Source organism: Rhea pennata, chromosome 5, assembly GCF_028389875.1.
Source record: "Rhea pennata isolate bPtePen1 chromosome 5, bPtePen1.pri, whole genome shotgun sequence".
NCBI lineage: Eukaryota > Metazoa > Chordata > Aves > Rheiformes > Rheidae > Rhea > Rhea pennata.
In genome coordinates, this window is record NC_084667.1 from 16,400,112 (window position 1) to 16,544,290 (window position 144,179).

General features: G+C 43.7%; 3 protein-coding genes across 16 annotated transcripts; all 3 read right to left on the reverse strand.

Moving 5' to 3' along the window:
- Positions 1-937: 937 nt before the first annotated feature.
- MGA (MAX dimerization protein MGA) lies at positions 938-66,459 on the reverse strand. 12 transcript variants are annotated; one of them, XM_062575873.1, is made up of 25 exons: positions 66,266-66,459; positions 54,127-55,268; positions 47,599-48,529; positions 47,166-47,253; positions 46,930-47,025; positions 42,790-42,918; positions 40,723-40,821; positions 39,288-39,934; positions 36,929-37,286; positions 35,785-36,008; positions 34,843-34,983; positions 34,357-34,429; positions 32,468-32,916; positions 30,546-30,843; positions 28,142-28,777; positions 27,245-27,544; positions 24,001-25,718; positions 14,335-14,459; positions 12,878-12,929; positions 10,907-11,092; positions 10,096-10,207; positions 8,312-8,545; positions 7,085-7,261; positions 6,497-6,649; positions 938-5,467 (listed from the first exon to the last, which is right to left on the reverse strand). In XM_062575873.1, exons 2-25 carry the CDS (start codon positions 55,185-55,187, stop codon positions 4,167-4,169), a joined length of 9,588 nt encoding a protein of 3,195 aa, XP_062431857.1. In that variant the 5' UTR covers positions 55,188-55,268; positions 66,266-66,459; the 3' UTR covers positions 938-4,166. The 12 variants fall into 12 exon arrangements, with proteins under 12 accessions (XP_062431857.1, XP_062431856.1, XP_062431855.1 ...); XM_062575872.1 differs by having other exon boundaries at positions 24,004-25,718; positions 32,468-32,988; XM_062575871.1 differs by having other exon boundaries at positions 10,907-11,089; positions 32,468-32,988.
- Positions 66,460-76,764: 10,305 nt separating this feature from the next.
- TYRO3 (TYRO3 protein tyrosine kinase) lies at positions 76,765-118,627 on the reverse strand. 3 transcript variants are annotated; one of them, XM_062576824.1, is made up of 19 exons: positions 118,459-118,627; positions 114,995-115,178; positions 112,613-112,713; positions 108,410-108,580; positions 105,210-105,296; positions 101,920-102,035; positions 98,796-98,973; positions 97,852-97,994; positions 96,452-96,596; positions 92,141-92,270; positions 91,198-91,298; positions 90,329-90,424; positions 87,983-88,063; positions 86,256-86,348; positions 85,394-85,515; positions 84,981-85,090; positions 83,812-83,971; positions 82,301-82,437; positions 76,765-79,254 (listed from the first exon to the last, which is right to left on the reverse strand). In XM_062576824.1, exons 1-19 carry the CDS (start codon positions 118,550-118,552, stop codon positions 78,801-78,803), a joined length of 2,703 nt encoding a protein of 900 aa, XP_062432808.1. In that variant the 5' UTR covers positions 118,553-118,627; the 3' UTR covers positions 76,765-78,800. The 3 variants fall into 3 exon arrangements, with proteins under 3 accessions (XP_062432808.1, XP_062432809.1, XP_062432810.1); XM_062576825.1 differs by lacking the exon at positions 108,410-108,580; XM_062576826.1 differs by lacking the exons at positions 108,410-108,580; positions 112,613-112,713; positions 118,459-118,627 and having other exon boundaries at positions 114,995-115,120.
- A 6,469-nt stretch (positions 118,628-125,096) lies between these two features.
- On the reverse strand, positions 125,097-126,521 carry LOC134141363 (transmembrane protein 151B-like). The gene has a single exon (XM_062577550.1). It carries the CDS (start codon positions 126,492-126,494, stop codon positions 125,097-125,099), a length of 1,398 nt encoding a protein of 465 aa, XP_062433534.1. The 5' UTR covers positions 126,495-126,521.
- Between the last annotated feature and the right edge of the window lie 17,658 nt (positions 126,522-144,179).

Consider the following 144,179-nt stretch of genomic DNA (forward strand, 5'->3'; position numbering starts at 1 on the left):
GTAGCCACGGATAAGAGGCCTTGGTAAAGGGCTTCATCATCATAAGTTTTCAAAAATACATTATCTGACAATAATCACACATTTTTGTTCATTCTTCTGGGATTTGATCTTCCTCTTGACACAGGAAAAAAACCCCTCTTCTTAAGCCCATCATTCACCCTTACGAATATTTTTCTCTTGCGTTCTATTTTCTTCTATCAGTTCTGTAAGTTAAACTTGCTCAATCTGTGGATTTTTCTTTAAAAATAATGTGCATCAAGTGTGTCATCTTCCATTTTATACATGAAATGATGCATGGTGATTTGTTACAGGCACTTACACCTATTTCTTCTAAAAGGTGTCTCCTCTGACGCTTCGTTTGGGGGCAGTTCTTCAGACTTGTCACCATAAAGTCAACGGGGTTGGAGAACTCCTCCACAAGGAAAGAGGAGGGGTCGGGATGGGGAGAGCTCCGAGGGGGAAAGGGTGAAGGGAAGGTGGTTTTATGTGGACTTGGTCTTCTTTCAGGTTTTTTCTTCTTTTACACCATTACCACATATTAACCTCTCTGACTCAATAAGGAGCCTCCCTGCTTAAGCAGCACGGGGCACACGGGAGGCTTTTTAGTATGTTTTCTGTATTCAGCAAATTGGCCTCTAAATTTTTTTTTTTTTTTTTTTTTTTTTTTTTTTACAGCCACTGTTACAGGCACCAACAGGTCCTGCATGCTGCACAAGACCAAATCAAGTGATTACTCTCCTCCTCTGGGTTGTCCAATTATTTCTTGAACCGAGAAACAGACACTTACCTTGCCAAAAATTCTGCCCCAGCAAGTACATCTGCCGTTTGCTGAGGTACAGTGCTGCATGTTGTGAACAGCACAACTCCTCTTCCTCCCTCCCTCTCTCCCTTTCCCTCCCTGCAATAAATTTCTAAAGCCAGCTTCTAGTTGACCTTGATTGGTTTATTTTAGTTTTACATTTTATCCCTCGCATACAGTTATTTAAGAGTCCTGTACTGTTAGATTTCTACAAAAATATCAATTTTTCAAAAGCAGAAAAGAGGGAAAGATATATTTTAATATATAAAAGGAAAAAAGCTAAATCTGACATTTCATTATATTCTTAAAAACATTCCAGTCTATTTACAGATGTGTAAAAAACAAAGAAAATCTCCACGTCTCTTGGTCTAGTGAGAATGTGCTCCTTGCAGGGGTTTCCTTTGCTCTCCTGATTCTAAAATCTTTTCACAACTCATCACATACTCATGCATTATTGCCTCAAAGTCAGCATACATCATTTTTAAAAGGTTTGTTCCAAACCAATGGGAGTAAGAAGGAAGTGGAGAAAGGGGAAGTCAGCATTTAAATTCATAGCAAAATATTAAGCTGCAGACATGAACTGGTGGAACAAGGAGAAGCAAGAACTAAAGAGCATTTCAAACATGCTTTGTTGCCAGGCAGAACCCATCATACATCCTTCTTGGAACAGCACCAACTAGTACTTTATGCAGCTGAATTTGCGGTCTGTTCTTCGTTAATTTAGTCGTCATGTTCAAGAACCAGAAATTTCTGCTCTCACCTTTACAGTATTTTTACTGCAGCAAAAAAAGACCTTATTGCCCAGTGCCATACACAAAATACATCCAGGCATTCTCCATCATCATGATGGACAAAACATCCTCAAGACCATAGGGTGTATTTTAAAAAATAGTTGAATGGTTTTCATGTTACAGCTTTCTCCATTCTGAGAAGTGACAAAGTACACTTTAAAAGGTTTTCAGAAACTTATTAGCACACATTTCCGTAATTAAAATTAGCCATTCAGGACCATGAAGGATTGGGGGCAGAAAGAAAATTCAGTGATTAGGAACATGAAAGGAGTAACAGCACAGTCCTGGTTTCCCTTTCATACATAGCAGGAATGAAATCTATTGACACAACAAACTGCCCTTACAAAAAAAAGCAAAGCAACTTCAGCCTATTAGAAATACTCAGCAATATTACTGAACTCATTTAGTTACTCCAGATTTCCAATGATTTAAAATGAGGTTAAAATCCTTTAATATTAAAAAAAAAGTGTCAACATATATTTACATGCTAGTTCCCTTTTCTAAGGCATTCAGTAACAGCTGAAGACCCTGCATGGCCCTCATGCTGACCTATATTCTCTCCTTCAACTCATTAATACAGGACTTGTATCAAACATTAAAAGAGTAAATATGCAAAAGGTAGTAAAAGTTATATGCAACTGCTTTAAAACATACCATTTAAAATGGCCAGGTGAAGACACCTTTTTATGTAGACTCTGGAGTAACTCTACGTATACCTAGTTTGAAGAGATTCTCTCTGCTCTGCAGCATAATATAAAACTGTAAAAAAGACAAGGAAACACCCGAAGTATGCATATTCCCTGGCAAATCTATCCTAGACACAGACCCTGAAGATGCAGCTTATTGAATAGGGCATACAGGTGCACTACGCGAACAGCTAACGCCGCTCCCGAATTGTGGGAGAGCATCACCCTCGGCACCTGCGCAGCCGCAGTGCCGGCAGGATGAAATTCCCGCATTAGTGCATCACCAAAGAGAGGGAAGTTGAGGGGAAAACCCAGCTGCTGTTGCTGGAACAGTAAGACTGAGGATTACATTCCTAAACAAAGCAAAACACATCATCTATTTCCCAAACTTTGTATCATTTTCACAGCAATGTCTTTTTTTACCTTTTAGGAGCACTTAAGAAGCCCCTCAAGCACACCGTAACTTCTATTATTTACAAGCTTGACAGGAAAAGATTGTGTATATACTCATTAACAAATCATCTCTCCTAGGCTGAAAATTTCATTTGTCAAGGAAACTATGAAAACAAAAATTGTGTACAAAAATATAAATATCTTTACAGTCTGTAGGTCCTTCACATGCAATAGCTGAACAGTGAAGAGTACCTACAGGTTATTGAGTAAGCAGTGGCAGAGAAGAATAAAAAATACATCTTGTGATTCAATACTGCCCTATTTCCCTGGTAATGAGCATTTTTGTTGACTTTTTTGCTATACACATCTTGTGCAAATGCAGTGAGAAACCTCTGAGTACCTTTCCTGAATTTGTAAAGAAATGGAAGGTTTGAAAAGATATACACATGTATTTTCATATATACATTCACATATACACCTCACTCATTAATTTTGTTACAACAGTCCTGAAAGGGTTCTGCATTTTTAAGAAGCAACACTTCCTATTAGCATATCCTAACCACCAAATACATCTTCAAGAATACAGGGAGAAAAGAAAAAGAGAGAACTGTGAATACACTCAAGCTACCTCAGCACTGTATCTGAAGACTTACAACTGGGTGCTCTAATTTACTTCTACTCTGAAATTTTCCCGTCTAGATGCCCCAAGCATCATCAAGGGAAGAGTTGTTTGTATACAAGGGTGAGGGGAAAGCGGAGTTCTATTATTGTTTTTCTTTTAAACTTAACATACTGTCCTAGCTCTAATTACACTGCGAAAGATCAGCATCTTCCCCATTTGGTGGAGTTCTAGATATATAGAGAGTCTTCTGTGCATAAGCTCCTAAAAAGAGCCTATACCAGAGAATTATCTAGCACCAAAGAACAGAAGCTTTTCACTTCAGCACTCCGCAAAATATCTGATTTCCCTTCCTCCACTCTAGGTAACATGTGTGAGAGCAACTCCAATCTCATTTCTGCACATTCATCGTATTCTGCAAATAGAAGAAATAGTAAATGTGAACAATCTCATTTCTGCATAGATAATTTGCCTAGTATAAAAACAGGTAACCTAGATTTTTCCTCAACCACAGATAGTTGCCTCTCCACTGGGAAAAATCTTTCTCTATAGTCTGGGTTTCTCAGTCTTTTTGCAAACTGTTTTTGTGAAGGATCCAATTTTGGAAGGATACCATGTGCCCAGCAATGGATACATATCATCTTCCTTGTTTTGTGAAGGGGAAGGAAAGTACTCAGAAAGCAACAGTGAGGTAAAAATATGACAACATGATTAAAGTTTCATAGCACTTATTTCTCAATTTGGGGCCTGCCCTCAAGAACAGAGTGCTAATGCCACGTAGAAAACAAGTGTTGCAGACAAGGGAGGTTGCAAAACTCAGACACTGGTTCACACTGCTCCAGATTTTCTTTCCAGTCCTTGAAAAAAAATATAAGCATTTATTTGCCTGCTGAATTTGAAGACAAGGTCCCAGTACTATTCAATTTTGTAACCACAGGTGCTAAAGTGGGCATTACTTTGTTATCCTGTCCTTCTTGAACAGTTGCAGATAATGAATTTTTTACCCCAGTAGGTGCCAATTTTGCAACTACAGGTGCCAGTAAGGGCATCACTTTAGTACTCTGCCCTTCTGAGTCCACTGGCAGACTTGCCACTTTTAAGCCAAGTGGTGCCAGTTTGGGCATGGGCCTCCACAAAGTGTCAGTATTACTAGCTTCTGGGTTAGTCTTCATCTGCAAAACTGGTGGAGTCACACTAGTGGTCTCCACCAAGGATGTTACAGTTTTGCCACTTGCACCACCAGTTACAGACAGATTGGGAAGTGGGTCCTTCATTTCAGCACCTATTACTATCTTTAAAACATCTGCTTCAGATGAAGGTTCCCCAGAGTTCTTGTCCCCATCAGTAAGGTCATCATCCTCCAGGTGCAGCAAGAGGGGACTAATAGAACCACCACCCTCTGGAACTTCAGAAAGGTCCTTAAAACTGCCTCCCAAATGGCCAAACTGGAAGGAAGAACCATCTGCAGCAGTGAGATCACTGGCTGTTCCCCGGCGAGCTTCTGAATCTCCATGAGAGAAGTCCGAGTTTAGAGTACTGGGTAGTTCTGACATGCCTGAAGCATCATCGTTCAACTGCTGATTGAGGAAGGCAATCTCATTGAGCAGTGAAGTGAGCGTTTCATCAGTGTCATCGCTCTCCTCAATGCTGCTCAGTAACTCACCCGCATCTAGTTCTGCTTCCTCCATTGCAGAAGCTACTTTTCTCAACTCCATTTCTATTCTGGAATCTTTAATCTGCAGCTTGCGGAATGGCAATTCCTTTGTTTTTAATCTTTCTCCTCCAGGATCGCTGTCTTTCCTCCTGGCTTGGCTTCCTGCAAACTCACCAATGCAGAGCTTTTTACTAAAGGAGTCCACAGGTTCCTTTGTACACGACACATTCCGGAGCTGTGGAAAGCTATCTTTATTTTCAAAGAAAACTTTTGCGGGACCTGTGGTACTTCTGCCATCTCCACCACTGTCTCCAGGACATGGCTTGGCTTTTTCTTCAGAAAGGGTGCTATCACTTTTCCTACTCTCAGGAGGCGTGACTGCCAGGGATTTCTCAGAACCCTGAGTACCTGCAGCTGCCATTACATTAGAACTTTTGTTTCTGTTCAGGTTTAGACTCATACCTCCTTCAGCAGCCAGTGATGTTACATTAACAATCTTTGGCATCATGAATGAATCTTCAATTTCTGCAAAACCAAACACAGCAAAATCCATCAGGCTCTATGATAACTGCAAGATAATTCCTAATTGAAGATAATTTGATCACTCTCAGATCTTCCCCAAGCAAGCTGCTAATCACAATTTGAGCTACTTACACAATTTTGGCCAAGTAAAGCCTTGAAATATTAACAGCTTAACTTCCAACTTACAGAAGAAAAGGAGTTAGTTCTACATCTATTACCACAGCCCAGTCTCTTCTCTCAGCATGCTGGCAAAAATGCAAATTACTGTAATGTTTATAATTCTTATGATGATGCACAAGGAAAATAGAATGAGAAATTTCTCCCTCACTTTTTTCACACTTTACTTGCACACTCTTATTTTGAAATACTATTTCTGTGCATTTTCAGGAACCACATGACTACTTACTTTTAGTCTCCAAGCAGTTTCCTAAAGGCAACACTCAGATTTTTCCCAGCCTCATATCTGAAGCAAACTTTTTTCTTGAGGATTCATTATGCCCAAATGATTACACTGAACTACAAAATTAATGGCTCCCTTTTAACACAGTAGATTGCGAGAAGCACACTATTGTCAAGAACCAACCTACACCTACACCCAGCATACAGTCCTCAGTCCTCAAAAACACTTCTGCTCTCGCAAGCAACCTCCAACAGGCAGCCAAGAGAGGGTATAGAAAGGGGTTGTGCTGGAGTAAGATGCTGGGGGAAACAGGCAAGGGTCTTCAACACTCCCACTGTCACCTGGTACTGTAGCCTCCCCTGCGAGATGCATTACACCAGGGACACATTTCAGCCCCTGCTTATCATTATTTTGCTGAGGGCAAAGACAATCAGTTAGGCAAAGGAAAGTTCTTACCTATAGCCCCCAACGTCCCCTCTGACCTGTTCAAAACATTTAATAGTCATTTTCTTTGAAAACCCAGCCAGTAACAGCTATCGTTACTTCCTAGTGAGAAAAACAATTAAGCTTCATCTTTGCAGGGATAATGTTCCCTGCATACAAGCAAAATGATGCACAAAAAAGGAGCCTACCTGAATTGGGCTCTGCAGTTGTTACTACTGCTGAGGGCACTGGGTTTCCAGCAACAGTTGACAGTGTAATGGGAATGGTAGAGTTAGTAAGGATTCCTTTTACTTGGACAGGAACTGTTGATCCTGGCAGCTGAATCACCACAGAAGTAATACCTTATCCAAGAAAAGGGGAAGGGGCAGGGGGGAAACAAGACCCTTTCAGATACTCAGTCAAGCCTGAAAAATAAAAGCCCTGTACTTCTATGTAGGATTTTACACTGTAATATTGTCTCAAAGTGATAAAAAATAGATAGAGACTGATTAGGAGACTAAGATGACTCCCCTACATTCTTCCTTTTGCATTAACTTCCCTGAGTGTTCCTGTCTCCCCAGTTCGAGTAAAATGAAAATTTGACAGATTTTACTTACCTGTGGACAAACTGACAGTTTGAGTTAATTATACCAAGTGTCAGATTCTATCTCATTGAGATAAGTTGTAAAGAATGAAAATCACACGTAAAATGCTACTTTGTAAACTGATACGCACATCAATGAAAACAACCATATCGATTCTCATCTTTCAATCAGTATCTTATCACATGATCATACCTGGCTGTGTTGTCACAGTAGTGGTGGCAGTTCGAGGCTTTAATTCAGCTTGCAAAAGTGTGGAAGGAACAGTTGCTACCTGCCCTGGCACCAACGGACTCTTCAGTGTAAGCACCTGCCCCTGCGGAGTCATCACTAGGCTTGCAGCAGTTAGTGTGACAGAAGATGAGGTGTCCTCTGCAAAAAGACATATATGAATTACAATAATTTATTCTGACATAGCATCTGTGATAGCGATACCGTACAGTCCAAAGAACAGCATTAAGTACTGGTGTGGAAGAACTCCAGCTAAAAGGTCTACAATTAGATTAGAAAGTTGCTGCAGAAGCTGGACAGGCTCAAGGAGCCTTAAGTAGGTGGCTAGAACAAGTCTACATGACCTTCTTGTCCAGTCTAACACAGTCCTAACCCTCCAGAGTGGCACTTCAAAGACCATAGCAGTCTTGGTGAATTCCAAAGTAACTTTGTTCACTCAAAAGAACAGAAATGTTCTCATCACATCCAAATTCTGATGTCTAACTTCTGCTGGGCTGGATAAAAATGAAGCTTGGGAAACAGAAACAATAGGTTGCTTTATAAAAGCCCAGGATCACTTCAAGTAAGCTCTGTGATCAAAGCAAGAAACATCACCAGATCCTTATGGAGTATTACAGTGGTCCTACTACCAGGAGATTTTGGACTTCTTCCATTCTTTTGCTCCTTCTCTTTAGGTTTCTGGTAGGAGAGTCTCCGTAAATACCAAATACTTCCCATAAATCCCCTGCAGCTCCAAAAAATCATCAAATATCCAATAATTCTGTAGTTTAATCTATGAGCAAGTCTTCTTCCACCTCAAGAGCTACCTTACTCAGGGAGAGGTCTTTCAAAAACTTTATCTAGTCTACCAACTCCATGATTTTGGGGGTGGAGCTTCTACCTGTAAGTTAGCAGGAAAAAACTGCCTTAAATTCACATAAATTACTGCAAGATTGCAGTGAAGCTCCATAGGACTGCAGAACAACTTCATAAGGAACTTATTTGCCTTCATTCTGAAGCACAAAGTGATGTTCATCTGAACATCTCATATTCACTGAAAACTAACGGTTTCCACACCTACTGGATGGACACTTCTTCCTCCTGTACTGAGTTTTGCTTCAAGAAAGATGGAATCCACAAGCAGGCCCTCCCATGCAGTCTGGAAATGTCTGTTTACCCTTTGTGAAATATGCATCTTCATACTTGGCTCACCTGTAGCATGGCCTCCTTTTCTGGCAAGTATCAATGGCTTGCCTCTTCTGTTTGTAACAGCCATTTGGCCAAGTTCTCTAGATGAAGCAGAAGATCCTTCCTGCTGTGTGCTAGCAGTCGAGGTTACAACAGATTCTTCTGGCTCAGCCTGTTTCTTCTTTTTTTGTGCTTCTACTGCTTTTTGTTTGGCATAAATGTATTCTAGCTTCTTCAGGACAACTTCTTCTGTTTTCCCTATAGGAAAGTCAGAGAGTCAATCAGTTTTCAAACTCATCTTCCAAAACTAGTGAGCTGAAGACTGAACTAAAAATCTATTCAGTTGACCCCATCCAACTACTTTACAATAAAATCTTCCATAAAACCCCTCAAAGTAAACAGCAGGTCTAAGAACAGAGGAAAATGATTATGTATGTATTCTAAGATTTTTTTTCTTCAGAAAAGTCCATACATTTTAGAATCTACCTGCAACTTTGATGACCAGAACTCAGCTTGGACAAACAGCAGCTGTTACTAAGCAGGTACCTTTTCAAAATTTCTACAACTGTGAAAAAAGCTCATGTTCTTTCTAATAGTATATATATGACTACATGGCAAAATACTATTTTTACCTTGTATTAAATTACTTAGACTGATGGATCTTATTACTTAAGGTCACTTAGAGGTAAGCTCACATAAAGTTTATGATTGTTCAGTATGCTATGATTTTCAAATCAAACAACAGTTATTTTATAGATCATTTTCTCTAGATTCACACAATTTAATACAACCAAAATTCAACTAACTATCCTGACTTGTTTCCTACTTAGTGTTTATGCTATAACATCGAAGTCTATCTTTAATCCTCTTGAGAGGGTTCCCTCTAGCTCCAACAGTTGTGAGGTATTTCACATAGAAATGCACAGATCAGAGAAACTACTTAGCAAAGTTGTTCTTTGCTTTCATTCCCTGCCCAAACACCTATCAGACATTTCTGGAGTAAGAAGAGAATCCACTAAAATGATGTATTTACCAAGCACATCAAATATACATCAACTGATTCATCTAAATATACAAGTTTTAAGTATCCTTCATTTCTACTTTACAGCTGGGTTGCCTGTTTCTACTCCCAGACAATAAAGAGATCACAGAAAGAATAATTTACCGCTTTACGCTTGTTCACACACATTTTTGGCACTCATTGAACATGTGCTGCAGCTTTCCCACACAACCAAATGAGACAGAAAGACCCAATAACTGGGTCATGGATTTGATCTGAAATGCCCAGATGAGTAACAGCTGAGAACACGCTGTACGTTTGTTCTATGGACAGAGCTGCATTCTCCATATAGCAGACATTATTATCATTATTTTTCTGAAAAGTAGTACAAGGACAGTCATTTGCAAAGTTGACAAAAAGTCAGGGATTTGGTACTAATCAGACAGTTGTGCATGTGTGAAGCATGCAGCAGAAAAGCTGTTTCAAGAAGTCAATAGTTACATAATTGACTTAATTCTTCTCACTAAAACATTCCCAATACAGAGCAACCTAAGTATAAACTTGCAGCACAGGTATTTCTACCTTTCCTTTAGATACAAAAGGAGAATAAAAGCTGCAGTTCTATTAGCATGATGAGCATACTGCCGAGTCAGAGCTTGGCATGTCTTTGCTTGGTATCAAGTGGCTAAATTTTATGTGAACGCTAACAACTCACCTAGAATCAGACAGCTACTCTTAACTCCCTCCCACCCTTGCCAGCCTTTTCTTTCATTATTCCAGCTAGCCTCTCTTAAAGAAACAGTCTCACCTGAAAGCGTGGATACTTTACGAATTAGAACATCCTGTTTGCGAGTTAGTAAGTTCTTCTGTCCAATAAGCTTATCTGCCTGATCAGTCAATCCTTGGATTTCTTCATATGCCTACAAAAGCATCAGAGGACTGATTTATGGACCAACAATACAGAAAGTAAGAGCAAAATAGCTTTCCTTCGCAGAAGACTTTACAGAATTTTTTACAGACATTTCAATCACCTTGAAACTAGGGCACATAGAAAACATATGAAGCTCTGTGTAATGCCCATTTTTCCCAAATACAAACTGAAAAGGGATAAAAAAATTTGTTCTGCCTTCCTCCAAAGTTCAGCCATTTTTAAGAGAAAAACATTTATCCTGTAATTTCAAGGTATAGTTGATAAGCATTATTAATCTACAATTTATGTTTTGCTTCCTGCCATTGACATCTTTACAATTAAGTATTATTATGTCAGTGTAATACTTAATAAAATGCTATCTTCTCCTGCATTACAGAAGATTTGTATTCAATGTATTTCAAAACTGCCTGGATGCACAAATCAATACACCCAGGGAACTAAGACATAACTTTCTATGGTCAAATTCAAAAAGGAAAGAAGGAGAGAAATAATCTGAACTGTGTTGTTAAACTGTATCATTAAGATTAAACTATTGAGAATACAGATTCCTTCACATATTGTTTTACAGACTCCAGTAAAGGTGTTATAAGTTCTCTTTCTGCTTCACTTAGGACTCAAAAGACTACTTGACCACTTGGTCCAAATTAAAAGATTCTGCTCTACAGAGCTGAGACTTCAAAATACTTACTTGTTTGAGAATATAGCATTTGGAGACTTTGGGAAGATTGTGCAATCCCAGAGCTCTCTTTAACTTTTCAAAGAGATCTCTCATTTCGTTACGTCGCCGGCGTTCATTTGCCGTGTGTGTCTGGCGGTAATGAGCAAAGGCTTCTGCTTCAGTCTTCTGCTTTCTGTTCCAGAACTGAGGTTTCTGCTGGAGAAGAAACCATATTGGACAGTTTAAATAAACATGCAACTCAATAACAAACATTATTCAGAGGTATGCCTGATTTACAAGGTTACTACAGACATCATCTTAGATGCTCCAGGACACAGAGAACATCATTATTTCATATCATGCTATTCAACTACTATATCTTCATGAATGCTCAATCTCAGAAGCACAAACAAGAAGCATGAAATATGGTGAAAGTGACCAACGTAGTTGCATTCTCCCTGAAGGAAAAGACCATGAACCGCCCTTTCTGTTCATAAGCATTCAATTTTTCCACATATGGAAACATGTTAGAGACACTCTGCAATACAAGGCTACTTAGCTAAGCCACAGTATTACAGTAAAATCGCATGTGTTTGAGCCCAGTGATTTTAACTGTCAGAAAGTCTAGCAACAAATGAAACAATTCCATCAAATATAGGTCACTTGAATCTTTCCCTGGAGTTCAACCAATTTCATTTCTGTTTTGTTTCATAGATACATATGGATAAGGGCCAACAGATATTGTAGACAAGAATATGGAAGAATCTATTAATATTGATCACGACAGACATTTACCAAAAAAGGAAGTATCAAAGACGGGCTTTGGTTTTCTTTGTTTATGTGTTTAAACTTCCACGAAGATTGATAGGTAATATGCATAATTATCAATGTCTAGACATTAGAAGGTTTGTTATTTCATCATTACTCTTCAAAGTTTTGTACTGTTACGTTATTTATTTTATGCCAAAATAATACTTAAGAAATTTTAATGTATTTTTAGATGATTTTTGTCTGCTCCAAGCCCCAGTGAGATCAGCGGAAAGACTCCTCAGCTCCAGTGATACTGTTTCTGTGCCTGCTAGCCTTCAGAGGATTCTGAAGACTGACATGCTCCTGAAACTGGGCTCTTGACATCCACGTTGCCTTTGTAGACAGCCTGAGTTCAGGATGACTACAATGGCATCTGCTCTTGTGTTGGGCAATGTTCGGTCCTTTCATGAAGGGCCCCACACCATCTTCCCTGCCTGACATCAGACATAATGCGTAACTTCAAGGGCAGAAAGAAGAATACAAGGAGAAGGCAAGGGCAGGCACAGCATTCTGGAACTCATCTTTACTCAGGCAAAAGTATATGTACAGTTTGTTTATTATGCAAGGCATACATCAGGTTCACATCCCACCTCAGAGCCCCACTGCCCCAGCAGGTAGCTCTGAATGGGATACTGAGCATGTAATTGATGGTTAGTATCATGGACAGCTAGCAAAATTGGCCACAAAGTCACCCTAAAATACAGCATCAACTTCAGAAAGATTGCAATGAGTTTTGGTTTGAAAGGTTTCTCAGTTGTCCTTAGCTTGCCTAAGTATATATTGTTTAAACTATATTGTTTTCAGAAATCCTTTGCCCAGTGCTGCAGTCTGTATGATCCTACATACTGTTGACTTACAAATACAGAAACAATTCTCAGCCATTCATTATTTCACTTGTGCTGCCAGAATTACATACACCAAGAACAGAGAATCTAAAAAAATTTAGCAGTAAATAAAAGGCAGATATTCTTCCTATTCATAAAGTGGAATCAAAGCCACTGATGCCAGTGGCAGTCCTTTCTTTGATGAGATGTGGGCTCGGCCCCTTCCCCCAACATACACATTTGGTCTCTTGCATTTATTCTTAAATACATGAAAGGTATATAAATTGCATTAGTCTCGCCTGAGATGAAAGTTTATCTTTAAAATGGAGGTGCGATACCAAAAGGAAAGAGGAGAGCAAACATATACCTTCGTAGGTTTTTCTGATAATTTTTCATCCGAAGAATTACGAGCATGGTATCTGGAAGAAAGGCAAAAAGTTTTTCCCAACACTACTCATCTCATGCACACTATTCTCATTAACTATATCCCAACAGCCTAGAATGACTCATTATGTCCCTTGAAATTAATTTTTCCTTCCTAATGAAAGCAGGATACTGTTGAGCTTTCTCAAAAAAAGTGAACTCTATATTCAGTGCCATCATCCTAGAAAAAAATCAGCTGTTCTAAAAGCTGTAAAATTATCCCACAGTGCAGAAAACAAACTATTTCTCTATATGCCAAAGAGAGTAAGTTCTGTCAATGACTATGAGCTGCAGAGAGTATTTCTTTCCGATTTTAGTTAAGGTGTTTGGCTGTTTTTCTAAAAACATACATTAAATATGGATGGCAGAGCACTCCCTCCCCCACCAAGAACAACCAGCCAGGACCCCTCATATTTATTACTACCCTAATACAGAAAAACAGCTTCCTCATGTTATTTCTCATGTGCTTCAGGAAAACAAAAAAAGGAACACCACATACATTTGAAAGAATTATTTTACAAAACACAACACCTATTTTCTTCTTCTCATTGAAAGATTTTGGCAATTTATAGAGAACAGCAAAATCACTGTCTAAGGTTAAAAGTCAAGCTGTTATCTTTAAAGAAAAAAAAACTGAGAGAAATTTAATACCACCAAAAAGATTCTTCAAAGTTTCTACAAAAAAATTCTTCACAGAGGAAGAACTAAAGACCCAACTTTTCCCATTCTTTTGTTTGGTACAAACAACAGAAAAAACACCTATGACCATCTTTACATGCCTTAAGCAAACTATGTTTTTTACTTTGCATTCTGTCATTATAAATGCAAGGGCAGCAGCAACAACGACAACAACAAAAAAAAAAAACACTCGGGGGAGGGGGGGAAGAGGAAGAGGGCAAAGCCAAGCTACCCAATTGTGGCCGACTATAATGCAAATAAAAAAGACTTTTCAATGATCCCAAAATTAAAGCTTTCATTTACAGAATCAGGCATTAAGCCAGTGACTGCTCCTGCCTAAAAATAATAAATCTACAAGCAAGAATAAACAAAACAGAAGCTTGCAAAATCACGTTTAAAACCAAGGTGACTCCACTCATTTTCAGGATGCAGGAAGGAAGGCGATTCACTTAGAAGTGTTTTTATAAGACATACATTCTAGTGGACAAATTAATTAAACGGAGGGAAAAAATTAAAATAAAAATCAAAAAAGCTAAGACACCTTTAATCTATTGTTATTCTGACAATAGAGTCCTCACAGACCCTGGGATGTCCCAGTGCTCAGGAAGACCTGACAAGAGCCTTGCTTTATCTTACCATTATATTAATCTGTTTTTAATAGGCTCATTCAATGTCAGCTCATCATTAAAATATAAAACTGTAGCGCTCTCCAAGGATGCTTACTTCTGTTTGGAAGGTCGGATATTAGCAGCTGTGGCCTTCAGACGGGCAATGTTAATCTTCTCTGAAAGCTCCTCCACGGTCTCAATGTCCACCTGCTCGTCATCCTCACTGTATTCACACGCATCCTGGAACAGTTTTTGTTTCGTTTTTGAAAATGAGTATCTACGTAGCAACAGCGCTCAGGCCAAAACATTTTGTTTCACTTCAGACTCAAAGAGATTACATCATAACATTAAGAACCAACATCTCCAGCTACACTGGCTAATAAACAATCCTAAGCAAGATTGCCTCCAAGTAGCAACCTTCTACAAAATGGATTTTGGAAAGGGCAAAATCTCTGCCATTTAAGCTTTTACTGCAGATCAAATAAAACCTTCACAAGGCAGAGCTTTCCTGCTTACATTTTCCAATAAGCTCCAATTAAACTGCCCTTACAACCTACTACTTTTTGACTCTTGCTAACATTTTGACATAAGCTGAAGCAGTATCAACTTGGTAATAGTCTCTTATACCAAAGAAAGCAACAGTTACAGCATCATAGGACTGGCCTTCTTCAGGCCATGCAGAAGACTGTTTACATGATAAAAGAGTACAATTTTGGCTCTTTCAAAAAACCTGTGCTAAAATTATTTAAGATATTCTGAAAACCACTTATTTTTCTATGCCCTCTGATCAAGCAAACTTGCTAATCATCTGTGAAGACAGGGATGAAGAACCACTGCAGTACTGCCGTACTACTGCCGTAGTTTTCATTACCAACCTTGCATGCATTTACAGTATCAGATTCTGCTCTCCTCCCCCCAGCCCGAAACAAGCCTTATTTAAGTAATTTTTAGAAGGTTTTGATGTTATAATCACTGGTCTACTTACAGAATGCAGAACTCTTTCCCCTCCTGAAGCAGGAAAAAGCAATTATACCTTCATTCTGTACTCCATGTCACCCAGCTCCCTGAACTACCCAATCTCGCCCTCCTCCTATTCTTCTCTTCTGTCTTTCCTTCCTTCTCCTTTTTTCCTTTCTTTTTGGTGAGCTGCAAACTCCTTCTTCTCTGAACTGAATACTTACCTGAAATTGATGCAAACAGTTAATCACAAAAAATACTAAGTTCAGAACAGGAAGAAAAAGACAATAGGCAATTCTGTGTCAGTGGAAGGTTTCTAACAAAAGTTTTCATGGTACTCATTATTTTACGTTAACTGCATCTCACTAAAGATATCACACAGTAGTGTCGCTGTTTTAAGAAACTTGTTAAAAAGGTGAAACTGTTGCACTGACTCAGCTGGCCACAGATCAGGCCAGAAACTGCACTAATTAACAAAAACAATATGCAACAAGAGCAGCCTAAATTATCATACAAGCATTAGTAGCAAGTAGTTAATGATATGCATTTCCAATTACCAATCATGAAATTTGCACCTGTGAAATTTGCAGCTACACTAATTTAAAAGGGACTCAATCTATAACAAGCATGTAAATCTTAGTTAACAATTTCCTTTCTGACAGGGCAATAAGATGTCTCATAATGTAGTGTTTGCCGTAATATTTGGCTTTTTCACCCAATCTTTTCTTAAGCTAAGCCTTCCTGCCCCTGCCCCTCAATCCATAACTCACAACAGGGGTAGCTATAATTCAAGCAACAACATAACAACTTACTACCTTAGTTACTGAAATCATATTAAAGCGATTAAAACTGTGAATAATTCTGCCAAAGAATTATCAGCATTTTTTAAACTGTGCATAACACTATCTCCCATGGCTGTGTGACAGAGGCTTCAGAAAAGGCAGAAACTAGAAAGGGTATGAAAAAGTAATAAAGTCTGCCCTCCTTTACTAAAGGTGGCACTGGGGGGGGTGAGGAATATACATAAAATATATAATACACATATTTTGTGTCCGTATGTGGGCGCATTACTGCCTGTAGAATCATCCAGTCTTTGAAGAGGAACGAAGCTATATAACATTTGCTGTTATAATATCACTCAAATGTTCCCAAGTCACCTTCACCTTCCACTAACAATGTCATGAGGGACCCTGCAAAGTGTTGGTAGTACAGATTCTGTATAAAAAATTTTAAATCACGCACTTTTGGAGAAGCTGACAACTTTACCTGTATGATGAAGTATCACAAATTACTGCTGAAATAAAAAAGTGATACTCAGATTATCAGCTACAGCTGTTTTAGACCTGAGCAGGAAAAGCATCCTTGCTTCTACAAGTTGCTGTGCACACTCCCTAGTTATCTCCAGGCTGGCAAAAAGTCTTATCTTTTCGAACAGAAATAGAGAGGATCAAGGAGGGTGACCTTTGGTGGGAACTTACTAGCCTTAGAGAACAATCTCACTCTTTCTTTCAAAGATATTTTTCCATGTGCTGACTTTAAAGACACCATTCTTCTCTGCCCAGGAAAGCATCTTTGATCTCTGGTGGCTTCTGTATTTGGAAAGGAGATAAACAAGTTATTCTATTACTACTTACTATGGGGGTTCTTACATCTTTCTTTAGAGCAGCTTTGAGTCTGCATAATGCCCTAACAGTTTCTGAGTCGACCAGGAGCACTATGGAGGTACACCAAACTGTCTTTGGATTTTGGAAATAATATACCGGCACTGGCAGAAACCTTTGTGGCTGAAAGCTCGTAATTTGTTCCGTCTTGTAAATACGCTTCTACAAATTAGCACTGCAAGCAGGTAGAGCACAGAGAAAAAGAACAGCAAGAGAATGAAAGTCAGAAGACACCACATGCCTGGGATGTTGATGAGGTCCAATCAAGTATCGCTTGCAATTTAGATCCAGAAGAAATATAACATGGCTACTGAATTGATGATTAAATTAAAACTTCATTGCATTTCAGCTAAGTATTTCAACAACTTTCAAACACTGCCTATGAAGAGTATGCAACTTTGTTCCATGTCTGGAAGTCGCTCTATATGCCTACAGAAACTTTTATGATTTGCTACATAAAAAAACGACACTTAAAGACCACCACTTATGCACGGTCAGCAGCTTTTCCCAGCAACTCCTCCTCACGTTTGCTTTATTTGTTAGTTCTTGTTAGTATGTAGTTTCAATGAACAGAAGCAGCTTTTTGGAGGCTTTTTCTTTTTTTAAATCAAGTCATGTCATTCCTAGGAAGACAGACGCATCCGAGCTGTTTTTAAGTCATTCTGCAGTAAGCCAGAGCTAGATGTTCAGCTTCTACACTGAAAATTAGAGATTGACCCATTTGCATGGAGTCACAAAGGCAGGCAAACTAAAAATGCAACAGAAATTGTCCAGGTTCTCTGGAGCTCAACTGCTGCGCCAGGGCTCACACATCCTTTAAGAAAGGATGTACTATAGGACCCAGAGTACTGAAATTCCAAAAACTCCTCAGATGAGGAAAGGAAGAGAAGCTTGAATTTGAAATTAAGTTCTATTAAAAGGGAGGAAGGGAAGAAAAAGTAAAAGGAGTTGGGAAGATACAGAACTGTACTATCTCCACAGAAGCAGATCTTCACTGAACTTCACCAGGAGCATAGCTGCTTTGCAGCATCTTGTTAATTCTCTCCAGGGTGTGATGAGAGTAGGTAGAGCTCATCATCCCAAATCAGGGAAAAAAGATGGTTGAATAAAAATTATTCAAACAAAAACCCTATTCACATTACAGAACAACTAAATAGATTCTTATCATTATGCTGAAAATGTATTAAATGTGCCAGAGGTGTAAAGTTACAACAACTATCTGTTAAATTATGTATTTCATGACACAGAGAGCACTTCTCATTTCTTCTAGCTCTCCTGGGTCATCCATAAACTCTCCTGATTGCCATAAACCTTTCAAGGGTTTATGGCAACCAGAAGAGTTTATGAGTTTAAGAGAGTTTAAGCTATTTCCTGTAGCTTTTACATTTTATAGAGTATCATCATTGTGATTCCACATACAAGAGATGACTATAACATCTCTTGAGCAGGCCGAACAGCATTGTCTGAACTACCTTTAGGTATCATTACGCTCCAGGGAAAGGGGAGTACAAAAGCATTTAAAAGATGTTAGGATCCAGAGAGTGAGAAAAACAGAAAATGACTTCTACTAGAAATACTATCATGGTAACGATTTTGAGCCCCTGCCAGGTCAGACAAGGCCAACCCAACGTTTTGTAGTTATTCAGGTAGTGTTCTCATGGTAGAATTTTTAAAGTGATACCATATGAGAAATACAGATCCCAACCAGCAGTAAGATGTGGTACCTTTTTCATTAAAGACAAGGGGGTGTCAAAAAAAAGGTGTCAAAAAAACAATCTCCATTCTCCACCAAGAAATTCACATCTTTAAGTTTACAAGTTCTGCATATGAATGAATGTAAAGCAAAAGCACTACCCTTTTCCTTCTTGCCTTTAACATCTAAAGGAAAAATGTTTCAGGACAGGAGATCTTTCCTTTCTTTGTCTTTTCCTTTCTGGTACAAGGAAAAATATCACAACAATGAAGACCCTCAGAAGTCTACTTTTTATTAAGCTCTGATATAAGAATAGCTCTACCTATGTAAGTACTGACAACCCCTTCTAAGTCAAACCCTATTGATAGTCTAGCTTAACTTCAGGGGGTTCTATAGCTTAAAAAAGCTTGTTGAAATCCTATGTTTCTAACATCAGTCCTTTCACCAGTTCTGCAGTTATAAAACTTCTAAATGCTTTTGAGTTTGTAGGAATAAAATACCTTAAGGAATGAGGAACACGGACACAAATAGGAACAATCCCACACTACACGGGAAGTTTCACTGCAGCTGCAGAAATGTCAGCACTTCTTCCTTGCTGCACTTCCTTTCTGTTTCTAGTGCTCTCCTCTCATCTTTACCTGTCTGTTTCTGGCAGCCCACACCTCTATCACTGGTCCCTGAAGAATCAAGTCACCTTTTGGCAGAGCATCCTCAGTGACAGCGATCAAAAAGAAAAGGGGAGATGACAATGGATGACTTCAGAAATGAGACATCTGTTTCGGTAATCTCTGCATCTTGCTACTCTGTCTAGAAATCTCACATACGCTCTGTTACAAAAGCTCAGAAAATGGTAGGGATTAAGTTTAATGAAAAGTGTAAAACAGGTTTTGTGGACTATTTAACAGTTTTAACAATGTTATAATCATTCAAAATACTTTGCATCATTTTAATGTTTAGCTCAGAAAAAGAAGGGCTGAAAAACACAAAATTTTAACAGCATTTAAAGTAAAGTATCTTACCAGACAGAGAAGTTACATTTAGACTAGTAAATTAAATAGGGCCAGGAGACTGAAACTCTATCTATAGCATTAAATACTAAAACAATCCACGGCATGGTTTTGGCTTAAGCCAGCAAGCTCTCAAGTGAACGATTCGCAGCCAGTATGTGATTTACCCCATGCCAAACAGCTGTTCCCAACAGGCATTTTGTATGCAATCACCCTGCCTCGGACAATAAGTTAACATCACGGGCCAGATCACAGCAGTACAATTTGTTCAGATAGGCAAATGTGAGCAAAAATAGCCACAGAGGTTTGTTCGTACCTCCCAACCCAGGATGCTCAACCTTCCTAGGCTTCTGTTATTGATGCAGTTCAGGAAAGGAAACGCAAAATGGCAAAGATAACATTTGAAGGAGCTTCTCCTCTTCTTGAGCAGAGAAGGAACATACAGAGTTTCCTAAGTCAAGTATATAAAGTTAGTATAAGGTAGAAAGTTCATCTGAAGAGCAGCACCGTGATGCAAAATTAAGAACACGGAAGTTCACCACTGCATGGAGAACTACATGGAAATATACTAAAAAAGAAACAGTAACAGCTGCTACACAGGTAAGTAGCAATCATCCTGTCTCTCACTGGAGGTGGGTTTTTTTTTGTTTGTTTGTTTGGGGTTTTTTAAACAGTTATTCGCTGAGTAACAAGAACAAGTCCAGATTCCAAATAAGCAGAGAAAGAGTTGTTGTTAGTATATTCATTTAAATAAAAGTATTAGTGGACCTGCACACATACTTTGCTTCTGTATTTCCAGTAGCTGAATGAAACAGATAAACCTCCTGTACATGCCTGCTCAGCATAGACTGACTTCATCTAGTTTGACAAACAACGCTGGTATAGTCTGGCAGGCAAACACTATGCTGACACAAGAGTGCAAATGATTTAATAAAAGCATATTCTTGCTGTTGCTTGAGGCAGTCAGTATCTCAAGTCCTGTGATGAACTCGCATGATTCTGACTAAATCAAAGGTCTACTAAACAATACGTATTTTTAAGAGTTCTCTGCAAACTTCCAGAAGCATATTCGCAGAATAGTTAGGGCTAGACAGGACCTCTGGTGGTTTTGTCTTCCAAAACCATTTCCCTTTTTCCCCTCCCAAATGACTTATCTATGCAAAATAATATCACATTTAATACAACTTGGCAGGAGGACAGGACGGGTCAAGCTGCTAGAGAGGAGGAAAACAAAACAAAACAAAGAACCCCATCTACAACAGAGCTGTCCAGAGTATCCTTAAAAGCACAAACAAACTTTAAGAGGTTCCCTACAATGAGGAAAAAGGTCAATTCTTGGTAAGTAATCTCTTGTCAGAAGAGTACTTCCGATAGTGTTATTTTTTTCTGGATGGCCTGAAGGTCTCCAGTAAGACCCTTAAGTTGACCTCTACTTTGGGTAAGAACGTTTTAGCGTATCCTGCACCTTTCTCCCCAAAGGAGCACAAAAGAAGCCTGAAAACCATCTCTTATCTCACTGACCAGGCCTGAACTCGAAATGGTTTCTAGTCCTCTACGGCAGACTGCTACATTTTATACTGGATCTTCCCAAACACTAGAACTAGGGTAAACGCTGCCTAACAATTCATTGTTATGGAAAGCAAGAATTTCAGTCAGGGATCAACCTTCTTCAGTAAGCATCATTTTCTTCTTGATGGAGATGTTTGTCCAGCTCTGAAAACTGTGCCCTGGAATTCTTACCTAAACTTACTGATACACAGATCGTATTAGTCATCAAGCTTGACAATAACTCTTAGAGCTGAACAGCTCCCACTCTTTTGAGGCATTTCAGCCAGGGTCACCTTAAAAGTAATGCCACATCCACAAATCAAAAAGATGCACAGATAATGCTGATCACATTGTATTCCTACTACAGTGCGTATTTTCAGGCCACTAACGCCATCTTTTCAGTCCATATTTGCTAACAGTCTCAGACACAAGAGATGTATGCATGTTGATCCTATTCATACTCTGTACAGACTTCTATTACCCCGTAAACCACGTTTCCTTCATGAATTCTGACCACAGAACTGACTACTTTTTGGTGCCACTCACAATTCCTTAATTGTAAGGGTTACCATTACCGAAGCAAGAGGAAACCCTAAGGAACCTCACAAGGTTCCAAGGGAAGGAAAGAAAAGGAAAGCAAAGGAAAAAAAAAAGAAAGAAAAAAACACCCTGCTTCTCCCCAACTTAATCATCAGACAAACTCCTTATCTAAAGAATAAAGAAGTCCCCTCACAAGCAATCCTCCTGTATCCCAAGCTATTCCAAACATGCAAATCATTGGGTGCTTCATATTAAGATTACAGAGAAAAACACATAAAGCATATGCGATACAGAGGGGATTTGCCAGAGTCATAGTAACACGCTATGTTTCCAGCAGTTGGTCTCTCAGGGATATGACATGAAAACAGCAAAGAGAGACACCAGCACTTCCCCGTTTCTTCTTTTCCTATGCAATGGATCCTAATAGCAATGGGTCTCCCTCCTTAGGAACCAAAGAACAACCATAACCAACAGACCTGCAGAGCGCAGCAATCAGGAAATGTTCTCCTCTTTCTGTGGACCTTCCGAGATCTTCAGCTGGGAAGAATTCCCTTATCTACAATCCTCCCAAATTTTAGGGCCCTCTGGCTCCTTCTATTCTTCGTTACAAAAGATACGTTCCACTCACTGAAAAGCTCCTTACTTTTAAAGTAATCTCCCAAGAAAAAGGACTGGGGATCTAAATATTTAGATCTAAAAAAAGATGAGCTTGACTGCACACTATGAGATCTGTTGTCCTCAGCTTTTCTGCTCTAGAAACCAAAGCTATCTTAGTCACGTCTGTGTGAGCTACAGTCAAGACACACCTTAGTTGCATGGTTTACTTATATGGCTTACCATTCCATTCTAAAAGCAAAAAAAGAAAACAAAAACATTTAAAGGTACATTTTATGAAGCAGTTTCTAAAACCTATGAAGTAAGTTCCTTCCAAAACGAACATTTCCTATAATCTCTGATTATTATTTTTTAGATTCATCATCCTTGTCCAGTACAACAAAAACAATCTTTAATGTCTACCCTGATAACAAAACTACTCTGTCACCCAAACATTACGATTGCAATGGCTTACCAAAAAATCCCTAAGACTTCCTTGTCTGAAAAGTTTAGCAGGTGTCTGGTACATACTAAACATGCTTCTCATACCAGATGATAACCCTGCTGAAAGTTATGGAAGCACACAGAATTGTTACAAAGCAAGCACCATCCTTCTCAAACAAGACAACAGTGCAGTTTTCAACCCCAAACCTTGTAAAAACGTCAAAAACTAGAGCTGCTTTCAATACCCTCAACCTCATGCAGCCAGGCTGCTATCATTTTGTCTTGAGAGTTGTGAGCTGTAGTATTAAATGATCAGTCAACTTTTCTGGAAGTTAAATACAACATAATCTCTAAAAGCAACGGTTGTTGGCTTTTAATTTAATAACTCTGCATATGGTTTAGAAGAGAAAGAAGTCAAATTTGGTTTTCAACTAGGAAAGGATTACATTAATACAAAAGAGCTAAAAAAAAATTATTTACTTTCAAAATCCTGTACACACTAGCATAATTACTTCAAATTTGATTTAATTTGCTCTTAAATTCTTCTCCAGTTTAACTTTTCTCTTTCCATGTTTATTACATCCCAAGAAAAGGCTGTCTTACTTTGGCATTCATTTGGATCACTTCCAAAACTGAACCTTCATGTATTTCACAAAGCAATATACTGTTTCTTAATCACATACTGACATTATCAAATATAGTAAGTAGATAAATGTGGAATTGTTTTGTTTTAGGTCTGGGATGGAATTTGATGGAAATTCTACGAATCTACAGACACCTTTTCCATGTTAACTACATTGTTATGCTTATTCTGCGACTTCTGCATCAATTTTATTTTCTGTTGAATATAGAATGACAGTTCTGACACTGAAATTTGTAGCTAAATTTCAAGAGAATTTAAGGACAAATTCAAAGATTCCTTCCAGAAAAAAATGCTAATTACTCAGGGCCACAAATTTAGGTAGAAGGAAACAGCTTAGAATAGCAGAAATACTAGACTGGTTATGTTTTAGGATCCTATGTCATATTATGAGGAACCATGTTGCTTGCAATACAGGAGGAAGACAACATGCAACAGTTCTATTACAGTTTTCGCAATGTCACTCAGTTCTTACCTGAGAAACACATGATGTCTGGAAAGCCATATAATGCTAACTATAAAAAGCTATTTAACTAACAAATGAAAAATATTTCCACTTGAACTCATATCTAGATTTTCTAAAGAAACTAAATTCTAGGACGTAAACATCATACAGAATCTTCCAAATCCATGGTTCTGACATGTTTGTTGCTCAATTAAAAGAAAAGAATCCTTTCATAAATAGTTAAATGCTTACCACTTTTTCAACATCTACTTCCTCTTCACTTGGGAAGTCAGAAGCACCATCCAACATCTCATCAGCAGAATCATCAGTTTTTTCATCCTCCTCATCGTCGTCGTCATCTTCCTCCTCCTCCTCTTCCATATCATCAACAGTAATATCAATAGTGGGCATATAACCCTTTTTGTGATGCTTAGGCTCTTGTGCCCTCTGTTCTGGCATCAGGAAGTCACCTTTATCAGATATATCAGCTTTGTTACCTGTATCACTTTTATTTTCTAGGGCAGGTGCAATGCTAGATATTTTGCTCCAAGAACTGTTGGCATGTATTACAATATCTTTAACTGCTTTCATCTCCTCCTGACAATCAACAGCACCTCGTTCTTGGGAAGAGGTGTTACTGGTTTCCTGTGTGGCTACATTTGTTTTTCCTTCCTCAGTATGTTCTGTCTGCTTTCCTACTGAAGCATTATCCTGCTCCTTCACAGAACAGGTATCAGACTTCCTTCCTTTTTTGTCTCTTGTACTTTCTGCTTCTGTGGAGTCTTTGTACTGCTTCCTTTCCATTTCGGGCTGCAGAGAAGTATCATCCTGATGATCTTTTTTGTTCTGAGGTGGTTTAGTCCCTCTCTGGTCCTTCTCCTTGTTCTCTAGGTGTGCATCTTGCTCTTTTTGACCCTGTGGCTGCCCAAAGTTTGCCTTGTTGCCATCTCTGATAGGTGTCTGCACATCTCTCTCTCTCCCTTTTCCTCGTTTCTCTGCATGTTCAGCACGTATTTGTTCCTTTCCACGGTTCTTCAGCTGTGCAGTTTCCTGACTCTCAAGACTCTGTAGATGTACAGTATCTACAGGAGCAACTAAAGGTAGACCTGATGATCCACAAATGGTTTCAGAGTTAGTTGAAACAGCCTCTACTAGAGCTTCAGAAAGGACAGAATCTTCTTTCTCCTCAATGATCGCATCGTTTTGCTCATCATTTGGCTTCTCGCTGATGTACGAATGATCTGATGATACAACATCTGCAGAAACATCATGCTGAAGAGAGGAAACATCATCTGAATAACCCTCCAGCACTCCAGAATCCTTCTCCATTGTCTCCAGTGAAATGGAATTTCTGTCAGGTGTGACTGTGCCAGATGCTGACTCTTTAACATTATTTGACTGATTTACTAACACTTCATTTTCTTCTGGTTTGCTATCTGACACTGTGACCTCTGACTCCACAACTTCAACCTCCTCTGAGTGTGAAGCCTTCCCATTCTCTTTCTGCTGAGTAGCACCTGAGTCATCTTTCTGGAATACATTCTTGGAATCTTTTTTCATCTGGAGAGATGCAAAATGGTGAAGAATGGAGTTTGGCACTGTCTTCTGCCCCGGGAGCTGAAGTAAAGCAAAACTACCAGACTGTAAAGGTATGAGACTAGCAGTAGTAGTTGGCTGACCACCTGAGCTGCAGGTTATTTTAGACTCAGAGCTTGTTTGATTTGCCATGCTGCTAACAGCAGGAGGAGAGATCCTCAGAGTCAGAGTGCCTGCCTGTGAGACAAAACTTGGTACTGAAGGAAGAACAGAAGATGCTTGAGTGGCCAGATTAGCTGTAGAGGATAACTTTGGTCCTGCAGTTTGTGTGGCTGAATTTGTGGCAGAAGAGGTGGAAGACACAGAGGAAGTGGGAGATACAGGTGATTCGTGAGACTTGGAAGGGGCAGGCAACCGAATTCCTACAACAGATCCTGTGAGGAAAATAAAATACCCATTAATACTTTCTCAAATCTATCCTTCCTTTTAATTTTAGTATTTGATGCTGTACTAGAAGTAGCCACAGTTCTCAAGGATCACAATATAACCATGCATTTGACTAGGGATTCTCAGCAAAAGACCTCGTACTGCACAAAGAAAGGTTTACCACGTAATTTTTACATGAAACGCCTGATGAAACACACAGGCTGGCTACTAGAAGTGACAGATTTAATGGCAAGTTTCACTACTACAAATTTTAATCAAACAGGCATTGCACTTAGTTGATGTTTCCCTCATTTTACTTTTCACTTTTTCCCATTTATTGGAAAAAGTGGAAAGTGGATTTTCTCAAGCAAAGCAATATAAAAATATGTTTAATTAAAAAACTTTTTTAGAAAAATTAATTCTCAGAGAATAACTACCGCAAGATTATATGATTTCATCATTATCTTTTCACCTTAATGAGATCTTCCTCACCTTCATCAGACCCCTGCTAAGAACTCCATTAAAACAAAGAAGAAAAATACAACCACTGGCAGTTAGTTTCTCCTGCAACAGCAAAACCCCAAAACTAGAAAGAAACTTTAATGCACTTTTTGATTGATTTGCTGCATCTCATGCTCACACCTCAGCTAAGGCACAGGAGTATTTTTCTGCAAGTGATCTGACCCATTAGTCTTCTCCCCATGCAGCTTTGTCAGCTACTGTTCTTACTCTGACCTCTCAATTTTCAATCCCATTCTGCCTTCGTCTTTTCAAGATGCCTCTATATAAGGAGTGGAACGGAAGAAAAATTCTGATGGAAAGTAAAACTGTATTTAAAGTATGTTTTATTTATAAATGTTTTATTTATAATTATGTACAACAGTACTCTCAACAAGCATCCTACTTATATTCTGTCAGAAGCCTACAAATTCCATCTCTTCCTCCATTTAACAGCAAAGGAACTTCTCTGCTTCTGCCCTCACTATGTAATAGAGAAACATTTCAGAAATAAAATACATTTTTCTCACACTGCAAGGAGGAAAAAAAGCCAGCAATTTTATACTGTAGTGTAGCATCTGATCTGAACATCTAGCATAAGAGAACTAACAAACCTGTGAAACGTAACAAGAATAAGCCAATACATTCAGCAAGGCACAGGTAACAGCTCTTTCCTTTTAAAAGAATATCCAATAAGAGTTATACTTAAATGCTCAGATCTACATAACTTCCTTTAAGCGATGACAAGACAGAGCATGAAGTTCCTTTGTCACACACAGGCCTTCTTACTCGCAGTACAAAACACCCTAATTTTGGCAACTTAGCTATTAGTTATACTTTCTGCATTTTAAACACATAGTGTTTAAGTTGCATTACATGTGAATAATTACACTTCATGTTCTCTAAAACTCATAGAGAACCTAATTACACTCCATTCAATCACTTTCAGGAAGTAAAATGAGCACAGAGACATCTACCGCATGGTTTGTTTCTGAGTAACACGCTGCACAGTCAAGACAAACTTTGAACTTTGTACCTGGATTGCGGAACGTTACTGGCTGCGCATTAGCCTGGGCACCAGCAGCTCGAAATTGGTGCAGTGGGACAAGCTGAATGATCTGTCCATTAGGGTGTCTGAACAGGTTCACACCACCAGGGCTCCTGAGAGGCTGAAGGACCATCCTCTGTCTCTGAGGAAGCTGCATGTTGTTTAATGGTCGCAAAGTGGGAGATGTTTGATGCACTGGAATCAACAACAATCGAGGTCCTACGCGTTTTTCTGCTCCAGGAGACATCTTCTGGGGAGTCTTACTTGTAGCTTGTGGAATAGTATCCTCTGAAAAATTTTAAAAGTTATGTAAGATCAGTTTAAGAAACACCCTACAGGTTAGACAGTATCTATAATAAGAACAAATGTAAGTATTTTGGAAACAACTTGATCTCTTTAAACTTACTTGAAAGCATGTTAATTCAGTATCTTTTTATTCACAGAACATAAACAGGACGAACCAGGCCAGTTAACAGTTTTCCTCTCACTGTTCTGTCAACATTTCTCAATGATGACCCGGAAGACCCGCATGTAAAGATGAGAGGGTAACTCCACGCTTATTTCTCGGACTCTGTGCCAAAACTGCAATTCTAGCAATCAGAGTGATAATTATGTTATACATTTCTATGGGCCAAGGAATTATTTGAGACTTCCAATTCATTTCACAGCAGTCACGGAAGTTTCCTCTCTACTTGCTTAGGCTGACTCAAATGGGCAATTTGGAGATTACATTTCTTATCCTATTTTGGAAAGAAGGATGAGAGGAGCAAATTTGTATTTAAATTGGGCTCTAAATCTGCTCAGTGGCAGATTTAATTCCCACTACGATGGAGACAGGAGTAAAAAAAGTGTTTGCAGTAACAATCTAAAGCACCCAAGCCTTACCTGGTTTTGGATTTAGTGTAGGACTTGAATTAACTCCTGAGAGTAAAATTGGAACAGAGCCAACAGAGGAAGTTGGTGTGGTCACCACAGATGCAGCTGTTGCAGTTGTTGTCAGTACAACTGTGGAAGTGGATGTTGTGGGAACAGGACGAGTAACTGTTGCTGTTGTTACTACAGTTTTAGGGAATGATATGGTTGCTACTGGCGTAGCTATCCCAGTTGCTTTTGTTACGTTCACAGTGGCAGCAGATGTGGTGGGTGAGGGAGCAGTACAGGTGTTAGTTCCAGGTGTTGCAGGAGCACCTGTGACTGTAATTCCAGGAGGAGAGCAGGCAGGTTCACTAGCTCTTGTCTGGCTAGCAGTGGTCACAGTAGATACTGCCACACTGGTACTTTCTACAGTGACTGGAGAAGTGGTGGTGGCTGTAGTAACCCCAGGAGAGATAGTGCAGTGAACTGAAGATGGCCTTGAGGGAACCACAGGAGTAACAACCATTATTGGTGTAGGCCTGATATTGAACTTCTGCGGCCCTGACAGAGGCTGGGGTGTGCTCACTCCAGGAATCTTCTGCTGTAGGGCTCCGGCTTTATTCATCACAAATTGTGTGAACACACCACCAGGTGAGGGTCGCGCAGCTGCAAATAAAAACTTGCAGGTCAAAATTGTAACAGATTTCCTCTTTGCCTTTCATGAGGTGCTACATTACTCATTTCAGCAAGAATTTGGGCCCCTATTTTCTTTAAGAGCACACTGTAATTAAATTGAAACCTTCACGGCAGTCCTGAACATGCTTTAAATTATATTATTAGAAATACAGCTGTTTTATCTCACTTCTGCAGCTTTCTGTTGCAATTCTTCCTGGCCAAACAAGAGAGTCAGGTCTTGAGGGATTATGTTCTTTACTGTCGAACTACCAATAGCAAATTATAATTGCAGTATGTGAAAACAAACAGCTAAGTGAGATAAGAGGCTCATAAAATATTTTCTAAATCTCAAATTCTTCCTGTAACAGCTTCTTTGCGCAGTCTTCCTCTTTCACTGCTTCTTGGTTTTCATGCCCCTGCTATTGTATCCACGTTACACAGCCACTTCTGGGGGGTGAGGGACGAGGCAATAGGGTTTGCCATGTCCCCATCTCATTGCAATGACATTCTTGAAGCTGAGGACTGGATGGGACAAATTTAACCAATTGGAAGTAATCACTGTTGGGAAGCTCCTTTCCCTCATCCCTTGCTCACCAGGGATCAGAACACTGAATCTGCATCACTCCAGACCCCTACAGATGAGGGGTAGAACTTGCGTATATAGTATGACAGTGCAGAGCATTACTATTGGGCAAGCTCCGCTTAAATATTTGAGTTATTCATATACACAGCATCTTTAACCCAGAAGGTGCCAAGCACTTAGCAAATCTTGTATGCAACAATCACTTCACCCATCAATGAAATGCAGCCACCTCTTTAATATTGTGTAGATGTATAATACAAGAAGTTTTATTAAAGGAAGAGAAAGCAACACATTCTGTTTACACTGCAAGAAAATTAAGGCCAAAAAACAACACAATTAACCAAAAGTTAGAGTTTTGCCAGGACACAGGTAACATCCTTTTCTCTTGCAAAGCTTCTTCAGATCTTAAATTATCGTGTGGATGGGTGCTAGATTTTAGAACTCATGCAAAATGAAACATTCAAGAGCAACTCCTCCTCTTGCCATGCTGGGGTAACCATTTCAGTACCAACTCAGATATGAGTAACACATGCGTCTTCTGATACTTTTTATTTATTCTTTACTCTGGAGAGTTTCCTATTCAAGTGCTGACTACGTCCAACCCTGTTTAGCTTGTGAAATCCAATGAGATTAGAGGCTGATGTGGTATTGGCTGCCCACCTGTTGTTTCCCTAATCCAGATTTGGATCATCTTGTCTTTCACTGTGTTGCTTCATGCATCTTTGCTGTTTTCATGAATTCCAATTACAAGTGCAATATCATCAGAAAAACAAACAGTGAAGAACCACAGATTAGAGTCATCCTGTTACTTTTAACCCTCACCTTAACAACTTCTCATAGTATGATGAAAAGCAATTAAAAATCATAGAAAATTCTCAAAACAAAAATCCAAGCTTAACATTCAACCAGTGTGTCTCCATCCACTCTTGTCTCTCTCTTTTCTAGAGAAAATATGCTCTAGTAGTATTAATAAAATAACTAACAGTCAACATCTCTGAAGTCAAAATAAAACTTTCTGTTTTAGATAAAGAGGTTATTTATTGCAGAGGCAGTTTAGGTAGGCAACTCAGCCAAAGGCAGCATGCACTGTTGCACTGAAATCAACAGCAACGCTGTACACTCACTTTTTATTTAAGCTTCACGCAATTTAAAATACAGTAATAAGTTCCAACCTACCTATCTGTCTCTGTGCTGGGACATGAGCTTTCAGAGTCGTCACAGTGGGGGTTGAAGTAGTGCTGGTGGAAGATGTAGTTTTGGGAGTTGATGTTGTGGGCACCTGGACTGATGGTGTCCTGGAAGCAGCTGCTTTAGCATTGGATGCTACCTTGGAGATCACAGTACTGAGAGTTGAGATATCAAGTACTGTGGGTCGCAGCCTGCCTGTGATATAAGCAGCTAGCCGATTGGCAGGATGTAATGCCCCCATCTGTCCCAAAAGCAGTTTGGCCTGAGGATAACTTTTACCATTAACCTGAAAAAAGTGGAAAAGGGAAATTTTGTGAAGAAAAAAGAAAAAAAATGCTAATTCACCACCTCTGGAGAGGTGTTTCATTCCACGGGATTTCCAAGTCTTCTTTTCAGAATAACATTGCAACTCAGAATGGAACTCCTAATTTCCTTTCTGCCCAGGGTATTTCAAAGCAACGGTATTATATAACACTGAGATTTCAGATGCTGCTCAGACTCTCGTACGGAACCAAAGAGTCCAAAGGAACACCAGCAGTCATTGAACTTAGAGAGAAGCTAGAACACATTTTTTCCTGCCCTTCTACTTATGCTACATTCCTGACTAAATATGATTTTTCAAATTTAAGGACAATTTTACTAATTCTCAAATCTAATGAGCTTCTTGTATCACAGAAGAAAGAATACTTAATGCCATACACACTGGGACAAAACTCTAAAGAGTCTGTAAAAGTGTTGTCAATTTTTTATCTCTACTGTCATTTGATATGGTAATTCAGGTACTGTGGGTTGACCAACTTCAAATTCAGAGTTGCGGAAGTAACCAGCTGCCTGGGAAAGAGAAAAAAAATGGCATCTTTCTACATGTCAGGCTTTAAGCCTAGCAGACAATTGACAACGGGAAGTTTTACACTATTTTTTTGGTAATGTTATATTTTACTTTGAAGTTGTTTGATATTAACCTTTAAAAGCAAAATAAATTTAACATGTTATGCTGATTAAGTCAGTTTCCTATTTATTTGTTTATTGGTCAGGGTCAGAAATCACTCCTGCAAGTCTGTCCTGGATTCTTTTTATTTATTAACTATTAAACACAGGAAATCTCTCCCCCTGTATTTTCCCCTCCATTAGCATCTCTTTGCAAGGGCACCGTATCTGCAAAATGTCACGAAAAAAAATTTATTTTCATTTTCCAAATTACAGGCCTTCCTGGGAAATGATATTACTACAACTACAAATATCTTTGATTGAAAGAACAGATATTTTCATCTTTACCCTACAGTTCCTATCATTAATTGATAATACTAAGTTGGCTGCATGATACTGTAGTGAAATGACTTATTTTAAACTTAAGATTATGAAGTCTCTTGATGACCAATATACATTCTGCAAAGAGGATGCAGTCAGGCTATTAGCAAAGATTAACAATAAGCTATAAGAAAGGCAATTTAATGCCTGCAATTTCCTTTAGAAGTTTTGTCCCAGTGTACACATTCTCAAGAAGAGGGGAATAAAACAAAAACAACAACCACCAAAAAAACCCTCTGTGGCCTCCAACAGCCATGCATTTAAAAGTATTATCTGTCAGCTATATCTGAACTAAGTTTTCCAAAGCATCAGAAAGAACTTGAGAAAGATTCTACACTTGGGCCACCAAGATCCACATGACCAAAAAGACAATCCAAACCACAGGCTTCAGATTTCCAGTCAGATTTCCTGATTGACTCTTAAAAGGGACAAGCTTAGAGAAGAGGCAGAAATGTCTCCCAGATACAAAGAATCCTTGTTTGAATAGACAAAAGACTAGGTTAAAAAGAAAAAAAAAAGTGTGTTTAATTTCCCTTTTAAGGACTTCTGGGATACTGGAAGAAACTGAATCTAATCTCCACAGTAAAGGCAGAGGGACCCACCTGAATCAAGCCTGAGGGACTCATATTAGCTTTGCGTTTGTAGGCGACCAGCTTTCCTGCAGGAGAAAGCCCTGTATAAAAAGGCAAGCCTTTACCCCCATGCAACTTCTCCCGTAGTTTGTCCAACGCGTCTGCCCGCAAGAACTTTATATTTTCTGGGGTTTTGCGTGATGGCACTCCACTATCTGGAGTCTCCAAGACAGGTATCTCAGGCTTCTCATCCTTGTCCTGGCAGGACGGCACTGAAATTTTCACTCTGGAGGAGTAGACAGGAGGGTCCTTCTCATCCCAAGCCTTGTGTTCTGAAGCCAATTCAATAATGAAGCTACCCACTTTGAGGGACTGTGGTATGTTACTGTTGATATGCTGTGATAAGATGCTCAAGATCTTATTGCGATCTTCCTCCCAGTTGCAGTCAGAGATAATCTCGATAAGTTTGGTTGGTCCACCTGGAGTGGTGTGATGAACATAGGAGGTGGAGGAAGAATCCCCCTCACTACGGGAAGACCACCAGCTTTTCTCTGAGAAAGAATTGAAATAGGTTTCTGCAATACTATGGCATTTTAATCACCTGGATATTTAAAACAGTTTTATTCTGCCCACCTCCACCCTTGTCTCTGCCGCACATCACAAAAAGTAACGAAATTTGTTCAAAGCATCACTTCCCTTTGCAGAGCTTTACAAGTAAGCGAAAATTCACTGCAAAACTAAAGTAATTATTTCTCACAGTTCATTCCCTGCAGCCATACCATCTCAGGTTGTATCCCATCGCATCTCACAAGCTAAACAAAGTTGGGTTGGTTCAGTACATGGATGAAAGACCTCCAAGCAACACCAACATGCAGTAGAAAGCATCGCTGGTTATTCAACAGATGGCGCTTTTCCCTTGGAGTCAGAAAAGGACCAGCGTCCTATAATGGCATTAGGGGCAAACATGCTGCTAGCAGAACTGTCATTTGCAGAAGATGTAAAATAGAAGCATGACCTTTTGTTGTCTTTAGAGATCCAATGGCACTTTTTGGAAAACTGTAAGGATGTTGAGCCCTGTGTCCTGGTCAAGTTTTAATTTTGACCTACCAATTCATCAGCATTTTCAGCTAGTTGTATTATTTTTCCATTCCCATCCTTAAATGTAGAGTGCTGTTGTACACATTAAACAGTAAAAGATTTCAGCTTAAAAAGGCAGCTATATTTCATTAGTGGATGACACAATGCCTCCAGTTAATGTCCCACGTTAAAGTTCAGAACATGATTTGAGGCACTTCAAACTGAAAGAGAACACAGACATCTACCCTACTTCATGAACTAGAAACCCAAACCCAGTTTACGTATGTGCGGCAAGAATTCAATTCAACCTTTCAACTTGAACTAAAGAATTCAATATCACACAACTCTGAACGAAGTATAGGCACTTCCTTGTCCCATACAATTCTAAACGGGGAACATGAGGACCCAGCCTTACAGCATCATTTGGATATTTATTAATTCTTCAGTAACTAGAGTGTAATAGTTATAACAACACCACCACACACAAGATCAGCGATCTCCATTCCTTCCCAAGTATCTTATTATCACTCTTGAACACAAGTCTGCCGTGTGATAACATCTTTTATTGCTAACCAAGCTACTGTAATAATGGTCATTTTAACCTTAGAGCAACAGTAGGGGCCAGATATTTAGCCTGTTGTACCTCCCACATGACACATTTAGAACTGTTTAAAAAAAATCAGGCAACTGCAAGCACATCATAAAATTTTTATTGACAACTGTAGTAATTCCCCTGGCAAATGGGCTTTTGTTTCATCGATAGCTACAATTATTCTTTTTCTTTTAAACCAAACACGTGGTACTATCAGGAGACTGAAGGAAACTGAACACTCTGCTCTTACCTCCAGATTTATCCGTGTCTTTGTCCATCTTGCAGGTTGCTTTCTCAGGAGGCTGAAGGTCTGACTCCTGCTCCTAGAGGAGGAAAGAACCATAAGAAAAGGCATTCTTTCTGTGTATCCTCTTCCATACTAAGTCACATCACAAAATAAACTAGTTCATCATACTATTATTCACAGCCATAGAGCATATCTTAACTTTGCCAGTGATACAATTTTCATCTTAGAAGAGGTCTCCATACTATAAGCATTCCAAGCCTTACAAGATGACGCATTTCAGAGCTAGGAATTTCCAAGACAGTTTCAGTAACGGTAGTAAGAAAAGTTTACCAGCACTGCTAGGTGATTTAGGATCCACAGTCCTATCACAACCAAGTGCAAGTCAGACCCTCATATGTCAGGTATGAGTTTCTAGAAAAAAAAATTACTTCACATTTTCAGTATTTCTGCCTATTACTGTTATATGTTGGATGCTGTGTAATTTCTTACCCTTATACTACAGCTCTTTGAATTGCATTGGTCTTTCTGTTGCTTTTTCTCCTCTCTCCTGCGTTCATATGCTCGGACCCTGGCACAAGTCATCATACGTTCAAAGAACAAATAGACAGGATCCTTGTCCTCCTCTCGAATCTACCACAAAAAAGAAAGAGAAGTAAACTACTCCAATCTAGATGCACATTAAGAGTTATAAATCAGTTTTACGTTCTAACAGCACTCGAACAGAAAACATCAAAAAAGAAAGCTCCAGCATGTCAGCCTGAATCTTCCATCTCAATATTGTAGCTCAGTCTACATCTGGGGGTGAGGAGGGCACTCAAATCCTGTTTAGATACTACTCTAAATGACAGAAAAGCAGTTCAGGCAGAACGCTTAGATTTATCTGCTATGTGTTAAATGGCAACTCTGTTGAGCCTAGTTATTTCTAAGTAAGTTTCTCTACTGCTGTTGTCGCTTTTGCTAGATAAAGGTAAGGGAAGAGGCAAAGGCAGACTTTTTCAATACTGGCAGCAAAGCCTCAAACAAGAACAGAAAAGGTCTCCAGAACCACTCTGCATTTTATGTATCCTGTTTGGCAAGTCATTCATTAATTAGGCTACTACATGCAGCTAATAAGCTGCAAAAATATTATGCAGGACAAGCAACCATTTTCAAAAAAATAACGTATTATTGTACTTTCTTTTAAATGAAAAGCTCTTAGCGAATCACAATCACCTTTCATCATCTGTGTACTGCTAAGATAAATTCTCAGCAGTTAAAGATTTATACACAGTCAATCCATCGTAACTTATCAACATACCCATCTGCAGTAAATCTTAGGCTTTTGTATCATTTGTTTTAATCTACAATGGGCTAGCACCAAAGGTTTTGGCAGCGCTTGTTTTAATTTTCAATACAAAGTAAAAAAACAACATATCTCTTTTCCTTTCTTACCACTGGATTGGGTTTAGGAGTATACACTCTGCCTGGTTTCATTCCACTGGAAGATCTATGCTTACTAGAAAGTGAGACTTCTGGGTTAGGCAATACCACAGGTTTAACTGGTTCAATAACAGATGGCGTTGGGATGTAAATTGGCTCTGGATCTATTTCACCTTCTACTTTTACCCACAATGGACAATTTCTAATAGGTTGTTCTGGCTCTGAGTCACAGATAGCTGAAAAAAAGAGGAAAAATAAAAAAAGTTAACTTTTAAGTGGAAAAATATTCTAATATAGAAGCAACAAATTTTATTTTCGGCCTAAGATCTAGCCATGTAGTACGCACTAGTTCACACTGCCAGAAAATACTACTGTTTATTTTACTTGGCTCAAATTCTAGCCAAAAGTGACTGGGATTTCTTCCACAAACAACAGGAAATGAATATAAAACAGATATTACACTAATCTTCATTTCTCACTTACACTGTAATTGCAAATAAGGAAAAGTGTGTGATTTTCACTGATGCAGTACCTTTTAATATGACAAAAATCAGACTTTATATCACAGCTATATGGAAGAATTAATTTATTCTACAAGCTGCCTTGATTTTAACACTAGGCAACACTGTTTCTGCTTTTAGATATTGCTAAAAATACTAACAGCAAGAAGCTGAATTTTAAATGCACAGTCAATTTCTGCCAAATTGTTTTTCTGAGCATACCCTAAGCCAGATCTGAAACTACTATAAATTACTGCATTTCTTTCCACTGTAGTCAAACTTACGCAGCTACTGCAATTGAAAATACAGTTTTAAACAGAGAGAGAACATTGCAAATATGGCAGTGAAGAATACCAACAGTGATAGCAGAGGTTTGGAAAGTTAAGTATGCGTTTAAATGATCTAAAATAAACCCTAGATTTGATCAAGATAAACAATTGAGCAGCACCAAAAATGCTGAGCAGAAAAAGTAAAAGTGTGATTTGCTGCTAGTCAGTTATACTATAGCAGATGCTGCAGATATCGCTAAGAACTTGCTCCCATTTCTGGGTTTAGTAATGTCATTGCTATTTACCTCCTAACACAAATCTCTTGCAAAAGACAGGTAATTTCTGCAAAGCTGTGAAAAAAAAAAAATGTTGCCCAGCAGTACTCACTGTATTCCACCCTTTTTCTCTTCTTCTTATCTTTCTGCTTCTGTTCATCATCTACTCCATTACCTTCTCCTTCCACATCTTCATCCTCTTGCTGTTCTTCTTGTGTTCCATAGAACACAAGATTTCCACGCACAGCCTTTTTCAGTATTTTCTTATGTTTTGATCCTCCCTTTACCAGTAACACTCTTCTCTTCAAACAAGTACAACCAAACATACAGTCTGGCCTGCGGCAGTGGGTAGGCTGACGTTTCTCCAGTGCTAGACTGGCACAGATACAACCCAGTCGACAGAAATCATTATTGCAAGGAGGTGCTCGTCGTCTTATTATTTTATGGATAGGTTTGTTTTTGAGTGAAGCCTAAAAAGGTTTTTTAAAAAAATAAATATACATTTGAAATTTTAATGAGATTAAATTAATCATATACAAAATCTAATTATTTGAAGCTCATTTGGAACAATCCCTACAACTATATAGTTTTAATGCAATAACTTGTCACCTATATTGAAAAACAGAACAGAGGAGAATCTGCATTTGTAGTCTTCTGAGAGGCAATTTGAAATACCTAAACAATCTGGGTAATAAACTGGTTGTGAAAATAGCAAAAAAGATTATCATATGATAATCAATCAAGTTACATGACCAGGATTTCTCTACAGTTGACGCTATTGGAAAAAAGCGACAAAAGGTCAAAAAATGCAGTTAGTCAATAGAAACTATATTAACTATATTTTTTTTCATGGTGAAAATTTAAGATAACTAACAATTAATGACTCTAACCAACTTTCGACACTATTTACAAAGTTCTCACAGGACCTCTGGAGATCATCCAGTCCAACATCCCTGCTCAAGCAGGGTCACCTACAGCATGGTAGACAGGGTTGCATCCAGGCAGCCCTTGAAGATCTCCAGAGAAGGAGACTCCACAACCTCTCTGGGCAACCTGGTCCAGTGCTCCGTCACTCTCACAGGGAACAAATTCCCCCTCACGGTCAGGCGGAACTTCCTGTGCTTCAATTTCTGCCCATTGCCTCTTGTCCCATCACATGGGACAACTGAAAAGAGTTTGTCCCCGTCCCCTTGACACCCTCCCTTCAGGTACTTTATACACATTGATAGATCCCCCCCTCAGTCTTCTCTTCCCCAGGCTAAACAGGCCCAGCTCTCACAGCATAGGGCAGATGCTCCAGCCCTCTGATCATCTTTGCAGCCCTATGCTGGACTCTCTCCAGTAGCTCCACGTGTCTCTTGTACTGGGGAGCCCAGAACTGGACACAGTACTCGAGATGAGGCCTCACCAGGGCTGGGTAGAGGGGCAGGATCACCTCCCCCGACCTGCTGGCAACACTTTTCCTAATGCACCCCAGGAGACCATTGGTCTTCCTGGCCACAAGGGCACATTCCTGGCTCATGGTCAGTTTGTCGTCCACCAGCACTCCCAGGTCCTTCTCTGCAGAGCTGCTCTCCAGAAGGTCAGCCCCTAGCTTGTACTGGTGCCGAAGGTTATTCCTCCTAGGTGCAGGACCCTGCACTTGCCCTTGTTGAACCTCAGGAGGTTCCTCTCTGCCCACCTCTCCAGCCTGTCCAGGTCTCTCTGAATGGCAGCACAGCCCTCAGGTGTGTCAGCCACTCCTCCCAGCTTGGTATTATTAGCAAACTTGCTGAGGAGGCACTCTGTCCCCTCAGCCAGGTCATTGATGAAGAGGTTGAACAGGATGGGACCCAGTACTGAGCTCTGGGGGACGCCCCTAGCCACAGGCCTCCAACTAGACTCCACTCACTAGCGGGCCCACGTTTTCCCTAGTCCTTCTCTTGCTGCTGATGTATTTGAAGAAGCCCTTCCTCGTGTCCTTAACATCCCTTGCCAGACTCAATTCCAACAACTGGGCCTTAGCCTTCCTCACCGCATCTCTACATAATCTGACTGCATTCCTATAATTCTCCCAAGGAAACATAAACTCCTTCTGACTAGATAATACAAATGAAGGAACATAATCAAAAGCTCAACTGCATTGCCTCCAAGGCATCTAAGATGTTGGGTATATAAGGACAAATTGAAATGAAATTGCGTTTTTTTTTTTTTTTTTTTTTTTTTTTTTTTTTTAACTCCTCTTGCACTCTTTAGAGAAAAGAGTGTTGCAAGGACACGTTATTAACTGAGGTTTTTTTTTTCCCCACATACTACACTAGAGTCAGCAATTCCCAACTTTCACTGGCCAAAAGACCACAACACAAAGACACATGCTTTGCTTTCTCCTTAACAGCTACAGTCTTGTTTTGTGCATCTGCAAGCAGCATTAGAAAGTACACCGATTTGAAAAAGTAACAATCCATGAAGGAAACAAACTACTGTGGATTTACCTGAGCTGTGAGAAGAGTTGCCAGAGAGATGTCTGCTCTTTCTTCTGTAATATAGGTCCGTGGTTTCCCATCCCAGAGAGCACAGTCTTCCAAGTCCATTAACTTCACTTGAGATTTAGACAAACCAGGTGGACGAGCTGCTTGTTGCTGTTGCGGTGCATGGCGCAAACTAATTTGTTTTGGCAGTATGTTTTCATCTAGAGCTGGCACCATGAAATTATCTGTTTGGTTATTTGAACTGCTATTTGAGAGGGACTTAGCAGCCTTTTCCCCTGATGCTGAAAAGCTGTGTTTCTGCTTTGCAGAAAAAGGTGAAGGCAGTATAGGTTTGTAGGATGATTTTACTCTGTTTGAAGATGTCTGTCTGTTTTGAGTCTTTGTCTTTCTAGAGGTAGATGACACAGAAGCAGGCTTGAATGTATAAGACGTGGATGGAATTATGGTGGATTGTTTCTTTAAAACACTGTCTAGTGTTCGCACATAGCTAGTGCTCTTGGTGGGAAGCTGATACACCACAGGAGAAGTGGGAGCGCTAGGAGAGAATCCCATACTGGTTTCCATCAACTTCCCTTCATTTTCCAGGTATTCATCCAGCTTGTCACTACAGAATGCTGAGCGGTTCTTCAAGGAACCTTCTGAACTACCACCTTAAAAAAACCAGCAACAACAACAACAAAAAAAAAAAAAAGAAAAGAAAAAACACGTAATTCAAGAGCATTTTAACTCCTGGGAAAGCACACTGACAAGTAATAATTAAAAAAGATGTAAATATGTTTCTAGAAAATGTTTAGCTGTATTTTTTTAATATATAAACAACAGTATCATGACTCTCTCTGAAAAACTGCTTTTGTGGAAATTTTACACACATATGTATGCTCACAGAAACTGTAAGCCTTCTACAAGCAGCGCTTCAACGCAACTGGCTTTGATCATCTCAAACATCTAACTTACCTGGTACACACCAATGCATCTAGAATATCCAACATCATATTGTATTGAAGTGTGGAGTCTACAATATAAGTATTTTCTCAAATTCAAAATAAGAAGAATATACTGATATTTATATATCTATTGCCAAATATCTGAGTCAGGACGAAGTAATCTAGTATGCAAGAAATGTCCTTTCTAATAGTAGCTTAAAAATTACTGTAGTTCATTAAGTTCTTTAAGCATCACAATTCTGGAATTACCGTATTTCCTCAAATACGCACTGCACCAAAGCGAAAAACAAACAATAAACCAACAGCTTTCTGCCCCTAAGCCTTCTTCTTGGTCATGAAAGCAGTACGAATAAATTCTTCATTCATTACAGTTTTAATATTTTTTTAAAAAAAACTCTTATTGAGTCACACACAGTAAGTGAACTACAAGATCTAATACACTTTTCTTGACCTATCAATAGAAATATATACACCATTCTCTCTTTTTTCCTAACCTTCATTTCTAGAAGCACCATGAAGTTTTCCTCGCCAGCCTTTAATCTTGGTGAAATCATTTGTCTTTCCTGTCCTGGAAACAAAAGGAAATCCTGTATCTGGAAGAGAAAAAAGCTAGCCTCAGTTTATAAATCAAGCCTGATTGTAATCAATGTCTTGGCAAACTCTGATTATTCCTGCTCAGATAAATGAATAGTACTAAATCAAAAGCCAGAATAAGGAGACTTAAAACTTTTTTCTTTTTTTTTAATAACAGCATAACTAACAAAGCCTGAATTCCTGTGCAGTTCTCTCATGTCTGTCCACATTTTCTACCCCCCTACAAAAGCTGTTTTTTCATATATTTTCAGTTTTATCCTCCTTCCCTTATCAAAGGTGCAATCAGGTAGTTCCAACACATAAATGGGAGGCTCAGCAATTTAGTAGGCCAAAAAGGAACCAAAAAATATTGACCTCATACTACTTCCTCCCTTAATAAAGGAAATAATTTTAATTTGTCCCCCTAATTCAGCCAATGACTTTTATAAGACCTGTAGAAACTTCACTGAAAACTCACTGTTATATCAAATTTGGCCAACTATGAATTAGGGACAGTGACAAGAAATAACCACAAAATGCAAACAGAGACATCTGTGTCAAATTATCCATCACTTTGGATGCTAAGTAATATTGTAGGAATATAAATAGGGCTCTGTGTGGCTGTTCTACATATTGCTAGGCTAGAAAAATTGGAATTTGACACTAAGCTGACTGAGGTCTCCCAAACTGAACGTGCCTCATTTGCGGTGAAAACAAGAGCTGAGATACAAGCTCTGCCTCTTTACCAACTCCCCAAAAGAGGGAGAAAGACAGTGTGATAGGTGTATTACAATAGGAGAAAAAGACTGAAGATGAGTACTCCCTTACTTTGTGCAAGAAACAAGTTTCTTATTAAAAACAGTACCTATCAACAGCATTAGAATCAAAGTCACATTATAATGGGAAATGTATTTGTTTGGATGCTTAACAGGAAACAAAAACAAAAGCAGCACAACTAGTCAACAGCTTTGTAATAAGCAATTAGCAGTGAATTGGAGCTTCTTCCAGGACTTCTGGTAATTGTTTTGCATTTTCTTAGCTTTTAGCTTTCAAGTTTGCTATCCCTGCCCCAATGAAAATCAGCACTACACACTGTAACAGAGGGAAGATGTTTGCATATACGAAGTTCCATTTTTTTCACTTACACCACAATAAACTGAAAGATTTCATTTATTTATTTCTGTATGTATACTAAGCTAAAGCTCCTAATAGTCCAAAAGATGTAACTGTCAAAGGATTGGACATTACTCTTTCCTGAAGGATAAAATGGGTACAAAAATTACTACTACCAAGATTACACCTTTTATACTATTTGGCTATGTTTTATTATAGATGTTTTTTAAAGATATTTTTAACCAGAAAAATAGGATTATCACAGATCTGGAATCAGGCACACTGCTTCCAACAGGACAAGCAAGAAGTGGTAAAAGGAAAAGCAGGAGAGGATAAAACAAGACTCTTGCAAAAGAGCAAGAGGCACTTTCAAAATGTGAACAGAGAAATAAACAGCAGCATGCAAGTGAATAACGATCCCCTCGTAGGCATACTACTACATTTCTAGTTTAGCTCCCAGGCTGCACTTCAGACTCTTCTATGTCTAAAGGAAAGCTTTGACAATCAGAACTGCAAGAGACAGCTTTTTTGATTTTGACACAGACAACATTAGAGATGGGGAGACTGTCTGGGCTTGTCCTGAGCGCATCAGAAGTGGTAAGGTGTATGTTTATATTTAAAAATAATCCAAGACCAACAGATAAAACATGCATGCATAAAGTAAGCCAGACAGATTCTTCTAATGGACCACAGGCTGAAGACCACACAGCCAAATCTACACAGGACTACTTGGCCAGGAACTGTATTTTCTTACTGTAATACTACTTTAATCTCTTTTGAAGTATCAAACTTAACTAAGAGTCCGTTCTCATCCTCTGACTATCAGTAATAAAAAGATGATACTTGTGATTTCAGCAAATTCATACTCTACCCACCTGGAGAATTGGGATTGGTTCCCAGATAGTTCCACAAAGAATAATTTGAGTAGGAAAGAGGCAGTTGCACACCCAAGTATTTCAAGTCAATGCTCATTGTTGGGTCCACAGAATTCAATTTCAGTCCCACTACAAGAGACAAATATCAAATAAATGTCTCAAGGCAAAAAGAGATTAGGAAAAAAAAGTCAACATATTTATTAAAAAATAAACCACTAGGTCATATACAGGCTTTTCCAGTATTCAGCAAGCATTTTAAGAGAACTGAAAAGAGCATCTGTGTCCACAAATGCTACCTACACTGGATTTACAGCAGTTATGAACTTAAGGGCAATTTGGGGAGAGGGAGTCAATGAAAAATGGAATGACATGATAGCTTTCCTGATTACTACCTAAGTTTCCATAGAAATTTAGAAAGCAAAATACCTGAGTTCTATCCATTCCAGCATTAAAGTACTTTTTCTTTTTAAGTTAGCACTGTTTACAGCCCTGAAAGCCAGTGGTACTACCTGAACCACTCCTGTTCACTTTGTCGTGTTTCATATCAGTACATGAGTTATCAATCCTGCAAGTGATACCACTCACTCCTTTTTCTACTGAAAGCTCTTCTTGTGTAAAATCATATACCACATGCCATCCATACTTCAGTTTCAACCACCAGTAAGAGATAAGAGAAACTACATCACAGTTCTGAAGAACTACAAAAACAAACAAGATAATACTAAGTTATATTCAAGTGGCTCTCTCAGGACTGTCTCACTAAATGATCCTGATTTCAATAGGCTGATTGAGGGGGAGGGGTTGGTTGGTTGGTTTTGTTTTCTCTGCAGGCTGTCCTTACTGATATGTTTGAAACTAGCCTGCCTTCTTGCCCACCTGCTTTTTAGAAAGTGAGGTGGGGGAAGGCCATCAGAAAACCAAACAATCCATTTTGTTGGCTGCCACCACAAACCATTAACTGCCTTTAACATCTTCCTTCGTTATCTCCCCCAAAAAGCTAAATTTAAAGACTTTACATAGCCACAAAAGATTTACTACCTATAGCAAAATAGATTATAGATGCAAAAATATTACGAAAAAAAAACAAGGTAGTAAATTTGACTAGTAGATCTTTCAGAAAATATTATTACATAGTGAATTCACAAAATGACTATTGTCAATCAGTCATCCTACAGTCTGCAGTCAAGAACATCTGTTTTGGATTTCAACTAGAGAAATGTACAAATGTTGCTCCTGTTGCCAGTAAGTCTAAAAATTTGCATTTTAATTACTTGAGTCTTGAAAGTGAAAATGTTGTATGACTTCACAAGGCTTAGGACATAGAGTCAGATTTGCACGTGTAGCACAAATCTTGTGATGGTCGTACACATTTATGTTTGTAACTGGCAACACAGTCACTGGATTACTGGGAGACTAAAGACAGGGAACAGATCTCAGACATGGCTGTGAAAAGGATACTTTTATCAAAGATAGTCTAGTGAAAGGTAACTTTCAAATCTGCATAAGGAAATGGGAAAACACATGAATCTACAGTTTTGTACAGAAACATGTCAAATGTCAAGATGCCATCTATTTCTTTTCAAACTAAGCTAAAAAAAAAAGCAAAGAGAACACAATATTCTTGACACTCTACTTGAGTTTTTCTGCCACCTTCAAAAAGAAGTCTAGCTTTGTTTAACACTCAAAAGTAAGAACTTCACCCATAAGCATAACTGGTTATTTAAATTTAGAATCATTAAGTGAAAAATACCCTGATAAAGAGCAGAGGATGACTCCAATGAACAATTGCGTCATGGAGTAAACATAAACAACCTAAAGAGAACAAACTGCAACATTAAGTATATGTCAGCACAGATGTCAACATACACGACACGTAAGCTTCATTTCTCTCATCCCAGAAGTATTGCTGGATTTCAGTTGCTGTACTCAAGTAGTAGCAAATTAAGAACCTTCTCTTTCTTCCAGCAGACCCAGCTGCTAAATCTGAAGCATGAGGTCTGATAACAGGTCAGCAAGTTACTTCACACTGCTGCTTTAAGCCTTTCAGATACTGCCATGTTTCTGCATGGTCATAAAAAAAAATTGCCTTATCTTCAACAGGCACACACTACCCAACTGAAAACACACAGTGTTTTTAACTTGGAGTTGGGGGGGAAAGTGCTGTTTGTTTCTTTACAAAGACAGCATGATTTTTTACATCAAGAGAGAGAAGGGGACTCATCAAGTCCGTATGAATCTTTTCTTCCTGAAACTGCACCAAGTATCAGAACAGAAAAAAATGCAATTATTTCGAATACCCAAAGGGAATAAGTTGCAAAAAGAAATCTTCTACTGTTTTGTTCTAGCATCATTAATGTTATATGAGGAAGTACTAACCAAGTACCTGAAATTCATTAGGTTTTCCAGCAAAAATGACAGTCACTGGGAAGACAGTTCCCTTCTTCCCAAAGAAGGGCAGAATAAGCATTCCTCAAAAGATACTGTTTGGAGTTAGAAAGACTCTACTCAGATCTGAGCAAAAACAAAGCCCAGAGATTTCCTAACAGGCACACAAGTTTATTTAATCTACTATCATGTAAGTAACTTTACAGAAGAACTTCACTATCACGTGAAAAGTAACTGCACACTATTGTATAGGTAAATTCCAAGTGGAAGTCACTGTAATCAGAAGGGGTGTTCTGGATCCATCTTGCTACTCTGCACAACGTAGTGTGCCTTTGTGATACGGTACCAGGTATGTTCAAACAAAAACAGTTGCATTAGTGATAGAGAGCAACAGCCCTGCAGTTTTCAATGCCAAACTTAGTACTGTTATCAGCAACATACATCCCTGGCCTTGCCTGGTTTTAGATACAATTGAAATCCAGAATCATTAGCAGAAAACTTTGGATGGGTCTAGAAACCAGCATGGTAATGGATTCTTCTCCATTTAGACCTTCTGCTTTTCCTGACTTGTGCCACTCTTGGCTTTCTGGAGCGGCTACAATCAAAAGTTCTCAGGCTGCTGGGTATCTCAAATTCAGGCTTATATGCCATATAAAACAGCAGCTCTACGAAGTTCAACACCGGCAGTCCAGTACTACCAAGAAATAAAATACTGTCCCTTTAAAATGGGGGAAAAGATTGACAGTCTAGCTCTCTTCTTAGCCAATGCATAAATTATTGAGATAATCTAGGATTCTTCACAGTAGAAGCTCTATCAGGACCCACAAGAACCACTTGTATCTGAGCCAAAAATCAGTATTTGGCATCTCAATCCCTACAAGCTACAATTAATACATTTGAAAAATTCAGTACTAGAACCTCAAGTGCACAAGGTGCCACACTTCCATTCAGATCAATTTCTTTATCAGCTGCTCTGATGCTTATATCAAAGCCATTGGTCTCAAGACTGCCACCACTGAAGACTTTTGACATCATCAGAGAAAGAACTCAGGTTCTGCTATATATACAAATCAAAATCATGAGCTGGAAGTCAGCCTGTTTGGCTAGTGAACCTGGATCTGAAGTGACTCAGGAATAACAACTCAAATACCGCAAATGCAGTTAAGAGTTACACGTGTCTGGATATCTAGATTCTGGACAAAGAATGCGTACCAGCATCTGGCTATTTTCTATGCTGATGTTAAAACAGCCCATTTGCTCTCTAAAATTACAAAACAGACAAAGTCTAAAATCTGAAGGCTCAGCCTCTTCCACAGAGACATATATTAACATGAAGCCTCTCGTTCTTCTGCGCAAGATTCAGGAGTGATATTTTGCCTCTTCCACCTCTCCCAGTTTGCAACATGATGATCAATAAATGTGTGAAAAATAACCATCTTTACAAATAGTTATTTCTTTTAAAGCCTCTAAGGAAAAAAAAAAGTCAGAAGTGCTAAATTCTCTTTCACAGTCACAAGTGGCAAGAGGGAAACTGAACAGAGTTTCAGACTCAATTCCTTTCACGTTCTCATACTGGCACATACGCACATCACACATGCAAGGTTTTTTCAGTAACTTGTGTTTGCAAAAATAACCAACATCAGATCCCAGCTGTATTAAGCATATACAGTATTACACCCAGTAGGAAACTATACACTCAGTACGGTTACATATATTATATAATCAGGCCCAACAATAGGCACCCTGCACACTCACCTTCCTGAAGGCTAGGATGTATGACCTGCTTATGTCTCAAGGTCTTCAGCTCTTCCATCAATTCCTTTTCCAGTACTTGTATTCTAGCTTGACAGTCTGCTCAAAAAATAAGCAGAGAATATACATTTATCATTTACTATGTAATAAAAAACAACCTAAATAATTATCTTCCAATACATCTTTGTACATTCCCTTATTGCAGGGAAAATCCCCTTGCAGAAAACACAAAAAGGTACCTGGATCATTTGTAGCTAACAAAGGAGCCTGAAGATTCTGTGATTCTTCTCCTCCAACTCTATCAACAGTGTGTATGTCAAGAGCTTCCTACACACATAAAAGAGTCTGGAGTAAGTACGTAAGCTTTAAAACACTGACCCAGATGCAAACTAGGCCACAAATATCATTGAACATCAGATGGTTTACTAAAGTACACCATCATTTACATACAGAATTCCACATTCCAATGTCTCCCTAAGTCACTAAAACATACAAAAGTATTTTGAAAAACAAAGAGACATAGAAAGAACAGATTTGCAAAGAAAAGAGGTCATAAATCTCAAAATTCCGTTTAAAATTCAAAACTCAGTTTACTTTCAGCTCATAAATAGGCGGTTAAATATGAGACACTGTAAAGGGCACTGAATTTTATCCAAAATAGTTCAGATTTACCTTTGATGCAAAGGAAACAAAAAGGACTCCATCCACATCTTCAAGATCCGGCTTCACATCTGGAAGGATACTCCCAGGCCCCAGAGCAGTGCTCTTGTTTGCTATTACAGTTTTCGTTATACCTTTAGGTGGTCTACCAGCCTTGGAGATTTTCAGTTTCCGTGGTCTTCCTCTTTTATTTGGAACTGATGATATGGCATTTTGACTGGTACCAGGGCCTTTGTGGGACAGAGGATTCTTCAGTATTCCAGCCTTCTTTCTTCCACAAACCTCTTTAGCTGAAAAGTGACAACTGACTGAGGCCCTGAGACTAAAGTTAGGTGATTTAGCTAGAGCCCACTGGGCTTCTCTGATTGAACAGTATTTCTGTGACAGTTTACTCCCAGGAGATTGTTTTCTCATAGCTAATTCCTCAGCTACAATGGCTGTGCCTAAGCAAGAACCTTTGTGGTTTTCAAAACAGATAGGCAAGGAATCCAGTATTGCACTCAAAGAGGATTTATCTTTCTTGCAAGCAGTCAACATGGTCTGAGGCAGCTCAGATATCTTCACCGTGCTCTTTGTGACTGCACACGGTTCTAAATAGACTACAGGCATCTTCCCACTATCCAGTTTTAACATTTTTGCTCTGGCAACACCTGAAGGACTGGTGAGTAACCGCTTCCGAGGCCTGAACTCTCCATCTGTTCCATCCATATCACTATGTTTCCTCAGATGTTTTTCTACGATGGGATCATCCTCATCCGTATTAGAATATTCATCTGTTTCTTCATCTGTATCTTCTTGTTTTACACTTATTCCTTGTGTGCAAATACTTGACTCGTAATCATAGTCATCTAATGGTTCCTCTTTAATGACTACATTGAAGTGTCCACTTGGATCCAATGGGGATGCCACACGGGAACTGCTTTCGTAACTGCTAGCAATGGGACTAAAGGAAAAAAAAATACAAGATTTATCAAATCTCCTGTTTTACCAGAGTTTCATGATTTCCCATAATCCTTGGTACATAGAGTAAACAACTTCCAAGGTGCTTCAAGATACATGTCTGTCAAATACCTCAAAGTTTCAGCTTCTAAACAAGCTGTAATTTGCAAGCTTACATTTTTAGAAGAAAACTTTCAAAAGCTATATTTGTCAACAGTGAAAACAATACAATTTCTTATCTGAACGCAACAGCACTACTTCCTTTCCTAGTAGTATCAGAACGACATTTGAAGTTCTATGTGAGGCTTAGCATGAACTCATGCTAAGTTATGATGTATTAAATGCCCACAAGAAACCTATTTTCTCTAAGTCATCTTTGTAAAGCCACCGTACTTGCCAAGAGGAGGCCAAATGAGTGCTCAAAGCACTTCAATTTACATGATTTAACTAAAATTTTAATTAATTCATCCTGAAGCCTCACAAAGACCACTCTTAAACATAACTGCTGTTCTAACACTTACAGTATGCTAGCATCCTATTGAATTATGCTCCACTTTCCACTTAGTTTGAATACTAACATAATCAGCATTCATTTAACATATTATCCATTAGACACTAGAGACTAACTACGCAGCCAGTTACACTCCCAGATCATACGCTGCTTCAAGTAGCAGAGGAATCAGTCAAAAAACTGCAGTCACCAGTTGTGAAGAACAACAGAAGCTGGCACCTAGCCATTAAAGGAAATACGGTTGAGATATGAAAACAGAAACTCTTATCCACAGTGAACCTCAGAAAATAAGTTAGAACTTCTTTACTAAATATATCAGACTGTATTCCAATATTCTACTTGCGTGGGGAGGGGAACAGGAAGAGGAGGAGGAAGAGGTTATTTCTGCCTAATATACACTGAGGCCATGTTTAAGGGAGAAATGCCTAGAGATGCCACAAGATATGGGGCACACAAAGGTTACAAAATGGGAGCTGGGAGACTGCAGCTCATGAATGAAGAGCAAAATGTAAAATGGAGCAGACAGCCAGGACAAAAATTTACATATTCATATCAAAAAACTCCTAGGAACAGGACAGAAACAATGCAGAAAATCTGCTGCAATTCAGAAGGACAGTAACTAGAATCAAGCCTGGAGCAAAAACCTGCCTTGGGAGGAAAAGAGTCAGCAACAGGAGGGTTGTATACAGGTCCTGTTTTTGAAACAACTGTTTTCTTCTCCAGTCACTGAGTTTTCTATAAGAAAAAATTCTAGCCTTCATTTAATTAAAAAAGTCAAATGTAAGATTTTAAAAAAATGATCTCTCTTCTTCGGGGAGCTTACTGTAAGAGAAGGTCTAAGCTGATCCATTTAGAGGTTCTGGGCAAAACTCAAAATCTTGTTACATTAAACCTACATGTTTACTCAGTGTATCAGATCTAGAATTAAAGTGAATGCTTTTAAGAGGTATGATTCATCTTCTCCTCTACCTTAAAATTCTTCAAAATAAAGAGACAAAAAACCTAATGAGCTTGCTGGCTGGGAATACATTTCTCATCCGAGTTCTGTTGTTTCCAACTGGATGAATCTAGAAGCCTGAATTTCTCCAGTCATTTTGCTTTATTTACTGCAAGATTTACTACTCAAGCTAGGCAATAACTTTCTATCAAGAATCTGTACAGTACCCAAAACACAGGAGTTCTACTGTACAAATGAAATCCCTAAATGCCAATGTTATTTTACTCTGCATACTGTAACCATAGGTCAGATGGTGACAAGAGTGAGGTAGCAAGCTCGTATGTGTATGCATGAGAAGATTGTATTTGCACAAAGTGCTGAATGACATTTTTGTAGATTTTAAATTCATATTGAATAGTGAACTTTTCATAAAAAATAAAATTTCTTTTTAAGTAATTTTGTTTGGCCTGATTTTGTGAAGCACACTACTTATTGGAAACATAAGCAGTCACAGAAATACACCTTCCTGTACGCCACAGGAAGATGAATCCTCTCAAAATCCTCTGCTTAATTTGCTGAGAGAGATGTCTTGTTAAATAGTTCTTCTTTACCTAATGGGATAACGTTCATATTTACACAAATCTCCTTACGCCCCAAGTAATGTATTATTTGGTTTCTCACAATAATATAATAAAAGCATTGAAATAGCTTTCATGCATTTTGTCAAATTAAAAACTGGTCAGTTGCCTCTTAAGACTACAAATAATTATCACATATTGAAAGTACTAAGATACATGTTTTTTTAGGTAGATCAGTTTAAAATACACTATCTATTGAACACATCTGATTTCTTTAAGAGACAACCTATCGATCTCTGTGGTTGAAGATTCAAGGATGGTAAGTATACAGCTCTTCCAAAAAGGCGGCAAGGAAGGAAGGAAAAGTTAACTGTCACACTGAACACAAAACAGCTAAGTTAGAAAAATAACACAAGGGAAACATTAAAAAACACTGCATATGTATTTTTTAATTCAGAGATTCAAAAGATTCTAGAAGGGTAAGAAGGTACAATAGCCTGTATGCTTTAGAGTCAGTAAATTTTTTGGGGGGGTTCCCTCCATGCCCCCAACAACTGACTGGTTCTATGCAAATATATTCATTTAGAAGTTTCCACAACTCAAATTAAAATGTTTTTTTCCCTTAGAAAACACTTAATTCAGTTGAATATATAACCGGGTTATCAAAAAAAAAAAAAAATCCTACAACCTCAACCTTGTATGAAGTAATACTTTGTTTCCAAAGTGCATTAATAACTCAAAATAAGAGTAAAATTATTCACTGGTATATGCAATCTCTTATACCATCTCGTTCTCAGAAAGGCAACCCTCTGCATCAGAGATCTGCAAAATGTAGCATTGGCGGGAAACCTCACACATTGGAGCACTAGGAACGCCAGAGCCAAAACCTTTTGAGAGCATTATCTGAGAGCCAGCAGCTCCCAATTTCTGACTCTTACCATGATTTATACTCAGGAAAAATGACTACCCTGCATAAAAGCAAGATAGTGCCCTCAACTATCAGTGAAATCTTGCCTATGACAAAGAATTGTCTAGTTTTCATTAATATACTTAATCTCTATTTTGATAAATGCAGCTTGCACAACATTGTCCTTTAAAGGTCGACATATGAATGAACAGACCTCAACTGCATGGTGCGAAAACACAGTAAAGAGATCTGAAGGGAAAGGGAGAAGTAACATTCTGAAGAACTCCAGCATATGAAAAGAGAGAAAGTTCTGCTATTTCTTCGATAAAATCAATTCTTTGCCTCCAAGTACAAAATTTGACTTTTACATACAGATTACAATAACATAAAAACAAAAATCTGAACAAGGCTGAAGGTAGTTCTAGGATTTTGCTAACATGTAGTTCATTAGAAGACAGATGTGTCCTAGCCCCAAAAATAAAAAATTTACTGCTTTTCCTTTACTGTACAATTCTTAGCATAGCAGGTAAACTGTACTGGAGGTGAAACAAAGAAAGACAGTTATTATGCTCTGGATGAGAAGAAATGAAGCGTGCCAATTTATATAACCTACTCTTAAAGGCAATCCTTAAAGCCTTAAAGAAACTTTTTTAGAAGTGAGTAACTCATTCTGAAACAGCCAAAAATATCTGTATTTTCAGCACCATGTTTTTTGCCTTTCAGGAAAGAAGGGAACTGAAAAAAAACTACCCACCATGCTGTTCAGTTTGAAAAGCTCTTCAAATAATTTGTCTCAATGGTTCTCTTTTGACAAACAAAATGAATGACAACACCATTATCAAAACTTTACAAGGGTTAGTGACTTAAGATTATCTGAAGATTTGTTTTATTTTAGGGCAGTTCAGATTAAAATAGAGGAATGCTGCCTAAGATTACATAGGACATTATTACAGCCAAGAAAAATATACATTCAAAACCTCAACAAAATATAGCCAGCTAAAGACTGAAAGCCAATTGATTTTTTATTTTTAAACATCCACTCTATTGCAGAATTAAAACTGTTTCAACTGTAGCTGACTCCAATAAGGAGTGGGGAAAAAAAGATCACTTTTGAGAAAAAAAAAATCTTTTTTTCAGTAGAATCTTTAAATAATAATAATTTTTGGAGTTTTTGTGTTTTGTTGGCAATATTCAGACTTAACTAAACTCTTCTCTACATTGCATTCTTTAGAACTAAAACAAAAAAAAATCCCATTCTCTCTAAAATCAAGTTTACTCTTAGCCTTGAAGAGCCTTACAAAAAATTTTCAGAGAGTATCAGAAGCTTAGAAGACATTCTTCTTTCTAACACGCTGACACTGGGAAATACTGCAAAAGAAAACTGAGGATACACTGGATCCCAAAGCAATTCCACTATTTTTGAGAATTATTATAATTAAACTCAAGGAAGTCTTAGAGAATAAGGAAAAGAATAGGTCAGAAGAAAAAACAAGCAACCTATCCTCTCTAACTCACAATGAATGTAGCATAGTCTTTGAAATGGACTATACAATTATGTCCTAAGTGCAACATTTTTTTAGGAACTGACCTCTAACTACACCATTAGCATCATTCAGTGTGAGCCTAGTCACACTGGTGAATGAGTTACCTGCAGTTAAATCACATCTTGCTGCACTAATCTACAAAAGGCTGCTTTTTTTACTGAATCTTTGGCAGACTACTCAGTATTCCCAAACATGAAAAAACATGGCAGGAGAGAAAACTTATTTTTTCAAACCACTGCAAAATATTTCTAACGTTTTTTGATACAGATTAACTATGCAATAAATCTGTTTTGTTGCTTAGATTTCAGGAACTACATGAAAAGTGCGGTAAAATAATAGGTCTGGTCAGACTTGACCAATAAAAAATTAATTGGTACTAGCAAAAACCAAGAGATTCAATGCTCTTGATATATACTAGGCTGTTTTCCCACTACTTGTGTGAAATGAATAGGATGTTCCAAAAAAGTAAAGATGGGACAAGTATTTGGGCATAAAAATGCCACAGAGTAAAGTAAGGTCCAAAATTAACTGCGCAGCAACTATTCTGCAGTCCTTTCCTGGATGCACATTCTCTTACCTCACAGCAAATATGAGGCAACTCATTACAGACAGGCTACCTCATACCTATCTGTGGAATAAAAGAATTCACACGATCCGTTATTGGCAGTTAAAACTGCCTTGTAGCACTCTGTATGCACAGCCAACCCAGTACTCATACAGGTCACGCATCTTTACCCACCCACTACAGAAAACGTAAGAAACAGAAACAGCATATTGCAGTGGTAAGCAATCTTAAAAGGAAAGGCAATGTTCTGATAACCAAAACACATTCTATTTAAAACTACTAATAATTAAATGTAGTCTTCTAAAACACTATTAGGGTTAACAGTAATTCCTCAACACTTCTTTACAAATGAAGTCAAAGCCACACTATCTAATGCTTACGCTCCTTGACAGCATTAAAAAAGTCCAGATTGACATGTAACTGTTTAAGCAAAGAGAAGCTTTTAATAATATGTGTTCTATCATTTCAAGTAAAGCAAATTTTAGCTATAAAACTGCATACTGAGCACCAAACACCCACTCAATCAACCTTCATGCTAAAAGAGAGAACTATCTCTCACCTTTCAGAAACTTCTTGTTTTAGCTTTGGCACATCACCTGTAGACAGGTCAGTGTCCAGGAAACCCAGGAAGTCTCTTTCTGCATTAAAGGATTCTTTTTCCAAATCAGTATCTGATGGATTCTGAACAATGAATGAAGAATCTAAACTTCTCTGATGCAAATCCAATGCATCAACTTCAGCTGGGCGACCACGATGGCTGGGAGAGTTGGAAACACTACCCCCTTCCAATTCTAAGTTACTGTTTTGTTTCACATCACGCTGAGGTCGACTGTTCAACCCATCATCTCTGAATCCTTTAGCAAAAGGGTTGTAATCTATTTTCAGCTGGGTAATCTGGATGTTCTGGTAGGCTGTAACTGCAAAGAACTCTGTCTGTGGAAAGGTGAAAGTATGGACATCGGGGCCATTGAGCTGAATGACTTCTGTGGCTTTGTCTGCAGGCACCAAGTGAAGCCGGGGCAGATAGCGGTGCATAGAATGCAAAATTATATGACCCTCCTGGTCCAGTGTGTTGTTGGTAAGTTTGAGTTTGTAGAAGGATACCGGCTGGTGCATCCAGTACTGGCCAGTGGAAGGGGATTCTGGATGAATAAACACTCGCCCTAGAACATGCGGTTCTGCCTTCCCGCTGGGCTCCCACCAACGGCCATTCCATTTGTATCGGTGATTGTCCACGGGGGATATGTCCATGACTAGGATGTACTTCTGACTGGCATCCAGACCTGTAATCCAGTATCGGCAGTATGGGAACATGCGCCTCCCCTGCTTCGTCAGAATCATCTCTGTGTTGCGATGGTAGAATTCATTCCACATACTGTTGTTATCTAGGGTAACAGTGATGCCCCCTGAGACACAGTCAGCAGGGAGGCAGGTCTTGACTTTGGACTTTACTGGAGTTGATACACTACTGGCAAGAGCACAAGCATCGCGGTTTGCTACTAGGATCCCTTGGTCAGCTTTACCATTTCCCTGCTGTTGTTTCAAGATGACAAAAAAAGCAGGTGCTGCACCTGACACAGTCCCATCCCGGTTGCCCAAGACAATCTGCTGTTTCTCCATGATGAGCACTCTTGTAAGCTCTCAAATCAAAGGAAAAATTTATACAGTTCTTCTGGTAATCTTCTACTTGTATTCACCATTCTGAAAAAAAGAAAGTTAGAAGTTAAAATTATTCAAATACAGGCTCTCTAAAAAGTAATTAGGTCTCTAGAGAAAACCTTTTAAATATTTTTAATGTGGAAAAAATATTAAAAGATAATTGGTACTATAAAATGAAGTACAATTAGGCAATATCAAATCAAGACTGCCTGCGCGTATAATTCAGGCCTTGGAGACACATAGGCTATGACACCTTCAAACCATATTTTCCTGCCTTACTCGAAACATCAGAGTGCTGCTTGTTCTGATACTGTCTCAACTTTTCAGGTCGCTTACTTAGAAACATCAGCGTTTGGCAAAACATGGAAGTTTCGGAAGAGCAAACGGCACACCTCTGACACAGGTCATTTTCTCCTGCCAAACAGAAATAGGTCTCAGAGACCTAGAATTTCGGAAAATGAAAGGGGAAAGGGAGAAAAAAATATGATTAAAACTTTTTCTCTGAGATTTCTTTGCTGAGAAAGACTACATTTTTGTAGCTGGCATTTCTTTGGGATTCCCCCACATAACTTAAAGATCTTCTACAAAGTCAGCACAAGACAAAGAATGGAAGAGTAAAAAATTGTTCAAATGGATAAGCCTTGGGAATAAACAAACAAACCAATCCCCTCAAAACCCAAGTTAAGATTAAATGGTTGAATGGAAAGCATCAGACAACCTTAACTATCTCTAGCTTCTAAGTTACGGAAATAATGTATGTGAAATCAGAAAACACTAGTACTGTTATCATCAGCCTTATCATTGTTTATGGAACTAGAAAAATTACCTTTGTATATACAATTTCAATATTGTGCATCTACTCCACAGGTAACTATTACATCAACACTCTAACAGAAGAGCATAAACAACTTAATTCTTAGGCAGTTTGTACATTTCTCAATGTAAAAATGTAAAGTAAGTGCTTTTAAATATCCAACAAGAATGCCATTCCCATATTCACATGTTTTTATTTACCTTATTACATGTGAAATGCAGCACTGACAAAAAAAATGACTCATTACATAAGGTGTAATTGGAAACAAGCATGAACCTGGGACAAGTTAAAAGAATCACCAGCAGTCAGTTGCTTAAAAGCAACCACATTCTAATTAACTCATATTCACAAGTTTTAAGTGAATTATGTATTCAGTTAGTGATATTTATTTTGTTAGAACTAAATTACTGTAGGAGGAAGCTCTTCCTATGTAAACTAGCTCCCACAGGTATGTGGGAAATTACCTCAGAGCTAAGGAGGTGAAGAATTTATACTCCATGGTGAAAGTTCTTGACACATAGTAAATACGAAAGACTTAGTTCCACACTCTAAACTTTGCATTTTAGAACTTTGTAAAAAACAATTCAGGGGAAAAAAGGCAATGCAATCTCTACAGTTTTTTGAGACCTGCGAACTCAGAAGATACAGTTTTCAGTTTTAATGAGAAAAGAGTATTATTTCCCACTTATACAAACTTCGAGGAGTATGGAACACAAAATGAATTAGCTGTTCAAAACTAGCTGTATATTTTCAATTTTAAGAATGTTGACCTGCTTTTACAAAAGAGCATATGTAAAGTCCTGGACAAAGCACTGCAAAACAGACAGGTAATCCTAAAAAAGCTTTTTAATGTTTATCTGTAAGAACAGAATAGAAATACAAAGCTTTATTAAAATCACAGAACTGTGGAATGGAGAGAAGAATATTACATTCCAAGTTTGCCATTTAAGTTGTATGTGATTTTCCACCAACTTACCATGCCTATATATGCATACAGCATATTTGTATAGAAAACGTAGTCATAAAAGGAAGTTCACATTAATGCACTACAGTATACAACAAAACGCTATATGCTTAAGGAAACACACTATCAAGATGATTTCAAATCAACAGTTTAAGATATGCAGAAAGCCTGTAACTTTAAATGACTTCAGGCAGAACTTACAAACACAAGAAATAAATTCAGAAGAATTCAGTAATTCCGCATTCAGCAAAAATTACACATGTATGAAGAACTGCCGAGTGTTTGTTTTCCAATGCTAAAAGTTCTTACACTGAACTATTTTAATTATTTGTACCATAAGCAATGCTCACAGTACCAAAGTAAGTCTAAGGCGACTGTCATTATCAACACAACGTGATCATGTGCAACTACAGCACACAAAACCGAAAGTTGCATTATTTCGACACTGATACGCCCTATTGATAAAAAAACCTCATGTGTTTTATTACACATCATTTATGTACACATCATTTATGATGATCCTCAAAAAGTGTTTCACTTATCTGTCCATATACAGGCTACAACCTTAAATTTGAAAACTGACATCTAACTAAAGAACAAACTGGGAAAAAAATGTTCGAAGTCACACTGGGAGGTGCGGAAAAAGGCAGGAAAAGAACCAGATGCGAAAAACCTGCTTGCAAGAGAATCTTCTGCCGTCGAGACTGTGATTTACGTGCACAACGTGCGCAGATGCGGCACCACGCGCAGCTTTCAGTTGCAGCAGGGTAAACGCTGCAAGCGGGCGAGGAAACCTCAGCACCCGCGCCAGCAACCCCGAGGGGCGCCGAAGCGGGGGCCGCGGAGCCGGAGCAGATGCGGCGGCGCGCCGGGAGCCGCCGCGTTGCCCGCGGGAGCGCGGCGCTGCGCCCAATGTCAGCGGGCGCCGCTGCCGTTCAAACCCGCGGCGGCGCTGCCACCCGCCCCGGCGGGGCCACCCGGGCGCGCCGCCCCCGCGGCCGGCGCTGCGGCGGCGCGCGCGCGCGCGGGCGGGCGGTCGCGCGGCTCCACGGCCACGAGCCAGACCCGGCACTCGCCGCTTTTACCGGCCCCCCCGTTCGTCCCGGGACGGCCCCCGGCCGGAAGCCCGGGGGGGGAGGGGCGGGGGCGGACAGCCACCGCCGGGAGCCGCCCGCGCCTTTCCGGGAGCGGCGGCGGCCGGTCGTGCCGGCGGCGGAGGGAAGCGGCGGGGCACGTGGGCGGCGCCGGGCGCGGGCGGCCCCGCGCGCGGCCGGGGCCGGGCGCGGCGCTCCCGGGGCGGCCCCGAAGCGGCGCCTCGCGCCGCCGCCGCGCAGAGGCCCGCGCGCACGCGCTGCGGGGCCCGGGCCCGTCGCCTCGTGGCCGCGCCTGGTGTTAATTTTCGCAGCTGGGGCGGCGGCGGGAGGAGCGGGGCAGGTACGCGGAGGTTACGCGCGCGGCGGCCGGGGCGGCGGCGGCCCCGAGGGGCGGCGCTCCGCGGGCGTTACCGTGCGGCGCGGCGCGGCGCGGCGAGGCGCGGCGCGGGCCTCCCACTTCCTTTCTCTTCACACGGACCGTGTGTCCGCCAGCTGGGGACAACGTGCGTGCGCACCCGCGTGACGTCACCGCGCCGCACCGCGCGCAAGCGCGTCACGGCCCGGCGCCCCCCCCCTCCCGCCTGCCCGTCACGTGCCCGCGCCGAGCGCCGGCCCGGCCGCCCGGCCCGGCTCCGCTCCGCTCCGCGCCCCGCGCCCGCAGAAGCTTCTCGAACGCGCGCGGGCGCTGCGGGGCGCCGCGCGCACCCCGGCCGCGCGAACGGCCCCGCGGCTGCCGCCGCCTTCGAAGCCCCGCGGGGCCCCGCGCAGGAGCGCGGCGGCGGCGCTCCCCGCCGCTGCTCCCCAGCGGGGCCGGGCGAGGCGCCCGCTCGCACTGCTCCCCGCGCGGGGGAGGCCCGGCCGCGCCGCCGTCACGGCTCCGGCAGGAAGCGCGCCGTGTCCGCGCTGGGCAGGCGCGGCGCGCCCCGCTCCGCTCCGCGCCCCGGCCCTCCCGCAGCCTGCGCGCAGCGGCCGTCAGGCGGCGTTAACGCGCTCCCCCGGCCTCCCCCCGCCCCAGGCGGGCCCAGGACCCGGAGCAGCATTTCCGCCACCCTCTCCACGACACAGGCTGCGTCCCTATTTGCTTCTTTTTTCAGAAAATGCTATTTTTTCCTTTTCTGCAAAGACGACACAGTCTGAAATCCAAAGGACTCGGACATGACAGAAGCCCAAGACTTGGGAGCAGCACACGGCCACGGTGCAGGGCTACCTTGCAGGGCCCAGCAGCCATCTCCATTCCTCTGCACAACCTTCCGCAGAACTGCCACATGCACCAGCCAGAATCTGACCCTACAACACCACAGCTTCACAAGTGCCAGGTGGCCTTCAGACAACTAACACAAACCTGTCAGACCACGCCCGAGTTACCCCAGTGCTGAAGGAAGACCATCATGCTATGTGATGTGAGGCAAGCTAAATAAGCCAAGTTTTGTACTTCAACATAGTCTTAAAGTCTTCCTGTACTCAGCACATAACCAATACTGCTGCAAGCCATCCCTACAGCGGCAGTCCTTTACACACGTTAAAAGGAATTATTACTACATTTTGTAAACCAGATACTTCTGAGAATAGGGCCAGTAAAACAGTATTGTGAATATTAATGAAATTCACATCAAAATGCAGCATGGTTGCAGGTGAACAATTTTGCTACCCCCTTTACTGTTAGGGTTATTTGTTTTACAATACTGCATCCACCGTCAAGGGACGGATGTTCACACAGTGGTGCCAAAAAGTCAAGGCATTAAAATGAACACCAAGTTCCAGAATCACTAGCAGACTAGAACTTTGTACTGATTATAATATACTATAAACTGCAACTTCACAAAGGCTGCTCTTCTGTCTAACTAACACAGTTGTGTCTTTGCTGTTACAAAGCAGAAAATTGGTGAAACCATCAATATTGAAGGCCCATACTCCTTTGAGGGTTTTTTGGCAACAGAAACTTACCCTATGGGAGATCACCACAAAAGCACCCAATTAAATAAAACGTATTTTTCAGACTCCTGAAAAATATGCACCAAAACAATTGTATAGGTATGTTGTTGAAAAATATAGGCATAGGTATGTCTTTAGCAGAAAATCATGGAATATTTTCCCTTTCAACTAGAAAATGGACTCAGGCTGGAAGAATTAAACCCACTCACTGAACAGAGAAGCTGCTTAAATATAATTTTTCCAAGCATGAAAGAACATGCAAAAAGTGATTTTCACACTTTAGCAGTAAATGACAGGGAGGTTTTAGCCTCATATACTTGTTATTGTTGGGGGTAGGGGGAAGAGGCACAGAAAATATGTAACATCAGATGGGCATGGGGACAGAAGTTAGGAGGAGTTAGAGGGAAGGAAACATGAATATCAAAGAGATGTTATTCTTTTGGTAATGGGTCACGTTCAGATATTTTTTGGAATAGCTTCACAGGACCATTCTCTCTCAACTTTCTAAAAAAGCTCTTCTCTAGTAAGCAGTGGATAACAGCCAAGTGCTTTCATATAGCAAATGGGAAGCAGGGGGAAGAAAGGAACCAAGAAAGGATTCCAGTTTAGTTATAAATTAAGAGTCTTTATTATAATTCAACTTGTAAACATCTTAGTTTACTTTAACTAGGTTAGGAATCCTGTAAGTATATCTGAAACCCATTTTTTGCCACAGTCCTCTCTAAAGTTTGCTCCTTCCTTTGTATGCTCTATCTGTTGTCCCATTTTCTCCAAAACTACAGTTCTTCTAAGTTTCATGTTTCTGGATGCCAATTCCTCCCCTCCCCCCCAAGAAGGGGGCTGTTAGTACCACTAAGGGCAGCTGAGTAAGACTGAATGGCAGAAAGTGCAGTGGTTGTGGCCATGAGCCACATGTTCCAGTGTGGATTAAGCAACACCAGAGAGCAGACACTGCCAGGGACTGTGCCTCCATTTCATTCAGGTCAGGTAGAAAACTTCACCTGCACAGAAGCAGAACCTCTAGCTTATCAACAGAGCAGCTTCACCAGTAGAAGCCAGAGCAATCTCATTTAACTTTGAAGTCAGTCCTGCTTTGAGGAAGACGTTTGATGATTACTTGCCGATTCCTCCCAACTGACATTCTTCTATAGTTCTATGAATCATCACCAGCTTAAACAACCCAGTTCTGAGCAGTTATAGTCGATTAAAAAAACTACATGAAGAGCAACATTACATTTTAATTATACAACTATCAGCTTAACAGCCTTGATTGCACTAGACACCAATTGGCAGCATAGAAATGAACTCTTTCATACTATCACCATCCATGACCAGTGGTGCTAACTTACAATAACTAATGAAGTGATGGTTGTATTTGAAACTCTATGAAGATGACCACCTAGAAGTATTCCTCCTTCCCCCTACATGTTTCTTTCAGACATATTGCCTACATATTCCCTGAAAGCATGACCTACAATCTTTACAAATTGCATTTCCTAATGGTATCCAGTAAATCGTAATTCAGCAATTCAGTAATGCCTGCAAGCAAAAAGTGCAAATTCTCATCCTACACAGTACAAGTAATTGCAATTTAAGAGTCAACCAATAGTCCACAAAGTTGCTAGTTAGAGTTCAGGCAAGAAGCTGGGTCCTTCAAAAAAAATCAGTATTTCTAACCTATCTCAAAGGGTCAGCAACAGATCATCAGCTGGAGAGTCACATGGTCCAGGCTTTGCTGAAAATCTGTATGTAGAAGAGCAACATACATTGCAGACATAGTTGAAAACCTGTGGAGAATACAGAAGAGGTGGGGGTTTTTATTTTTAGTTAGCAATCTCCTTTTTGGTTTGAATAAAGATCCTTCCCACAACTTAGAGCTACAACAGGACACTTATGCAGATGGCATACTTTGAGAGGCATTACTACTGAAGCATTACTGGAATAAAAAGGAGACTTTCAGTTCACAAACTCACTAACTAAAAACAACAGTCAAAAATGTTGTGTAGTGTGAAAACTAGAAAAAGCGCTAACATGAAAAACCCACAGATTCTTTAGCCGCTTTGGAGAATCATTAATACAGTAGCATACCACAAGAAAGTCTGCTAATTCTGAAACTGAACTGGATTAAGTTGTCTAAGCAAAGGCGTATCGTTTGATTTTTTACACCTCTCATTGTCCAACTGGTCTCTGATTGCTACTTCAGAAGAGCACTGACCTCCTAGAATTGAATGTCTGCTGTTCACAGATGTCTTACACCTATAGCATCTAAAACGGCACCAGACCCCTATGCTTAGGCAACAGAATCCCAGTCTATTTTTAGAAAGCTTACAACATTTACAGTATAAAATAGTGCAAGTTCTTCCTTTGGTTATACCGATTAAGTATAATCTGATGTCAAGATTAAGGTATAAGTGGTGATAGAATCTAGCCAGGAAGTTTGATATAAGGCATCATTTTATTGTAAGCTATTGCAGAAAAATCAGAGTAAGGAATCTGTTTTTCCAGAACCAGCTTTTCTTGCTGAGGCAGACATGCCAAAATATATAACTTGTAGATCACTCAGAGCAGCAGTTGACTCAGGTTCAGCTGTCCACTCCAGACCCACACAGAAACTGTCATACTTCCTATGGGAATAGTAAGTTCTAAGTCATCAGTTTTCAGCCCAGATCACTAATTTATACTAAACACAGATTCAGTTCTTAATGCTTAAAGCCATGAACATGCTGCTTCATAAACTGTCAGCCACACCCCTCCAAGAGCAGTTGTTTCTATGGCAGGAGCAGGATGAACCCCTGGTGGGAGAGCAGGCAAAGAGAGGAATACCTGCTTCAGCTCTCCAATGCTAATACCTTCCTACATGAACCAGAACTTTGAGTCTCCCAGTAAAGTTATTTTGTTTAATAGCATTGATGCACAGTGTACAATACACAAGTCATTCTCCTAAACTTTCAGGCAATACGCAGATCTTTCCAAACACTGGAGACTGTAGAACGAAAAAGCAATTCATACTTTATGTAAATAGATTGTGTTTTTTTCAGGGAGAGGGGTAGTCACTTTTCACTCTAAATAGTCACTGTAGGTAACTACGATATGTAACTATTTAGGCATTTTAAATACATTATTGTATATTACTTCCCATATTCCATCAGCAAGTTATTGATATGCCTGCTACTCAAGCATTCAATGCAAGATTGCTACATTTTTTCAATGTAACATTACTTCAACAACTGAAAGTTAAAAAAAAAAAAACATAAAGCCATCTTTACGTGCTTTCTGCCATGAAACAATGGCAGAAGCAAGTCACAATAAACAAAAGTAACACAGTTTTCATGACTTTCAGTCCCTTTACAGCCATTGTGAACATGCACAATGTAAATGAATCTTTAGATGAAAATCTTATCCACAGTATAGACAGAAATAGAGGGTACAAACAAGAAAATAAAATTGGGCAAAACAAGCCAGGAAAGTAAAAAAGACTTCATCTGAGCTCATGACAAGAAGAGATTGTTTTATAGCAATAAGCATTGCTACACGGTCACCAATGGCTCTAGTTCATCAAGTTATAGCTGCCAGGGAAATCTCCTTGCCCCTTTTAGACTGCGGTAAAAAGGAGAGTAACACCAATTAAAGCATCAGACTACTGGTGATGGGTTCCAGATTTTATGTCCATCTTCACTACTGACTTACCCTGTGGTCAGGCAGACCACACTATACTAGCAGAAAACATTGTACTGCAATGTTACTGCAAGAGTTAGCAAAACAGCGTATCATTCCATACAATCAGGTGACAGTCCTGCCATTTCCCAAATTGCCTTTTCCTGGAGATAGTGACAGCAGCAGTGAACACAAACACTTTTACTGTAGAAATATTTTAACTGGCTTCCACATTCATCTTCTGTATTGTTCATGTCCCTTACTGCCTTTCTGCTTTGGGCTTCATGTTTTTAAGGCTTTCTTCTGGCTACCTTCTGCTCATGACAGGCCTTCTCACCTGTATCATTTTTACACTATTTTTACTTAACCAGTTCAGAAAGACATGCATCAACAATTTATCATTGGTAATAAAATCAGCAAAAATCCCACAAGGAAAGGGGTACTCCATCTTACTCCAACTGTGCAAAGACAAGAGCAACTCCATCATCATCATCAGATTCTTGGTTCTTCAGTCATCCAGGAAAAAAGAATAAATAATATCATCCCTAATTATGGAAGAACGAGACATCAAGTAAGTTTTGCCATTATCACAGCTAAGTCTTCTATTTGCATATCATGGCTGAATTTGAGTAGATCCTCTGCTGTCTATGATGCAGCAAACTGATGACACTTTTCTGGCAGGTGATCAAATAAGTTTATTCATAAGTGGACTAACACTGGTTTCCCTCCAGCATGTTTGTCTCCCATTACAGGAACTATAGCATGTGTACCAGCACTGTGCAAACAATACAGCTGACTAAAGCCCAGCTGCTGCCACATGAAATACAGTGTGAACGAATTTTGCCCATCTCAGTTGGAACTGAAAACTGTTATTTTCTCACACATAGGTGCAAAAAAAAAAAAAAAAAAAAAAAGAAAAAAAAAAGAAAAAAAAAGAAAACATCACCCATATAAACATTTTCTAGAAGAATCAATTCCTCATTCCGATTCTCACTACAGACCCCCAAGCAACTGTGCTTGCTGGCACTGGAAAGCTGCTGCAGCACTGGAATGAGTGCAGGGTAGATCACCTTGAACTGCTACTGCCATTTTGTATAGTTAATTGATCGCCTGCCTCTTCTTTATGCAATCATCAATTTTCAAAGTTTGTAGTAACTTCAAATCTTCAGAGCTTTGGCCCATTGTGTCCAGTGTGGTTAAAAACAAGCCATGAGTTCAGAAGTCCTGCGTGACCAGTAAGATAGCGTAACTGCATTAAGATTTGATATCTTAAGAAACTAGGAAAAAACCTCAAGCCACACTGCTGGAAATCATTCTTTGTACACGGTTGAAGGAACGTTTGCTAATCCTTATCCCTGCAATTGCTATCTGATCTTGCTTTGCCATTTTTTAGGCCACTGTCAAACTTACCATCCACTACCTTGGCACCTAAACCCACCAATAACCGAAGGCTCTGCACCAGCAGCGCAACGTCGCTCAAAGGAAGCGGCGCTGTCCTTTACCTACGACGCAGCCCTCCGCGGGAAGGCGCTGCAGGGAGCGGCCCTGACGGTCCCCGGTGGGCCGCGCACCCTTGAACGCGCGGCATGAAGCCGGCTCCGGAGCCACGTCAGCACGGCCTCGGCTCCCAGGGCCTCGGCTCCGCGGCGCTCAGCCTCCGCCACGGCAAGGCAGGAAAATACCAGAAGCACGGGCGGCGCGCCGAGCCGCGGAGCGAGCCGCCACGCGCGCGCTCGGGCCGGCGCGGCGGGGCGGGGCGCCGCGCGGCACCAACGGCCGCCTCACGCGACGTGCCGAGGCGCACGCGCGCCGCCAGCCGCGCCGAGCCGCTAGGCGCCGCCTCGGGGGCGCCGCCTCGGGGGCTCCGCCCCCAGCGCGCGCGGCCAAGGGGGCGCCGCGGCCGCCCGCTTCCCCCCCCCCCCACCTCCCGCCCCAACCGCCGCCCCCAGCGGCGCCGGGCCGCCGGAGGGGCAGGCACGGCCGCGGGCACCGCGGCAGCCCCCCGCGCTGCTCCTCCGCCCCCCGCGGAACGGCTCTCCCGCCGCGGAGCCGCCCGCCGGGCGAGGCGCGGGGAAGCCAGCCCCGTCTCACGGCTCGCGCCAGCCACGCCCCCGCCGGGGGACGGGCCCCGAGAGCGCGATGGCCGCGGGACGCGGCGGCGGTGGCCGCGCCGCGCCGCGCCCGACCCCTCCGCGCCGCAGAGCCCGGATGCGGAGCCGCGAGGCTGCTCGGCCCCTTTAACCCTCCTTCCCCTCCACCCCCCCGCCCGCGCCACGTGACCGCCAGCATTTGCCCCCCCGCCCCCAGCTGCCCGCCCGCGCGCTCCCGCGGCCGCGGCGGTGGGAGGGGGGGAGGGGGGGAGCGAGGGCCGCCCGCGCCGCCGCCGCCGGGCAGCGGCGGCCCCCTCGCCTCAAACGCGGCCCTCTCGGCCGTAGGGCACGGAGCGCGCACGTGTGATTGGGCCGCCGCGCTCACGTGACGCGCACACCTCACGCCACCTCCTCGAATAAAACTTCAAAATTGGGATGGGGGGGGGGGGGAAGGCGCCGGGCAGGGCCCCGAGGCGGCGGCCAGCTCCTACCTGCCTCCCGCCGCCGGCTCCGCGCGGCGCCGGGCGCCCCGCAACGCCCCGGCCCACGCGCCCCGCTCGCAGCTCCGGAGGCCTTCGCCTGCCACGCGCAACCTCCTGCCGTCCTCATTGGCTGCAGCAGCCCATCACGTGGGCCGCTCCCGGGCTTTTTCCCCCCGTCCTGTCGCTCGCGCCGCGGCGGTGCCGCCCCCGCAGGGCCGGTGGCGGCGGCGGCGGGCGGGCGCGCGGCGCTCAGCTCGCGGGGGCGCAGGCGGCGGCGGCCCGGGCAAAGCTGCCTCGCGACGCCCGCCAGCGGCGCCCTCCCGATTGGCTGGGGCCGCCCGCCGACGTACTTCCGCTCCCGCCGCCTGGCCACGCCCTTCCTGCCCCTCCCCCGCCCTTGCGCGAGGGAAACACGCCGCTCGCGCGTGGGCCGCACGGGCGCGCGATCGCCGTTGGCTGCGGCGCGCCGGCCCCGCGGGGCGCGGCGGCGCGGCGGCGGCGAGCGGCCGCCCCCGCCCCCGGGGCGCCCCCGCCCCGCCCCGCGGCCCGGCCCGGCCCGGCCTGGCCCGGCCCCGCTCCGCTGCCGCCGGGGCCCGGCCGCGCGCGGGGGGGGGTTGGAGACTGCGGCCCGCGCGGGCTCTGCGGGGCGCCTCCCCCCGCCAGCCGGGCCCTGCCGCCGGTCGGCGGAGGCGCGCGGGGGCCTGCGGCCCGGCGCCGCGCGGTCCTCGTGGCTCGTTACGGCTGCGCCGTCTGCGGGGCCGCCGCGGCCTGCGCCGGGCCTCGCTCCGCGCCTCGCTCCGCGGGGCTTCGTGGCCGCGCCGCGCCGCCCCGCGCGACGGTTGCTTTAAGGCAGCTTCTAAGGGCCGGGCTAAGAGCCACGGCCAAAGTAACCGAAGAGCCGAAGGGAGATGCCGCGGCGCACAGCTGAACGGGAACGGAGCCCCTCGGGGTCCTCACTGCCTCCGCGCCCCTGCGCTTGGGCTCGGGTTGGCTGAGTATCCGCAGAGCTGCGCTTGTGTGTGTTAATGAGTTAATGCTACCTGCGGTTATTCCTCAACTGAAGGAGTTTAACAAGTCGAGGCTGCATGGTCTTCAATATGGGATGTATTCGATAATATGTCTAAATATAACACCTGTACGTTTTTGTAGGTTAAAAAAAGAATGATTCTGGAAGTTACTATCTAGGAAATCCATAGTCTGTGGTGAAATAGTCGAACAAGTGTTAAAGAAAAAAATTGTACACATTTAGCAGGTGAAAACCGTGATCTACCAGCAACGTAGATGCATAAAGACAGATAGTACTGGATGAACTTGATGACAATTGTAGATAAAACTGAAATGAAAGAAAAGAGTATGTTAATTATATGTTAATGAAAAGTTAAATATCTTGCAAAATCTTACAGTCATTTCAGATTGACTTGGTTATAGGAAAGTCATATGTAACAAAAACTAATTAAAACTGTAAAGAAAAGGTGATGATAAACAGCACTGTAATGTGCTCTGCAAGAGCATCTGCAGTCCTAGACTAAAATTTCTGTGATGAAGGCTGATACTTTGAAAGCTACCTAGTCGCCACAGGAATCATAGAAACAATAGGAATATTCCTTGGGTATCGTACTATTGCTCAGAATTTGTGTCAGTGTGACTCAGGAGACCAAACAAAAATGTAAAAAAAGGAAGTAACTAATCAGGCATACATTTATACTTCTACAAAATCTGGCCTTTCAATTTCCTTTTCAGTTATATTAGTTTGTATTTGGAATGGAAGGGTTGCTTCCCAGATCACTGAGATGCTTGAAAGTATCTTCTCTGTCCTATCATATAAATATTTTTTTGAGGAAACCTTCTAAACAGTTTACAGATGTTTTAAACTATAAGCCAAACCTCTGTTGAGTCTTTGCAATTCTGTAATCACAATTTGGAGTCACTTGGTTTAGTCATTTGGGGCTAGATTAGAAAGCAATGGTGGTTTTGGGTCCTTTATTTTTTTGAGTTCATGAGCGGATCAAGGAATCACCTAGTTTCAACTATTTCTCTGAAATTACTGCTACTATAATGGATGTGATGCTCAATTCCCAGATGTAAGATGCATCCTAGATAACAGGAAAAACAGAGGAAACAACAAGCAAATGAAATTTATAATTTGACATTAAATTTAATGATATTGCAAATCCAAAAAAGTCCAAAGAAGAAAAACAAAGGCAACTAAAAATGTTGGGATTATGGACAAGGAAATGACAATACATGCAGGGAAAGGAAGTCATCAATATTTAATTCTCAGAGATACAGACATTTTGGATGTAGGAGTTTTGAAGGAAAGCTTATGGTGTTTGTGAACATCATAGAAAGGAGCCAAGAACACAGTATGGCTGGAAAAAAAAGTGAGCGTTGTTTTGGTCTCAAAGCGCAGGGTGCATCCTTTATCAGAGGAAGCCAGATCTTAGGACTACTCTGCTGAAAGATTTCCTATGCAGTTCAGATTTGGATATCCTCATTTGGAAAACATGTATGCAGTTTAAAGATGATCAGATTACACGGCGAGGTTTTGCAGACAAATTGCTGCTCATTCCCCCGCTTTTTATCGCCTACAAACTATCTTCTATTTGTTGGCTAATCAGGCTTTTTTGAAAGCTAAGCATTGGGATAGTAGAGTTAGCTAGAGGAGCAGGCAGCTGAGTAAGTTAGATTAAGGATGTTCCTCCTCTCCTGCTCCTTTCCATCCTGAATAAAAACTGTAAAAGGAGAAACCGGGGAAAGACAGTATCTCTTCTTTTGTGGACTTGTTTGCCTAGGAAGCACGCTGCTTTTTCCCATCACTAATTTGCCCATAGCCCCCCCCCCCCTCATTTTCGCACTTCTCTCCGCTTTCTTTGCCCCTGGTCGCAGATCCATTTGTTCAGTCACCACAGGCCTCCTGTTTGCTCTAAATCAAACCTCGACTTCTTCATCTCTCGCGTTCAGACCCCTCCCAGCACGTGCAACAAAACGAGTCTATAAACCTGTTACGAGAGCTCCCACAGAGGACCATATTTAGGAAATAAAGGCATATGCTTCAGAAAACTGAGCAAAAACAGGCACATCCTTTTATGGGAAGAAATTATATAGGTTTTGAGTGGGTTGAACTAGAGGGAGGAAGTGCAATACAATTCAGGAAGGGTCGGTCTATGCCTAAGGCTGGCCTTTTACTACCAGACTTGTTACCTGGTGTGTTTATTCCCAATGACTGCAGAATTCAAACCCTGATAAACAAATTTTGTTCTTTCATTAATAACATCCATTTATAGTTAGTCATAAGGGAAAAATAATTACATCTAAACAACAATAAGTGCATTTAAAGACAACCACCACCCCTACGTTTGAAGCATGCTATTTAAATTCTTGTCAGTCATTCAAAGACTGCAAAATGTCAGAATTAAGGATGCAGCTTCCTGGGCACTGCATGAGTCAGGCTCATATGAAGAAAATAATGTGTGAATATTTAATGAAACCAGCATTAGGCACATGGGAGACAACTGTAAAGCTGGCATTTGTTTGTTTTCTAGTGTTGATTTTGCATCCCCAGCAGAGGCTTCTTTATCTATAGGTATGGATGGGGAGGGAAGGGACCATTGCTGGGGTCGCTTTCTAAGAGTTCTCTAATGTTATTTTTTATTGGAGCAAGTTTTTAAAATATCAGTTGTCTTGGTTACACGTGGGGCCATCACTGTTGTGCATCATCGTCACACTTGAAGCCGGAACGTTTCCCTTGTGCTGCTGTCGCTGGAGCTGCAAAGATAGCTCAGCGACTGAGACTGTGCAGCAAGAAAAGGCGAGTATTTCCCAAGCCTGACACCAGGGATCCAGTGCTGGGCCTGGTAAAGCAAGATTAGGAAGCAGTTCAGATTTTCTTAAATAATTCTGCAACAGAAGGCCCTGAAAGGCCTGTCACTGGCTTCGGTGGTGTTTGCGTTTCATCAGCTTAATGCACCTGCCAACAGCGCGCTTGGCCCCAGCCTGCTCCCTGGCAGCCCTTCCCCTCGCCGCCGGCTCACGTGCCTGGCGGGGGCTTGTCGGAGGCAGGAACCCCCCGGGAACGCATCTGCACAGCTCTCGCTGCCAGCGAGGCGCAAGCTGCCTTGGGGAGCCGGCGAAGGATGGGGGCTCCCGCGGCCCCGCGAGCAGCCAGCCCGGCCCCGCTCTCCCCGCGGCGCTGCTCTTCCCGGCTGCTTTGGTCGCTGGAGGCTCGCAGTCGCCAGCTGCGCAGAGCCTTGCCTATCTTTGCTCCTCCATTTTGAAGGGACCAGAGAGACCGTTTCCTGCCCGGACGGCCCCGGCAGGGTGGGAAACATGGCCTGGTGCTGCTCCTGAAGCGGGGCACTCTGCGAGCGAGGGGTTAAACCTTCCTCCGGCAATGCAGCACTGCAAAAAAAAAGGGGGGGGGTTATGTTTGCTTGCAGGCACAATGCCTCGCGGGCAGAGCCTTATAGCGACAGAGCGAATCTGAGACCTCTCAATAAATCGGAGCGTCAGCAGCGGTGGCGGGCGGAGGTGGTGGTGGGGAAGAAACCTTTCCTAAAATACACCGCTACGGAAGCATGGCTGTCGGGGAGGAGCTGCCGGCCAGCTCGGCAGCGCTGCTTTCGGCAGGGTCCCTGCGCGGGGGCGAGCGGAGCGGCTGGCGGCCCCCCTTTGCCTGGCGCTCGCCTCCCTCCTCCTTCCCCGTGCTGGGGGGTCCCGTCCTCGGCGTTATCTCCCTTTGAGTAGGAATCGTCAGTGATTTCTCAGGTGTGGGAAGCCAGTAGTTTTCATGCTGCAACATCCTCCTGGTAAAACAGCTTTTGGAGCCCTAAAAACCACGCGGGGCTTTAGGCGGCGGCAGCCACAGCAGCCGCCTGCTCTCGCCCACCCTCTTTGCCCTTCTCCTCAGCAGCACCCAGCATGGCTTCACGAGCCCGACACTGGCAAAACGAAGCAGCACGACAGGCAATTTTATTGCCTGAAGCAACCTGCTGCCCTAGGAAAACGAATGCAGGTGTTCTTAGGGGGTCCGTTTGAAGCCGGTGTCGCTCAGCCTGTTACGTATTTCACCGAAATGCATCCACAGAAATTATGATATGGCATAGACAATGCAACCATCAAAAAATAAATAAAGCCAAAAAGTAATGCGTGAAACAAGCTCTCCAGAGAGGCTGCTGATAAACAACATAACCACATCGCAAACCCGCTTCGACGGCCCGGGAGGCAAACGACGAAGAGGCGCCGCAGAGCCCGGGAGCTGGCGCTTGCAGGAGGCGTTGCTGCTTCCCGGCCAGGCCGGCGGCACGGCTGGCCTCGCAGAGGGACCCGCCAGCGGCGCGTCGAGAAACCCCTTCGGTTTTTTACGCCCCTAATCTGGGTGCAAAGCAAAATGACCAGTTTGGGTCCAAATTCTAATGTGAGCTACTTCCCGTGGTTTTGCAGAAGCTGATGGGTCTACCTAAGCAGAAGCGAAAGCAAAAGCGTGGCCAGGGACGTCTCCCTCCTTTCAAACCACATGGGGTCGGAGACTAGCGGTTCCTCTCTCCCCAGTCTGCTCTTCCTTGCTGACAACTGCACCGCAATAAAAAATGCGTTTAGAAGGGAGTCCCGCTCCCTGGCGAGCGCAGAGAGCTGAGCCGAGCGGAGCCGAGCGGCGTGGCCGCCGCGCGGGTTACCTGCGGGACGCCGAACAGGCTTCCACGGGCGAGCGGGAAGAAACAACCTGGCGCCGGCTGAAGGACGGTGCCCTTCGCCTGCGGCTCGCGGGGCGAACCTCCTCGGGCTCCTCCTCCCTCCGCGGCCGGGTCACCAAACCAGGGGTGGATCGCAGACAGCCTCGGAGGGAAACCTGGGCAGCTGCGCCCCGGGCCGGGGCTCGTGCGGGTGCTCCCCGAGGGGTCGCGGCACAGGCGTTCGCACAGCGAGTCCAGCTGCTGTTTCCTCTCCGTAACCAGAAGCTCAGGTAGGAAGAATCCATGGATTTTCCTAATGAAAGTTTAGAGCCTTCTTGGAGTAGAGACAAGTGCAGATTTTCTACAGTAGCAGATTTCTGAGGCCAATAAAAACTGGTCCAGAAAGAGGCAAGCTGTAAAGCACGACTTTGAGCTCCTGCCAGCCTAGCGATGGCATCAGGCCGTGGCCTTCGCAGAGCTGCTGCTCACTGACCCTGCTGCGCCATCCGCATCAGAGCTTGCCGGGGCCAAGCGGCGCTTCAGCGGGCGAGCAGGCACGAGGAGGAGGAGAGAGCGACTCTGCCCCGGCAGGTCGTCTTCACCCGAGAGAGGTCCGAACGTGCCATGAGGGCAGCCGGGGCGGATTTCCACATTACAGGCTGAATTCTTCTCTCAGTAGTGTTTTATTTCATGCCAGGGAACCAGCCTCGGATGATTTCTGTGACATGCTCGCTGATTTACACCAGTAAAAGCGCTGGGAAAATCAGGTACTTTGTGCTGCTGGCCTCTAGTGTAAGTTTTGTTCCAGAGATACGGTGATCTTCAAGAGCGTAAATCCCAAATAAAGTCCCTGCGGGCCTGCTGTTGTCTTCAATTACAGTATTGCAGCCTCCTAACTGCAGCTTTATAAAACTGCTTTATAAAGCAGCCAGGGAATATTTCCCTGGGTATATTGCAAGAGAAAAAGAAGAAATATCAAGCCATGTAGTTCTCTGATATAACAGGTTCAGTTCTTCGCATTTGGGGTTTTGCATGGTCATGCCTGCAGAGAAAGTTGGCCCACAGGCAGGGCAACAGCCCTGGGGATTTTAAGCAGTGACCCAGAGGGATTTCATGAATAGCTGGAAAATATTTCAAGCAACGAGCCAAATCTTTGCCTCAGGTGTAACCCAGTGTCTCAGCTTCAATGGAGTTGCACCGGCGTAACTGGGAGTGCTGGCAGCCGAGCTCGAGTGAATCAGACTGGGGCGGGGGGAGCATGAGAAGACACCGGCTGCTCGCTCCGCCGGAGATTTCCACCCCCACGGCAGTGCTGCTGGAAGCATGTGCCCGTGCCTCATCGCTTCCGTGCGGCGCCTGCTGCTGTCGCTCGTGCCTACCTTGATCAGCCCGGGCATCGCCGGTCCTGGCCGCCAGGAGCCCAAATGCCAGTGGCGGGGAGCGAACAGCTGCTCCGGAGATGGTTACGTCTTGAACTGCCTCTGCTGTCTGCTCAGTAAACGCAGGTCGGAGCCCTGGATGTGACACAATTTGTTTAGTGCCGGGGTTTTGTCCATGGCTTGGGACCCGTGTGCTGGCCGCGCTGTGCAGCAGGGAGGCAGGAAGATGCTCCGTCCCTGAGCTCAGTCTGGCTCCCTGCATGACCTCCAGGCCTGCAGCCTCCGGCCTCGGAGGCTGCTGCGGGTACAACGTTTGTGGGCACTGAAAAGCTGCTAAAGCTCAGCCTCTTCTCGCAGGCCAGCCACACACCTGCAAAGTATCTCTGCTCCTGCTTCTGTTTAAGCAACCTTGTGCAAGAGGGGGAATAACGTAGACAAATAATCCCAGAAAATGTATTTATTAGGCCTGAACCTCCCTTGATGATGGTGCAGCCTTGCTGATTTACATCATCTAGCAGTTTGGCCCGTGTTATTTTTTTTTTAGCTTCTTTTAATGTAAATGAACAAGGAGAAATAATGAGAGTCAGCAGTGAGTGACCAAAGCACTCTCAGCCCTAGGTAATACCAGCATCCCCCAGGCAAGAGCGGCTGCCGCAAAGGCATTCATTGGCTGAGCAGAAGTAAAAAGCCAGCAGCAGTCTCCCACGCACTTTGGTTAATGACAGGGTAGCAATCAGGATCAGTGTCTTATATATTAACTACGAAAGCAGCAACCCTCTGAATTTGCTGCACTAATTGTCATATTGCAGTGTACAAAATGCTGTTCCCTCATATGTCCCACAGTTTCTCTCAACTTCCAGTTTTTGCCAGCTTTGTGTGTTCATCAGCATGTAGCACAATATATTATATTTCCAATTGGGTTTTTTTATGCACGCAAGCCCTCCTTCCATGTCCCTCGCACAGCAGGCTGGCAAGATTTAGTTCCTATAACGGCTTTTCTGGAAACTATTCCAGTCTCATTAAATCCCTGCTGAACGCATCAAAGCTTAAATTAACAAGTGCAATCCATTTCCTAAGGTCAAACATTTTTTTTTTTAATTCTGTTTTAAGCTAGCAAACAGAAGCTGGAGGAAATAAAAGCTGGTGAGCTACTCGCCAGGCTGTGGCTGGAGCCAGCCTGCTAGCAGCTATGGCTGGAAGCTCACCAGAGCGCGTCTGACCGCCTGGAAAGCTGGGTGCACCGGGAGCTGCGACAGCGCTCCTAAAATACCCAGTTCCCAATTTCAGGTCATTGTCAACACGACCAAAAGATTTTATGTTTCCCCAGCCTACTCAGACTAAGTGAACCGGCTTGGCACGCCTGAAGCTTGAGGAGCCACGGAGAAATGAGTAAGCCGGGGCTGTATCATCTTTGTTTTGTCGCTAGACCTTAGCGCAGTCGCTGCGGTCTGATTCATACTGACGCCAAGTTCCCTTTATATGAAAGAGCAAATGCAATCAAAAATCATGTCCGTCAGTCTTTTCTGTTCTTGGACCAAGAAATTGATTTTTCGCCCAGTTTCCTATGGTAACGAGGCTTTCTGATCTCAGTCTGCAGGTGTTGTCCCTAATAACTTTTGAATCCATTGGCTAATTTCAGTCAAATGTGATAGAAGCCTGAAGGATAATTTAGTTCCTACCAAGTTTTCTAAAAATAGACTCTGTGTGAAAGACCCTATTAATGCCACATAACTGCCTTCACCACAGACAGAACTGTGGCATTTGCTCACTTCTTACTGGACACCAGGGAATCCACAGAAGAAAAAGCTCTTAAAAGTGACTCAACTAGGAAAAAGCTTCAACCAGGACTTGCAATCAACAGTGGGATGCAAATCCACAAAAGACCAGGCTTCCTTAGTTCCAAGGGTTCAAAGAACAACTTTCTATTTTAACTGCAACATAATGGATATTAAATAACAAATCAGTATTAAATTAGGGCTTTATATGTGGGTCCCTGGTAAGTATCGCAGAATAGCCTCAAGAGAAACTCCTAGTAAAAAGTATATGAATTTGCAGAAGCTGGCAGCTGTCTGAGCACTGGAGAAAAATGAATACTGCCAGAATAAATGGAATGTAAATGAGGAAAACATGTATGTGCAACTGCTGTTCCTTTCTCTGCTCAACTGAACTCAAACTTTTGCTCCAAATTATTTGCATTTGACTTAAGGGAGTCTTTTGACTGAGTAAAGGCTGCAAGATTTCCATCCAGACGCAGGTAAAGGAAGATGGTGACAGGTGCGGGAGCAGTTGGGCATTAGCTCTGGGAAATGTGCACTGCAGGCAACTCCTGAGCAATCAGTGCAGAGCACCGAGGGGCCTGAGCCCGAGGAGATGGTGTCCCATCATCAGGGAGGCGTGGGTGGAGGCGGCGTGCCATCAGGCTCACTGGCCCACGCGGGACAGAGGCCGGCTCCGTGGAAACGGGCAGCGCAGAACCGTGCCTAGTCCAAGCCAGGGCAATGGTTTCTGTTTTGACACTCCATATATAAAATACCTGTTTCTGCTTTACGAATGCCTCATTTGCTGCCTTTGCAGCTCATTCCATCTGTGCCCATTTTAAAATTTCTTCCCATCCTCCCTCTTTTCTCACTAGCTCTTCTTTTGGTGTTGCTTCTCCCGCCCACAGGCCAGCCTCACTTGTACCTGGTCTGACCAGGCTGGCATGCAAAAGCATTAAATCATCGGTTGAACTAGATCCAAGGGACATCACTGGGCAATGGAACCTTAAAATAATAACGAAATCAGCCACTCGGTGCTTAGGAAGCCGTTTTTCCTGCATTGCAGATGGGGGGTGAGTGCTCCTACCGTTTCCCGTCACTCTTCCTCTCTGCGTGAGCTGGCAGGCAGAGGGCGTGCAACATGCTGTTTGCGGATGAAGAAGAAAAGCGTGAGGTACACCTTTTCTTCTCAGTGAGCTGGAAATCCAGGGGCTCTTTTATGTTATGTTTGGAACATATGACGCAGCAGCTGAATACAACCCACTGCCTCCAAACCACTCTTCCACAGACAGCATTGCTGGTAATTGGACGGGTGTAAACAGGTTTGAGGAAGAAGGACCAACAAAGTTCAATTTTCATGGAGGATGAAGCATTTTCCAGTTAAAGCTTCTCCTCCTGCTCCCGCACAGCTGGGGCCAGAGAAGCTGGTGCTTCGGGGAGCACCAGCCCATGTTCACTAGAGCTGGGGCTTCACAGCCCCAAGGTAAAAGCCCTGCGGCGTGACCCTGCCACCTTGGAAGGCCAGAAACGTGCTCTGCCTCCAGGAAAGTGGCTTAATCACATGTGATAAAGGGAGAACCACTGCTTTTAGCTGTGATGGAGAGATTCACTATCAGACTAACCGCTTTTACTAATGATCCCGGGAAGTGAGAAAATCCTTCCAGAGCATCACCACAAACTCTGTCACAGATAAAAAACTGGGACTCAGACACAGTACATGTTTTATTATTTTAAAAAATGCATAAAAACTAATGACATGCTTCCCAAAGTTAGAGTCTGTATGTACAGTCTGTATGTATCTCCACTTCCCAGGCAGCTGCAGGGAGCATAGCTTTCCACCCTCCCTGCAAACAGGTGTCCCAGCACAGGTTTTTCCCTTATAATTTGTTAGGTGTTACCTTCTCACCTGCATTTACAGGATCCCAGCCCACTGAAGAGAAAACCCTGTACTGCCTGGGCTGTAAGATGGTGCAGTTTGTATTTGTGACTGAGAAACTGTACCGAACTTCTGCAGATGTCTGTAGGACATCATTTTTTAGCAGGAAACTTTACAGAAAGGACTTGTGCCCAAACCCCAGGCTGAAATTTCCCTTCCCTAGGAAGTGTTCACAATAGGGGCTGAAATTGGACCTGAATTTTGTAGTTAGCCCCCAAGCTGACAATAACCAAATATTGGGCATTGAAGCATGGAGTGTTCTGATACCAAGTCTGCAGTCTAATTTGATCTATTGGTCCCACCTTCAACTACTCAGCAAATTATGACATTTATGGTATTTGCTTCTAAGGAAGAGCAATGTGGAATTTTAAGTCATATGATACTGCTGAGTTTTCAGGGCATTGGGAATAAAACAAATTAAGATTGAGCAAATATTTAGGATAAATAGAGTAAGATGTAACTGAACTTCCTTGCATGTGCTGAGAACCACTGCACAAAACAAATGCTGATTTACACTAAAATATTAAATTATTAAAAACCACACAAGCGCTTGCAGTTATAGTGAGTCAGACATGCTGATTGTAAAACAAAACAAAACTCGAAGAGCAAAACCACTAATTTTGCTCTGTATGGAAGGCTGCAGTGATACTAGCCTATGATCTGATGTGGCTTTTACAGCGTGCCTGAAGACCTCCTTAAAAGGATGGCCAGTGGTTCTCAAGCTTTTTCATAACGAGGACCCTGCCTTTCGAGAGAGATCTCTAGGGGATCCTTCCTCCTCCAGCACACACACCTTCCAAAACTGATTTCACATCTTCACTACAGCAGCTACAGCACTTGGTTATTTGAAAAAGTAATAGGACAACTAAAGAGAAAGATTAAAGCAATCCTATTTTAAAGCAAATGCTGAATCCTGCTCTCACTGAATCCAATGCAAGTCTACAGGCTGCCATTCTCTGTCTAGGCTGTCTCCTTCTTCTCCTGGAGGGCAGCACTTTGCATTAAGCAGCACTGTTTCCCCATTCAGCTGTTAAGTCCCCTCTGCACAGCTTCCTTTCGATTCCTTTGAAGTTAGAACTTGTCCTCACATATGCCGGTTGCTCCCCCTCCCTTCACTTTTTAATGCCAGCTGCAAGTCTGGTCAGGACTGAATTGCCATCAAACAGAAGACAAAAAAATACACAAAAGAAGTATAACGGTTGAAGAGGGATGCTGGATTTTCCTTGTTTCCAATTTCATCGCTCACTAAAGCATCTGAAACTCTTAGAAGAGCCCTGGCCCAAGGAAGCAGCAAGTGTCACTGCATGAAAACTGTCAGATGTTCAAAGTCACTGCTGGACTGAAGCAGATCTGCAGATTGCAGTTTGAGAACCACTGAGGTAGGCAGCAAGTCTAGGCAGTACTGCTGAGTAAACACAAAGGGGATTTTACCCTGTTGTTCTGAATGACACTGTAAATATCCATTAGTGTTTTCAGAGGTACCAGGCCCAAAGTTATGCAGCCGGGGTGGAAAACAATATCTACACAAGAGCGAGCACTGACAGAACAGCAGGCACATTTGGCTCTACTCTGGCAGTCAGCGAGAAGGAGCAGAGCACAGACTCGACTGCCTGCCTTAGCATCAAACTCCCTTCAGTGGGATGTGACCAACCTATAATCCTACTGCCCTCATTCCCCACATCCAAGAGGCTGCGAGGGCCAAGGTCTTTCCAAGCTGTCCACCTCTGCGGCCCACACGCACAGTGAAAGCTGCAGTGGCTGCCTGGAGACTCTGTGCTGCTCAAAGCCATTCCAGACGCGGTGTCAGAAAATCTGGTGCTGTGGCTCTGCAACTGCACATATCCCGTCCCAAGGAAGCAGAGTATCACTGTTACGTACAGGCTGGCAACTTTTCTCTCCTTCAGCCTCTAGCTCATACAGAAGGCTTTTGTCCTCCCCTTCTGCTGCATCTGGATGTCTTTCACCATCAGCCTCATCTCCAAGGCACAGGGGGCTCATGATGTAGCGATAGTCACTAGTGACAGCAGCTGCTGCCCCAGCCGTGCTCTCCTCACTGTCCACATCCCCGAAGGAGGCGTGCAAGGCTGGGTCACTTGCAGGATCCTCTTTGTCCTTCCCAATGTTGACATAGAGAGGATCTTGACTGGAAGAGAGTGTGGACATCCTCCCTCGAATCATTTCCAGCTGGGACCGGAGCACCCCAAAGCTTGGGCGTAGCTTGGGCTCAGGATGCCAACATCTGCACATGAGATCATAGCTGCAACAGAGAGACAAGAGCACTGAGAAAAGCCTCCATCCCACTGCTATAACACCATGTAGCACACTTCCGTACCCCTTCAGTGGCGTCAGGGAAGAGCACTGCTACCTGCAGACCACTAAAATCCTTAACTGCAGTGAGACTCACTTGCAGCATAGCCTCTATCGTTTTCTTTCTTCAGGGCAGAGGGTGGGCTGAGCTCAGAAAATGAAGGCTGGCAAAAAAATTTCATTCTGGCATGTATATATTTGCCTGGAATTTGCAGTGCTTATTTTTTTAAGATTAGATTGCATACATTTGAGTTATTACAGACATTTAGAGACATGCAATACTTTTGCAGTGACTATTGAAAAGCCCAGTCACTCTCCCCAAAACATACTGGCTTTGGGCTTGCACAGGAGACAGCACGTAGGCTGTTACTATGGATCTCTTTCCTCGTTCCATTTTCAGAAGCACTCTCATTCTGTTCAAAATAATAATTTAGAAGGTATGAAAAAAAAATCAAAAAACCCTGTCAAAGGATGCCGAACTTTTTAGAAAAACCTTATTCCATTGTCTGTGGAGAGCTTGAACAGGACTGTGAGTATAACACCAGCTAGTAACAGTTTTTGAACTTATGCACGAGAAAAGTCCCAGTTTATAACTTCTGCTGTGACTGAAGCTGTCATTGCAAACGCTGCAGAGATCCAGTTGTAGAAGGTGCAAGTTATTTCTAGAACCTTCTTCCTCCAAATGCGTAAACTCAGCGTCGCAGGCATAACGCCACCACTGCCGGATGACAGAGCGCCAGCGCGACTGGGAAACGGCCCAACAAATACGTGCAAAGGGCTGCAGCAGGGCTGACGGCGACTTCGAAATACACTGAAATAGCCCTTCTACTCCAGCCGCACCGCCTCGACGCAGAGCACTTGCTCAGCGCTGTGACGGGCTGCAGTCTCAGCTGTGTTACACGGGCAACGTTTCGCCTGAGGGCGAACGCCAGCTGGGCTGCGGCGACGGGCGGCAGCTTCCTCGCTGACCGAACGCGGGCGCGAGGAGAAGCCGCCGGCCCAGCCGGCCCGTGCTGGGGAAGGGGGCTACAAGCGCGGCCCCTCCGATCGCCTCCCGCGCGGGCGGTTCGCGAGCGCCCGCGCTCTGCCGGCCTCCCGCCGGGGCCCGTTCCGCTGGAGCCCTGCCAGGCTCGTTGCCCTGCTCCGTGCATCGTCCTCAAAACTGGCAGCTGCTTCCCCATTTCTTTATTGTTGCCAGTTCTGCAGGGAGCGGGAACAAAGCGCGGTCTCACAGCGCTGGCACTGAGAAGCTCTACAGACAAACAAGCCTCAGTTAGACTTGTAAACAGAAAAAAATCTGATACGGCTTTTGCTGGGGAATAAAGCATTTCATGATGCCTTTTATTTTTATGTCTCTTGCCTGATACCAGCTTTACGAGCCTGTTTTTGATCTCACATTAGCTTTACAGAAAGCTTCAATGCTTCGCTTGTCTTAATCCTGATCTACAGCCCTCAAAAGTGGTAGAAATAACTCAAAACACTCCACAGACTTTCTACTCTGCAGGACCAAAGCAAGCTCGCTGCCAACAACAGAAATCTAGTTGAGGAAAAAAGGTAGAGAACTAGGAGCAGCTGTGCTGGATCAGCCCCAAAGCCCACCTGCCTCAAGACCCTGCCTCTGACAGCGGCCACTAGCAGAAGCTTGGGGAAAGCACGTAAGGTGAAGATGAGCGCACACAGTGAGATCTTCTCGACACATCCTCTCAGCTCTCAACAATCTGTAATTGAGAGGCCTCTCAAAATGGAGATTGTGGCTTTTTCAGTAGTTTTTGATGCATTTTTCTTCAGTGCCTGGTAGCTTTCTGAATCTTGTCTATACTTTTGTCATCTGTAACAACATGGGGCCATAAACTCCACAACTTGGAGCCAAAGCTACTCACAGTAGTTGAGATACAGACTTACAGAATTTAAGCAGTGGTATATTGATGTTTTCATTTAAGTTTAGGAATAGTTAAAATGAACTGCTGAGAAGACAAAAACGTACAGCTTCAGTAACAGGAGTACAGATTATTCCCTCATGTAGAAAACAAGGCTGTAGAACAGAAACCACAAAAAATATTCCACCATCATAGCAGAAAGGGGTGGGGGGAGGGTGCTTCCATGGGTCCCTTTTATAAACAAGGAATAGCTTGAAAAGGTCCCTAAAGCCAGTGTAAAGGCAGTCAATACAGCTCAGGCATCTATTTCAACCCTACGGGTATACTCTATGAATCTTTTCCAGCCACAAACCTTGGAGCAATGACTTCTGAGCACACATTTCACACAACCTGCCGGCAAAGAGTGTACCCTCAGCTGCCAGAAGGCAAGACTGTGGGCCTGGCTATTCAGAGGCCACAGAGGATGCAGTATGTGGCTGTCTGTTTCCCAGATAGCTGTCCAAAAATCTTCCCGCAAGTCTAAAAATGTCTGAAATCAATATCCAAAGATTGTTGCCGTTTTGTTTCCACCTGTAGTTTAAGGTGGGACATTGATCCACAGAGCTTTAGATCCTTGTGTCCCCTCCTTCTCTTTTATCCTGCTATTTTTGGTGAGATTAGCAGATGTGATTTTGAAAAAACAAACCTAGCTCTGAAAGACATATGCCAGCCACTGGCTCTGCAATTTACTTTCCTCACTGTCTCCTAGATTGTTTGTCCATTTGGCGTTTGTGATGTGCCACGAAACTCATCTCTTTTCTTAGATGCTGGCCTGAGAGAGGCAGGGAGCAGTGAGTTTCTGGAAACACAGTTACAGTTTCCGCAAAGCCAAGAGCCTCTAATGTTGATACTGCTCATGCTCCTGAGCCAAGTTAGCTGCTTGTGTAGCTACCACAGGTTCCAGGGAGCTCTGCCAGCAGAGAATATTGGGTAGCTAACCCAGTGACTTTCTAGCGAACACCTCTGTGTACTGAAAAGTGGAGAGATTCAGATCACAGCCCCAGCCAGCTGCTTCTGTTTCCTTCCAGTAAGCCAAACTTCTCAGGGACTCAAATGTCAGCGAAGAGAGGAAGTACTCACACATCCTCCAGGCACTCCGGTGGCTGCTTCAGCCTGTTCCCACTGATGAGGTAGTTGTAGATTTCTGCATTCTCAATGCCAGCGTAAGGGGTTTGCCCTCGGGTCACGATCTCCCACATGGTCACCCCAAACGCCCACTGAAAGGGAACAGCAAACAGAGCTAGTGAGCACATAGTTCCGTGCTTGCTGGGGCAGGGTTTTGGTATGCTCAGCATGGGCCAGACTGCGGCTTTGGCACAGTTCGACTATGCCTCTAGCTAGGAAAAAAAAAAAAAAAAAAAAAAAAAAAAAAAAGACCCAGCTGATGTTGCTGATGCTCACGCATTATCTCAGGAGACAGTTGAAGGCCCTGCCCAGAGAAATCCTGCAGTGGAGCAGGGGGACCTCAGAGTTGCAGCTGCCTCTCACCTGCAAACCTCTCCCAAGGATCTCCCACTTACGGTTTTTGAAAGTATGTGGTATCAGTTTTGTGATTTTCAGCTATACAAAGGTATTGCTTTGGGGTTCACAGATCAGATGCTTAATTTACTGAGCCAGATTCTGGGTTACTGGGAATGTATAGGTATAACTGAAAGCCAAGTTTAGCCAATGAGCAGGGGAAGTAACCACTTTTGGCTCATGTTGTTTTTGCTCTGTGTAGTACAGTTATACCTGTACACTTGAACCTAAACTGCAGTGTTCATTAGGTGCAAAATATGGTTCCCTTAAACAAAATGCTGGTCAGTTTCTGTGATCATCAGTCACTAAACACTGTCTACAGTGGTTATGCCAATCACTGGGTGACATTACAACTGAGTTACAAGGACGTCCTGGCTATCTCTTCAGAAACACTGACATGGACAACTGGGAAGACAAGTGCAAAGCCATGAAGGACAAAACTAATAGGAAACCAGATCAGAAGACGGAAGAAAGTATCAAAAGGAGAAGGAAGGGGAAAAAAAAAAGAAAAAAGGAAGAGGAAATGAAGAAGTTTGTTTCTTACGTGATGGGTTTAGTCTCACTCCCAAAGCAAAGTGTTATGGGGAGGAGTATCTAAGCACTGATACACTTGGAGTTTAAGAAATTCCATCAATGCCCTCTGTAGGCTGGAATACTATTGCTACACTTGTACATGAGTGTATAGGCCATGTGCATGGGAGATCCAGTCACCTTCAAATTGTAATGCAGAACAGAAAGGAAAAGGAATAAGAGTAAGACATTACACAGAAAGGAAAAGGAGGATGAAAAAGGAAAAGGCAGAAGGAGGGGATGGGAGAACGAAGAAGGACTGAAAGACAAGAGAAGCAAGAAAGGGGGGTTCATCTCTTCTGTTATACGTAAACCACGCAGATATTTTTGGTCCCAAGATCTGAAAGCACCCATGGTAGAGGTGACACTGTGCCTCACAGATAAGGTACCAGGCAGACTCCCTTTCCCATCGCCAGGGCCTTTTCCCATTCTCAGTGAATACAGAAGGATTCCTTCACTTCCTCAGGAATACAAGCCCCCAAATGCACAACAGTAAAACTTACCACATCACTGTGTGTTGTGTACAGATTATCAGCCAGACTTTCCAGGGCAAGCCACTTCACTGGCAGCTTGGAAGCACAGCCCTGACGATAGTAATCTCCACTGTAGATTTTCTTAGAAAGCCCAAAGTCTGCAACACTCACATTCATGTTCTCATCCAACCTAAGGGAAAGTTTTGATGACTAAGAAAGGCATTTATTGGCCACCTCAGGGAATAGACATCATGCTCCTACATCTCAAAGAACCTCCTGCTTTCCTCAAAATGAGATGTGACTAAAGAGGTACTCAGCTTTCTCTAAAGGAAGTCTACATATTTTTAAAAATATTAAAAAACAGGAAATCAGTACAGGTTTCTCTTAAGTGCCAAAGTAGACTAACAGATCCTTTTCCATTATGACTATCAGGTTCCTGTCTGTACTTCTGGATGTTTAAATGTCATTGGAAATGTGTGTCATTTCACATATTACTGGCTGTTGTAGTTTTCTTCAGAGGCAAAGTTCTATCTGCTATAATGGGTTGTTCCTTACTATGCCTTCAGGTAAGAAGCAGAGGAAAAAAAGGACAAAAAAGGACTTTCTTCTCTTCAAAGCAGGCAAGGCAATCTGAGGACAAGAGCAGCAGTGTGGAATCACAAAATATACTAACCATGCACCTAACCATTTTCAGAGAACATTCTTCACATAAGCAATCCTTCACTTGCTTTGGGTAAACTTTACATTTCTTACACTGTGATAATCAAGTCCACAAAATACATACTAGATATTATGAATATGGATTCCAGGCTATACTCCAAGTTCCTTACTCCTATCACAGCCAAAATATATTCTCTGCTGTTGGCTACCTTATGATACAGAGCAAATAGCCCCTGCTGACACAAACCAGCAGAGTGGCTAATTACAAAAAATGTATTATGGACCCTGCAGACACACGTGCAAACCTGTGTTGGAATAGCTTCCTATAAAAAGGGGTGGTTTGGAAGCTCAGTAGGGGCTTAGGAGTTTCTGCCCCTGCCCTGGCCTGACCATGGCTCCTCTCTGCCTACTGTCACTTGGAAACGAAGACTGGCATCCTGGGACAGGATCCCTCCATGCTTCTGTCCTGCAAAAGGCTTCTCGTGCCTCTCTCAGCCACACCAGTCTCTCTTTTCTCTAAAAGCTCATAGTTCACTTACATGCAGTTCCGAGCTGCAAGATCCCTGTGTATGAAGTTTTTTGAGCTCAGATACTCCATCCCACTTGCAATGTCAATCATGAACTTGAGGAGTGTCTGAACAGGCAAATTCTGAAAGAAGTAACAGTTTAAATTCTGTTCCTGGAAATTCATGGCAAAACTGCAACATTTACCACTAACTCATTGAGCAGGGATACTGTGATACAGAGAGGGAATGGAAAGGAGGAGTTGCTCCTCAAAGTGGGTAGCATTAAATACATTCACTTCAACATCATATCCCAACCACAACTTCCATTGGTGTCAGAGTCTGGTTATCTGCCAATAGCTTTGGGAGATCAATCCTGAACTAATCTGAGTATGATCTCTGAAAATCTGCAACCTCCCAGAAAGAATTCTGCAATAAGGAAGACTTACAAAAGGGTTTTCCCCAATTCGTGACATCAGCAGAAAAGCATGAAGGTCTCCATGCTTCATAAAAGGCAGGATCACCATTGGAATTGGGAGCCGACCCTTGGGACGACTTCGTAGACTGACTCCTAATGAGGATACAGAGAACAAAGGGTTTTTAGCAAACAGATCAGTCCCGAGGGGAATTTTACAGACTGTTGTGCCTTTCTCTTTAGAATCTGGAGGAAAAGATGCCTTTTTGGAGGGTAGATTCCATGCTCCAAGCTCCTTAGCATGACTTCATGCCAGGAGGTGTTGAGGTATCTCTAATCCAGCTATCCTCAAGAGGAATACTAAGTACCCACTGCCTCTCAGCTTCTTATAGGACTGGCTTTAAACGTTTCCAGATTCACTCCAGATCAGATTGCCCCCGATCCAAGGGTCAGCAGAGCATCTCCAAATTCTAGAGACTGACCATGTTCCACAGTGTCTATGCATGGATGTCTTGCTTCTTACTCAATATTTCAGAAAGGATAAATTTCCTATCCCCTTACTTTTTACCAATCCAGCCCTCCACATTTCACAGTGGTTTAAACATCTCTCAGATAATCAAATACAGCACTGGCAAGAACCCAAGAAATGACTTAAACAAGAGAGGTTGATGCATGTTGCGAGCACTTATACACCCTCTGACTTCCTCCAAGCCTGGGAGGAGCAACACTAATACACACAGGACTCCAGCCTGCTACATGGTTGTTCCCTACAGCACCAGCGGTGACTGCATTAAAACTGCTGTTGGTTTGCAATGCCTGTGAGCATGTGAGGCTGTGTGGGATCCTGCAGGATGGGAGGAGCTTTTTGGCCCCATGAAGCAGAACCACTCACTCACCGATCAGTTTAGTAACGTGTGGGTGGTCAAACTCCTTCATGCACGCAGCCTCTCGCAGGAACTCCTCAATGTCAGTCGAGGTGAAGATATCCGCTGGAAAGAAGTGACAATAACCTTTGTCAGTGGCTCCAAGGGGCATTACAGATAATCATTATTGGAAGTTTGTTCTTTGAGGTAGAGCATATCCTTTCAGTCCTGCAGCTAGATCAGTCAGTTTACAACAAAGCAGAGCCTGACACTTTCTCCTGGGATGGGCAGCAGTAAACATGTATCAGGGACATCTGGTGAACTGATTCTTGGCAGAAAAAAGACCTGCTGATTAGCAGCTCTTTTCTCAGCAACAACTTTCCTTGGAAGCTGTGGAAATCATGTGGGTTAAAGATGTAAGAATTAATTAGCTAAAAGAAGCTAAATTATAATGGTGAGAGAGAGAAGATAGCATACAAAATTAAAGAAAATGTTGAAACTGACTGGATAACCTGGAATCCCAGGCTAACATGGTACAGCCCAATTAATCTATGACCAGGATGTCATGAAAGATCAAAGCTTTTACATCGCTATGCATGACTGATTCTAATCTGCATTTAATGTGCAAGAGCTAAGATTTCTTAAGTACCCACAGTTCTGGAGAGTTTGGACAAAATTCAGCAGTGATATAAACCAGCATAAGTTTGGAGTAAATTATTTCTCATTGCTATTATTCCAGATTTACAGAGGTATAGCAATCAGGAGTTACTCCAGGGGGCTACTTTCCCTGCTGCTACTGCTGAATTTAGTGGGAGTCCTCCATTGGACTCCAGTCTTACAGGCAAATGTTCACTTTACTCATTTAAGTATGATTCAGAAGACAAAAGTAAATTCCCTTTTCACAATCAGTGGAGAAAGAAAATACCTCTGGAGAGCAATACAGAGTTCCCATTAGATGCCTGAAGGTAGACAACTTGACTATCCACAAAGGGGCTTGCAAACTGATCAGAATTATTGTTGAAACTGGAGAAAACGATGAAACTCAAGAGTAATGTGGTATTAGTGAATTTAGTGGGGGCCCCATCAGCTCTAGAGATAAGCAAGTATCTCTCTGCTTTATGTCAGCCACAGTTAATTTTCGTTCTGTGGGCAATGGAGGCAAAGTAACACAGGTTTTTATATGTATATACGAACACATTTGCTTTGACTTACGCTTGTCTATTAATTATTCTTCCCGTTACAGACTTCTGCCTTATGAGTATGATAGTTGCCTTTGTACCAAAGGACAAATCAGATGGGAGGATGGGAGTTAGCCTACTTTGTCACCTACACCTAATCGATACAGCCCAGCCCAAACACTCCTGTTTATTCTAGGATATGTGCCTGAAAGAATATTAGCCCTGAATTATTAGGGCTAAGCAGATCTGCCTATACGTTAGGAATGTAGTGTTGCGTTGAATCAAGTAACTGAGTAAGATCCTCCGTGCACAGAAGCAGCTGTGGCTATAGCTTGCTTTTGGTTACACTCCCCACATGGTAGGTGCTGTACAACCGAGGTTGGAACTCTCCCCTGAAAAGCTTACATGATTAAAAGACTGATGTGGAAGGGATGGGAAAGAGAACATACAAGAAGTGACTGGGAAGCACAGAAAAGAGTAAGGAAGAACATTGCGGGATGTCTGCTGAAGAACAGGACAGACAGTGTTTAATCTTTCCAAGCTCTTTGCTTATGTACTTCAGATAGCCCTGCTCCCACTTACCTTTCAGCATCTTCACTGCCACTTTCTGGAAAGAGCCATCATCTAGCTTCAGTAACGCCTCTCGAACTGACCCAAATTCCCCTGCAAAATGATCAGAGTATGCAGTGAGGGAAGAGTTTCTAGTGAAGAATGTATGATTCACAGCAGGTTCACTACAGAGGTCACTGAGAAAGAAGCTGAACAACTGTGAGGAACGCAGCTTCCAGCTCCATTTTTCATTCTGCAGTTCCAGCCAGCTGCTATCAGCATTCATGTGCCTAGAAGATGTAGCAAAACTAGCAGACAGGGACCACTGTCCTGGCAGTCCAGAAAGCAAAGGAAATGAGAGAGAAAGCAATCCTTTGCCAGCTGGAGATGCAGAGTCAGAGCACAAGCTGGGATCCCAGGCAGATGTTCCTGGGGAAGTTATATTGTGAGGGATGTAGCTGAGTGAGACCCTGGTCAGAAAGGGAGCTATTAGACGAAGCAGTGAATGGATGTGTTGGCTGAGGAAGCTTTCAGCATTTGCAGCTCTTAGGGATGGCAGCTGTCTGAGCTGACAGTCCAGTAATGGTGCCAAGATTCAATCAACTGAGACACAATCAGACCTTACCTCTCTAAATTCAAGGAACAGTTTTCATGACTCACTGCTGACCAGACAATAGACAAAACACTTGTGTGGGAATGATAATGCTAATTCACTGGAGCAAGTGTTTACCCCTGTGTGTTCTCTGAGGGAGACAAGATGAAGCGCAACTGGCCAAACCCTCTTCAAATTATCTTAGCCTGATGTGGCTTTATACCACTGCATAACAGCCTCTTTGCATTTAGTTTTGACTCTAGATTTTCTCTAATTTTGTAACTTCTTACTCCATTCAAAATGCATTAGTACGAGGGACTATGGTACTGAAAAGAAAGCAGCAAAACATAGCACTAACACCTAACTCAAAAGTATTATCTTTCCACTAGCCTTTCACCAGTGTCCTTCGCTGCAGCATGGCATGTGCTTATTCCACAATAACCACAAGCAGTGGATCAGACCATAAAATAGGAGAAAGAAGGAGCAAAGCTATTTTGCACTGCTTCCATATTGTTGCTCAGTTGCATCTGAGCCTGAGATAATACAGCCATGCTCTCTTCTAATCTCAGTCCTGATCACAAAGTAGGGAGCATGGAACTGAGAGCACACAGCAGACCCTGCCAGCCAACATCTTCTCACTACAACTTCTATCCCCCAAGGTGCCACTGCAGCCTATTTCCGTTCATTACCTGCCATGGGACCAGCCCAGAATGGTTGGACCAGGATCCCAGAAACTGGCGAGGAGCTGACAGTGTTTAATTACTTATCATTGCTAAGTGCTCTGAAACCTCTTTTGCAGGAAGGCCACCTTCCTGCTGTGAAAGAGACTTTCAGGAACACATTTGTTCTGGGAGGGCTGGAGCGGAAGAATGCTCCCAGTGGAGCAGTATCAGAGAACTACACTAAAACAAGTATTACAAAGTATTACAAAGAAAAAGGAAGCTCCCTTTTGCTTATGATCCCTGATCTATGTTCCTCTTTTGGTTACTGGTTTTATCATTCAGTATTCTCACTTCATCCTAAAGATTGCCTATAACTTGAGAAATAGGGAAAGATCATTCAACAATCAGTACATTAGTCTGCAATTTGGGAAATCTAAATTCAAATTCCTGTTTCCATAGAGAGTATCTGGGCCAACCTTTTAGCTAAAGTTTAGCTAAAGTTAACCTAACTTTACTCTGCCCAGCCTCCTGATCTAAAAAACTCAGAAAAATGTTAGAGGCATTGTGTGGGAAATTCAGCAACTCCAGTAAGAAGAGTGCCTAATGGCCTGAATCAATGATGACAAATGCCAGAAAAATGCTGTACCTGTTCTAAATGTGCCTCTTTAACAGCCCAAAATAAAATGTGGAGTCAAATCACCCCAAATGCTGAGAATATCTGAAACTGAATCAACTCATTTTGAGGGCGTGGAGCGTTTGTGGTAGATCATCTTTGTCCCTGTATGGTCTCAGGCCATTTGAATGCCTCCTTGTGTAAATGGAAAGAATTCCTTTGTTTAAACCTCCGAAAGAAATTCACGTACCAGTGAACCAACAGCACTTTGGAAAGCTAAGCATACACTACAGCTCATGACTCTAAGAGCCATATTATAGGTACGGCTTAACCAATATCCTCTTAGTTATGTTAAACCTTTGAACTGTTTTATCCCAGAAGAGGAACTACCATTTCAGTTGCCATCTACAAGCAGAAAGAGAGAAAAACTGCTTATAATGCTTTGCTCTGCTCAGCAGTATTAGTATCACATAGGGAACTTTTAATATAAAGTCTTGTTCAGGTTTTCTTACCCTTGCCCAACATCCTCCCTAAGGTGAACTGCTGTTCCTGGATTAGGACATCTTTGAGTTTTGTCTTCAGCTCATCACTGATCCCCACGCTCTCCACTAGAAAGAAGGAAAGGAAGGGTCAAATAAGGGATAACTGAATATTCTATTACAACATCAAGAACAAAGACAGTGGGAGCATCACCCTAACCCACCATGCAGCACTGCTATGGACAGTCCTGCCCTCACCGAACCAGGAGACAGAAGTGAATCATAGTAACACTGAACACTCCTGGGAGTCAGTTTCTGTTTGAGAAATTACCAGCTCTTGCCCTCCCAGGACAGATCAATTGGTTCACGCTTGCAGTACTGTTCAGCAGACTGAGTTTATATTGTACTGCTAAAATTATTAAGTCCTATCCACCTTACTGTTATATTGCCATAGAATCAAAAGAGTCCCTGTAGCATGACACTGGGGCACAGGAGTGCTGAATTTTTGCCTTGCACTAAAATATACTATGACTGCAGCTGCCAATGGCAAATCCAATGGTGCTATGCATCTGGTAGGGCAATGGCAATTCTGGCCATTCACCTCTGTCAGCCACAGTTCAAATTCAACATGATAGCTTCAGTTTGGGCTATAATGGATGTCCATTCACAAGGCAGTTCAGCCCTATGAGAGGCCACTTCCCAGGGCTAGATAACACAAGGAGTTAGCACACACTAGAGAAGAATCACACCTACCACCCACTCACCGAGTGCCTCAGCCTCACTGTGAATTAATCCCATATTGCTGATTTAAAAACATCAGCTCTAGGCAAAACAGAGAGACAGCACAGTATAGGCATGAACATGGCTTCTCAGGCAGAGTTAACTCAGGCCATTTTACTCACATGTTGCTTCAATGAGCTCTGGGCCCTCCCTGTTGAAAGACCTGGCAGCTCTGAAATGGACTGCTGGATCCCCTCTGCCAACCACGCTGCCGAAGGCATGGCTAGAAGGCAAAAAAGACACAGGGACATGATGACAAGGGCTATTTGCTGCTAAAAGGGTGTGATGAACTATGGATGATTGTTCTCCACTTGCTGTATAAATAATACAGGCTATGTTTTGTTTAAAAGTGTGTAGCTGGTCAGTGGAAAGTGGGAACTGCCTTGCTGGTGTGAGGCTAGAGCGGGTGGGATCCTTCAGAACTAGGGGCAATGATTAAAAGACTCCTCTGGGAATACCTGGGAGAACCTACAGGTTGGGGCAGGTTGCCAGAGCTGCATAAGCTGGGAAGCAGCTGCACAAGGAGGTCAGAGACACTCTGGAAAGAAGGGGATCCTTGCTTGCGGCAGAGAGCAACCCACAGCTACAGTTCAGAGGTGATGGCAGAAGGAGACTATCCTGGGGTCTGAGGGATTCTGGGCAGGCAGGAAAGTTACAAGCATTGCTAAATTGAAAAGTAGCATAGGATAAAGGACCCAACCTATGACAGCATAGAAAATAAGGCAAGATTCATTTGCAGGTCTTTTTTCATTGAATTGCTTATGCAGCACTACTAAGTTCTTAATGAGTTACATTGATCTAATTTATATTTTTGCATTTGAATAAAGCCCCGTCACTAAGGTGAAAATTCTTCTACTACTTTTTGGTCTTCTCAATTTGAAGAAAAGGTAGGGCATTTTCCTGCCAGACTCTAACCCAGGGTCACCCCCCATATTTGTAAAGTTATCCAAAGAAAGGACAAGTAACACTTAATCCACAACACTTCTTCAAAAATAGTGAATCAGAAACCACACTGGAGGAGAAAGTGATGGCCTCTCTAACTGCTTCACAGAGAATCTCTCTTACCCAAACCGAGTTTCCTTTCTTCTCTTTCGAAGGAGGATAAGAGCCAGGGCAACAGCTGTGACCAGAGCTGTCAGAATGCCTAATGCCACAGGAACCCAGGATGTCCCATAAGGAGGTTGTCTCTGGCCACCTAGATGGAGGACAAAACACCAGTCAGGAAGTAGAAGACTGTCAATGGCTAAATAGATTGTACTGAGACATTTCTTCTTTCTGCTCTTCAACAGAAAAGCCATCCTGCTGGATTTGGTGTGCACAGTGGATCATTGCGCACTAGAACTTGGCATAAACAGCTACTCAGCCAGCAACCAGAAAACTACCTGTTTAACAGAGCAAAGGCAGAGCAGATGCATCCAGTCAAACACTATTCTCAGTTTTGAGCACCAAAGTAAAAAATGCTGCTCTAGATTATACTACTTTACATGAGATTATAATCTGGGGCACTTTCACGTGGAGTTTCAAGACAAAAACGTTGCATTTTGCACACAGATTTCATTCTGCCCTATTTGAGGCAGTCAGGGGAATCTTGACAAGGTGAAAGAGCTACACAGTGCTACCTGACTTCCACCAAGATAACATTTTGAAAGAAAATAGTTCCTGGTGGCAATTTGTTGAAAATATTTAGGTTTCCCCTCTTCACCTCTCCCACAAAAAGGACCCTGTGGAACTTGATATACGCAATAGATTCTCAATATTGTAGGACCTACCAGAGAGGGGCTGGTTTTTAAAAAGTCCCCAAAGAGTCAAAAAAGAAAATTACCCAACTTTATGGCTCCAATTCCAGTCTAATATCTGCTTCCAAAACATATATGTTTTTGACTACAAACTGTCTTTTCTGCAGAAGAAATCAAAATGTTGCCAATCTGAATAAGCTATCAGGGAAGGATAATACTACAGCAATATGGTTTTGAAGAAATACATGTTATCTATGCTTGGCAAACAACAGATGAATTAATCCAATTCCCTGAGAGATGACTTCTCCTCCAAATACAATTGCTAAAGATTAAATGCCAATTTGAGTGGATTTCTTAAAATTTAGGATAGCCCTCATATTACCAAATTGTTTAAGAACAAAGAATAGGTAACAGGTCCCAAAGTATTTCCTTCATCTTGGCACTTGCTTGGTCACAATGAACAGTTGACTGTGCTTTACCAGAAGCTAAGGAAGAATCATCCTTGAGGGTATAAGTAATCCTACCATGTGATCCTTGAAAGACGTGTCATGTTAATAGGCTGAGATTTGGAGGAGCTTCTGCTTAGACGTATGCTGGGTGAAAACGAGTCAGATATTCTTGCTGGAAAAGCTCTGTCTGGCAAAGGGCTTCTAAGGCTTGACTACTTGTCGTATTTTCAAGCCATAACATTCAAGTTTTTAAGGAAACATTATTAGTATAGATAAGTAAAATGTAAGGAAACAGAATATAAATACTAGAGTCCACTAAGGAAGCAAAATAGTACTTCTGCTCTTGCAAAAAAAAAAAAAAAAATCAGAGCAGCAGAGCAGTAGCACCCATTTGTCAGCATTCTTATCTCTTCCCATCAAGGTTTTATAAGCACCGTAAACTTTTTGTTGTGCCTTTTGACCTGGCCTTTGAGGCTGCCAGCGGGGACAGAGAGGGATCAGAAACAGAAGCACAACCAAAATACAATGAAAGGTAACTAAAACCATCTCCACAGCTCCCCAGCCAACTTGGGCTGTTCCTGCCAAACAATCGGGAGAGAAATAGTTAACAGCACTGATGTAAAAGGTCCTGTCTGATAGTTAATGATAAGCTTCCCTTTCTCCTACAATGAGAGAAATCTCCTTCAGACTGTTTTTCCAGTCTCTACTAGCTGGCCTGGTGAGATAGCAGAGATTTAGGTCATTTTTGGAGGTGGAGTGGCAGGGGGTGCCCTCCAAAAGGAGGATGGATGAAAAACAAAACAAAACAATTCTCTCTCTCTCTCTCTCTAAACCACTTGCAATCAGGAGCCCAAGTAATGCCACCCACAGTTTCTAACAGACGTGTCAGAAATGGAGCAAAATGCTGAAATCTACTGCTCCTCTTCCTCTGCCCAGAAGTTCACTGCTTCCCACTCTTTCCCTGAACTAGAGAGGATGCTTGCAGCCCAGGTAAGGACCAGATTTCCTCTCCTCCCCCAGTTCTGTTTTTCTCCCGTCTCCTGTGCTCCTCCCTTCCAACAACATATGCATAAGACTGCACAAAGCAGACAGAAGACAGTATTATTAAGTGAGCTTAAATGAGTATTTAGGGGCACTTTGATGATGAGAGAACCCTTTTTATTTCTGCAGTAGTTCTTTTATTGCAAGGTGTACAAAAGACATAATTCAAGAGTCCTCTCCTGCATATGATCACAAAAGTTACAGATAGAAAAATCACTAGACTATTCAGTTCTCCCAGAAATTAAAGCATTTGCTTCTGAAAATGTTTAAATAATCTTTTTAATAGTTCACAAGATCTCTGCATATGCAGGGTGGAGCTTCTACTAGCTTGCTGTGATGACAAATAAGACTTAAAGTTTATATAGGCTTAGTCATCCTTACTGCCGCACTGGGAGCTGGTCAAAAACCACCCCTGGCATTTCTCACATAAAGCAACCAGTGCCAGCCTGCTATTTTAGGAAAGGAAGCAACTCACATTTTCTACCAGGCCTGAATCAAAGCTGCAGGCTTTCTGCAGTTCTGCTGTTCAAGGCCTGTCAGCTTTTCCACAGTGAACCTTTATTTCCAGGTTGTTATGCTTGTGAACAAATGTATGTGCTTTCAGCCAGTGCTTGGCCAAAACAGGCACCACTCCTGATGCTACTTTTCTGAAGTGGTTTGTAAATAAAAGCAAACATTTTGTGCTTTCAGGATTGCCCTATTCCACCTCCCTATACAATGTAAGCCCTATACGTTCCCTGGAGCTTCTTGCCAGTGTTGCCCATTTTCCAGAGGGATTTTCTAATCCTTTCAGGTACTTTTCTTTTGACTTTGGTCTTATCACAGATAATACCTATGCAGAAGGCAGGAGAAACATCATCTGGGGAGGATGTCCACCCTCTAGCAGAGTCAGCTCTGGACCTTTGCACCACTTTATTCTGCTTTAAACAAGTTGAGGACTTTGATCCCACAATGACTGTGAGCTCACATATCACCACCACTAGTGACTTCATTACAAAAAACGCATGGCCAAAGGGCCTTTCTGAGTAACTCACTCATTAAAACCAGCATTAAACACATTACTGCAGTTAGGCCTGCATTTTTTCCCAGCTGCTCTGCCCTTTGCCCTCATCTCCTGCTGGCCTTGGAACCCCAGCTCAAGTTTCCCTTACCACTCCCAAGCATAGAGGCATCAGGAGGAATCAATGTCTGCACGACTCTACAAAAGACATGTGGGGCAGCCAGAAAGCAGCAGTAGATGGATCAGCACGAGAAGGCAGAAATTGGTTCTGGTCCCACAATAGTGGCTGGTGGTAGAACCTCAGGAGATCTGGGATTTTGGCAGGCTTGCACCTCCCTGCCTTCTCATCTTTAATCTGTATTTTGCTTCTGAACTACTTCTCAGTTGTTTTTCAGTTTCCCTCACAATCAGTATTCTTCTTCTTCCAGTCACCTCCCCATATACTGTCCCGCCCTTCTCTTTAGCCAGACTCCTATTTCCCATTCACTGTGAAATTCCAGTGGCAAGTAAATCAACACAAACGGACCTAACTGACAATTTATCACAAAGACTGCTCTCCACACATGCATGTACTTCCCTCCTAACATATCCTTCTGCATGGTCCAAATTGTACAGTACAGCTTCTGTACCATTATTTCACACTTAAACAGCTGTTCAGCTTTTCCATTGAGCATGCTAGACTAGTTTAATAAAAACATTTTAGTAAAAACATTGCAAAAAGCTGTATGGCAATGGTTTAAATAAGGCTCAGCTTAAACTAGTCAGGAATGACCTCAAATTAAACTAAAGAAGAGAATTTACATTAGAAGTGTTTTCTATCACATTTACTCTTGCAAATGTGTGTGACTTAAGCCCAAATGATGGCTATCAAGCCTTCATTTGTATATTTTATATTGCATCCCCCTTCATCCTGCTCTGCACTAAGCACAGCAAAAGCCTGTTAAGACACATCAGTAGCTAGAAGCTGTTTTGTTTATACTAGCTCTTTAAATATCATTTAATTTTCATCCTACTTGATGAAATGTGTTGCATAAAGCCACGTGGCTCAGTTAAGATGTGAGTGCTGAAAGGAGTAGACTTGGAGAAATACAGCAGTCCTACTACTTCCGACATTTTTCCCCAAGGTGATGAGCAGGCAGTGGAAACTCACCCATGACCTCCTGGGCTCCTAGCAGGAAGAGCTCACTCCAGGGCCCACAGCCTGCAGAGTTCAGCACACACACCCTGATGATCAGGTCTTTGTGAGGATTCCACATTGTAAGATTAGCTTTCGTCTCCTGTACAATCATCTCCCCCTGAAAGCAAATAGTAAGAAGTGATAAATTGTCTTAAAAGGCATCCATTATAGAACTTCACTTTAAAACTAAAGCAAACCAGTACTGTACATTTTACTGGCGCAAAAGAATGTGTTGGGAGTTTTGATTCCTGGGTTCTAGTCTCAGCTTTGCCACTAACTCGAGGTGTCATCTTGAGTTTCTCTTCTCGAAGATTGCTAATAGCTTCCCAGGTCATAGGGAAGACAGGAGGTTTAATGATTTCCTGCTTTGAGATCTTTCCATGAAAGTTGCTACAGAAATGATTTTTCTTTTCTCTTCTGTTAAAATACACAATTCCTTTTTCTGTGTTAAACACAAAGATGATCTAACATACTGCAAAGCATCTTACAGTTTTAATCCAAAGGAGCAGCCTGTCTGTTTTAACCTGTTGACCGAATCTCAAACCGCTGCTGAAATTTATGGTCAATTTTCACTTAGATGGAAAAGGCCAACATATTTTCAGTAATTTGAGGTATCTTTTTGATACACATCATTTGCAATAAACCCATGAAGATCTGGTTGCCACCGCTGACAATATAAATTCAGTGGGAATTTACAATGGCAGTCAATGAGGCTGATCTTGTATGAAATGGATTATCAAGAAAGGAAGATCTCTTTTCCCTCTAGCTATCTGTTATTACAGGCTTGTTCATCATTAATAACCACCAGTGAAATTTAAGAAGTGAGAAGCCATAAGAAAAAATGTTGTGAACTTGAAAGGCAGATACTCGTGAAAGGTCAATACTGAAGATCAAATGAAAGGCCTTCTTCCCTGACAGAGTCCCTTTAAGCTTCTTCTATATTGTAAATGCAATAAAGGAATCCACAACATTTTATTGTGATTTACAGTGTTAATCATGCACTTGTTAAATACACCTGTGCTGCTTGAATGCAAACACACAAGTCTAAGTCACAGGAGAGAGAAGGCACAGATCTGCCACACTGAGCAGCTCTTGGGACAGAACTTGGACAGTGGAGGGAGGATTCAGTTCATTTCTCCCTCCTCCTTGTTGTACATGGAGCAGCTGGGAACTGATCTGCCTGCAGATGAACATTGAAGCAAAGGATTTTAAATGTGTGAGAAATGCAGAATTGGGCCCAAACATCTGAAGCCAGAACATTTACACAAAGCGATGACAGGAACCTAGCCCCAGGGACCCAGCACCAGTAAGATTTAATCTGTACATTTTCCACTTCTGTGTCCAGTAGCTCAGCTCCCCTCGGGATCTGTTACCTGAGTTACATTATCCTGAATCCACTCCAGCCTGTATCCCAGGACATTTTCTTTCAGCATGTCTGGAGCCACATCTTCCCACTCCAAAATCAGAGCAGGCTCCTTTTGGATAATACGAATATTTTGTGGGGTGCTGCTTGGAGCTGTAGGCAGAGGACAGAACACAATCACTCAGTGAAAAAAGTAAGGTATTATCCACACTGAAAATCACTGAAAAGACAGCTTCACTCTCTTTTCTGAGATCAGTCAGAGGAGAGTGTATGAGAGGAAAAAAAAAAAAAAACAACTTCTGCAAGCCAACAATCAGCATGTTTGCTTCAAGTGGAGAAGATAAGGTTAAGCCAGCATCTCTTGTTTCACTGCTATCTCTATTTTTACTCCCAAGACTCCAAGGATCTCAGAGACCCAATGGGACATACGCATAGCACACACAAGCCCTGTGGCTGGATCAACTTCTGTCTTACACGTCATGCTGTTAACCACATTTGACTACAGATTATTTTATTTTACTGAAAGTAAGACAGAGAATAGAACAAAATAGGTCCAATGAATTCATGGGACAACTTCACAGATATCTGTTGAGATACTCCAGGAATGAAATATCAGGATGCTTTTGACTCAACTGATTGGTTGGTTTTAGGTCCTAAATAGATTTCATAACTTCAACGTCTTTACTTAAAATTTCTAAAATTTGTTCTGGAAGCCATCAGGGAAGAATAAATGTGAAAATACAATGCCCCATTCCCAGATTCACCCAGAGTAAGAGAAATAAGAATTGCAGGCTGTTAGGAGACCCCGAGAGTGGACAAGCAATCTGACAGTGTCATGTCTGATTGTGCAAATGCAACAGGACTTGCTTTTGTGAATTAGTAAGTTTATGAAGTTTATCATCGGTTCTTTGTCAGCTTTAGAACCGCTTTCCTGCTCGTCTGCTATGTGCTTACCAAGCTCCAGAGTCTGAAAGTACACACGGTCTGTGAAAGGGGAGCTGCCCATCTCATTGCTGCAGCACACGCGGACACTGTAGTTGGTGGAATGCTTCAGGCCTTGCATGCCATAGGCAAAGGGGGGCACTGGGGCAACCTCTGTGGAGACCTCTTGGCCTTCTGGTGACTCTGCCACCTGGGCCAAGACAAAAGGGAGCAGGCCATTATGATTAGCCATATGAATAACAGCTCCATAACTCTTTCACAGTTAGCTCAGGAAGACCAGGAAACAGATATGGGTCCAGTGGTGGTTAAGATGCTAGAAAGGGAGTTGTCAAACTAAGAATCACAAGCCATGCCTCTATTTTGTTTAAGTGACATCTCTCTTCTACCTTTGGCAGTATAGTGATTTTCTATCATCTGAAAGTGTGGTTCCATATTTTAAAACATTTCCTTACATACGTTGCCAATTCTACATTAATATTTCCTTCAGAGTATTTTGTGATCTGAGTGCTGGCTGTTTGTTTCTGAGGCTTATCCAAGCTTTGGCATTGAAAACTGTTACATCAACCTCCCTGTAGCCTATTGTCAACTTTTTCTGAACTCTTTTTTTCAGATGTTTGTATATTTGTACAGTCTTGCAGTAGATTACAGACACAGCAGATACAGGTAGTTTGGTTCACCCAAACTGTTTCAAATTAAAATGAAACTTGTTATACTCCTGCAGCTCCTCTTCTCTTTTTTAAATTTGAACTTTTAAGTGATATGAACATTAAGTTAAATCTGATCTTACTATATACTTTTAATGCACAGACAGGTTCACTGTTCCACCTCCTTTTATACTGACAATAGCAATAGTGTCCTCATAGCTGCCAGGCTCAGTCCTTCTCTCTTCTCAAGTGCAAGAGAAAAAGCAGAGTAAAGGCAAAGTATACTGACAAAAGTGAAACAATCCCATGGACTTTCTATTCTCTAAGACTACCGCAGTCTTTCTTCCTACCATTCTTCTGCTCTTTCTCACACACACTTTGGCCTACTGATTAATTCAGCTAATAAAAAGGAAGATCTCAAGTTTCCTAATGGAAGGACATACTGCTCTCATTGTCAGTGTCATTCAAAGCAGAAAAAGAGCAATCAGAGTTCAGTATACAACTCCATCACCTTGATAATGCATTTCTGTCACGAGTCTTGCATCTTCCCCCTTTTATTCCCTGGAATACATTTTGGGCGAAAGGTGAGTAAATACTGCGACTTCCTGTCCTGTCCCCCTCATAGCTAATCTGCCTATCTGAACATGTGCTGCGCTGGGGCACGGCTGCAATTGCTGAGTGCCAGGGAACTAGAGCCAAGCCTCACCCCCATCCCCTTGGCTTTCTGCAGGCTCCTGGCAGAAGTACAATCGCTCTCTCACTGGGAGCCAGAAGTATGCGCATTTTCACATGGAAATGTGGGTCAATAGCTCTCACAGAACCAGAGCCATGGGAGAGACAGTGAAGATGAACCATGGCATTTAAGCTGCCAGAGACCACTACAGGAAACACAGCTTTCTGTCAGTGGAGGATTAGTGCCAATTTACCTGCTCCCAGATCCAAACACAAGCACTTCATCCTCCCCAAATGGAACAGAAGAGCCTGTGAGGCTTGGAAAGCAGGGAGAGACTGCTGAGCGGGCAGAATTTGAGCTGCTTGGATTCAGCCTCTTTTGCAGAGGTGCAGCCTCACCCCCCCCCCCCCCCACCAAAAAAAAAAAAAAAAAAAAAAAAGGATGAGGAGGAGCCCAAAACACAGGGGGGATAAGCACTGCTGAAGCTAAAGAGCATGACCACCAGGGAGAATAGGCTGTTCCAACTAGAGCTAACTCAGTATTGTAAAACAGAGGAAGAAAACCATTTTGAACAGCAAATGAACAGAAGCAGCAACAAAAAACAGAGACTGGAGCCAGCTACATTCAGAGCTACATTCAGGCATTCTTTCTGTCAGTTAGTTAAATCAAGATGATAGTTTCTTTAATTTACAAAAGGGAACAAACATCAGAGCATGAAATCTGGTTTCCTCTCCACCTCCCCAAACAAGAGAGGAGAACAAGCAAATTAGCCTGGCTGTCTCCAGTATATTTTGTGCTTATAATCCTTCCTCATCTACATTGTTGGCAACACCCCACAGAAATTCCACTCCAGCTCACATTAGTGCTGTAATCGGGTGGGGAAAGCAAAGGGGCCCACTGTTTGCACCTGACAGATAAACCCATGGGGAATGTGCCCGGCTCTCCTTGCTCCACTTGCTTCAGAAGTCACCATTTCTTTTTGTCACTGAGGTTTGAGCTGTTTGATCCGATTTTACAGTTAAGTGTGTAATGTGAGAAATAAACTTTGCCTGAAGTTGGACACATATCATTGTTTCTAGGAACTTAAATTTAAGTGTTGCATTTTTAAAGAGATGCTGAGCACTCAGCACCAGTTGGAGCTAAAGGACATCCTTGATTTTTTTGGACAGAATTGGTCTTGGGTAATGTAAAACTCAATCAAGATTTAGAGGCAGGGCTCCAAAACAGGCAAATAGGCTTGACTTTGTCTCCAAAGAGCCCAACTCATCTCATCATCCCCACCTTTCCTGTATCATGCCCTCTGCTCTCAAGGCCCTCATCCCCTGTGCTCGTTAACATAGTTGGATCCCAGCATTTCCTCTGGCATTGAAAAGCACGGGGCTGAGATGGCACAAGAGTCGCAGGTGACCGCACTGCACTAGAACAAGTTACCATGGGCCAGTTGCTCCAAGCCAACAGATTGTGTGATCACCCTGCAGCCACATAAAATCACTTCCCATAGGGTGACACGTGCTTCATATGTGCTGCCACGTGAGACTCCGCATAGGAGCGGCTGCCATGGAGCAAGTGATGTGATAACTTCCTGGGAGGGAGGATCAGGCCAGTCTCAAACGCGTCATGCTCAAAGCTGGCTCTGCTGCTTGGCACCTGCACATGTCCAAGTTGCATCCTATTAAGTTTTCATGTTTTAAAAATTGTGGAATGCAAATTTGAATGCTGTTACAGAGTGGGTAAGAGAATGACAGAGGGCTCAAGAAGTCAAGTGGTCAGGGGAGTCCTATTCTCCCTGAAGGGCAGGGGCAATGTAGAGGGCTCATACCTGAAGAGTGCAGGAGTGGAGGGGAGAGCGGCCATCGAATCCTGGCACCCACGCTATGCTGGCATTGCTGCTGGTGACTTGGCTTACAGTTACGTTGAGAGGCGGAAGAGGCATGGCTATAAAGGAAGCAAAGAAGCTTTTCAGCATATACAGAAGGCAGCAGGCATTCACATGGAAATGGACAGAGGCTTGAGGCTAGAAACTGAGACAGAACTGGTGCAATGTAACATCGTTAGACAGTGTCCCTGACTGTTGTGAATGAAACTATTATCATAACATTGCATCCACTCTTTAGGAGTTCAGCATACTTGCTTGTTACATACGAACAGAAGTTGATCTCTTTGATAACAAAGCTGGTATGTGATGTTTGCACCTTCACCATTCAACCCTCCTCCCTACCCCCTCCATTGCAATGCATGACTCAGCCTTGCCGCCAGGACTGTCTGTGGACCTAAATTGTGAACTAAATTAGGGCTTCAAAATCCCTCCCCTGGCTCTCAGTCAGAACAGCTCTGCCAGCACAAATTGAAGGGTGGTTTACTGTACTGACCAGAATACCTTCCAGTTGGATTTGCAGCCAACTGCTTTGGAAACTGCTTGCCTCCAGGTGTTTATTCTAAATATTTTGGGACTACTTTTTTTTTTTTTTTTTTTTGGGGGGGGGGGTTGGGGGAGGAGTGTATGTATGCATATATACATGTGTGTGTGCACGCACACATGCATATGCACACAGACACACATAGAAGGGAAGGGAGGCAGACCACCGGTCCAGGATAGCAGAGGGGCAATGAGTTCTCTGCCTTTCAATGAAAGGTCTCTGTGAATTAACATAAGACTTTTCTGGGTTTTTGCTTGTTTGCTTTTCCTCTATTTCTTTCCATTTTGATCTTGGCTATTTAGGTTGGTAAGCTCTTTGGAGGAAAAAAAAAACACAATTGTTTTTAAGCTTACTTTCACAGCTATGCTAACTTGAATATCATTGAAACATTGCCCCTAATGTAAGTCTTGTGCAAACATACTCACAGCTTCTGAGTTTAGTGACAGGTTCTCTTCAACACTAGATGGCAAACCCAAACGAGATATGGGCTGTAATGCCAGTGACAACAAATAGTCAACTGCTAACACATCTACTCTAATGTACACAGCCCCTCAAGAGGGCTAGTTTGCTAGCACCTTCCCACAATTCTGCTACATGTAGAAGGGATAGACACATCTCCTCACTGGGTGCTGGAAGAAGTTCTCAGTGTTTTTTTTCTTCTATACTATGAAACATGGGATATGACCATAAAAGACTTAGGGACACATCTGAGGGAGGGCAAAGCCAGTCCAAAACCGGCAGCTTGAGTGTTAAGATAATTTGAGTTAACTTCCTGTGTGTTTGTAGAGTGCCTGGAACAATAGGGCTTTGTACACGACTGGGGACTCGATAACAGTAATTTTCTGCTTGGAGGACACCCAGCACATTGTAGGCACTACAGAGAACAGATAATGAACAACAACAGCAGCAAATCTGAAGAAATGTTAACAGTTTAAAAGTGTCCTAGCAAAAATATTTGCTTCTGGAAACACAGAAGAAACAAATTGATTAATAAATTGTAGAAAGACTTCAGAGTCCTCATTAGCACATGAATCTGTTTAAGAGAGGACGGCCCCGATCATGCACGTCCAGACAGCTACGCCCAAGAATAATTCCACTGAAGTCCCCATATGTTTGTAGGATCAAGGACTAAATGATCATTATCTGGGCCAGCTCCTGTTTCCAGTGATGCTCTCATTGGGAGCTTTGCTTTAATTTTAACATGAGTTGTACTGGATCTCCAAGCTTCTGTTCTTTAAAAGAGCCTCCTCACTTCCCTAAGTTTATAATTACTGTTTTAAACATATTTTCGAGGTATTAGTTAGAACCTACATAAGTACAGCACAGGATGTGCTATTTAAAACCCTATTTTCTTAATCTCTAAGAGATGTCAGATACTGATGTGACATTTGGCAAATCACTTAACCTCACTCTCTTCAGCTTTAAAACTGGGGGATGATAGGTCTCAAGTGGGTTGCGTGGATTCCTTAGCTATGACTGACCTTGAAGCATTTGAAACATTTTTGGTTAAATGTAATTTCTAGGAAATACATGAGAATTCTGAGGCCTAGGTCCCATTGTCTTATTAATGGTTAAAAATCTGTGTTAACATAAAAATAAAGAAAAAAGCCTGAGAATTTAAAGCATAATAGCTTTGTGAACTAAACTCTATCCCAGAATAGAAATATCCATAAAAGATATATTCCACAATAACTAATTCCCTTGAGTAGACAAGTCCTTAAGGGGAGCTTAATCCAGCATACTGCGTTCCTGGCATGGCAGTAACCACAATGTTTGTTCTTCAGAAAAATATACCCTAGAAATGGTAGATCCACACCCGGTTTTTAAGCTATATTTTAATGCATATTAACTAATACAATTGTAAGTTCTGGTACAGATAAGAATGCTTGCTCTTTTTCAGGCTGAGCAATAAGCTACCACTTGGAACAAACGATTTTTGTGACACGTCTCTCCTAGAACTGATAAATCATGTCATGTAATGCACATTAAAGCATGCCTAAGAATTCAAACGCAGAAGCATCCCAACATGAAGAGGAGGGGCAGCACTGACTGTTTCGATTATCCCACTGTTTCAGTCACCTGGCCAAGCAGAGAAAATGCAACATTGGCGCAGGGGTTCACAGTGGCAGCTGCTCATACAAGGGCTAGGAATTATTTGTTCTCAATGAGTTTCTAAAGGGCAAAGAACAACAACAACAACAAAAAAATACATGAAAATGTGGACAGGTGGATTTTACTGGCCACCGCTAATAAACTTCCCTGTCTGTTTTCAGTATCTAATTTGATGCCAGTAGAAGCAAATAGATGTAATGGCCTTCTTAGCTCTAACAAGACTCATCTATCTCCAAGAAGGAAAGATTTCCCCAGCCACTGTTTAGATCATAACCAGCTACATCTCTCTGTTATGAACAATTTCACTGCTCTGACTCTTTCCTTTTCAAGGAAAATCTGTTATTTGACATCATGTTTCCGTTCCTGAATCAGATGTGTTTTATTTTCAACAGCCAATTTCACCACAGGGATACAGCCCTGCATAGCAAGCAGGCAGCAGCCATTGGAGTACGATGCATTATTTTGGCTGAACTGGGGCTATTCGCAGGCAGCTTTTAGACAGCCCCTGCATTAAAGAGCCTTCCTTTCCCTCCCCACAGGGCCAATCCCTCCTCCCTTGCCCATGCTCTTGCACTCTCACCTTTAATTTGAACAGTGGCTGTCCGAGATGAAGATAATCCCTTTACGTTGTGAGCTTCGCAGGAGAAAACTGTGCTTTGATTAATACCTGGAGATTAGCCAAGAAAAGGAAAAGAAACACAAAAAGCCATGTAATCCAGCTTCAAGCCTTCAGCTGAGTTTCAATTATGTATGACACCCAGCTCACGCCATACAGGCAATCGGAGGGCTGAGCATGGTGTCAACCAAAGGCATGTGGATTTGAATGTAATTTATGTGCCAAACACATTTTTAAAGGAGAGAATATGCTGGTATAGGAGAACTTCCATCGGAGCTTCAGAAAGCACTAAAAGGGAAGGGTGAATCTGGCAGAAGAGTAGATCACAGTGCTTGGTTAGTGGATGTCCATTTCTCATTACTGCATGACTCAGCCTCCACCTTATTTCTTGGTGGTCATCGCACCCCATACTGCTGGGCTCCCTTAGCACAAGGGATGTGTTGCACCACATATTTATACAGTGCTTGTATATATAAATGGGGTCTATACAGCCCAGGCATCCACCCACCCCCTGAGCATCACCACAACCTAAGCAATAACCATCTAACCGGGCTATGAACCCAGGCAAGGTTCCAAGTAGAGGCTGCACATTTGAAGGTAATGCCCACATGTCCCTTGCCTTGCATCTGATTTTTGAAAACACAAAATGGAAAAAATGCTACTGCATCAGCCAGAAGGCACCTTCTAGGTATTATACAACACAAGAGAGGGTTATGTTTCCTATCTCTAGTGAGCATCTGCCATCTCAGAGCCTGACCATTGCATTATAGTAATGTCTGGTTGTTCCAAGACGTAAATTGGTATTGGTAATTATTCAGAATAGAGATGCATTTGCAAAGCTGCCTAAAGAAGCATGTCCAGCATCTGTCTTCACTCTACTTGGTCCTCAGTTGCTTTATGGAGCTCTATCAGAGAAAAAAATGACAGGAAACACTAGCTGGGCATGCAGTTTAGGAGAGAAAAGCTTTCTCAAAGCTGGATGAAGGAGGCTGCACAGTGTCCATCTTTGCCATTTGATTCCTCTTCCAAGGACCTAAGACTGACAGCATTGCAAAGGAAAAGGTGTAGTGAAGAGAAGAGGACCTGCTAAAAAGCAAAAGCGAAACATTTTAGCTTCTTCTACTCGCCCCAGTGAACCAGAAGCAACAGGACAGCCAGCTGAAGGCAAGACAGCAGAGCTGAGGAGCACCTGACATGCTAGGTACTTCCCAAATACAATCCTGCCCTGAAAAAGATGCAAAACACACTATATACCAAGATCCCCTTGCTCTCCAGCACTGTCTGTAAACACTGCTTTCCAAACACAACACTCCTTTTACCAAACTGCTTGCTGAACCTTTCAAATGTTTGCTTACTAACCAGCACTTCATCACTATTTTCTTCAAGATTTGATAGTTTCTTTTGTCAGTAATGCCTGTTTTCTTACCAACAGGCTTTTTTGACATGCTTTGGCAATCCGACCACAGTTTGTGCCTCACCACATGTTCTATGTTGCAAAGACAAGATCCACCCAGAGGAAACCCCAAAAACACTACAGAGATAATTTTCTAAACATTTCAGAAAGGAGTTTCAAGTCAAGAAGATTATGAACTTTGTAATCTTCCTCCTTGTTAAAAAAAAAAAAAAAAGACACAAAATGCAAGCACCTCAGTGCATTACAGCTGTACATTGTTTTGCATAATAGAGGTTAGGTATCTCAGATCCATCAGCACCTAACTTCCTACCCCCTGAGGCTGGGTTTTAAAAACAAACAAACAAACAAAAAAAAAAACACACAAAAAAAAGTATGGATTCCCCTGCAGCCAAGAAATATCTACCTACATGTTTGGAGTGGCAGAGAAAAGGGCAAAGAAAGCTGCTGGTGAAAAATATCTAATAGCAATTCACTTTAAGAGTCTTTGTCAGATCCCTGTATCACTGTCCCACAATAACGAAAGTTATGTGAAGCACCATGGGATGAGTTCAGTGGAGCAAGGGCGACTTTTCTTTATTGTCTTTCCCCTCTTGATTATCAGTCTTCCCCATTTTCATTTTAACTGGCAGATTATGTCATAAGGGAGCAATTTTCACTTCCAACTTGGAACACCATAGAGCAGCAACACAAGAGAGGGAGCAGATGATAAAACTATTGCAAATCACAAACCAAGTTTTGATTTACATATAAATTAGGTTCTAAGGGAAGGCTTAATGGGATCAGATGGCTCAAGGGATGGATGAAGATGTACAGAAACAAACTCCCCCTGGGTCTAAGTGCATTAACACTGATGAAGAGGCCATAGAGATGAATCTGAGTCATAAAACCTTTTCTTTCTAAATTGCTAGTTCAACTTTGGCTTGGGACTGCTGAGAATAATAAAACAGCAGCAGACAGAAGCAGCATTATGTAGCTGTTGGACAATGAACTAAAATTAAGTTACCTTTAGGAGGTAACTACAAGAATAGAGGCAATCAGGTCCTGGTAGGTATGCATCTCCCTTCTGAGAGCAGCCTTGAAGAGAGGCACAATGATGTGCTCCTGAGTTCTTCAGCAGACACTGTCACGGAGGGCAGTCTTACCACTATCCACCTAACACCCACTCTGGAGCAAATTCTGGTCTCTGATGCTGAAGTGGGCTGGTTGATAGCCTCAATACAACTGTCAAGCAATTACATGAGGCAGTCAGGTTTAATAAGAGCATCCAGCAAGCCTGCAAGAACAGAGGAAAGAGGGGAAAGTAGCATGTGTCATGGCTGTGCATGGAAGGAAGAAGTGGCATTTGTTACAAGTGCAGACTTTGAGATTCCTAAGCCAAATGTCACCAGCAGAATCATTTAAGAAAATAAAAACACCCTCCATGAGGTGGAGCAACAAAAGACAAAGCAACCATGCATCACCTCTTCAGCAGCAGCTTTACTACAGTGCCAGCCCCACCCAGGCTCTGAAGAGCTTGTGCTCTTGCAGGCCAGAGCAAAACACACTGGGAAATGATCACTCCTCGAGGTGACCTGGTTTTGTATGTGATTATAATCTCTCAGCTGTCAGTGTAAAGCTAAAGACCATTCTCACACCACGTTGCCACCCAGTGTCCCTGCACATGTACTGAAACAAGACTCCCTCTCCTCCTTTTCCTCTCTCCACACTCCTGATACTCTAAGTGAATCTCCTGCATTGGCAGCAGCCTTACCTGACACATTTAGGATGGAGGGAGAGATGTCTGGAAGCCCCACTCTAGAGTCTCCCATCCACCAGACAATTGTCACTGGCTCAGGGGGACCAACAGCAGCACAGGCCATATGAAATGGGGCATTAGGGGACACGGACACATCCTCAGGCTCCACAGTAAAGTAAGGCACACCTAAAAAAGCAACAGACAAGTGATAATAACTGGAAAGGTTCCTTCTGTCTCTTGCTTATTTCTTCTAAAAAGAGTGCCCAACACTGGACACCCATCTGCCCCTATGCCTAATCTGATCCTCCTCAAGCCCTTCTCAAAAATACAGGGTCAGATATACCACATCACCTCAGGACATGAACTACCACTACCACTGAAAGTCAGCAAGAGAAAAGCTCCCCCTTTCCAAAATGCCTTTGAAAAAAAAACTCACTTTGAATGAGTGTCCTTCAAAACTCCCCTGTAAAGTAGCTTTTAATGGCAGTATTGGCTCAGTTTTCAGTTGGAGAAACTGGGGTTTAAAAAGGCAACAGACAAGAATCCTAGCAGTGTCTGTCACCATTTTAATACCTAATCTAGGTCCAGATATTTCTTGCCATGCATTAAAAGTTGAATCTTCTAAACATGTTGAACTAGCAGCTGTAACAAACTCATGAAGGAGGAAAGAATTCCCCTGGTGAGAGACAGGCATCATTTACAGTAGTCTCTCCACAGCTTAATTGAATAGAGTGGCCTTCCAGCATGCTCCAAACACCGAGAGAGGCAGGTTGCCTTGGAATTAGGGATAATGTGTTACAGAGCTGAGGGCTATTCATGGACATCGCTCTCTTGATACGTATCTGTTCACTGCAGTGGAAAGATTCCCATTTGGTACAACATGCCTCAGATCAGAGCCATCCAGAGCAAAAACGCAGCTGCAGCAGCACTGCCTCAGGTCACTTCTAAACCAGTAATAGCTGAGTATAACTCAACACAGCAAATGATGTGGTTCCTCTCACAGGCAATGTCAAACTCCTTGCGGTTTTACTGCTCCAAAGCAGCAACACAATATTCACAAGGCACTAGAGTGGGTGCTCACCCTGCAGAGTGGCAGACATGCATTTTGGTGGCCCAAGGAAGAGCTGAAGGCCCAGAGCAATGCTGAGTCCCATTTATACTCAAAACTTTCAGTTTTGAGCTACTGACTGTGTCTGCACCAAAATGAAAGATTAAGTATTCTCAGCTGGGGAAAGTGTACTGATAAAGTACCTCAGAGAAACAGAGGAACCAACGATACTGTGCATTTGGATGCTTAATTTACACTATCTGTCCTTGGCCACAAAGGCAACAGGCTCAAATAACTCCCATCACTATGGCAGATCCTGAGCACCTCTGAAAGCAAGTGATTAATTTAAGTGTCTAAATACATATTTAGAAGCCTAATGCTTGACATTTCTCCTACACCCCAAATGAAAGCAATGTCTTCAGTCTTCTGCTGACCCTTCAGTCACTGTTTGTATCATCTAGGTGACAGTTTCTTTGGATTTTCCTCACCCTTTTACACATTCCTCTTTAGAGTGGCAGGTAAACAAACAAACTAAAATAGGCCTAAAAATAGGTCACAATATTTTTGATTAGAAAAGGAATGATGCCTATTTGTACAAAGGTTCACGCTCAGGACAGATATACCCATCATCATGATTTACTGCTTTTTTTTTTGCTTACTTTTTATTGTTATCATATATAAACAATAAAAGTGAATGAACTTTCAGATACCATTTATGACACTTCCACCCACTTTGCCCTCCTTCTCAGAAGAGGAAATGTCACTATCTCTTCTACCCATGGGCAGGGACAGCAGGATTCCTGCCTGCTCTCCCTTTGAGCAACCCTTCAGGAGAATGCTGCCCCATTCAGCAGGTTTTCCCACTTCTAGAGCAACTGTGCAGATCACACAAGGCCACAGGTAGGACACTAACTCTCACGGCACAGGGAGCACAGTTGACCCATGCAGCTCAGGCACATGCACTGCTCCAAGGCAATGATGTCTGGGTGCTGCACCATCAGTGACACACTTATCCACCCAGTTCCTGGTACGAGAGGGAGTAATAGGCACCCCATTTCACAGCTGCACAGTAGATGCACAGAGCAGTCAACTGCCAGAAATAAATCTGTGTAGTCCCTCTTCCAACTTATTATCTGCCTTACTGGGCCAACTTTCTTCTACATTTCAGTGTTCAGACAGCATTAATTCAAGGGGACATGTCCACACAGGACTGGCTGTGGCAACAGCTGTGTAACCACCACATGGGCTAGCAGTCACAGGGGAAGAGCCACATAGTGAGAGGTGTAATTTCAAAAGGACAGTTCCAGAAGAAACACTATCTTAGTTTTTAAGATGGTCACACTCAGCAGTATGCCTCTTAGATTACTTCTTCAGGTATCAAATGCTATCATGTTTTCCATAAGGCCAGAATCTAGTTTCTAAACTGGAACTGGTTTCAAAGTCACTGTGTTTTTGTAAGTTCTGAGAAGAGTTTCATTAGATCAAGCACTTTAGTTGTTTGTAAAACACAAACTCCATCAGTACAAATTCTGCCTGATAAAGACTACCTAACTCAAGCAACAGATATTGGATAGCATAGAAATCCATTCTAGCTTGCTTTTAATTAGATCATGAATAGCCTACATTTGTATTGTATTTCATACTGAAAGGCATCAAAATCTACTGAAGACTGCATACATGACTGGAATAAAAATCCTCTCTCAGCCAAAAACAGAGGATATAACAATTGTTACTAATAAGGCAAACTGCTTCTAGACAAATCCGGTAGGCCCAAGCAAGAAACAAGTGTGGAGATAACAGTGACTGTGGGACTGATATGCTTTTGCATTCCTTAGCATTTTCTTATGCTAACAGCCAATATATTTTTATTCACCCCCTTATCACTACTTGTTAATTTTTTTCCATTAACTCCTATTTCACATGATTATGTGCTCAGTTCAAGTTTAACTAGCTTCTATCATACTTGCTGTTCTTATAAAAATGACTAGTTGCATGTTGCAGGTCATGCTTCTTCTGCGAGCTTTGGCCTTCATTCTCAACACTCCCTCTTATCTGGCTGCAGCTGTTTTTTATGACTGATATTTTTTGCCTGTAATATCGAGAAGGGCTCCTTTGTTTTTTCAGATTCCTTAGTACACTGAACTAAACAATTACTCTTCCAGCACCCACCACGCAAATGCAGCCACCTCTGAAGTGGACCACAGTAACTGGAATAGAAATAGCAATACTGCACAACTGCACCTGAAATCTTAGATGGACAAAACCTTGGAATTCAGGAGAACAGCAGGTAAGCATTGGAGTTCCCATGAAAACTACTATGGATGTTTCCATGGCTCCGAGCAGCTGAGACTTTTGCTGTAAAACTCCATCCACCCTATCCCTTGCCACACAATCCCACCCTCCCCTTTAGGGGCACTGATTCAGCTCCAGCCCAAAGAGACAAATGTTATCAAGTATATCCAAAACGTCAGTTCTTGCTCCAAATATTCTGTTCCTATCAACTTCCTCACCAAATATTAAACCATCCTCCTGCTACTAGCTTCTGAGAGCCTAATAGGATCATGATTCAAGGGAAATGAAATAAGGCAATACGAAGCCACCAATCTACTTCGCCTTGGGAAATTTTTGGGCAACTGTATGTTATTCTTTATCAGACAGGACTGTTTGGGCAAAATGGGACCACATGGAATATTCCTGACTATGAAGTGCTTCCCCTGAAACTCCCAAGAATAGAGTTAAAACTGGAGCTTGTCCTCAAAGACCCACTTGGCTGATGCACAGAACCAGCCTGTGACTCTGGCTCAACACCCTTCTCAAAGCAGATCATCCCCATAAGTCCCTTCAAACCTAAATTATTCTATGATTCTATGAATTATTTGGAGACCAAAACAACAATGGATTGAGGGGCTGGGAGTATGTGAAAGGATCATCCATTTACTACCTAATATACAGAAACAAAACCAGAGAGCTAATAAACTGACAGCTCCTCTCCTTGATGCTACTCTCCCTTCATTTCCTACTCCTGCTCTGTAGCTGTCTCCCTGCAGTATCAGTAATGGTTCATAGCTACGAAGCCTGTCGCCAGCGCAATCTGTTCTCACCACTTCGCTTCCATCTAGACTATATTGGTGGGTCAGCCCTGAAAGGAAACCAGCACTACTCCTCCTTACCTTCTACTATGAGCCACACTTGCTGTGATTCTTCCTTCTTCCCCCCGTTCTCAACCTGGCACCAGTACTTCCCAGAATCTGTCCGCTCGACGGATTTCAAGCTGAAAAAGGTCAAAAGCCATATCGATATTTTACGTGGAAAAGCACGTTTTTGCCCCAAAGGGCCCTCCAAGTGTTTTTGGCAAACCAGATGCACAGACAACACCCACTGAAACACAGCCACCTCTGGGGAGGAGGGCAACAGCCAACCAGCGCAAAGCATGCGGCAAAACAGTGGAGCAAGGAGGCTCCTCTCTGGAGTGAATGGACGTAATCCTTAGCAGAGCAGACAGGCCTTCCTCAGAAATATCCACGCAGACAACCCGTAATTCGTGTCCTCTAAAAACAGGAAGCAGTTACTCATCTCCTGGATTTGGAACTGTGATTCTAGCTAGTCTTCAAGAGTAACAGCTTGGCCTACGACATCTGAGCTAGTAGGAAACTCAAAATCACAAACCTCCAACAAGTTTTGCTTCAGTTAGGGGCTCGGACTGGTAGCAGCCTCACACTGGAATAAATAGGTCAGAAGCAGCTCCCCTCACTCCAACTGCACTCAGTATTACCCTCCTTAGAGCACTTAACATGGCAAAATTCGTTGGGTCTGACTCTCAATTCATGATTTCAAAGGAGTTCTGCTGGCCTATTCCAGCACAGGACCTCACCCCACAAACTTTTCTGTGTCCTCCCTTACTCAGCAACAACTCCTCTTCCAAGAAGATGCTGCTAAGCAAGTAAAGGCAGTCATGGGGACTGACTAGTATTCCAGCTGTAGACTTCCCATTCAGGGGAGAAATTCTGTTCATTGTTCCACGACTAAATCCGCAGTAGCTCCATTGCCTTTAACATTAGGCTAGCCTTACGTGCAGCTGAATGAAGGCAGAATTCGGTCCCAGAGCTGCAAGGTCTCAGCTACAAACGGCACCAGTGGGACTCCAAGCGCCTGTTGATGTACATATGCTGATTGCCCCCCCCCCCAACCTTGGGATGTGTAGCCATGCGTCTCCTGCCATGCAGGGATCCTGAGCAGATCTGATGCCCATTTTTCTAATGCTAGCAGTCTGTCTGGGGGAAGGAGGAGAATGTCTCAGGATAGAAGACAGAAAAGGGAGTGCCTGCTGAAATGCACAAAATGGTCCCACTACAGCCTGATTTTCAGAGCTGTACCTTCAGATGGCATCAGCTGTCCTGCCCATCCAGCCGCATGTTCTGAAACACAGTGATCGTAGGAGAAAGTCACACAGTGGATGATAGAAATGATCACTTTACGAGGGAAAGGGAAAAAGGTGAAAAATACGGACACATCTAGACTGGGCACCCCATCTCAGCCCTGGTGCTGTAGAAAATTCTCAACATAGGAAAACGAGATGTGAGAAAGGAGATCAGACTGGGAGACTCCAAGGGGCAATGAGATTTAACTAGTAGAACAGAGGGGAGGTAAATGGCACAGTTTCAAGATGAACTGTTTCCACAACAATGTTACAAGACAGGAAAAGTCTGTGCCTAGTAAAATTATCAGTGTTTATTGGAGACCAGCTTTATCATGGAGACTTTTGGTTCCTGGAATCAGGGACTCCAAGCTATGCTAATCCACAAGGCCTAAGAGGGGATGAAGCCTGAGCTCACAAATGAGCCCTCACACTGATGGCATACTTGCTTGTAGAAGCTTTCTTTATGTATAGAAAGGGCCAGAGAAGAACCTGGGGTCTTGTTTAACTCGGTATCTTCACAACTAACTGACATCCACTTCTGCTGAAATAAAGGCATAGAGAGACGCTTTGCAGAAGCGAGTTTTTGAGCTTCTGAGTAGGGCAGGCCTGATACTTTGAGGAGCATATATGCAGGGAAGCTTCACAAAAATGAGGATTGGTTTAGGTGATAAACACTCCTCCCCAAGAAAGAAAGGGGATGTAGTCTTGGGAGTCGCATTTCAATTAACAAGTCTCACTCTTCAGTCAGACTGAGAGCGCAAGAGAGGGAGAGTAAGAGAATTGAATGAGAGAGAAAACCTATTTAAGTCAGAACTTAGTCTTCCTGCTGCACAGCAGAACAAGATGAACAAACAAGGCAAGAACATCCTTTCACCTTGAAGTCATGTCTCAAGCATCATGAGCATTAGCAAAGCATCTGTCACCGCAGTAGTCAGGAAATCAGTAAAGTTCTAGTGCATAAAATCTCAGCCCACAGTGGCTTCAGTTCTGCTCTCAGTTATGTCCTTGCAGCACTCTGAACTGCAGACCCTAAGGACTCTGCCCTGCTGAGGTCAAAGCACTTGCATAGATATAGCCGACAGCAGAACACTGTGCAAGTTTCCGTGATATTCCTCCTTCTCTGCATCTGCTGTACCTGAGGAAGCCGATCCAGTGCTCTTCATCTACTGGAATGTACACCTGGTCTACGCTTTGCACCACTGCTCCGTCCTTGATCCACAACATCTCGGGATCTTCCATTCCCTCGAGGCTGCAATTTAGTTTCACGGGTTGACCCTGGGACACCTTTAATTTGATTGGAGGTCCTGTAAATTTCATACCTAAAAAAAAGAAACACTACTCCGCCCCGCCCCCAGAAGAAGGGGGGTTGGAGTACAGCAAATTACTCTAGGTTGGTGGTTTGGAATCACATACCCTACCAGCAAACACTGCACAGGGGTCTGCTAGTCTCATCACTGCTCTACTGTGTTGATATGCAATAACCAAAGGCAAGCATTGAAATTGCAACTGCCAGAGAAAGGTGACAGCTCAGCCCATACCTGGGGCTTTTTCAGCTCAGTGCTCACTCACACAGCAGCTGGGTGAGCTTCCACAGAGAAGCGCCTAGGCAGAGCCAGACAGAAATGCTGGGAGCTTCGCTGTGCCAGCAATCCAGCAGCACTAACTGGGTCCTCTCAGTACAGTACCATACCTCCCTCTCCTCCTCCGGCTTGAATTTCATCTAGGGTGTTCCCGCGCTGCTAAGAAATCAACCTACTTGCTCTGTTGTGTGCATTTGTAAAGAGCTGGGATACAAGAAAGAATCAATTATGCCATGTTATTCAGCATACCCTGTTCCTCTGCATTACAGAAAGCTGCTCTGCAATTTACTAAACCCACAAAAGCAAAGCGTATTTTCCAGTACACCTCGCAGAGGAGCAAAGCTGTTTACAGAACACATTGCTGTTGCCTGATGTGGGTGTAGGCTTGAACAAGCCTCCCTGACCCTTCAGTCCAGTCAGAGGGTTCAGAGTTACGTAGTTGTGACTGAAACAGCAGGGCTGGAGTCCGTGGAGCTGCTCAGATTTCCATTGACACAGAAGCGATCAGAATTTGGCCCAGAGCACTGTTGCATGTGTGGGTGGATGGGGAGTGTTTCCCTCAAGCAGAAGTGAATACATGGAATGCGTTACCATGAGAAAACACGGAAGCCAACTGTGTAAGTACGTTTAAGAAAGATGGGCATACGAAGGAAGAACCAGAGGATCAAAGGAGACCGTGGGAAAGCAGGAAGGCAGAAAATAAATGTAAAGCTAGTTTTGTTAGAGAGAGCAGCTATTTCCTACGCAGTGGCACAGACAGGACTGACAGACCAGATCAGATCTAGTCTACTTCAATAATATGCCCTGGCAGTGGCCTCCACATCCTTTCTAAAAAGGCATTCCACGGCTTTTGTGCAACCGTGTATCATAGTACATTACAGCTTAAGGCAGCTCAGCAGCTCGAAAGCTCTCCAACAGGATGCCTTGCTAGCCTACGAAACCAGATGGAAAAATGCCACTTGTGAAATCCAGAGCGCTGTGAAGTAAACAGCCCTGTCCTATCAAACTCTGTTACAGCCCGAACCGTGACCCAACACGGAGACGTTCTGCTGTGCCACTTCCCTACCGCCAACGCGTCCCCTCCCGCCGGGCCTCGCAGGGTGCAGCGGCGGCCGAGCGCGCCCCCAGCTTTGCTGTAAGGCGGGCAGGAGGGAGAGCCCACGCTGTGTGCCCAGCTAGCACTCTGCCTCCGGCAGCGAGCGCTCAGCGGCGCGCCAGGGGCCCCGGAGCGACCGCGGCACACCGGCAGAAGGACTTCACTCCTCCTTTTAATGAGTTCTCCCTGCCTGTTAACGGCTGGTTTCCAATACTCAGTCTTTTGCCCTTCTATCTGTTGTTACCGACTTAGCAAACTCACTAAAAGCGTGGAAAAACTGGGATGATCGCTTTAGTTTAGCTGCTGCAGCTCTTTTGCAGGGCTAAGGATTTAATCACCTTGGGTGAGGATGATCTAACCCTGCATTACTTAACTCCTCTGTAACACAAATTACATGTCCCAGTGCGTGCCAGAAAGCATCCTCCCTTTCCCCACTCACAATATTGGAAGCAAACATGAAAGCTTCATAGTAGCTCTTTCTGTATTACAGAAAACTAACATAGCCAGCTTGCTAAATGCACATACAAATTGACAGATACTTTAATTACAGGTGCTTTAATGGAGCAGCAAAATAACTTTGCTTTCCTTAGACTGCTCTGCTGAAAGAGTTAACCACAAACTAAACAGTGAAGTGTCTTTAGAGACTCTTTATGGTTACAAATTAATGATGGAGGAAATAAAAACAGAGCACAAATGTACAGCCTAGGTTGTAATTCTCTAAAACATGCAAGTATAATCCCTCCATCACGATCAACTGAAAGGAAGAAATCCTAATCAGGAAACTTTAATAGATGTCACAGTTTTTTTAAAAAAAGAAAGATCACTCCTAGCTGAAGCATGTCCTTCTGCAGGTAAAAGGTAGGAGAGCACAGGACATCAATATGGATTTTAATTTCCACTTTCCCTCCTTTGACTCTCCCACTCCTGATTTCTCATCTAATAACATTCGCACCAGTGCAAGAAATAATCTCATCCAAATAGGCTCCTCCAAGCCTGCCTGTAATAGCTGCAAAAGTTGAAATACAGTTGACTACTAGGAAATAAAATTGTATTAGATTTCTTATCAACTAGCTGTCAGACAAAACGGACAGCTTTGGAACACACTGGTTGTCAAAACAGGCAGCGTTTTTTTTTTAATTTGCCACCTCTGAATATTTTGATTACAAGAACAGAGGTAGGGAGGTTTTGAAAGTTGTTTTTGGGGTGGTGAAAGGACGATGTCTACCACCGCACACTCAGGGAAAGGTCCCGCGGTCTAGCGACCGGACTCACAACGCGGCCCCCCGAGGACAAGCACGGAGGGCAGCCCCCCAAACCCCCGACGGCAGCCCCCCCCCCCCCGGGGGCAGCCCCCCGCCGCCCCCCGCTCCACGCCAAGTCGGCGGGGGGCTCCCGCACCGCGTCTTTCCGCGTCCACTCAGAGGCGAAACTCCGGAGCGTTAGTTAGGAAGGAAAACGCGACGAAAGCCGCTCGGGAGCGCGTTAGCACCCGGCTCCGCTCCGCGCCGACCCGAGCCGAGCAAGCCCCGGCACAGCGTCTCCGCGGACGGCCCGAACGGAGCGTTTGGACCGCTCCCCGCGGCGCGGCCACGCTGGCGGGTGCCGCCGCCGGCCGCTCTGCCGGGCGGTACCGCGGCGCGGGGCAGAGCCCCGGCGCGGCGGCCCCGCGGCCGAGGGAGGCCGGCAGCGCCCCGGGGACCCCCGCGGGGGCTCGGCGCCGCGCCAGGCCGCCCGCCCGGGCCACCTGTAGCCGCGGCAGCGAGCCGGCCGGGCCGCCCCCCCCGCGGCGCGGGCAGCCCCGCGGCCGGGCGCAGCGGCGCCCGCGCCGCCGAGCCGGGGCACGGCCGGGCCCCTTCCCCCGGCCCCTTCCTCGGCGGCCGCCCCGCGCCGGGGCCGCCCCGCGCCGGGCTGTCAGCGCCTCACCTGCCGCGGCGGCGGCGGCGGCGTCCCGCAGCACCGCAGCCCACAGTCCCAGCCACAGGAGCCGCGGGATCGCCATGCTCCGCTTCAGCTCCATCTCTCCCGCTCCACCATCCTCCCCGCGGCTCCCGCCGGCTCGGGGGGCGGCCGCAGCCCCGCCCGGCGCCCGCGCCCCCGGGAGGCGGCGGCGGCGGCAGCGACGCGACAACTTCGGCGGCGGCGGCCCCAGAGGCGGGCGGGCGGCCCCGGCCCGGGCCGCGGCGGCGGAGCGGGTCGCGGCGGCCGTGGTGCCCGGCGCCGCCGCAGGACGGTCTCCCCCTGCCGGCGCGCGGCCGCGCCGCTCGCTCTTATCCCTCCGCCGCCGCCGCCTTCTCGGCCAGGAAATGGCGCTGTGGGGCGGCCGCGCCGCGCCGCGCCGCGCCGGGGCCCCGCTGACATCACGGCTCATGAATATGCGGCCGCGGGCGCCGCCCGCCGCCGCCGCCGGGACGTGGCGCGGAGCGGAGCCGGCGCCGCGGGGGCCGGGCCGGGAGTGGGGCCCGCGTCCTCCGGGCCCGGCTCTCCTTGCCGCCGCGGGGAAGCAGGGGGAGGTCGGGGCTAGGAGACCTTTGCTTCCAGCATCTGTTGGGAAGGTGCCAGCACGGTGTGGAAAAAGTCGCTGACAGATCAAATACCCCCAGATCTCCTGGCACTGTCTTTTTCGTGGGACTTCTGGGGAGAAGCCCAGTTGAAAGACACCGTAAGGAGCAAGTATCGTTGAAACAGGATGCAGTTTTCAGGCCTGCAATAGCCGTCAGGGTGTCGCTCTCACCCAGTGGCTCCTGCAGCAATCGGGACACCTGGGTAAGCTGAGCAGCGTGCTGAAATAGTGTCAGCCCCATGAGATGGATGGAGAAACTGAGGCACAACAAGCTCATGTAATTCCACCCCGAGTCCCGGGCTTTGATCGCTTTCTTTTTCTTTACTTTTTCTTTTCTTTTCTTTTTCTTTCTTTCTTTCTTTCCTTTTTTTTTTTTCTGAACAGCCATTTGCATTTCTGCTAGGAATTCCTAGGATTTTGGAGCAATGCCAAGGAGATTTCATGACTGGAATGGAAATGTCACTCCCTCTCCACTTCCTCAAGCTGCGGCAAAGAAGCCAGGAGGAGATGCTAACAAATCTCCCTCCCCTGAGAGCCTGCAGGAAGCCTCAGGGCCCTGGGGGACGGGAATCGTGACACACCTTCCACTGCGATCACGACGGTTCGGTTCGCAAGGCTCTGCGCATGTTTGCTAAGAGTTTAAAGCACACTCGCTGTCATTGCTCTCTCCCTCTCCCCCGTGTATCCATATATACCCATTTATGTATGTATGCTGCGTCTTTCTGCACTTACTCATGTGGATAGCGGCTTCTGGAAAGAAGCTGTATTTTTAGATTTTATTTGTCTCATGAGAAAAGTAGTGGCCATTATAATAACACTGTGTTCACATGGCATTTTTCCTCTGAGGATTTCAAGCATCTTTACAGTAACGGAGGCCTAGCTTACTACACTGTACTGGCCCCGTGGGCTCAGGAAAAGCTCCGCTTCGCAAACAGGGAAGAGGAGGCACACGCAAGCGGTGTGACTTGACCGAGCCCATCCAGGGAGTCAGTGGCAGAGCGAGGCTCGATCCCACGCTGCCTGCCCGCGGCTTGCCTATACTTCAAGGAACATGTTAAGTTTCATCCAAATAACGTATATGACTACCCCAAAGGTAGGAAGGGAAGGGCAGGGCTTTGCAGTATTAGGGAATTAATCTCCATATAAACCTGTTTGGCTTTTCTACGGGAGACAGAGACTAAAGCACAGCCCAGAGGTGCTGCTTATCCTGTCCCCGAGTATCAGTTGTGAGTTTAATAAGTGATAAGCAAACTTCACAAATGTATGCAAGGCTCATGCTGAAATGCCATTCCTTTTTATGGCTATTTGAATAAGGAAAAGCTTTTTTTTTAATCATTTTGTGATTTATTCTCTTTCCTTCACTTCAGTTTTTAGAAAGAAGATTTTCAGCCCAAATGTCGACAAATTTCTTAAGGTAGAGAATGTCCATCAGAATCATTCCTCTCCTTTTGTCTGGCTTTAATTCTTCAGTGCCCCCACCCAAGCCCCAACCCAAACCAAAAAATCCTACATCAACAAGAGCTCATTTGTACGTGATAGGAAGTTTTTGTAGCATGACACAGGCCAGGCTCTGGACTGGTGTAAGTCAGCACAGCTTTGCTGGAAGCAGCAGAACAATGTGGATTTTCACTAGTGGGGATCTGGCTTCAGCTCTTCTGAGAAGGGCTTTATGTCAATAGTGATAGGCAGGAAGAACCACATGAAAATTGGACTGAAATCCTGTATGCACTGCCAGTTGGAGTGTAAACTGCTGTGAGAAAACTTACAGAGTGCGATATTACCATGCGGAAATCAAAGAAACTGGTAATTCTGAAATGCTTTTAGGAACTGAAGACAAATAAATTCTCCTGGCCTCTAGTGTCACTGAATGAAGTAGCTCGGCTTTGTTCTCCCGACGGGCTACCAGTGACAGTGCTCCCTGCGCACAGTTGAAGGACATGGCACGGTGGCTCATAAATAAACTGGTTCCTCTCCGTACCTCTCCGTACCTCTCCTGTTGCGACAGTGTGCTGTCATGTCTCACTGGACTTGTTGGGTGGTGTAGGCACGTCCTAGAAAATGCCTAAAGGGTTGTACAATGATCAGCAGTGAATTCTCAGTGATGGGAGATTTCTGAAGATGGAGAGAATGAAAAAAGAAGAAAGGAAAAGAGGAAGGGAGGAAGGGCAGGAGGAAGGGCAGAAGGGAAGGAGAGAGGTGCTTGCTGGACTTCCTCACCTTCCTCTGATTTTCAGCCTTTTCTAGTTATTGAGATCCTACAGGACAAGTGTGGGTTATCCACAGAAAGCGCCTCCAAGTGCCAATGTTGTACATTAGAAGACATAACCCTAGCAAAAGCTGCTGGCTCACACCCATTGCTCTATTGCTGAAATTGTCTGTCTGCAATGGGATACAAAATCCCCTTGTTTTCTACAGGGTATTTTTCATAGAGCTGCCTTGTTTGCACGCTGATTTGAGAACCATGTCCTCTCCATTCTCTGATTCTGGATTCAAAAAACAGTACTAGTCCCTTCATCATGAGAGGACAGATCTGTCATCCTGCATTCATAAGCTGAAGTAATGGCAAGAGGGACAATGAAGTGACATTCAAAAGTCACAGGAGTAGCTCTGCTCTGCTGTGTAGGAGACTCCGATGACTGCTCCGATGCCTCCTGAAGTGGTGATCTGTCGAAATCAGAATATTCAACCCCAGACCAGGATAGGAGCTGCTCCCAGCTTTCCAGTTACTACCACTAGATGTTCCAAGGGACAGCAGGGAGCCTGGAGGCTATCCTGTTTGTGTCGGGGGCTTTTACATACAGCTTGGGGATGGTTTCTCAAACATATATCCCAAAGCCAGGTGAAAACAGAAGGAAAGAGGAAGCAGAAATTCTCTGGCTCTTCAAACCCTGCCGAGGACCCTTTGAGAGCTGCTAGATGCTATAGTGGCTTTGGGGGACGATGAAAAGGTTAAACTCACTGACCTGGCGATGAGCTTAAGACAATGAGGCTCCCATACTCGGCCCAGCCCATCCTAACGACGGGATTGCTAGAGCTTGTTCACGTCAGATAATAACATTGTTTTAGTGCAGCTACTTTTATGGACCCACATATAACACAGTCTTGACATGCATGTGGCCAGCCTGACCATACCAAACTTTGGACATGGTATTTCAAGTCACAGGTGGCTGCAGCAGCTACACAAGAGTTGAAACTCATCTTGCCTGTGCCTGGGGCTTGCCATAACTGAGGTGTGCTGCTTTTCTGAGAATTATCTTAGCTGTATCTGAACTCTGCTCTTTTTTAATTTATATTTTTCTACCATGTTGTCCTTTCTCCTTTCTTCTTTGTCTTCCTCCCTACCACCTCCTTCCATAAGAAATGGTGTTGAAATATTCCAGCATCTCTGTTGCTTGAAGTTGCAGCCTCCTCCAGCTCTGAAACCTTCCATATGTGCTGGTTTTAACTTTCTGTGTGAATGAGTGTAAAGATAGAGAACCATATTAAAGACCTGCACTTACTCCATTTCAAGAATAAAAGTAAATTAGAGGTGAGTTCTGAGCTTTGAGCTCAGATCTGATTACTTCGTCATTCCCAGATTCTCTCAACTCTTCCTGGGGGTGGTAGGAGGCACAGGATGGGGGGGTCGGGATTGGTCATTGTAGGGTGGATTTAAGTTTGGATTTTTTTTCTAAGTTTGGCCTTTATCCAGTTTAGGCTTTTGGCCCCAGTCTAGCTGTAAACATTATCCCATGTCCAAATATGGCTCCTCCACACGTCTGAGAAGGTTATTCTTTTTTAGAGGTGATAAACTAACCCATCACATGTGTTATCTATTTTTTGCAGTAAATGCCAAGTTGTCAGAATGAAAATGTCATGTAAATTCTGCATAAAGCATTTACAGTTAAAAAATTCAACTAAGAAAAATGTAAACAACCTTTTTGATGATGCAGTCATTTGCAGCAGGTCAGCCAGGTATTGCCACTGCTAAGGAATGTTTCTGTTCCTGAAGTTGGAATAAATACAGTACATCAAAACAGAGTCATCAAACCAAAACAAAATATATTTAACATGGTGCAACAGTCAATGCCATAAGAAATCACCATATAAATATGCACAGTTATATATATAATCTACACATACTAATATGACTTTACAAATCTCATATTACATGTAGATACACACAAAACTGACTTGGGAGGAAGCATTTGTTGGCAGCCCCTCTGGGGACAAGGTGTCTTACCTATTTGCTGTAGGGAGTTATAACACTTTGTTTTGAAAGTTACTGTATTGCAATTGTATTGCATTCTCCTGCAAGTTGATAATAAGCTCCGCCATCCTCACAATGAAACTGCACAGAGCTTGCACTACCCCTTGCTGGATGCAGGTCCGGCAGGCTGCGAGGTCCCGAGTAGGTCCCAAGCATGGCCATAAGCTCCTGGGTTGGTCCTTGGTGCCCAGAACAGGAAATATTCCTGCTACGCCACATTGCAAAGCCGGGAGGCAGGAGGCCCCCAAGAGAGCCCAGAGTGCTTGCCCTGCCAGCTAACACCCAGGCGGCTCTGCCAGCACCAGGCTTATTCTGGATTTCATATTGCTGAGACTAATGGACCAATCTAACAGTTTATTGGCGGCTCTGCACCTCCTTCAAGGGCAGCCCTGCAGGAGCACTGTTCAGGTTGGCTCCTGGCTGTCCTCCCTGTCCCGGGGCAGCCACAGCCCAAGTGGGACAGCAGCAGCAGCAGCCAGCTCCACGCCAAAACTCCTTCCAAGGGCACAATGAAGCGGAAGGTAAAGTAGAGCAGTCCTGGGATTGCTCTCGTGTACACTCTGGGTGGAAGAGCTTCCTGACAACTGCAGACTGTCAGGAGGTACATTATGGTGGGTTAATACCATATTTACCTTTTCTTACCCTGCCTCTCTCCTCTCTTCCAGCCCCTGCAGCTCTGAGCAAGTGGTAGGAATGAAATAACCATGAACTAGGCCCATAGTCCTAAAAACAGTGGTGCTAACAGGGTACTGATCTACATTGTGACTCCTAACAATTGCTAAAACTGGTGGAGCAGAAGGAGGTTAACTACAGCTGGAAACGTTGCAGACTGTCTCCACTGCGGGCCAGGAAAGGCAAGGTTAGAAAAGGGCATGCTTTTTGCTTTGTCAGTGCATTTTGTTATTCTGCAATGGGAGTCTTCAGAACTTCCCAGGGACATTTCCTGTGCTTGTGCCAGTGGCCAGTGAAATTTGTGCTGCAAATACCTTTTTTCTTGGCCAATGGAAGCCAATTATGCCCTGAAAAACACCCTCACTGGCAAAAACCCAGAAAGGTACTATGAAAAATTGGAAAGCAGAAGTGAGGAAAGCAAAAAAAGGAAGATGAGGGTAAAGAGAAGAGAGGAAAATGAGAGAAAAAAAGAAAGAATAAATGAGAAGATAAAAAAAGATTTGTGAACAGAGGGAAAAAAAAAAGCCTAGTTTTGGGTTTACAGCAGGTGACTCAGATCCTGCAGATCTGAATTCTCCTTCTGACTCAACAGTAACTGGCTGTGTGTCTTTCAGCATTTCACTTGCCCTTGCTGTGCCTAAGTTTCTTACCTTGCAGGGCATCCAAGAGAGCAAACACACTGCAAAGCAAAGGCTTTAAAAATTCTCCAGTGGAAACAGCTGTCAAATACTCTGACTAAACTACAAGAAAAAGGTTGAGAGCAGGATGGGAGGAGAGGCAGAGAGCCAAGGAACAAAGAGGGATGAGTAACAGAATGAAAGGAAGAGGGAAGAGAATGAACAGGGAGATCACCTGAAGGAGGCAGAGACGCTTTTGGAAATGAAGTTAGCTATTTTTCAGCGTGAATATATCCTCTTGCAATGGCAGGGAGAAGAACTGAGATCAGAAACTTGTCCTGGAGCCCACTGTGGGATCTGAAGCTTATGGGCTCCTTGCCAGTGGCATCTCTACAGACCGTGGTGGAGCTGTCCCAGGTGGAGCTGTCCCAGGACAGGGGAACTAAGAAACTACGGAGACTCATCACAGCGACGTTTCTAGACAGGAAGAGCGTCTAATGTAGAAATGCCTTCTGTCATGCCCCTCAGGCCTGTGCACGATTAACACGGGGAAGAAGCGGGCGTCATGGTAGGTTGGAGGGTTTTCGTTGACAGCCAACTGGCTGGAGTAGGAGCAACACTGTTCATCATGGCAGCCCCGGTCAGCAATGCTGCTGCTGCGGCTTCTCCAGAGGCCTGTCCTGTGGGAGCCGTGGATGCGGCAGAGGGAGAAACGGCTGGTGTTGAGGGAGAGGCGGGAGTTGCCACTGCAGCTGTGGAAAGCGTGGCGTGAGAAGATGGACGAGGTGCTGGAGGCGCGGTTGCAGCGTTCACAGCCATGGGCTGCTTCACTGTACTGACACACCGTGTAGCTGTTGTATGCTGGGGAGTCCGTCAGATCCATGAGCATGGCCTCTGAGTAGCTGGGGATCAGCTGCCGGTTGGTGCAGATATGCCACTCCAGCTCAGTGCTGTCCTGAGTGGTGTCCCTGGGCATGCGGTACCTGTACAAGGGCTCCTCTGCTACAGCAGGTGCTGTGTACTCCAGGCCCAGCAATTTCTCCACGTGGTAGTGAACATAAGCTGTCCGATACTCTATGAGTACCCTCAGTGGCCATGAGATCATCAAGATAGCTGCCACCCAGAAAGCATAGTGGGACACGTACCATGGGAGGTGATCTGGGTCTCCATAGGCCATCATAAGTTCCTTAAAGTCCACGTTTTTGAGCTGCATGCCTTCCCTCACTTCCATGTAGTCATCCAACCCCTCAATCTCTGTGAAAAAATGAGCCCTCTGGGTCAAGTAAGAGTTCTCAGACTCAATGTTGGCAAAGCTGAAGCATTTTGTGAACCTCAGCTTGGTGGCTGTGTAGCTCTCCAGGCCCATGAGCTCTTTAGAGATGTCCTTGTATCCACAGTGAGAGTAGTCAAATTCAGCTTCAGCCACATGGGTGTTGACCCTCTCATGGTAGACTTGCGTGGTAGTGTAGGCATCACCGTTGCGGTACCGGGTCACCTGCCGGGTACGCCGCACAAAATGGTAGCTGATGGCCTTCCACCAGATGCACGGGGTGGCTTGCTGCATACGGTTGATGCATTCGTAGACACTGTCCACATCAGCCTTGTACTGCAGCTCCCTCTTGACATGGCAGTGCCAGCACTCCACCAAGTATACCACGTACAGCATGGACAGAAAGGCTAACGGGATGTAGACGTAGCCATCTGAGCATGGGCTGTCGTGGTAGATCATGGACTTGCCCTTGAAGGAGCTATCAAATCTGAGCTTGGTGACCCGAGCCAGCTGACACCAGGCCACCGCACCCAGACAGCCGTACATGAGGATGGAGAGCAGGAGGCATTTCCAGTGGGACTCTCTGCACATGCAAGCACTCAGGGATTGCTTCACAGGGCGTTGCTTTGAATCACACCACCATGGAACCGGGAGAGAGAGAAACAGAGAGAGAAGAACCTGTCAGTCACACTATTTTACATAACAACTTTTGCTTTTTAGACTGTCTAGTTTTGCTTCCGATTGCCTGAGGACTAGGACACCACCCTGATTAATACAAATATGAATATCTATATATATATCCTTCCCAGAAACACCGTGCCCTGGAAAGAGCTCTCTGAACAAAAATTCCTTCCTGTTCCTCCTTGCTTCAGAGAGAGAAGTCATCTGAGCGGGAGGGAGCTGCTGCAGCTTATCACCCCGCGTGCCCCTGCTCCCTTTGGGCTGGCACAGCGGCACGGAGGTCCCTGGCGTAGCTGAGAAAGTGGCTGAGCGGCATTCTGCCCGCTGCCGCCTTCCCCCTGCCTCAGCTGTGCTGGTGCCGGCAGGGCCCAGCACCAGCTCTGCTGCCTGTGCCGGGGCTGAGTGTCCTCCTGGGGCAGGGCAGGGGACCAGTGCCATGTGGAGCTGGAGCTGCCACCCGACTGAGAGCTGACTCAGACCCAGCCCTCAAACCTACCAAGTGATAGGCACCGTTTCCCTGGAGGCTAGCCATCAGGAAAATTACTAGATTCAAGCACATTCATTTAAAATGCGACGGGATTACAGCACAGTGCAGCAGAGCTTCAGGCTGGCTAGAAGACCAGCTCCTATCTAAAATACCTACAAAGTTTAACTGTTGAAGCTAGGGGTATGTGCGTGGATAATTAAAGTGTAGCACACCCCTTTCTTTCAACCTCAAAAGTCCGGCTGAGCAGCAGAGAGGGAGTTTGCGCTCCTGTCCACCCGCTGCCTTCCCTGAGATGATGTGGTTGCAGTCCTTACCCCCGTGATGTTGCAGTGAATCAGCTGCGTTGTCATGCTATGCTGGACTATCATAAAAAAGGCCAAATCGAGCCAAGCAGCTAGCAGAAACAGTCGCCCCTCTGCAAAGAGCAGCAGCAGCATGACTTACATTACTGGCTGGCAGCTGTCTATTTGTAGAAAGTCCGTGGAGCAAGACCCACTGCCCACCTGGCAGGTATCGCTGAAGGCTGTTTGCTTCCCGCTCGTCACTGCCAGCCTTTGCCTCCCCCTTACACTGAAAAAATGATAGCGAGGGTGCAGATACGCACTGATATTCATGTATTATCCCTCTGGCGAGCCCTATTCTGTGCAAAAATAGCAGCACACTGTTACTCCTTCTCCCAAGGGGCCGCCTCTAATGCACCAAACTACTCACTAGATGCCAACAGATGCTGGGTTTGGGAGTTGTTTTCCTTCTCTTTCCGCAAGGATAAAATTCTTTCCCAATATAGCTTATCTCAGACCCACACAAATAAAATTCAGTAAGTAAACTTAAGTCAGACAGGAGTATAAGGACTATGATCTTGTGAGCAGGAAATAAGAGCCCAGTGCCACTAGAAAGAAGAGTTTACTATTTTTTCAGTGAAGTGGAAGCATTGATTGGCTTCTGACCTTGCAGGGCTATAAGACTAGAATTTAATACCACTTTTTTTTTTTTTTTTTTTTTCCTGGGACAGAGAGCCACTTCTAAGTAACTGCAGATTACTTAGATGTAGATTTTTATGGTTCTCTGTGAAGCTGTCAAGCTAGACTTTATGGGGATAGGTTTTGATTTCATAGCTTCAAATCTGATACTGTAAGTGCATGACATGCATGTAAAATCATGACTGATTTTAGGGAGCTAAATCAGTATTTATCTACAGTCACTAAGGGCGGGATCTGGCTCTTGATGCTTCCAAAGGAATCTCTAGAGAATTTACATTCTTATCCCAAACATACTGTATATATTTATGTGTTGGAATGAAGAATAATTATGCTAGGCTGGGTTCTGTTTACTAAGGCCATTCACACTAACAGTGGCCAAAAGGGGTATAGACAAACTAAGCAGGTTTTAAAAGGCATGTTAAATACCTTTTTTTAGGGAGGATAGTGAAAGGATCTGAGTATGGGTAAAAACAAGGCTGTTTTCCATAGTCTTTTCCAGAAAACCTTGAGGAAAGCAGTACCACGGCTTCAGCCACCCCCCAAATCAGCGGAACAATAACTGCTGGACTTCTGTGGGTGTAATCCTAAATTTACCTGCAGCCGCGAAGAGTTTCGTCTTGGGAAGCCGTCAAGACCCACTGCTCTGCCCACGTGCCGTTACTGCCCCGGTGCAGAACCCTGCCCTGGCCACACGCTGCCCCCAGCTCACAGCCCCAGGCTCTCCTGACGCTTGGGAACTGCGCTAGGAATATCCACCTTTTGTTTTCTGTCTGGTCTTTGTACGGAGCTAGAGTTTTTCTGTGCTGTAGTGATGTCAAAATATACACTGTAGTGAAGAACTGCAAACATCCACCTTTTTTTTTCCCCCCTGAAGGTTGTTTTTCTCATGCGAAGAAAGCTCTGAAACTGAGAATACCTTTACACTAATCATGAGGACCGTGCAGAAAAAACCCAGCTGGGCAATATTCTACCAAGGGAATTTAAGTCCAGAGTCATCAGGTTTGCATAGGTAAAATTGTCATATAAAATTGTCCACGATTAATACTCTGAAGAACCGCCTTGGGCCCAGCTATAGGGGTCTCACCTGAAGGGGTTTTAATGTAAAGTATGTGTTCTAATACTCCATGCACCTCTGGGAACCTCAACCTTTTCCTTGATGTATTCAAGGCGTTCTCAGCCCGGCACACGTCCGTGTGCGAGGGCTGCCCCATGTTTGTTAAGGCAATATTTGCCAAAGGCACTGCAGCCCCCGCCTGTCCTTTATCTCGCTGGCCTTTGATGAACAACTTCTCTGCTCTCTGCAGCCCAAGGGCTGATTCAACCCGCCCAGGGTTATCGTGGACTGTACTGGAGCCTGAAAGCTGGCAAATGCCTCCTGATGTGCTTCCTGCTGTGAAATGCCACCTCCTCTCTGCAGGGAAAGGTGGTTCCTGTCTCACCACACTGAGACCAGCACTGCCTGGGCTGGCAGCATCCCCGAGCCTTGCAAGCCTGGCATGACATTTCTGTGTGCATCTTCTGGAGACACCTCAAAAAATGGCAAGCAGCCCACAGAGCAGGAAAGGCTCGATCTTCCTGACCCAGATTACCTTCACTGTTTTCACTGCAGCATACACAGAAACGCAGCTCTTCTCTTCCTGCATTAATGAAGACACGCAGCTGTAGCGCCCACCATCAGACCGCTCCGGGGAGGCCCCCCACTCACACTGAAATCCACCTCAGCAGGGTCTTCATGATCAAAACGCTTTGGGGAAAACATGATGCTTTCCTTCTGGCCCTTCTGACCCACTATCTTATACTCTCCTTTTGTTCCTATCAGATCTCACTCTCTGCAGGTCCTCAGGCATAAAAGGGTCCCTCTTCTAGTGCCTTCCCCCGTAGTGTCCCTCTTACCTCAAATTCTGAATAGAGTCATCCAGCCTATATCCCCTTATTGCTCCTTCCTTCTGCTGAAATAATTATCTAAACCTGTTACACTGTCAGAAACACAGTAAAGTATTTTAACAGTGTTTGTAAGAAACACCTGAAATATAGCAAATAATTACAATAAAAGCATCACAAATAATTATGATAAAAGCATCACATACATACCCATGAAATCTAATAAGGAAATGTATCTTTCAATCTTTCTCTGCACAACAAATTCATTAATATGTTAAACCAGTGTCTCTCAGGCTTTATTAATTAACATACCACCTTCCTGCAAGCATTATGTTTGTGGTACTATATGGAATTTTCTCCTTTCCATGCATAATATTTCAGCTCAAAACAGGGTCAGCTTGTATTTCTGGATGAATACAATAAATGTTTAAGGGAACTAATAATTTCCATGATAACTTGTGCTGGTCAGAGAACAAGAGTTGTGTTCAGTGAGGAACATTGTGGATTATGTGTTGTTTTGATGTGGAACAAAACCATAACCCTGGAAAATTTTAATAGGGAAACATAACTGAAGAAAGCCAAGACAGAGAACCAGACAGAAAGTCAGCGCCAAACAGAAACTGTCCCAGAATAGACAAAAGCACAGTCGTCAGGCGTTTTGCCTGAGAGCTAGGACTTGCAGATTTGGGTCTCTAACCCCAAGCAAGTGAGGTGTCCTTCTGCTCCTGCTCTTTGGGGGCTTGGCTTTGAGCAGAGTCCAGCGCTGACCTGAGACGTCTCCTGACAAAAGTTTGAATGAGGCTGCATCATTTCTGTGATGGCTTTGGCAAATCAAATGTGTTATCCAAATGCTCCCACCCCGCTCTTGTAAGAATCTTTAGTTTTTAGATAACATTTGGAAGAACTACAATCAAGCTGTCATTATTATTGTTTATGACTTTCAAAGCGGGTTAAAAATATGTGTTGCAAATAATGTCTTGCCACTCCTGTGGCATGCTGCCGAACAGCATTCAGAGGCTTGACTTACTACCTCTTCTAACCGGGTTTGAACTTCCTGCTAATTCTTACCCAAATTATCAGTAAACAAAACTTCATTCCACTTTTCCACAGCTAAAATTCAAGGAAAACTCCCAAATTGTTTAGCACTTCTCGGAGACGATAACGAAAACACCGCCGCAGGTGAGAGGGGCGGGCGAGCGCACGTCGGGGAGGGCTGTGGGTGCGCCTGCAGGTGCCGGCGGATGCGCGGGTGGCGCAGGGGCAGGGGGAGATGCGGCTGCAGGGCTCACAGAGTACGTGACGACTGAAGGACTCCGGGCATTTGCACTGGGGTTTTTTGGACTGTCATTTCCCGAAAGCGCAGAGCTCAGGATCTGTCAGCCAGATATGTTGTCTGGTGGTGTGGAGTCTTCCAAGACACGAAACGATAGATGCTTTTTAATTTGTTGCCACAGTTGCTGGGAAATAGTCTGGAAAACCCTAACTGCAGACAGAGAACTGGAATTTCAACTAAAACCTGTAGCAGACAGGAGTTTCCAGGCTGGCAACATTTAGATTTTTATTCTTTCAAGAAAGTTCAGTGTAAAACTTTGCTTGCAAATGACAAAATATCCAAATGGTGAGGAAAAGGGGAATTGCCTTTAAAGTCGCTCTAGGATGGCAGATGCCCAAGCTGAAAAGCAGGTACGCAGTGACCCACTGAAGAGCTCCTTCCCACAGGCACACTCACCTCTGCCCCTGTTTTGGGTGCTGGCTGCAGCAACAGTAGTTAAAGAGATTGTAAAGTACTTTGTGTTGCAACAGCAGGGAGTAAGATTTGGGCTGTTATTCTTGCACAGTGTAAAGGGGTGGAAAGAAAGCAGAGGGCAGAGCATAGCCAGGCCGCCGCTCTCTCCGTCTCAGAGGGAGGGTGCTCCTGAGGGCAGGGCAAGGTGCTGGTGGCCAGGAATTGGGTGCTCCCACTCGTCTCTGAGACTGACCAGCATTCAAACGCGGACAGGTAAGTTGTAACTTGTCCTAACCATCCAAAGTGAGCTGACAAGCAACTGCATTGAGGTTGGCCAAAAACCCCAAATCCTACCCCCCCTCTCCCAAACTCTGATTTCTTTTTAAAAGACACCTTTGAAATGCAAGATTGAAGCTAGAGAACCAGAACAAATCAGGACTTGTGTCTCTAGGTCCCTTCTTCCTGACAGGTATGTAAGAACTAACGAACCTCCTCAGCACTCAGGCCTGGGCTGGCCGGCCGGCCTCGCTCCCCGCAGCAAACCGGGCGGCCGGCGACGGGAGGGAAGAGCCACGCTCTTGGAAGCCCTGACTGACTTTACAAGCCCAGGTTTTTGAGTGCCTGCCTTGAAACTCTAGCTCTTCAGTTTTACATGGCTCAGTGCTTTTGCTGACTTCTGGCTGTGACTGTATCTGGTAGTAGGACTTGCCCACTAATCACGCGGCTGTTCCTGGATGATTAGCTGGGATCTTTATGATATAATAACAAGCTAAATGGTTCTTACGCACAGTCATAGGAATCTCTCCTATTGACTTTGCAAGGCTATTCTGGGTCAGGAAGGTTGATACTCTGTTAAAACACAAACTACTTCTAGATCTTAAGAGCAAGAGAGACTCTAGGCTCTCTCCCCTTACATCCTATACCTCACAGGCAATGCACTTGCACTATACTGTCCTAGATACAGCCCAGTAACCTGGTAACTTGGTACTTGGTAAAAGCTCATCTTCCAGAAAGATGTGCTACTTTTTTTTAGTAGATAAAAGGAAATGATGAACCTGCCCATCCCCTTTGAAATTTGTTCTGATGATGAAATTTTATTGGCATTGTAATTTTGTCTCACTTCCCAGTCATGGGAATGTGGATGTCCTTCATTTGAAGAAAGACTGGGTTCATACTACTGCTTTCTCTCTCTGAAAGTACTTCTCGATTAGAGGACACTCTCAGTTTTCCTTCTGACAAATTAAATGAGTCAAGGTCTGGAAATGCTTCATTGCAGAGCTCTTCTCCAGCTCTCAGATGGTTGCTTTGTGCTCTGTACTTCCTCCAGCACCTTGAGAGCCTCCTTCAATGTGTACATTGAAAATGGAGACAGGAGTCAAAACTTAGTTCACTGGTATCAAATCAGAAAGGTAGAATCACCTCCCTGCTCTTTCCCATTCCCTCTTTTTTGTATTTCCAAGAGTTACATTAGCAGATTTTGGCCCAAATCTACCCAGCAGAGCATGTTAGGCTATTCATCCTCTTTGCTCCTAGGTATTTTTTGAGTCGCTGTTCCTGAGGACAGCTTCAGGGTTGGCTGCACTCTCCACCCTGACATGTACCCTCAGATTTGGCTTTGGGTTGAATAATGGAATTACCAAACAGAGCAGATCCCTCCGTCTGACTGCGCTCTCATCTCATCACTACATACCAGCCTGATAATGTTTGTGCCAACATTAATGTTACCAGCAGTTATTTTATACTTAATTCCAGTGGATAGTGTCAAGCCTAGTAATAATTCCTGCAGAACCTTGCCAATGTAATGGCTAAGTAACCCATTAACTTACACAACATAAATGTCTTCATAAAGCTAAGTGTGAGCCATGAAATCAAGGCTGTGGGTGTTCCGTGGACACTGAGGTGCTCCTCACACTTTCACTGCTCACCCCCAGGTGTCAGCACCTTATGCAGTCCCAGATACCACGCTATGCCACAGGCTCTCCCATAGCTTCATGGAATACAGTACTATCCAGTTTTCTGTCACTGTGTGCTATTAATTAGTAGTTGCATTCTACTCCAAAAGTAGCTGTATGGCACCGTGGGCTAGAAGCATTCCTTCTTTTTCCACCTGCCTTAGTACTGCTTATGGCACGAAAATGGTTAAGGTGATAATTCTAAACCTCATATTTTGTCCACTTTTATTTTTGACTGGCAAAAGAAATTCAAACTGAAAGCTGCCAAACTTACTCTGAGAGAGGGGGAGGAATATTCAGCAAAGTTCAAAGGAAACTGACTCAACGATGCTGGAGTTATAGTCTTCCAAAATTTGATATGTAATTTTGCCTTCTGTTTACAATTTTCTGCAGCTCTCTATTGACGAAATGGCTTATTCCTCTTCTGCCAGATTTCATGCTTCAGTCTCCTTGAGAACTCCAGCATGCACTGTATAAGCAGAAAAATATGCTGCAATAGCATATATTTATTCTAATTTTTGTTTTGTGGACAGTTGAGGGCTCAAGTTCGACTGCCTACGTCTGGTTCCCCGCCAGATATCCGGGTTCCCCAAAAGCATCAGAAGCATTAAAATTCTCTTCAGGAATATCACACCAGAAGCATTTCCCGTCCTTTTAAACCCCACGTGTAAACGTGTTCGCCCTTGGTGGCTGACCTCAAGAGCTGCAATTTTGCTGAAGCAAAATGCTATTGTGTCTAAAATGAAAGAATGAGAGAAAACAGAGGGTAACGAAGACGTGGCCCGAATGGAAATAGAAAAATGACAGGGAAACACAGGAGAAAGGAGGGGGAGGAAAGTGGCAGGGAGAAAAGGATAGCCCAGACATGCTCCAAATGCAAATGCCACCGAGGCAGGGAACGGTGCAGGCAGGCGAACAAGGACGGCAGCTAGCCTGCGCAAGAGCAGAGAAAGCCCAGAAATAGGACCCACGCAAGAATTAATGAGGGGCAGCATTGAGTTTGACAGCACCAAAGAGTCATATGAGCCAGCAGTGCCCTCAGCCTGTCTACTAACCGAAAAGCAGCTGCTCCTGAACGGCTGCCTTTCCCACCGCTGGGAACTTCTCTAAAGAGAGAGAGGAAGAAACAAGATTTATCTCCATAAACTCCTCCCCATAGCCTGGAGTGGTGGGATAAGGTAGCGCTAAACGGGGGCAGCGACTCTCGCAGTGGTGACACTGCCCTGCGCTGCTGACACTGCAGCTGTGTCTCCGTGAGACTAGATGTGCGCAATGGCCTGGCATCACAGCCTGTTCCTGCTCTCCCGAGACCTGACTTCGGGGCTTCAGGGTGACTTCATGGCTGTTCTCAACAACAAAACGACCCCACAGCTCAGGATTACTCATGTGAGCAACGAGACTATCTCACCAGACTTTTTTTTTTTTTTTTTTTAAGCAAGAATAACCTGTTAGTGGGAAGAAAAAAAAAAGAAAAAAAAAGAAGAAAAAGAAAAAAGTGGGTCAGGATTGGAAGAAATGAAAATAGAGCAGCAAGAAGAAAAAACGATACATAAATTAATGCCAGTCATTTGCCTGTCTGGATTTATGTTTGTGATAATGTGTCTCAATGAGATAAATGAAAGAAAAGGAATAATCAATAGCCACAAGTCATACATTTTGGCAGCTAGTGACCTGCCTGGATGAGAGTAGATTTATGGCTCTGAGATCTCTTCCATCATGATCAAGAGAGGACAGCAGAAAATATCCCACCTCCTGATAGACATGGCAGGACATAACACACATATGACCTGCAGGCCCCTGCCAGGCAAGCCCGGGGCTGTGCTAGTAACCATAGTTGAGGCGAGCTTGGACCTCAGGACCATCTTCTGATGCGCTGGAAAAGGCGTCACTGTTCGTGCTGTTAAGATGGGGACTATGCAAAAAGAGCTCAGCAAGGAGATCTCTATCGCCTTTCCACAAGCAGCTACAACAGGTGCGGATGCAGACATCATTTTCCATGTCCTGGGGTGATCCTGGTGAAGAGTAGCCCAAGGAGGCTGGGATAACCAGGGAGAAGAGAACCCATTATCAAGCATGTGGAGACAGAGTACAACCTCTCACTGCCTTCCAGCACCAAATGAACTCCAACACCAGATAGTAATTAATATAGCAAGGAAGGAGCCTGCTAGGCTGTGCTCAACCATAATGTTGGTGAGTGAGGGGCAGAAGAGCTCCTCCACCATGTGACCCCGTCTGGGCACTGCAAGAGATGTTGATAAAAAGACCTGGTGAGGGAAAAAAAGAGATATCACAATAGTCATCTCATAAATCCGCTCCTGGAGACCCTGAAACACAACCTCTCCTTCCACCCATCTTGAACTGCAAGAAGCCTCATGCTGAGGCAATAGAAAGTGCTCTCAGCATGGCTGCCAGCACCAACAGAAAGGGAAACATACGGGGCAGAACGTAATGGAAAGAGCCATTTAGTATCAAGGAGAATTTCTCTTCAGCTCCTGAACATACAGTGCATTTGTTTCTGCATATATGTTTTGAACACACCATTTGCTCTTCTGCTATGAAACTCCTGCCAGAATGAAAACTCCATGCTGCCAAGGGCTCTAATGTCAATGCCGAGCAGAAATGTTTTTTTATTTAGTTAAAAAAAGAGTAACCTGCATGCACTCCACCACTTTGTAGTGTCACCAACATGGAGGCGTTTGCTTCTGCAGCAGCCCTCCTGCAGTGGACAGGGTTTGCTTGGTTTCTGATCATTTAAATCTCTGCAGAGCTTTCTGTCTTCCCTCTGTCAGACAGAGCTGTCAGAGGCAATGTCTCAGGGTGGAAAGGTGCACAAAATATAATTAAATGGCATTACATTCTCTCCCCAGCAGAGCCTCTCACAGGACAAGACAGACTGCAAAAAAAGGCACCTGATCTGCCTGAACTTCAGATGATAGGACCCTCCTGAAGTACCATACAAAGCCACGGTATCACTTCACACCATCCACCCTAATCAATTCAAGCATTCAAGCCTGCATATGGTGAAGAGAAAAGCAGAGGCTGGGACAGAAGGCGCCTCCAATCCTCTGTCAGCCGTAGCTCTTGCAGGGTACTTTTGAGTTCTTCAAACACAAATAAAGGAAATCACAGGGAAAAAATGGCAGCATTGAGTTGGGTCCCAGCATATATGCAGCACATTATCAGCAGGATGGGAAAATTGCTCCCTAGAATACAAGGTTATGGACGTGAGTGGCAGGAGAATTTGGTTCTTGCCCCATCCACCAGAGATGCATGCAAACGCTGCTGCAAGGAAAGCCATGCAGTTATACAGTTTCAGAGCAGATGAATCCTAGCAACAAAGTGGCTACCATTTGCAAAATAGAAAACTGGGCTATTTTGGTGGCAGCTTTTTACAAGCTCACAAAACACTACGCTAACAAAATTACCACTTTTCCCCAAAAGTGCTGATGTTGCTGCCACCGGCTTCCTGCTCAGCAGCAACACAAAGTGCATATTCTGGGCACAGAGGATTTTTCCCAGTAATCTCAATGCTGGGAATGAGTACATGAAGAAATAAAAAGTCTGTGATTCAAGCTGACTTAGAGCAAGAGAGTAGCTCCAAGAGCACTTCTTTTTTTCTACTCTTCAAACCTACTCATGAGACTTAATTCACACGCCCCACTCCTCATCCTTAAACATTGGTGGTTCCTAGTAGACACAGGATAAGCTTTACTAGTATAGCAATGTGGTTTACACCAATAGCTATCATCAGTCAGCTGCTAAAAGCATCACATATCCTCAGGAAAGCTTCTGGGGTGAAGTTCCTGATGACTGCCAGAGGAGCAAGGCCAAGTGATTTTGCACTGGCAGGAGCCTTGGCTGTGCCTCCCAGTATTCTGCAGTTTGCACGATGCCTAGCCTGCTGCTTGCCTCCCACAGGGGCTGCTGGAGGCTGGCCCCGCTGCACGAGGAGTTTCAGGGCAAGCGTCTGGGGTCCTTCTGCACTGGCAGGCTCAGCTGCAGCTGCAGAGAGCACCTGAAAGGTGGGCAGCAGCTCTGAACCCCCATCCTGAGGCCGCAGAGCAGCCCAGATCCTCGCAGACTCTTGAACCACACTTTCTGGGTGATGCACACAGAGAAGAGAGCGTTGGCTTTGCAGCTGTAGGCTTCCTTGAGTGCACTTTTGCTGTGGCCAGAATGCGTATCACCACGTGCTACCTGCACATCACACAGGAGAAAGAGTGCTCCAGGCTGAGGCACATCCCCACGGACATGCTACTGCTGTCCATGCCAGCCCACCTGGGAAGGTGCTCAGGGCATGAATGCTGAATGGCTCCAGCCTGGCAAAGGCCAAGCAATCTAGTCTGCTTGTTTCTGGTATGAGACCTGCAAGTGAGGTTGCTGGGCTACCCTCTTTGGCAACTCTGCTGCCTCCTGCTTGGCTTGGTGAAGCCATGAACAGCTTGACCAATCACCCAGGTGACCCTGCAGTTACTGTCTTGGCAGCCAAAGTATGAGAGAAAATGAAGGTGAGATGGTGACCCGTAACAATCAGACTTGAGGCCACACCAAGAGGCACCTTCAGGATCCCATTTGCCTGCTCTATCATGCCAAGTGTCCACAAAAGCAAGGGGCAGCAGACGGTGGCAGACTGAGGCCTATCAGTCAAGGGAAACAGGAGGGAGCGCTGGGATGCTCGGAAAGGGAGACTAGCTAACTGCTGAACTACGTGTAGTAGACAAAGTCCTTGATGGTCTCAACAGCAGTCCTATAATGTCTGTTTGCACCCACCTTTGCTCACCAGATGTGGCTCTCTAAGGGGAGAGAAGAGACGTGAGTAGCCCTATGTCCCTAACTAGGGCCCTGGCATCCTCTAGAGCAGGACAGCTGTTTGCACAGCACTGAAGAAAATAAACCTGCAAGGCTGTGCGTATGATCTTGTTAGTTCCTCACTAGTTATTTGTAGTCCAGTCATTTAATACCTCCATTTAGACAGACTTCGCAAATGAGAAAAACAGTTCATTGTTATTAGTATGATTTAATCTTTGCTTAAAGGAACACCTTGCGATTTAAATAGGAAACAGAAAACATCTTTGAAATTCTCAGAAGAGATATCATGCAGAACCGATCCAAGTTCCAGTGATGTCAGTGGAAACCTTTCAAAGTGAGCTGTGAATCAAGCTTTGTCCAGAACCATGAAGACTCATTTTTATTTTCACTTTTTTGCAATGCCATCCTTTTACCTAAGCACACATCAGCACAACTAGAATAACGTGGCTCTCTGACTTGACTTCCCGATATCCTGCCTTCCCATCCCCTATATACCACCTGCCAAGTGAATGTCCTCCCAAGAAGACCTTGCAGCCAGACTGTGGCAAAGGACCTTTTTGCAGTGGGGTGTTTGCTTGCTGTGGCTCACACTGTAGCCACGCCAGGTCCCTCACGCTGTGAAGCAAAGCACCCCTCACAGTAACATCCAGCCACTGCTCAGGCTTCAGCCGCTCTGGTAGGGGCAGCTCAGCTCCAGGGAGTGTATCTCCCTGCTGCACCTTTTCCAACACAGCTGGGACCTCAGCACTGTGAGATTTTTTTACAGTGGTGCTCCTGTTAAGATGAGGTAGTATCCCAGCAGCTAGAGCTTCCCTGTGAGAAAAGAGAATTAATTATAAATACCACTTCTCTCTCACTTTTGCAATAACCTGCAACAACACAGCATGTGAAAACTTCACTAGAAAGGCATTTAAACACCTAATGGTTAAAAAGGAGCCTGGGGCCCACCTGGATTTCATTTCCTGATCTGACTTTGACCCATGGCATGACTTCAGCAAGCCTTTCTATACCTCCCGAAAACATTGAAAAAATAGTTTTTGTAAAGTGGCTTCAAATGAGCATTGCAGCAGCACCCTTGGGGAAGACAGCTGATCTGCCTGGGAGCTGGCACAGCCTGTCACTCTGCGTGCAAGCCGGTGGGAGTCGCGGGATGTAACTCATGCCCTGGCCTGCTGAAAGGCAGTCCCCCTCTTGAAGAGCCTGGCTGAGCCAGCTACACGGCATGCTTCAGGCCTGGAGACAGACAGTCACTCTCATCGTCTCAGGACGTGCCCCCATTGCTCCCCCATTCCCGGAGCTTCCCGCTGGCTGGACTCTACTGGTGGACGCTAAAACCCCAGTTTCTGTGACGCTCTGTGTTCTCGCTGTCCATTGCAGAACCGGGGATAGGCACCGCTGGTGGCAGTGGCCACTCATGCTCTTGTAGCTCTTGGCCTCTAGGACAGGCTATGCTGCTTTGCGAGGGGTACTAAAAGGTGCCGAAGCCTCATGCTGAATCACTTTGTTACCAAACTAATCAAATGTTGTCCTCTGCAATTCTCAGTCCAGCTCCTAAGGGCAATCAACCGCACAGGTATGAAGAGGGCATCCTGCAAGCCTCCGGCCATAAATGCACGGCCGCAAATCACTGCTTTCCACAGCCAAACACACCGTAGGAGTCTCTGGCAGATTCCATCCCTTTTCCTGGTAAGGTCAGGCTATGCAGACTCCCAGTTTGCAGGTTACCCTGACTACCTGCCATCAGCTTCCCAGCCAGCGGTGGGGCCCTCCGGGACCTGCTTCTGCCCTTTGCTGTCAGCTCCCACCCTGCCAGTCCCCTCTCTCACCAGCAAGCTCTTTCCACTGTCTCCCCTGGAGCCAAGTATTACCAGTTTTTCCTTAATAAGGCCTCTGCTGGCTGGATGCCGAACCAGGATGTATAATATTGCCTGTATAAAAATGGTATACGTGAGCGGACTCATCTACTGTAAAGTCACAGAAACAGAAATGCCAAGCATTTCATGGGACACAGTCCCCTCCGTCTCCCGCTGGAGACAGGTACGGCCCCACGAGAACGATGTACACCAGACCTCTCTTCACAGCCTTAACTCTGCTCCAGGAAGGCTGCCAGCCTGGTGGGGCTGCGAGCTCCCGGCACGGCGCGCAGCCTGGCTCCTCCGGCCTTCCCACTCACCATCTGCTCTGCTCATCCCTGGAACATCTCACTCGCTCGTGTTCGCAGCGAGGAGGGCTCGAAGCTGGTCTCCCTGGAGGGGCAGAGTTAAGGTTGCAATAGGTGTTCTCTGCAGCATATGGTAGTTGTTCCATGGCTGGTATTTGTGCGGGAAGAACAGAAAGTAGAAACTGTTACAGTTAGGTTCAGACACCTTTATTCCCTGCTTTTGTGGCTTGGGATGAGATGTGCTGCTGCAGTATCCCAGGTATAGGAGCTGCTCGGCTGTTCTCTGCACTGCTGCACAAATAAAGTCACTCCATCTGACTTTCGACTACCTAACAAAATCACTGTAAGAATTATGGCCTCAATAAAGTTTTACTAGGAGCTATTTTTAACTTTATAGTTCTTAAGCTCTGAGGAGCCTGAGGAATGATTATACTCTGAAAGTCAACAGTGAACTACATTTTCCTTGATTAGAAGTTAAAAAGCTAATTAACTACTTAACCATGCTTTTCCAAAAACTAGTACTGCTCTAAGCGAAAGATCAAACACAGCCTTATCTATAGTGTCACAACAGTGTCACTGTCACAACTGAAGGGACCTTACGGTGCTAATAGCTTGGCATCTAATATTTTCAGTCTTAACTCACTAACATGTTCTGGAACACACCCAGAAACCAGCCCAACCCCTTATGGCCTATCTGGGGCATTTCATTCTTTTTAATCTCCATTTCTGCAATGTCCCCAGCCCACTGGTAAAGACTTGAACTATTTTCTTTCGAGGTGCAGATAAAGATGAAAAGGTGACTTGCGCTCTGTTCCCAGGGCGAAGACACCTCCTACCTTAGTCTTGCAATGGCTTTTGCTGAGGTGAAAAGCTGCCTTGCTGTCCACTCTTCCCTTTTTCAGGGAGACTATCATCTGGGGTCTCTGACGTGAAAAAGGGAGAACAAGGGAAATATCTGGGACTTCAGAGCAGTGTGCAGACCTGTTGCTTTTCTCCTGGTATCAGCTGAGAGTCTGTCCCCCTGCAGGCAACACGTTAGAAGCCAGGTCTGGATGGGGCCTATCATCTGATCACCTTGTCTCTCCTACTCCCATGAAGCAACATCTATGTATTTAACAGCTCACTGCCTAAATAATCTTTAAAATCCACAAAAAAAATCCCCCAGTGATGGAGCTCCAAACGCTCCCCAGTTGTTCTTGTCCAGTGGTCAGTTGAAAAAATTCTTTGCTGGAGAGAATTTGGAAACGCAGCTAGAAGGAATAATTAACTTTAGTCCAGAATAAGCCAAATTGAAGCAACAAGGAGTACTGCTTATTGTGGGGAGCACAATCTCAAGCGCTTGATTCTGCCTGCTTGTTTCCCAGGTCCATTTCCTGGAGGTACTTTCAGCAAAGCCCCACCGCAGAGATCCAGGCTGCCAGTATGCCGAGGCCATTGCTGCGAAGGAGCACATGCGTCAGAGAGGAGGGCGAACTTTGCCCTCAGAAGCCCATACGGCTGAAGTCCAGGCTGCCACTCAAAGCTCAGATGCATCCACTTGATGTTTTCTAACTATCTTTTATAAAATCTTTGCAGCTTTTAGTGCAAAGTGCAGAGAAGGGAGCCAACCTCAGGGCACCGAGGACAGACATGTGATCAGAAGATGAAGCAAGACAAAGGAAAGAACAAAAGCATAAAAAGATGTGATGTTCCAACATGGAATTTTTAAAGAGAGTATCCACAATGCAAATATTTCCTGGAAGTACGGGACTGTGAAACAAAGCTTTCCACTACCTGTGATGCCACTGCTGTGGACTTTTTCCTCTATCTTTAGGAGGGAGGCCATTTGTATCAAGAAATGAGCTACACTTCTTGGTTTGTTTGCTGAATGAACAGATGGGAAGGGGAGAAAGGGTCTTTTCCTCTTTGATCCTCATGCAAGAGAGTGATTATTGCACTGTATATAAAAAAACAACTGTATGGTCAATCCAGCTGACTTGGGACCGTGACAATCTTCCCCCACAAACACTCAGTAAACCACCACGAGAGGACCCCATTTTGGAAATATCCTAGTAGAGAGCATCCAGGCTAAAAATCCATGCCCAGACCAAGCAATGGAGCACATTACATTAGAAGAGGGCTATAATATAAAATAAAAGATGGTAATAATGCTGTAAAGGCACAAGTTAAGTTCCAACTATTATTCAGGGTGTTACGGGAGCAGGTCTTTCACAAGAGCTGAGGGAAGGAAAACCGCTTTGCTAGGAACCATATTTTCTGCCCTCCTTTGGAACAGGAGCCGTTGGGTCACAGCTCTGCGCAGTTCTGTACGGAAGAGATTAACTAGGGACACAGCCCCGCGCTGCAAACTGGCACCCAGTGGTCCCTCCTGGGCTCCCGCTTAGAAGGTAGCTGGGGGCAACATCCATCCTCACCGGCGCCTGGGCCCGCTCTCCTTTCCGTCCCCTGCTGCTGCAGAGCACTGAAACCTTCATCCCTACAGGAAAAGGAGGCAGCCAAGCGGCAGCAGGGAGGAAACGTCTCTGGTGGACCTGCAAGAGGATGCTTTCACCGGAGGGGGGGGATCTGCTGGCTGAGGAAGCTGAGGCCCCTGCGAGGGTCACCTGCTTTCTCCCTGCACCTCCTTTCAGTCGCCTGCTAGCCCCCTCGACCTCCCTTCAGCCGTCCATGACTACGATGCAGCCAGCACAGGGAGACCACTTAAAAGTACTGGGGCCAAGCTATGAAGGACTTTATGCATGATATTTCCAAAGCCATGACAAATATAATGAGTTTGAAAATTATATTAGGAAAAAAGGACAAAAAGCTGGAGAACTAAGCACAGTGAGTCCCAGGTAGCAGGTGTCTAGCCTGAGTGGCATGCTCACGAGGAAAGAGCCCAGCTGTCTTTTGACACTGAGAGTCTGCAAACCTGTAGCCCACAAGCAAGAAATATTTATCTTTTCTTAACTTATACCATCCCTTGGTGCTATTGTGACCACAAATAGTTCTTTCGAAACCATCTCGTGTCTCATTTTGCATTGGCAGCAAGCAGCAGCTTTAACAGGTCTCTTCTGTAACATCTCTAGCGTATCACAGAGCCTGCCTACCATGGAGTCCAGGAACATCTGCCCATGGCTCCTTGTGGTTCTCTCTCTTTTATCTGGACAGCTTAACTGATTATACCATGTCATGCCTAATTAAAGTTTTCAAATTTGGAAGACAAGTTAAAAGCAGCCACGGACAACTGCTGTTTAGATATGTCAATACAGACTAGACAAATAAATATTTCAACATGCCACGCAGCTGCGGCTTTCAGCTGTCTTTGGTGATGACTTCGTTTTGGTAGCAAATAAATGATGTTTGTATTCGCCAACTTTAATTTCCTGAGGGAAAAAAAGATCATCAAAGTTTTAAAAACTGAAATACTTAAGATCATTTCCTGCCTGAGATGTAAACTGGCAGAAATGCAGAAAAGTCACTGGCAAACCCTTCAGTGTAGGTGTAGCCTGTCACAGTAACAATTAAGACAAGAAAAATAGCCAGCCCACAGCTTAACCAGGACAGTGCAGAGCAGCAGGTTCTGCTAAATCAGGGAGGAAAGTAAAGGAAAACATGTC

Coding starts and splice junctions, on each gene's coding strand:
- LOC134141363 (XM_062577550.1), bottom strand. CDS start 126,494: ATGTGCAGAGAGTCCCACTGGAAATGCCTCCTGCTCTCCATCCTCATG.
- TYRO3 (XM_062576824.1), bottom strand. CDS start 118,552: ATGGAGCTGAAGCGGAGCATGGCGATCCCGCGGCTCCTGTGGCTGGGA. Junction 108,581..112,612: donor AGTGTGGCTCATAGTAGAAG/GTAAGGAGGAGT, acceptor TTGCTTTTTTAG/GTGTGCCTTACTTTACTGTG. Junction 83,972..84,980: donor CTTGCAGCTCGGAACTGCAT/GTAAGTGAACTA, acceptor ACTTTCCCTTAG/GTTGGATGAGAACATGAATG.
- MGA (XM_062575869.1), bottom strand. CDS start 55,187: ATGGAGAAACAGCAGATTGTCTTGGGCAACCGGGATGGGACTGTGTCA. Junction 48,530..54,126: donor AAACAAGAAGTTTCTGAAAG/GTGAGAGATAGT, acceptor TTTTTCCTTTAG/TCCCATTGCTAGCAGTTACG. Junction 42,919..46,929: donor ACATCCTAGCCTTCAGGAAG/GTGAGTGTGCAG, acceptor TGTCTCTTGTAG/TGGGACTGAAATTGAATTCT.